Source organism: Bombus fervidus, unplaced genomic scaffold (assembly GCF_041682495.2).
Source record: "Bombus fervidus isolate BK054 unplaced genomic scaffold, iyBomFerv1 scaffold0030, whole genome shotgun sequence".
In the NCBI taxonomy this organism is placed as follows: domain Eukaryota; kingdom Metazoa; phylum Arthropoda; class Insecta; order Hymenoptera; family Apidae; genus Bombus; species Bombus fervidus.
The window spans coordinates 1-144,179 of record NW_027212593.1 but is presented as its reverse complement, the minus strand read 5'-3'; the positions used below and the strand labels follow the sequence as shown (position 1 = coordinate 144,179).

At 29.4% G+C, this 144,179-nt stretch overlaps 13 protein-coding genes and 5 pseudogenes across 13 annotated transcripts; all 18 read left to right on the top strand.

Annotated features, from left to right (window-relative positions):
* The first annotated feature begins 71,239 nt into the window (after positions 1–71,239).
* LOC139997110 (large ribosomal subunit protein eL18-like) lies at positions 71,240–73,281 on the top strand (annotated as a pseudogene).
* A 1,964-nt stretch (positions 73,282–75,245) lies between these two features.
* On the top strand, positions 75,246–77,287 carry LOC139997109 (large ribosomal subunit protein eL18-like; annotated as a pseudogene).
* Positions 77,288–79,251: 1,964 nt separating this feature from the next.
* Positions 79,252–81,293, top strand: LOC139997108 (large ribosomal subunit protein eL18-like; annotated as a pseudogene).
* A 1,964-nt stretch (positions 81,294–83,257) lies between these two features.
* Positions 83,258–85,299, top strand: LOC139997107 (large ribosomal subunit protein eL18-like; annotated as a pseudogene).
* Positions 85,300–87,263: 1,964 nt separating this feature from the next.
* LOC139997125 (large ribosomal subunit protein eL18-like) lies at positions 87,264–89,329 on the top strand (annotated as a pseudogene).
* Positions 89,330–92,810: 3,481 nt separating this feature from the next.
* Positions 92,811–93,281, top strand: LOC139997111 (large ribosomal subunit protein eL18-like). The gene is made up of 2 exons (XM_072021555.1): positions 92,811–92,951; positions 93,063–93,281. The coding sequence occupies exons 1-2, from the start codon at positions 92,811–92,813 to the stop codon at positions 93,279–93,281; spliced, it is 360 nt and encodes a 119-aa protein (XP_071877656.1).
* A 3,534-nt stretch (positions 93,282–96,815) lies between these two features.
* Positions 96,816–97,286, top strand: LOC139997116 (large ribosomal subunit protein eL18-like). Its single transcript, XM_072021560.1, has 2 exons — positions 96,816–96,956; positions 97,068–97,286. Exons 1-2 carry the CDS (start codon positions 96,816–96,818, stop codon positions 97,284–97,286), a joined length of 360 nt encoding a protein of 119 aa, XP_071877661.1.
* A 3,534-nt stretch (positions 97,287–100,820) lies between these two features.
* LOC139997113 (large ribosomal subunit protein eL18-like) lies at positions 100,821–101,291 on the top strand. Its single transcript, XM_072021556.1, has 2 exons — positions 100,821–100,961; positions 101,073–101,291. Exons 1-2 carry the CDS (start codon positions 100,821–100,823, stop codon positions 101,289–101,291), a joined length of 360 nt encoding a protein of 119 aa, XP_071877657.1.
* A 3,535-nt stretch (positions 101,292–104,826) lies between these two features.
* LOC139997115 (large ribosomal subunit protein eL18-like) lies at positions 104,827–105,297 on the top strand. Its single transcript, XM_072021558.1, has 2 exons — positions 104,827–104,967; positions 105,079–105,297. Exons 1-2 carry the CDS (start codon positions 104,827–104,829, stop codon positions 105,295–105,297), a joined length of 360 nt encoding a protein of 119 aa, XP_071877659.1.
* A 3,535-nt stretch (positions 105,298–108,832) lies between these two features.
* Positions 108,833–109,303, top strand: LOC139997114 (large ribosomal subunit protein eL18-like). The gene is made up of 2 exons (XM_072021557.1): positions 108,833–108,973; positions 109,085–109,303. Exons 1-2 carry the CDS (start codon positions 108,833–108,835, stop codon positions 109,301–109,303), a joined length of 360 nt encoding a protein of 119 aa, XP_071877658.1.
* A 3,534-nt stretch (positions 109,304–112,837) lies between these two features.
* Positions 112,838–113,308, top strand: LOC139997117 (large ribosomal subunit protein eL18-like). The gene is made up of 2 exons (XM_072021561.1): positions 112,838–112,978; positions 113,090–113,308. The coding sequence occupies exons 1-2, from the start codon at positions 112,838–112,840 to the stop codon at positions 113,306–113,308; spliced, it is 360 nt and encodes a 119-aa protein (XP_071877662.1).
* Positions 113,309–116,842: 3,534 nt separating this feature from the next.
* On the top strand, positions 116,843–117,313 carry LOC139997119 (large ribosomal subunit protein eL18-like). Its single transcript, XM_072021563.1, has 2 exons — positions 116,843–116,983; positions 117,095–117,313. The coding sequence occupies exons 1-2, from the start codon at positions 116,843–116,845 to the stop codon at positions 117,311–117,313; spliced, it is 360 nt and encodes a 119-aa protein (XP_071877664.1).
* A 3,535-nt stretch (positions 117,314–120,848) lies between these two features.
* On the top strand, positions 120,849–121,319 carry LOC139997120 (large ribosomal subunit protein eL18-like). Its single transcript, XM_072021564.1, has 2 exons — positions 120,849–120,989; positions 121,101–121,319. The coding sequence occupies exons 1-2, from the start codon at positions 120,849–120,851 to the stop codon at positions 121,317–121,319; spliced, it is 360 nt and encodes a 119-aa protein (XP_071877665.1).
* A 3,535-nt stretch (positions 121,320–124,854) lies between these two features.
* Positions 124,855–125,325, top strand: LOC139997121 (large ribosomal subunit protein eL18-like). Its single transcript, XM_072021565.1, has 2 exons — positions 124,855–124,995; positions 125,107–125,325. Exons 1-2 carry the CDS (start codon positions 124,855–124,857, stop codon positions 125,323–125,325), a joined length of 360 nt encoding a protein of 119 aa, XP_071877666.1.
* A 3,535-nt stretch (positions 125,326–128,860) lies between these two features.
* Positions 128,861–129,331, top strand: LOC139997122 (large ribosomal subunit protein eL18-like). The gene is made up of 2 exons (XM_072021567.1): positions 128,861–129,001; positions 129,113–129,331. The coding sequence occupies exons 1-2, from the start codon at positions 128,861–128,863 to the stop codon at positions 129,329–129,331; spliced, it is 360 nt and encodes a 119-aa protein (XP_071877668.1).
* Positions 129,332–132,865: 3,534 nt separating this feature from the next.
* Positions 132,866–133,336, top strand: LOC139997123 (large ribosomal subunit protein eL18-like). The gene is made up of 2 exons (XM_072021568.1): positions 132,866–133,006; positions 133,118–133,336. The coding sequence occupies exons 1-2, from the start codon at positions 132,866–132,868 to the stop codon at positions 133,334–133,336; spliced, it is 360 nt and encodes a 119-aa protein (XP_071877669.1).
* A 3,535-nt stretch (positions 133,337–136,871) lies between these two features.
* LOC139997124 (large ribosomal subunit protein eL18-like) lies at positions 136,872–137,342 on the top strand. The gene is made up of 2 exons (XM_072021569.1): positions 136,872–137,012; positions 137,124–137,342. Exons 1-2 carry the CDS (start codon positions 136,872–136,874, stop codon positions 137,340–137,342), a joined length of 360 nt encoding a protein of 119 aa, XP_071877670.1.
* Positions 137,343–140,877: 3,535 nt separating this feature from the next.
* LOC139997118 (large ribosomal subunit protein eL18-like) lies at positions 140,878–141,348 on the top strand. Its single transcript, XM_072021562.1, has 2 exons — positions 140,878–141,018; positions 141,130–141,348. Exons 1-2 carry the CDS (start codon positions 140,878–140,880, stop codon positions 141,346–141,348), a joined length of 360 nt encoding a protein of 119 aa, XP_071877663.1.
* The last annotated feature ends 2,831 nt before the right edge of the window (positions 141,349–144,179 follow it).

Genomic DNA, 144,179 nt, shown 5'->3' with positions numbered 1-144,179 from the left:
CGATATAAACCACAAACACGATAGGAAAGTTCGGCGCACAGAACCTAAGTCGCAAGATGTCTACTTACGACTTCTCGTCAAAGTAAGTGTTTTACATGCATTTCTAAATATATATATTTCTTATTACCTCTTTAATTTTGTACCAGTTGTATTTTGTATTTTATTTACAAACTAACGCTACTCTTGTAACTTGTGTTGAAAATTAATTGCGTATTACAATTGATGTAATACTATATTGTTGTCATAAACACGTGAGTTTTGAAACAGATAAATTTCTTTTGCGAACCGCACTCCGTGTCAGTGGTTTGTATTATGGTCTGATCCAATTTGAACGTTCGCTAGAAAAATTTAGTCAACTTTCCTATTCCGTGTTTTTTCTTTATGTAGAAGACGATTATATTAGCTGACACAATGCTACTCAGAAAGTTTATAAAAGTTTATATTTCTTATTAGGAAATGATACATTATTGCGTTTTAATGCAAAATTTGTATTTTTTTTTTTTTTTTTTTATAATTTCGCAATGAAACTGGTAAAACATTATTGTGATTTTTTATCAAAGTATTTTTTTATACAATAAAAATATAGAAGTATATGGTTTTATTTTTGTTATAGCTTTACCGTTTCCTAGCAAGACGTACAAATTCTAAGTTTAATAAGATTGTTCTTAAGAGACTTTTTATGAGTAAAATACACCGTCCTCCCATATCTCTTGCACGTATTGTCAGGTTTATGAAGAAACCTGAACGAAGACATGCAATTGCAGTAATTGTTGGTACAGTGACAGATGATGCTAGGATTTTTGAAATTCCTAGACTTATAGTAAGCAATAGAAATAATTATCAGAATTTAATTTTGAGTTTGTATAAATAAAATGTTATTTTGTATTTGGTTGGAAAAATTATTAATGTATAATTTCATAATTTTTTATAGGTATGTGCTCTACGTGTTACTGAAAGAGCTAGAGCACGTATATTAAAAGCTGGAGGTGAAGTAATCACATTCGATAAATTAGCATTACGTACACCTACCGGAAAACAAACTGTTTTTGTGCAAGGTCGTCGGAAAGCTCGTGAAGCAGCTAAACACTTCGGACCTGCACCTGGCGTACCACATTCCCATACAAAACCATTGGTACGCTCTAAGGGTTGAAAGTTTGAAAGAGCAAGAGCTACGTAGGCGTAGCTGCGGTTATAAAAAATAAATTTTGTTTAACGGGCAGATTCGTTGAAAATACGAAAACAATAATCAGCTGATTCAGATAAGGAAATGGATGGAAAGGAGGGGAGAATAAGAGAAAAGCGAACTCTAATACTCGTATCTAAAATACATCTAGATGGCGTAATCGATGTTCAAATTTCATTTCATCTGTATTGTTAACGGTAAATGTATATGCAAAGTATGTAAATGGATGATTGCGTGTTAATCATATCTTTTGTTTTAATGGAAAAACTATTTAAGCTAAAACTACATGGCTCTACATTGATTATAAATAACAGAATTTTTCATAACATCTTTCTCAATTCTAGAATGCAAGAAAAAATATAAGTTATAAAGATTAACTTAAGAATGTTGAAAAAATTAAAAGAACTATTCTAACAAATAAATAAAATATACATTAATGTAAAACGTAAATAATTTTATTTATTATTATAGTGGTAGCACTGCACAAGTTTGTATTGTACAACCTGAAATGTTATGCTGCTAAAATATCTTAATATTATAAAATGAAATTATCATCTTTACCACGTTTTATTATCATGTTTCAAAGTGCTGATTAAATATTTAATATAACGCAACAAAATGCCATGATGTTAGTGAGGAATATAATATAAAGTTATATATTTTGTGTAACATAAGCTACCATTGAAAGAAATTATGAATATATACATATGTATGTATATTATATCAATCGATGCATTATTCTCTACGTGGAGACTGATGCATTCATTAGTGTTTTATCATAAAAATTACTTTACAAGAGCGGTGTTTTTATAAAATTCCATCACTTGGTGCTAACGCCACCTAGGAGTACAATACTATTTAAATTGAATCGGTATGTCCACAATATGCATACATAATAATTGATATTTTATTTAAGGAGTTACAATAGCAAATTTAAACTTTATATTTAATCAAGCCTATAATTTTCAAAAAATGAATAAAAATATTTTTTTCTATACATTTTATTTTATTCTATATTATCACTAATATATCACTAATATCACTAATTTTAATTAAGCTGTTGAGGTAATTACTTCAAGAAAAACTCTACACTTCTTCTTTTGTATATCCGTGACCTGGAGATCGCTGTTATGAATAGAATTTAGTGAAACAAAAAATTCGAAATAAGGAGAGGTCCATGTTATTGTGCCCTTGAATATAAATTTTGTTTTGGCTTACAAGGTCTAGAAACAGAAGAGCTAGAAGTAGATTTCTGTTGTTGTTTCTTGTAACCTTCGGCTAGAGCTACAAGGCTAATGATAATGTCCTTTTTGCTATAAATATATACTATCATAGCTTCTTCTATTGTATTGTAACACTGCAAGAGTGAGGATCTGGATCAGTATACGCTATACCTGTACTTATACCTATACCTATACTTATTTCAATATATTTTCTATTACAAATTCATCCACTCGTTCCTCTATCAGACAACCTCAATATGAGCAATTTTAGCATGTCTATATTGCGTGTTACTTCATAATTGTGTCATTATCTAGCAAATAGAAGTAAAACTTATAGACACGAACATTTTACATGGTATATAATTATGACAAAACATAAATTTGAGAGGGACAAAGATATAAATGTATACATTTTTTAATGGAACATATTTCATTTTTCACTGATTATGTAGATGAATTTAGGAAGCAAAAATTTCAGATACGTATTCTCTTTTTTTCAAAAATTATTAAACGTAAAAGTTATAAGCAATTAAAAATTAAACAATCCGAACGTTTCAGTGGTCGACATATATATTCAGAATGGAGTGGACCCTGCACAGGGATGGTAAGCACCCTTAAAAAAATCAAAATGGAAATTGGAGGAGATACGTTGAGTTACGCCATGCTAATTTTATAATTGTAAATAATTATAGATGTTGAGTAAATAATTAATGTGTATTGCTATAAATATAGGCAATGTGCGATTATATCACGAACTTAGAACGTTTTCAAGGGAAAAGTGAACCAACATGGATGTTCATACACGTAAGTTTAATATATAATTAACATAAATTTTAAAGCTACAATAGAAGCAATCCTACTAGAATGGTCGAATGGTAAAACTTATATTTGATGCTGACTGCCCACAATTATTAAAAGTATTAACAATGGAATTGCAACGAGTACAAAATAACGAGGAACATGAGTATGTAAGATACATAATTTTTAGTAAAACAAATAGCCATTAAAAATTAGCATTGTTGAAATAGAAGTTATTAAAATAAACGCACACGTGTAGGTTTTCTTTAGGTGTATCGGAAAGAAGTCCAGAAGAAATAAAACGATTAAAAATTATTGAAGAAACTAGAATAGCTAAAGAAACGGCAAAGAAGGCTCGAAAAGGTTTCGCAAAATCTCTCATAAAAAGGATACAGATATATTACTATAACGATTACCCTGCACGTACACACAAACAGATCATTATTTCTTTATTTATTTTAAATTAGTTTATTTCCACTTTCATTTGGATGAAAAATTAATATAAATTTGTACATTAAGTTGTTCACTCCATAGTTTTTACATAGTATTCATCGTGCCAATTTTCCATTGTCTAACAGCGCCCCCTTGGACATCCGTTTCCACGGGTCTATCTGATCTGTCTATAAGCTCGTCTGTTTCTTTTCCGGTGTATCAACATGGTAGGGTGGCGCAGTGGCGTTGTTATATTTATAAAATCAGTAGAGTTTTGATTTATTTGTGTTAATCGATATAAATAAAATTCTTTGTTAAATTTGAAAAATATTAAAGTAAGTTAACAAAAATTATTTTCTTTACAGGGTATCGATATAAACCACAAACACGATAGGAAAGTTCGGCGCACAGAACCTAAGTCGCAAGATGTCTACTTACGACTTCTCGTCAAAGTAAGTGTTTTACATGCATTTCTAAATATATATATTTCTTATTACCTCTTTAATTTTGTACCAGTTGTATTTTGTATTTTATTTACAAACTAACGCTACTCTTGTAACTTGTGTTGAAAATTAATTGCGTATTACAATTGATGTAATACTATATTGTTGTCATAAACACGTGAGTTTTGAAACAGATAAATTTCTTTTGCGAACCGCACTCCGTGTCAGTGGTTTGTATTATGGTCTGATCCAATTTGAACGTTCGCTAGAAAAATTTAGTCAACTTTCCTATTCCGTGTTTTTTCTTTATGTAGAAGACGATTATATTAGCTGACACAATGCTACTCAGAAAGTTTATAAAAGTTTATATTTCTTATTAGGAAATGATACATTATTGCGTTTTAATGCAAAATTTGTATTTTTTTTTTTTTTTTTTTATAATTTCGCAATGAAACTGGTAAAACATTATTGTGATTTTTTATCAAAGTATTTTTTTATACAATAAAAATATAGAAGTATATGGTTTTATTTTTGTTATAGCTTTACCGTTTCCTAGCAAGACGTACAAATTCTAAGTTTAATAAGATTGTTCTTAAGAGACTTTTTATGAGTAAAATACACCGTCCTCCCATATCTCTTGCACGTATTGTCAGGTTTATGAAGAAACCTGAACGAAGACATGCAATTGCAGTAATTGTTGGTACAGTGACAGATGATGCTAGGATTTTTGAAATTCCTAGACTTATAGTAAGCAATAGAAATAATTATCAGAATTTAATTTTGAGTTTGTATAAATAAAATGTTATTTTGTATTTGGTTGGAAAAATTATTAATGTATAATTTCATAATTTTTTATAGGTATGTGCTCTACGTGTTACTGAAAGAGCTAGAGCACGTATATTAAAAGCTGGAGGTGAAGTAATCACATTCGATAAATTAGCATTACGTACACCTACCGGAAAACAAACTGTTTTTGTGCAAGGTCGTCGGAAAGCTCGTGAAGCAGCTAAACACTTCGGACCTGCACCTGGCGTACCACATTCCCATACAAAACCATTGGTACGCTCTAAGGGTTGAAAGTTTGAAAGAGCAAGAGCTACGTAGGCGTAGCTGCGGTTATAAAAAATAAATTTTGTTTAACGGGCAGATTCGTTGAAAATACGAAAACAATAATCAGCTGATTCAGATAAGGAAATGGATGGAAAGGAGGGGAGAATAAGAGAAAAGCGAACTCTAATACTCGTATCTAAAATACATCTAGATGGCGTAATCGATGTTCAAATTTCATTTCATCTGTATTGTTAACGGTAAATGTATATGCAAAGTATGTAAATGGATGATTGCGTGTTAATCATATCTTTTGTTTTAATGGAAAAACTATTTAAGCTAAAACTACATGGCTCTACATTGATTATAAATAACAGAATTTTTCATAACATCTTTCTCAATTCTAGAATGCAAGAAAAAATATAAGTTATAAAGATTAACTTAAGAATGTTGAAAAAATTAAAAGAACTATTCTAACAAATAAATAAAATATACATTAATGTAAAACGTAAATAATTTTATTTATTATTATAGTGGTAGCACTGCACAAGTTTGTATTGTACAACCTGAAATGTTATGCTGCTAAAATATCTTAATATTATAAAATGAAATTATCATCTTTACCACGTTTTATTATCATGTTTCAAAGTGCTGATTAAATATTTAATATAACGCAACAAAATGCCATGATGTTAGTGAGGAATATAATATAAAGTTATATATTTTGTGTAACATAAGCTACCATTGAAAGAAATTATGAATATATACATATGTATGTATATTATATCAATCGATGCATTATTCTCTACGTGGAGACTGATGCATTCATTAGTGTTTTATCATAAAAATTACTTTACAAGAGCGGTGTTTTTATAAAATTCCATCACTTGGTGCTAACGCCACCTAGGAGTACAATACTATTTAAATTGAATCGGTATGTCCACAATATGCATACATAATAATTGATATTTTATTTAAGGAGTTACAATAGCAAATTTAAACTTTATATTTAATCAAGCCTATAATTTTCAAAAAATGAATAAAAATATTTTTTTCTATACATTTTATTTTATTCTATATTATCACTAATATATCACTAATATCACTAATTTTAATTAAGCTGTTGAGGTAATTACTTCAAGAAAAACTCTACACTTCTTCTTTTGTATATCCGTGACCTGGAGATCGCTGTTATGAATAGAATTTAGTGAAACAAAAAATTCGAAATAAGGAGAGGTCCATGTTATTGTGCCCTTGAATATAAATTTTGTTTTGGCTTACAAGGTCTAGAAACAGAAGAGCTAGAAGTAGATTTCTGTTGTTGTTTCTTGTAACCTTCGGCTAGAGCTACAAGGCTAATGATAATGTCCTTTTTGCTATAAATATATACTATCATAGCTTCTTCTATTGTATTGTAACACTGCAAGAGTGAGGATCTGGATCAGTATACGCTATACCTGTACTTATACCTATACCTATACTTATTTCAATATATTTTCTATTACAAATTCATCCACTCGTTCCTCTATCAGACAACCTCAATATGAGCAATTTTAGCATGTCTATATTGCGTGTTACTTCATAATTGTGTCATTATCTAGCAAATAGAAGTAAAACTTATAGACACGAACATTTTACATGGTATATAATTATGACAAAACATAAATTTGAGAGGGACAAAGATATAAATGTATACATTTTTTAATGGAACATATTTCATTTTTCACTGATTATGTAGATGAATTTAGGAAGCAAAAATTTCAGATACGTATTCTCTTTTTTTCAAAAATTATTAAACGTAAAAGTTATAAGCAATTAAAAATTAAACAATCCGAACGTTTCAGTGGTCGACATATATATTCAGAATGGAGTGGACCCTGCACAGGGATGGTAAGCACCCTTAAAAAAATCAAAATGGAAATTGGAGGAGATACGTTGAGTTACGCCATGCTAATTTTATAATTGTAAATAATTATAGATGTTGAGTAAATAATTAATGTGTATTGCTATAAATATAGGCAATGTGCGATTATATCACGAACTTAGAACGTTTTCAAGGGAAAAGTGAACCAACATGGATGTTCATACACGTAAGTTTAATATATAATTAACATAAATTTTAAAGCTACAATAGAAGCAATCCTACTAGAATGGTCGAATGGTAAAACTTATATTTGATGCTGACTGCCCACAATTATTAAAAGTATTAACAATGGAATTGCAACGAGTACAAAATAACGAGGAACATGAGTATGTAAGATACATAATTTTTAGTAAAACAAATAGCCATTAAAAATTAGCATTGTTGAAATAGAAGTTATTAAAATAAACGCACACGTGTAGGTTTTCTTTAGGTGTATCGGAAAGAAGTCCAGAAGAAATAAAACGATTAAAAATTATTGAAGAAACTAGAATAGCTAAAGAAACGGCAAAGAAGGCTCGAAAAGGTTTCGCAAAATCTCTCATAAAAAGGATACAGATATATTACTATAACGATTACCCTGCACGTACACACAAACAGATCATTATTTCTTTATTTATTTTAAATTAGTTTATTTCCACTTTCATTTGGATGAAAAATTAATATAAATTTGTACATTAAGTTGTTCACTCCATAGTTTTTACATAGTATTCATCGTGCCAATTTTCCATTGTCTAACAGCGCCCCCTTGGACATCCGTTTCCACGGGTCTATCTGATCTGTCTATAAGCTCGTCTGTTTCTTTTCCGGTGTATCAACATGGTAGGGTGGCGCAGTGGCGTTGTTATATTTATAAAATCAGTAGAGTTTTGATTTATTTGTGTTAATCGATATAAATAAAATTCTTTGTTAAATTTGAAAAATATTAAAGTAAGTTAACAAAAATTATTTTCTTTACAGGGTATCGATATAAACCACAAACACGATAGGAAAGTTCGGCGCACAGAACCTAAGTCGCAAGATGTCTACTTACGACTTCTCGTCAAAGTAAGTGTTTTACATGCATTTCTAAATATATATATTTCTTATTACCTCTTTAATTTTGTACCAGTTGTATTTTGTATTTTATTTACAAACTAACGCTACTCTTGTAACTTGTGTTGAAAATTAATTGCGTATTACAATTGATGTAATACTATATTGTTGTCATAAACACGTGAGTTTTGAAACAGATAAATTTCTTTTGCGAACCGCACTCCGTATCAGTGGTTTGTATTATGGTCTGATCCAATTTGAACGTTCGCTAGAAAAATTTAGTCAACTTTCCTATTCCGTGTTTTTTCTTTATGTAGAAGACGATTATATTAGCTGACACAATGCTACTCAGAAAGTTTATAAAAGTTTATATTTCTTATTAGGAAATGATACATTATTGCGTTTTAATGCAAAATTTGTATTTTTTTTTTTTTTTTTTATAATTTCGCAATGAAACTGGTAAAACATTATTGTGATTTTTTATCAAAGTATTTTTTTATACAATAAAAATATAGAAGTATATGGTTTTATTTTTGTTATAGCTTTACCGTTTCCTAGCAAGACGTACAAATTCTAAGTTTAATAAGATTGTTCTTAAGAGACTTTTTATGAGTAAAATACACCGTCCTCCCATATCTCTTGCACGTATTGTCAGGTTTATGAAGAAACCTGAACGAAGACATGCAATTGCAGTAATTGTTGGTACAGTGACAGATGATGCTAGGATTTTTGAAATTCCTAGACTTATAGTAAGCAATAGAAATAATTATCAGAATTTAATTTTGAGTTTGTATAAATAAAATGTTATTTTGTATTTGGTTGGAAAAATTATTAATGTATAATTTCATAATTTTTTATAGGTATGTGCTCTACGTGTTACTGAAAGAGCTAGAGCACGTATATTAAAAGCTGGAGGTGAAGTAATCACATTCGATAAATTAGCATTACGTACACCTACCGGAAAACAAACTGTTTTTGTGCAAGGTCGTCGGAAAGCTCGTGAAGCAGCTAAACACTTCGGACCTGCACCTGGCGTACCACATTCCCATACAAAACCATTGGTACGCTCTAAGGGTTGAAAGTTTGAAAGAGCAAGAGCTACGTAGGCGTAGCTGCGGTTATAAAAAATAAATTTTGTTTAACGGGCAGATTCGTTGAAAATACGAAAACAATAATCAGCTGATTCAGATAAGGAAATGGATGGAAAGGAGGGGAGAATAAGAGAAAAGCGAACTCTAATACTCGTATCTAAAATACATCTAGATGGCGTAATCGATGTTCAAATTTCATTTCATCTGTATTGTTAACGGTAAATGTATATGCAAAGTATGTAAATGGATGATTGCGTGTTAATCATATCTTTTGTTTTAATGGAAAAACTATTTAAGCTAAAACTACATGGCTCTACATTGATTATAAATAACAGAATTTTTCATAACATCTTTCTCAATTCTAGAATGCAAGAAAAAATATAAGTTATAAAGATTAACTTAAGAATGTTGAAAAAATTAAAAGAACTATTCTAACAAATAAATAAAATATACATTAATGTAAAACGTAAATAATTTTATTTATTATTATAGTGGTAGCACTGCACAAGTTTGTATTGTACAACCTGAAATGTTATGCTGCTAAAATATCTTAATATTATAAAATGAAATTATCATCTTTACCACGTTTTATTATCATGTTTCAAAGTGCTGATTAAATATTTAATATAACGCAACAAAATGCCATGATGTTAGTGAGGAATATAATATAAAGTTATATATTTTGTGTAACATAAGCTACCATTGAAAGAAATTATGAATATATACATATGTATGTATATTATATCAATCGATGCATTATTCTCTACGTGGAGACTGATGCATTCATTAGTGTTTTATCATAAAAATTACTTTACAAGAGCGGTGTTTTTATAAAATTCCATCACTTGGTGCTAACGCCACCTAGGAGTACAATACTATTTAAATTGAATCGGTATGTCCACAATATGCATACATAATAATTGATATTTTATTTAAGGAGTTACAATAGCAAATTTAAACTTTATATTTAATCAAGCCTATAATTTTCAAAAAATGAATAAAAATATTTTTTTCTATACATTTTATTTTATTCTATATTATCACTAATATATCACTAATATCACTAATTTTAATTAAGCTGTTGAGGTAATTACTTCAAGAAAAACTCTACACTTCTTCTTTTGTATATCCGTGACCTGGAGATCGCTGTTATGAATAGAATTTAGTGAAACAAAAAATTCGAAATAAGGAGAGGTCCATGTTATTGTGCCCTTGAATATAAATTTTGTTTTGGCTTACAAGGTCTAGAAACAGAAGAGCTAGAAGTAGATTTCTGTTGTTGTTTCTTGTAACCTTCGGCTAGAGCTACAAGGCTAATGATAATGTCCTTTTTGCTATAAATATATACTATCATAGCTTCTTCTATTGTATTGTAACACTGCAAGAGTGAGGATCTGGATCAGTATACGCTATACCTGTACTTATACCTATACCTATACTTATTTCAATATATTTTCTATTACAAATTCATCCACTCGTTCCTCTATCAGACAACCTCAATATGAGCAATTTTAGCATGTCTATATTGCGTGTTACTTCATAATTGTGTCATTATCTAGCAAATAGAAGTAAAACTTATAGACACGAACATTTTACATGGTATATAATTATGACAAAACATAAATTTGAGAGGGACAAAGATATAAATGTATACATTTTTTAATGGAACATATTTCATTTTTCACTGATTATGTAGATGAATTTAGGAAGCAAAAATTTCAGATACGTATTCTCTTTTTTTCAAAAATTATTAAACGTAAAAGTTATAAGCAATTAAAAATTAAACAATCCGAACGTTTCAGTGGTCGACATATATATTCAGAATGGAGTGGACCCTGCACAGGGATGGTAAGCACCCTTAAAAAAATCAAAATGGAAATTGGAGGAGATACGTTGAGTTACGCCATGCTAATTTTATAATTGTAAATAATTATAGATGTTGAGTAAATAATTAATGTGTATTGCTATAAATATAGGCAATGTGCGATTATATCACGAACTTAGAACGTTTTCAAGGGAAAAGTGAACCAACATGGATGTTCATACACGTAAGTTTAATATATAATTAACATAAATTTTAAAGCTACAATAGAAGCAATCCTACTAGAATGGTCGAATGGTAAAACTTATATTTGATGCTGACTGCCCACAATTATTAAAAGTATTAACAATGGAATTGCAACGAGTACAAAATAACGAGGAACATGAGTATGTAAGATACATAATTTTTAGTAAAACAAATAGCCATTAAAAATTAGCATTGTTGAAATAGAAGTTATTAAAATAAACGCACACGTGTAGGTTTTCTTTAGGTGTATCGGAAAGAAGTCCAGAAGAAATAAAACGATTAAAAATTATTGAAGAAACTAGAATAGCTAAAGAAACGGCAAAGAAGGCTCGAAAAGGTTTCGCAAAATCTCTCATAAAAAGGATACAGATATATTACTATAACGATTACCCTGCACGTACACACAAACAGATCATTATTTCTTTATTTATTTTAAATTAGTTTATTTCCACTTTCATTTGGATGAAAAATTAATATAAATTTGTACATTAAGTTGTTCACTCCATAGTTTTTACATAGTATTCATCGTGCCAATTTTCCATTGTCTAACAGCGCCCCCTTGGACATCCGTTTCCACGGGTCTATCTGATCTGTCTATAAGCTCGTCTGTTTCTTTTCCGGTGTATCAACATGGTAGGGTGGCGCAGTGGCGTTGTTATATTTATAAAATCAATAGAGTTTTGATTTATTTGTGTTAATCGATATAAATAAAATTCTTTGTTAAATTTGAAAAATATTAAAGTAAGTTAACAAAAATTATTTTCTTTACAGGGTATCGATATAAACCACAAACACGATAGGAAAGTTCGGCGCACAGAACCTAAGTCGCAAGATGTCTACTTACGACTTCTCGTCAAAGTAAGTGTTTTACATGCATTTCTAAATATATATATTTCTTATTACCTCTTTAATTTTGTACCAGTTGTATTTTGTATTTTATTTACAAACTAACGCTACTCTTGTAACTTGTGTTGAAAATTAATTGCGTATTACAATTGATGTAATACTATATTGTTGTCATAAACACGTGAGTTTTGAAACAGATAAATTTCTTTTGCGAACCGCACTCCGTGTCAGTGGTTTGTATTATGGTCTGATCCAATTTGAACGTTCGCTAGAAAAATTTAGTCAACTTTCCTATTCCGTGTTTTTTCTTTATGTAGAAGACGATTATATTAGCTGACACAATGCTACTCAGAAAGTTTATAAAAGTTTATATTTCTTATTAGGAAATGATACATTATTGCGTTTTAATGCAAAATTTGTATTTTTTTTTTTTTTTTTTTTATAATTTCGCAATGAAACTGGTAAAACATTATTGTGATTTTTTATCAAAGTATTTTTTTATACAATAAAAATATAGAAGTATATGGTTTTATTTTTGTTATAGCTTTACCGTTTCCTAGCAAGACGTACAAATTCTAAGTTTAATAAGATTGTTCTTAAGAGACTTTTTATGAGTAAAATACACCGTCCTCCCATATCTCTTGCACGTATTGTCAGGTTTATGAAGAAACCTGAACGAAGACATGCAATTGCAGTAATTGTTGGTACAGTGACAGATGATGCTAGGATTTTTGAAATTCCTAGACTTATAGTAAGCAATAGAAATAATTATCAGAATTTAATTTTGAGTTTGTATAAATAAAATGTTATTTTGTATTTGGTTGGAAAAATTATTAATGTATAATTTCATAATTTTTTATAGGTATGTGCTCTACGTGTTACTGAAAGAGCTAGAGCACGTATATTAAAAGCTGGAGGTGAAGTAATCACATTCGATAAATTAGCATTACGTACACCTACCGGAAAACAAACTGTTTTTGTGCAAGGTCGTCGGAAAGCTCGTGAAGCAGCTAAACACTTCGGACCTGCACCTGGCGTACCACATTCCCATACAAAACCATTGGTACGCTCTAAGGGTTGAAAGTTTGAAAGAGCAAGAGCTACGTAGGCGTAGCTGCGGTTATAAAAAATAAATTTTGTTTAACGGGCAGATTCGTTGAAAATACGAAAACAATAATCAGCTGATTCAGATAAGGAAATGGATGGAAAGGAGGGGAGAATAAGAGAAAAGCGAACTCTAATACTCGTATCTAAAATACATCTAGATGGCGTAATCGATGTTCAAATTTCATTTCATCTGTATTGTTAACGGTAAATGTATATGCAAAGTATGTAAATGGATGATTGCGTGTTAATCATATCTTTTGTTTTAATGGAAAAACTATTTAAGCTAAAACTACATGGCTCTACATTGATTATAAATAACAGAATTTTTCATAACATCTTTCTCAATTCTAGAATGCAAGAAAAAATATAAGTTATAAAGATTAACTTAAGAATGTTGAAAAAATTAAAAGAACTATTCTAACAAATAAATAAAATATACATTAATGTAAAACGTAAATAATTTTATTTATTATTATAGTGGTAGCACTGCACAAGTTTGTATTGTACAACCTGAAATGTTATGCTGCTAAAATATCTTAATATTATAAAATGAAATTATCATCTTTACCACGTTTTATTATCATGTTTCAAAGTGCTGATTAAATATTTAATATAACGCAACAAAATGCCATGATGTTAGTGAGGAATATAATATAAAGTTATATATTTTGTGTAACATAAGCTACCATTGAAAGAAATTATGAATATATACATATGTATGTATATTATATCAATCGATGCATTATTCTCTACGTGGAGACTGATGCATTCATTAGTGTTTTATCATAAAAATTACTTTACAAGAGCGGTGTTTTTATAAAATTCCATCACTTGGTGCTAACGCCACCTAGGAGTACAATACTATTTAAATTGAATCGGTATGTCCACAATATGCATACATAATAATTGATATTTTATTTAAGGAGTTACAATAGCAAATTTAAACTTTATATTTAATCAAGCCTATAATTTTCAAAAAATGAATAAAAATATTTTTTTCTATACATTTTATTTTATTCTATATTATCACTAATATATCACTAATATCACTAATTTTAATTAAGCTGTTGAGGTAATTACTTCAAGAAAAACTCTACACTTCTTCTTTTGTATATCCGTGACCTGGAGATCGCTGTTATGAATAGAATTTAGTGAAACAAAAAATTCGAAATAAGGAGAGGTCCATGTTATTGTGCCCTTGAATATAAATTTTGTTTTGGCTTACAAGGTCTAGAAACAGAAGAGCTAGAAGTAGATTTCTGTTGTTGTTTCTTGTAACCTTCGGCTAGAGCTACAAGGCTAATGATAATGTCCTTTTTGCTATAAATATATACTATCATAGCTTCTTCTATTGTATTGTAACACTGCAAGAGTGAGGATCTGGATCAGTATACGCTATACCTGTACTTATACCTATACCTATACTTATTTCAATATATTTTCTATTACAAATTCATCCACTCGTTCCTCTATCAGACAACCTCAATATGAGCAATTTTAGCATGTCTATATTGCGTGTTACTTCATAATTGTGTCATTATCTAGCAAATAGAAGTAAAACTTATAGACACGAACATTTTACATGGTATATAATTATGACAAAACATAAATTTGAGAGGGACAAAGATATAAATGTATACATTTTTTAATGGAACATATTTCATTTTTCACTGATTATGTAGATGAATTTAGGAAGCAAAAATTTCAGATACGTATTCTCTTTTTTTCAAAAATTATTAAACGTAAAAGTTATAAGCAATTAAAAATTAAACAATCCGAACGTTTCAGTGGTCGACATATATATTCAGAATGGAGTGGACCCTGCACAGGGATGGTAAGCACCCTTAAAAAAATCAAAATGGAAATTGGAGGAGATACGTTGAGTTACGCCATGCTAATTTTATAATTGTAAATAATTATAGATGTTGAGTAAATAATTAATGTGTATTGCTATAAATATAGGCAATGTGCGATTATATCACGAACTTAGAACGTTTTCAAGGGAAAAGTGAACCAACATGGATGTTCATACACGTAAGTTTAATATATAATTAACATAAATTTTAAAGCTACAATAGAAGCAATCCTACTAGAATGGTCGAATGGTAAAACTTATATTTGATGCTGACTGCCCACAATTATTAAAAGTATTAACAATGGAATTGCAACGAGTACAAAATAACGAGGAACATGAGTATGTAAGATACATAATTTTTAGTAAAACAAATAGCCATTAAAAATTAGCATTGTTGAAATAGAAGTTATTAAAATAAACGCACACGTGTAGGTTTTCTTTAGGTGTATCGGAAAGAAGTCCAGAAGAAATAAAACGATTAAAAATTATTGAAGAAACTAGAATAGCTAAAGAAACGGCAAAGAAGGCTCGAAAAGGTTTCGCAAAATCTCTCATAAAAAGGATACAGATATATTACTATAACGATTACCCTGCACGTACACACAAACAGATCATTATTTCTTTATTTATTTTAAATTAGTTTATTTCCACTTTCATTTGGATGAAAAATTAATATAAATTTGTACATTAAGTTGTTCACTCCATAGTTTTTACATAGTATTCATCGTGCCAATTTTCCATTGTCTAACAGCGCCCCCTTGGACATCCGTTTCCACGGGTCTATCTGATCTGTCTATAAGCTCGTCTGTTTCTTTTCCGGTGTATCAACATGGTAGGGTGGCGCAGTGGCGTTGTTATATTTATAAAATCAATAGAGTTTTGATTTATTTGTGTTAATCGATATAAATAAAATTCTTTGTTAAATTTGAAAAATATTAAAGTAAGTTAACAAAAATTATTTTCTTTACAGGGTATCGATATAAACCACAAACACGATAGGAAAGTTCGGCGCACAGAACCTAAGTCGCAAGATGTCTACTTACGACTTCTCGTCAAAGTAAGTGTTTTACATGCATTTCTAAATATATATATTTCTTATTACCTCTTTAATTTTGTACCAGTTGTATTTTGTATTTTATTTACAAACTAACGCTACTCTTGTAACTTGTGTTGAAAATTAATTGCGTATTACAATTGATGTAATACTATATTGTTGTCATAAACACGTGAGTTTTGAAACAGATAAATTTCTTTTGCGAACCGCACTCCGTGTCAGTGGTTTGTATTATGGTCTGATCCAATTTGAACGTTCGCTAGAAAAATTTAGTCAACTTTCCTATTCCGTGTTTTTTCTTTATGTAGAAGACGATTATATTAGCTGACACAATGCTACTCAGAAAGTTTATAAAAGTTTATATTTCTTATTAGGAAATGATACATTATTGCGTTTTAATGCAAAATTTGTATTTTTTTTTTTTTTTTTTTTTTTTATAATTTCGCAATGAAACTGGTAAAACATTATTGTGATTTTTTATCAAAGTATTTTTTTATACAATAAAAATATAGAAGTATATGGTTTTATTTTTGTTATAGCTTTACCGTTTCCTAGCAAGACGTACAAATTCTAAGTTTAATAAGATTGTTCTTAAGAGACTTTTTATGAGTAAAATACACCGTCCTCCCATATCTCTTGCACGTATTGTCAGGTTTATGAAGAAACCTGAACGAAGACATGCAATTGCAGTAATTGTTGGTACAGTGACAGATGATGCTAGGATTTTTGAAATTCCTAGACTTATAGTAAGCAATAGAAATAATTATCAGAATTTAATTTTGAGTTTGTATAAATAAAATGTTATTTTGTATTTGGTTGGAAAAATTATTAATGTATAATTTCATAATTTTTTATAGGTATGTGCTCTACGTGTTACTGAAAGAGCTAGAGCACGTATATTAAAAGCTGGAGGTGAAGTAATCACATTCGATAAATTAGCATTACGTACACCTACCGGAAAACAAACTGTTTTTGTGCAAGGTCGTCGGAAAGCTCGTGAAGCAGCTAAACACTTCGGACCTGCACCTGGCGTACCACATTCCCATACAAAACCATTGGTACGCTCTAAGGGTTGAAAGTTTGAAAGAGCAAGAGCTACGTAGGCGTAGCTGCGGTTATAAAAAATAAATTTTGTTTAACGGGCAGATTCGTTGAAAATACGAAAACAATAATCAGCTGATTCAGATAAGGAAATGGATGGAAAGGAGGGGAGAATAAGAGAAAAGCGAACTCTAATACTCGTATCTAAAATACATCTAGATGGCGTAATCGATGTTCAAATTTCATTTCATCTGTATTGTTAACGGTAAATGTATATGCAAAGTATGTAAATGGATGATTGCGTGTTAATCATATCTTTTGTTTTAATGGAAAAACTATTTAAGCTAAAACTACATGGCTCTACATTGATTATAAATAACAGAATTTTTCATAACATCTTTCTCAATTCTAGAATGCAAGAAAAAATATAAGTTATAAAGATTAACTTAAGAATGTTGAAAAAATTAAAAGAACTATTCTAACAAATAAATAAAATATACATTAATGTAAAACGTAAATAATTTTATTTATTATTATAGTGGTAGCACTGCACAAGTTTGTATTGTACAACCTGAAATGTTATGCTGCTAAAATATCTTAATATTATAAAATGAAATTATCATCTTTACCACGTTTTATTATCATGTTTCAAAGTGCTGATTAAATATTTAATATAACGCAACAAAATGCCATGATGTTAGTGAGGAATATAATATAAAGTTATATATTTTGTGTAACATAAGCTACCATTGAAAGAAATTATGAATATATACATATGTATGTATATTATATCAATCGATGCATTATTCTCTACGTGGAGACTGATGCATTCATTAGTGTTTTATCATAAAAATTACTTTACAAGAGCGGTGTTTTTATAAAATTCCATCACTTGGTGCTAACGCCACCTAGGAGTACAATACTATTTAAATTGAATCGGTATGTCCACAATATGCATACATAATAATTGATATTTTATTTAAGGAGTTACAATAGCAAATTTAAACTTTATATTTAATCAAGCCTATAATTTTCAAAAAATGAATAAAAATATTTTTTTCTATACATTTTATTTTATTCTATATTATCACTAATATATCACTAATATCACTAATTTTAATTAAGCTGTTGAGGTAATTACTTCAAGAAAAACTCTACACTTCTTCTTTTGTATATCCGTGACCTGGAGATCGCTGTTATGAATAGAATTTAGTGAAACAAAAAATTCGAAATAAGGAGAGGTCCATGTTATTGTGCCCTTGAATATAAATTTTGTTTTGGCTTACAAGGTCTAGAAACAGAAGAGCTAGAAGTAGATTTCTGTTGTTGTTTCTTGTAACCTTCGGCTAGAGCTACAAGGCTAATGATAATGTCCTTTTTGCTATAAATATATACTATCATAGCTTCTTCTATTGTATTGTAACACTGCAAGAGTGAGGATCTGGATCAGTATACGCTATACCTGTACTTATACCTATACCTATACTTATTTCAATATATTTTCTATTACAAATTCATCCACTCGTTCCTCTATCAGACAACCTCAATATGAGCAATTTTAGCATGTCTATATTGCGTGTTACTTCATAATTGTGTCATTATCTAGCAAATAGAAGTAAAACTTATAGACACGAACATTTTACATGGTATATAATTATGACAAAACATAAATTTGAGAGGGACAAAGATATAAATGTATACATTTTTTAATGGAACATATTTCATTTTTCACTGATTATGTAGATGAATTTAGGAAGCAAAAATTTCAGATACGTATTCTCTTTTTTTCAAAAATTATTAAACGTAAAAGTTATAAGCAATTAAAAATTAAACAATCCGAACGTTTCAGTGGTCGACATATATATTCAGAATGGAGTGGACCCTGCACAGGGATGGTAAGCACCCTTAAAAAAATCAAAATGGAAATTGGAGGAGATACGTTGAGTTACGCCATGCTAATTTTATAATTGTAAATAATTATAGATGTTGAGTAAATAATTAATGTGTATTGCTATAAATATAGGCAATGTGCGATTATATCACGAACTTAGAACGTTTTCAAGGGAAAAGTGAACCAACATGGATGTTCATACACGTAAGTTTAATATATAATTAACATAAATTTTAAAGCTACAATAGAAGCAATCCTACTAGAATGGTCGAATGGTAAAACTTATATTTGATGCTGACTGCCCACAATTATTAAAAGTATTAACAATGGAATTGCAACGAGTACAAAATAACGAGGAACATGAGTATGTAAGATACATAATTTTTAGTAAAACAAATAGCCATTAAAAATTAGCATTGTTGAAATAGAAGTTATTAAAATAAACGCACACGTGTAGGTTTTCTTTAGGTGTATCGGAAAGAAGTCCAGAAGAAATAAAACGATTAAAAATTATTGAAGAAACTAGAATAGCTAAAGAAACGGCAAAGAAGGCTCGAAAAGGTTTCGCAAGATCTCTCATAAAAAGGATACAGATATATTACTATAACGATTACCCTGCACGTACACACAAACAGATCATTATTTCTTTATTTATTTTAAATTAGTTTATTTCCACTTTCATTTGGATGAAAAATTAATATAAATTTGTACATTAAGTTGTTCACTCCATAGTTTTTACATAGTATTCATCGTGCCAATTTTCCATTGTCTAACAGCGCCCCCTTGGACATCCGTTTCCACGGGTCTATCTGATCTGTCTATAAGCTCGTCTGTTTCTTTTCCGGTGTATCAACATGGTAGGGTGGCGCAGTGGCGTTGTTATATTTATAAAATCAGTAGAGTTTTGATTTATTTGTGTTAATCGATATAAATAAAATTCTTTGTTAAATTTGAAAAATATTAAAGTAAGTTAACAAAAATTATTTTCTTTACAGGGTATCGATATAAACCACAAACACGATAGGAAAGTTCGGCGCACAGAACCTAAGTCGCAAGATGTCTACTTACGACTTCTCGTCAAAGTAAGTGTTTTACATGCATTTCTAAATATATATATTTCTTATTACCTCTTTAATTTTGTACCAGTTGTATTTTGTATTTTATTTACAAACTAACGCTACTCTTGTAACTTGTGTTGAAAATTAATTGCCTATTACAATTGATGTAATACTATATTGTTGTCATAAACACGTGAGTTTTGAAACAGATAAATTTCTTTTGCGAACCGCACTCCGTGTCAGTGGTTTGTATTATGGTCTGATCCAATTTGAACGTTCGCTAGAAAAATTTAGTCAACTTTCCTATTCCGTGTTTTTTCTTTATGTAGAAGACGATTATATTAGCTGACACAATGCTACTCAGAAAGTTTATAAAAGTTTATATTTCTTATTAGGAAATGATACATTATTGCGTTTTAATGCAAAATTTGTATTTTTTTTTTTTTTTTTTTTATAATTTCGCAATGAAACTGGTAAAACATTATTGTGATTTTTTATCAAAGTATTTTTTTATACAATAAAAATATAGAAGTATATGGTTTTATTTTTGTTATAGCTTTACCGTTTCCTAGCAAGACGTACAAATTCTAAGTTTAATAAGATTGTTCTTAAGAGACTTTTTATGAGTAAAATACACCGTCCTCCCATATCTCTTGCACGTATTGTCAGGTTTATGAAGAAACCTGAACGAAGACATGCAATTGCAGTAATTGTTGGTACAGTGACAGATGATGCTAGGATTTTTGAAATTCCTAGACTTATAGTAAGCAATAGAAATAATTATCAGAATTTAATTTTGAGTTTGTATAAATAAAATGTTATTTTGTATTTGGTTGGAAAAATTATTAATGTATAATTTCATAATTTTTTATAGGTATGTGCTCTACGTGTTACTGAAAGAGCTAGAGCACGTATATTAAAAGCTGGAGGTGAAGTAATCACATTCGATAAATTAGCATTACGTACACCTACCGGAAAACAAACTGTTTTTGTGCAAGGTCGTCGGAAAGCTCGTGAAGCAGCTAAACACTTCGGACCTGCACCTGGCGTACCACATTCCCATACAAAACCATTGGTACGCTCTAAGGGTTGAAAGTTTGAAAGAGCAAGAGCTACGTAGGCGTAGCTGCGGTTATAAAAAATAAATTTTGTTTAACGGGCAGATTCGTTGAAAATACGAAAACAATAATCAGCTGATTCAGATAAGGAAATGGATGGAAAGGAGGGGAGAATAAGAGAAAAGCGAACTCTAATACTCGTATCTAAAATACATCTAGATGGCGTAATCGATGTTCAAATTTCATTTCATCTGTATTGTTAACGGTAAATGTATATGCAAAGTATGTAAATGGATGATTGCGTGTTAATCATATCTTTTGTTTTAATGGAAAAACTATTTAAGCTAAAACTACATGGCTCTACATTGATTATAAATAACAGAATTTTTCATAACATCTTTCTCAATTCTAGAATGCAAGAAAAAATATAAGTTATAAAGATTAACTTAAGAATGTTGAAAAAATTAAAAGAACTATTCTAACAAATAAATAAAATATACATTAATGTAAAACGTAAATAATTTTATTTATTATTATAGTGGTAGCACTGCACAAGTTTGTATTGTACAACCTGAAATGTTATGCTGCTAAAATATCTTAATATTATAAAATGAAATTATCATCTTTACCACGTTTTATTATCATGTTTCAAAGTGCTGATTAAATATTTAATATAACGCAACAAAATGCCATGATGTTAGTGAGGAATATAATATAAAGTTATATATTTTGTGTAACATAAGCTACCATTGAAAGAAATTATGAATATATACATATGTATGTATATTATATCAATCGATGCATTATTCTCTACGTGGAGACTGATGCATTCATTAGTGTTTTATCATAAAAATTACTTTACAAGAGCGGTGTTTTTATAAAATTCCATCACTTGGTGCTAACGCCACCTAGGAGTACAATACTATTTAAATTGAATCGGTATGTCCACAATATGCATACATAATAATTGATATTTTATTTAAGGAGTTACAATAGCAAATTTAAACTTTATATTTAATCAAGCCTATAATTTTCAAAAAATGAATAAAAATATTTTTTTCTATACATTTTATTTTATTCTATATTATCACTAATATATCACTAATATCACTAATTTTAATTAAGCTGTTGAGGTAATTACTTCAAGAAAAACTCTACACTTCTTCTTTTGTATATCCGTGACCTGGAGATCGCTGTTATGAATAGAATTTAGTGAAACAAAAAATTCGAAATAAGGAGAGGTCCATGTTATTGTGCCCTTGAATATAAATTTTGTTTTGGCTTACAAGGTCTAGAAACAGAAGAGCTAGAAGTAGATTTCTGTTGTTGTTTCTTGTAACCTTCGGCTAGAGCTACAAGGCTAATGATAATGTCCTTTTTGCTATAAATATATACTATCATAGCTTCTTCTATTGTATTGTAACACTGCAAGAGTGAGGATCTGGATCAGTATACGCTATACCTGTACTTATACCTATACCTATACTTATTTCAATATATTTTCTATTACAAATTCATCCACTCGTTCCTCTATCAGACAACCTCAATATGAGCAATTTTAGCATGTCTATATTGCGTGTTACTTCATAATTGTGTCATTATCTAGCAAATAGAAGTAAAACTTATAGACACGAACATTTTACATGGTATATAATTATGACAAAACATAAATTTGAGAGGGACAAAGATATAAATGTATACATTTTTTAATGGAACATATTTCATTTTTCACTGATTATGTAGATGAATTTAGGAAGCAAAAATTTCAGATACGTATTCTCTTTTTTTCAAAAATTATTAAACGTAAAAGTTATAAGCAATTAAAAATTAAACAATCCGAACGTTTCAGTGGTCGACATATATATTCAGAATGGAGTGGACCCTGCACAGGGATGGTAAGCACCCTTAAAAAAATCAAAATGGAAATTGGAGGAGATACGTTGAGTTACGCCATGCTAATTTTATAATTGTAAATAATTATAGATGTTGAGTAAATAATTAATGTGTATTGCTATAAATATAGGCAATGTGCGATTATATCACGAACTTAGAACGTTTTCAAGGGAAAAGTGAACCAACATGGATGTTCATACACGTAAGTTTAATATATAATTAACATAAATTTTAAAGCTACAATAGAAGCAATCCTACTAGAATGGTCGAATGGTAAAACTTATATTTGATGCTGACTGCCCACAATTATTAAAAGTATTAACAATGGAATTGCAACGAGTACAAAATAACGAGGAACATGAGTATGTAAGATACATAATTTTTAGTAAAACAAATAGCCATTAAAAATTAGCATTGTTGAAATAGAAGTTATTAAAATAAACGCACACGTGTAGGTTTTCTTTAGGTGTATCGGAAAGAAGTCCAGAAGAAATAAAACGATTAAAAATTATTGAAGAAACTAGAATAGCTAAAGAAACGGCAAAGAAGGCTCGAAAAGGTTTCGCAAGATCTCTCATAAAAAGGATACAGATATATTACTATAACGATTACCCTGCACGTACACACAAACAGATCATTATTTCTTTATTTATTTTAAATTAGTTTATTTCCACTTTCATTTGGATGAAAAATTAATATAAATTTGTACATTAAGTTGTTCACTCCATAGTTTTTACATAGTATTCATCGTGCCAATTTTCCATTGTCTAACAGCGCCCCCTTGGACATCCGTTTCCACGGGTCTATCTGATCTGTCTATAAGCTCGTCTGTTTCTTTTCCGGTGTATCAACATGGTAGGGTGGCGCAGTGGCGTTGTTATATTTATAAAATCAGTAGAGTTTTGATTTATTTGTGTTAATCGATATAAATAAAATTCTTTGTTAAATTTGAAAAATATTAAAGTAAGTTAACAAAAATTATTTTCTTTACAGGGTATCGATATAAACCACAAACACGATAGGAAAGTTCGGCGCACAGAACCTAAGTCGCAAGATGTCTACTTACGACTTCTCGTCAAAGTAAGTGTTTTACATGCATTTCTAAATATATATATTTCTTATTACCTCTTTAATTTTGTACCAGTTGTATTTTGTAGTTTATTTACAAACTAACGCTACTCTTGTAACTTGTGTTGAAAATTAATTGCGTATTACAATTGATGTAATACTATATTGTTGTCATAAACACGTGAGTTTTGAAACAGATAAATTTCTTTTGCGAACCGCACTCCGTGTCAGTGGTTTGTATTATGGTCTGATCCAATTTGAACGTTCGCTAGAAAAATTTAGTCAACTTTCCTATTCCGTGTTTTTTCTTTATGTAGAAGACGATTATATTAGCTGACACAATGCTACTCAGAAAGTTTATAAAAGTTTATATTTCTTATTAGGAAATGATACATTATTGCGTTTTAATGCAAAATTTGTATTTTTTTTTTTTTTTTTTTATAATTTCGCAATGAAACTGGTAAAACATTATTGTGATTTTTTATCAAAGTATTTTTTTATACAATAAAAATATAGAAGTATATGGTTTTATTTTTGTTATAGCTTTACCGTTTCCTAGCAAGACGTACAAATTCTAAGTTTAATAAGATTGTTCTTAAGAGACTTTTTATGAGTAAAATACACCGTCCTCCCATATCTCTTGCACGTATTGTCAGGTTTATGAAGAAACCTGAACGAAGACATGCAATTGCAGTAATTGTTGGTACAGTGACAGATGATGCTAGGATTTTTGAAATTCCTAGACTTATAGTAAGCAATAGAAATAATTATCAGAATTTAATTTTGAGTTTGTATAAATAAAATGTTATTTTGTATTTGGTTGGAAAAATTATTAATGTATAATTTCATAATTTTTTATAGGTATGTGCTCTACGTGTTACTGAAAGAGCTAGAGCACGTATATTAAAAGCTGGAGGTGAAGTAATCACATTCGATAAATTAGCATTACGTACACCTACCGGAAAACAAACGGTTTTTGTGCAAGGTCGTCGGAAAGCTCGTGAAGCAGCTAAACACTTCGGACCTGCACCTGGCGTACCACATTCCCATACAAAACCATTGGTACGCTCTAAGGGTTGAAAGTTTGAAAGAGCAAGAGCTACGTAGGCGTAGCTGCGGTTATAAAAAATAAATTTTGTTTAACGGGCAGATTCGTTGAAAATACGAAAACAATAATCAGCTGATTCAGATAAGGAAATGGATGGAAAGGAGGGGAGAATAAGAGAAAAGCGAACTCTAATACTCGTATCTAAAATACATCTAGATGGCGTAATCGATGTTCAAATTTCATTTCATCTGTATTGTTAACGGTAAATGTATATGCAAAGTATGTAAATGGATGATTGCGTGTTAATCATATCTTTTGTTTTAATGGAAAAACTATTTAAGCTAAAACTACATGGCTCTACATTGATTATAAATAACAGAATTTTTCATAACATCTTTCTCAATTCTAGAATGCAAGAAAAAATATAAGTTATAAAGATTAACTTAAGAATGTTGAAAAAATTAAAAGAACTATTCTAACAAATAAATAAAATATACATTAATGTAAAACGTAAATAATTTTATTTATTATTATAGTGGTAGCACTGCACAAGTTTGTATTGTACAACCTGAAATGTTATGCTGCTAAAATATCTTAATATTATAAAATGAAATTATCATCTTTACCACGTTTTATTATCATGTTTCAAAGTGCTGATTAAATATTTAATATAACGCAACAAAATGCCATGATGTTAGTGAGGAATATAATATAAAGTTATATATTTTGTGTAACATAAGCTACCATTGAAAGAAATTATGAATATATACATATGTATGTATATTATATCAATCGATGCATTATTCTCTACGTGGAGACTGATGCATTCATTAGTGTTTTATCATAAAAATTACTTTACAAGAGCGGTGTTTTTATAAAATTCCATCACTTGGTGCTAACGCCACCTAGGAGTACAATACTATTTAAATTGAATCGGTATGTCCACAATATGCATACATAATAATTGATATTTTATTTAAGGAGTTACAATAGCAAATTTAAACTTTATATTTAATCAAGCCTATAATTTTCAAAAAATGAATAAAAATATTTTTTTCTATACATTTTATTTTATTCTATATTATCACTAATATATCACTAATATCACTAATTTTAATTAAGCTGTTGAGGTAATTACTTCAAGAAAAACTCTACACTTCTTCTTTTGTATATCCGTGACCTGGAGATCGCTGTTATGAATAGAATTTAGTGAAACAAAAAATTCGAAATAAGGAGAGGTCCATGTTATTGTGCCCTTGAATATAAATTTTGTTTTGGCTTACAAGGTCTAGAAACAGAAGAGCTAGAAGTAGATTTCTGTTGTTGTTTCTTGTAACCTTCGGCTAGAGCTACAAGGCTAATGATAATGTCCTTTTTGCTATAAATATATACTATCATAGCTTCTTCTATTGTATTGTAACACTGCAAGAGTGAGGATCTGGATCAGTATACGCTATACCTGTACTTATACCTATACCTATACTTATTTCAATATATTTTCTATTACAAATTCATCCACTCGTTCCTCTATCAGACAACCTCAATATGAGCAATTTTAGCATGTCTATATTGCGTGTTACTTCATAATTGTGTCATTATCTAGCAAATAGAAGTAAAACTTATAGACACGAACATTTTACATGGTATATAATTATGACAAAACATAAATTTGAGAGGGACAAAGATATAAATGTATACATTTTTTAATGGAACATATTTCATTTTTCACTGATTATGTAGATGAATTTAGGAAGCAAAAATTTCAGATACGTATTCTCTTTTTTTCAAAAATTATTAAACGTAAAAGTTATAAGCAATTAAAAATTAAACAATCCGAACGTTTCAGTGGTCGACATATATATTCAGAATGGAGTGGACCCTGCACAGGGATGGTAAGCACCCTTAAAAAAATCAAAATGGAAATTGGAGGAGATACGTTGAGTTACGCCATGCTAATTTTATAATTGTAAATAATTATAGATGTTGAGTAAATAATTAATGTGTATTGCTATAAATATAGGCAATGTGCGATTATATCACGAACTTAGAACGTTTTCAAGGGAAAAGTGAACCAACATGGATGTTCATACACGTAAGTTTAATATATAATTAACATAAATTTTAAAGCTACAATAGAAGCAATCCTACTAGAATGGTCGAATGGTAAAACTTATATTTGATGCTGACTGCCCACAATTATTAAAAGTATTAACAATGGAATTGCAACGAGTACAAAATAACGAGGAACATGAGTATGTAAGATACATAATTTTTAGTAAAACAAATAGCCATTAAAAATTAGCATTGTTGAAATAGAAGTTATTAAAATAAACGCACACGTGTAGGTTTTCTTTAGGTGTATCGGAAAGAAGTCCAGAAGAAATAAAACGATTAAAAATTATTGAAGAAACTAGAATAGCTAAAGAAACGGCAAAGAAGGCTCGAAAAGGTTTCGCAAAATCTCTCATAAAAAGGATACAGATATATTACTATAACGATTACCCTGCACGTACACACAAACAGATCATTATTTCTTTATTTATTTTAAATTAGTTTATTTCCACTTTCATTTGGATGAAAAATTAATATAAATTTGTACATTAAGTTGTTCACTCCATAGTTTTTACATAGTATTCATCGTGCCAATTTTCCATTGTCTAACAGCGCCCCCTTGGACATCCGTTTCCACGGGTCTATCTGATCTGTCTATAAGCTCGTCTGTTTCTTTTCCGGTGTATCAACATGGTAGGGTGGCGCAGTGGCGTTGTTATATTTATAAAATCAATAGAGTTTTGATTTATTTGTGTTAATCGATATAAATAAAATTCTTTGTTAAATTTGAAAAATATTAAAGTAAGTTAACAAAAATTATTTTCTTTACAGGGTATCGATATAAACCACAAACACGATAGGAAAGTTCGGCGCACAGAACCTAAGTCGCAAGATGTCTACTTACGACTTCTCGTCAAAGTAAGTGTTTTACATGCATTTCTAAATATATATATTTCTTATTACCTCTTTAATTTTGTACCAGTTGTATTTTGTATTTTATTTACAAACTAACGCTACTCTTGTAACTTGTGTTGAAAATTAATTGCCTATTACAATTGATGTAATACTATATTGTTGTCATAAACACGTGAGTTTTGAAACAGATAAATTTCTTTTGCGAACCGCACTCCGTGTCAGTGGTTTGTATTATGGTCTGATCCAATTTGAACGTTCGCTAGAAAAATTTAGTCAACTTTCCTATTCCGTGTTTTTTCTTTATGTAGAAGACGATTATATTAGCTGACACAATGCTACTCAGAAAGTTTATAAAAGTTTATATTTCTTATTAGGAAATGATACATTATTGCGTTTTAATGCAAAATTTGTATTTTTTTTTTTTTTTTTTATAATTTCGCAATGAAACTGGTAAAACATTATTGTGATTTTTTATCAAAGTATTTTTTTATACAATAAAAATATAGAAGTATATGGTTTTATTTTTGTTATAGCTTTACCGTTTCCTAGCAAGACGTACAAATTCTAAGTTTAATAAGATTGTTCTTAAGAGACTTTTTATGAGTAAAATACACCGTCCTCCCATATCTCTTGCACGTATTGTCAGGTTTATGAAGAAACCTGAACGAAGACATGCAATTGCAGTAATTGTTGGTACAGTGACAGATGATGCTAGGATTTTTGAAATTCCTAGACTTATAGTAAGCAATAGAAATAATTATCAGAATTTAATTTTGAGTTTGTATAAATAAAATGTTATTTTGTATTTGGTTGGAAAAATTATTAATGTATAATTTCATAATTTTTTATAGGTATGTGCTCTACGTGTTACTGAAAGAGCTAGAGCACGTATATTAAAAGCTGGAGGTGAAGTAATCACATTCGATAAATTAGCATTACGTACACCTACCGGAAAACAAACTGTTTTTGTGCAAGGTCGTCGGAAAGCTCGTGAAGCAGCTAAACACTTCGGACCTGCACCTGGCGTACCACATTCCCATACAAAACCATTGGTACGCTCTAAGGGTTGAAAGTTTGAAAGAGCAAGAGCTACGTAGGCGTAGCTGCGGTTATAAAAAATAAATTTTGTTTAACGGGCAGATTCGTTGAAAATACGAAAACAATAATCAGCTGATTCAGATAAGGAAATGGATGGAAAGGAGGGGAGAATAAGAGAAAAGCGAACTCTAATACTCGTATCTAAAATACATCTAGATGGCGTAATCGATGTTCAAATTTCATTTCATCTGTATTGTTAACGGTAAATGTATATGCAAAGTATGTAAATGGATGATTGCGTGTTAATCATATCTTTTGTTTTAATGGAAAAACTATTTAAGCTAAAACTACATGGCTCTACATTGATTATAAATAACAGAATTTTTCATAACATCTTTCTCAATTCTAGAATGCAAGAAAAAATATAAGTTATAAAGATTAACTTAAGAATGTTGAAAAAATTAAAAGAACTATTCTAACAAATAAATAAAATATACATTAATGTAAAACGTAAATAATTTTATTTATTATTATAGTGGTAGCACTGCACAAGTTTGTATTGTACAACCTGAAATGTTATGCTGCTAAAATATCTTAATATTATAAAATGAAATTATCATCTTTACCACGTTTTATTATCATGTTTCAAAGTGCTGATTAAATATTTAATATAACGCAACAAAATGCCATGATGTTAGTGAGGAATATAATATAAAGTTATATATTTTGTGTAACATAAGCTACCATTGAAAGAAATTATGAATATATACATATGTATGTATATTATATCAATCGATGCATTATTCTCTACGTGGAGACTGATGCATTCATTAGTGTTTTATCATAAAAATTACTTTACAAGAGCGGTGTTTTTATAAAATTCCATCACTTGGTGCTAACGCCACCTAGGAGTACAATACTATTTAAATTGAATCGGTATGTCCACAATATGCATACATAATAATTGATATTTTATTTAAGGAGTTACAATAGCAAATTTAAACTTTATATTTAATCAAGCCTATAATTTTCAAAAAATGAATAAAAATATTTTTTTCTATACATTTTATTTTATTCTATATTATCACTAATATATCACTAATATCACTAATTTTAATTAAGCTGTTGAGGTAATTACTTCAAGAAAAACTCTACACTTCTTCTTTTGTATATCCGTGACCTGGAGATCGCTGTTATGAATAGAATTTAGTGAAACAAAAAATTCGAAATAAGGAGAGGTCCATGTTATTGTGCCCTTGAATATAAATTTTGTTTTGGCTTACAAGGTCTAGAAACAGAAGAGCTAGAAGTAGATTTCTGTTGTTGTTTCTTGTAACCTTCGGCTAGAGCTACAAGGCTAATGATAATGTCCTTTTTGCTATAAATATATACTATCATAGCTTCTTCTATTGTATTGTAACACTGCAAGAGTGAGGATCTGGATCAGTATACGCTATACCTGTACTTATACCTATACCTATACTTATTTCAATATATTTTCTATTACAAATTCATCCACTCGTTCCTCTATCAGACAACCTCAATATGAGCAATTTTAGCATGTCTATATTGCGTGTTACTTCATAATTGTGTCATTATCTAGCAAATAGAAGTAAAACTTATAGACACGAACATTTTACATGGTATATAATTATGACAAAACATAAATTTGAGAGGGACAAAGATATAAATGTATACATTTTTTAATGGAACATATTTCATTTTTCACTGATTATGTAGATGAATTTAGGAAGCAAAAATTTCAGATACGTATTCTCTTTTTTTCAAAAATTATTAAACGTAAAAGTTATAAGCAATTAAAAATTAAACAATCCGAACGTTTCAGTGGTCGACATATATATTCAGAATGGAGTGGACCCTGCACAGGGATGGTAAGCACCCTTAAAAAAATCAAAATGGAAATTGGAGGAGATACGTTGAGTTACGCCATGCTAATTTTATAATTGTAAATAATTATAGATGTTGAGTAAATAATTAATGTGTATTGCTATAAATATAGGCAATGTGCGATTATATCACGAACTTAGAACGTTTTCAAGGGAAAAGTGAACCAACATGGATGTTCATACACGTAAGTTTAATATATAATTAACATAAATTTTAAAGCTACAATAGAAGCAATCCTACTAGAATGGTCGAATGGTAAAACTTATATTTGATGCTGACTGCCCACAATTATTAAAAGTATTAACAATGGAATTGCAACGAGTACAAAATAACGAGGAACATGAGTATGTAAGATACATAATTTTTAGTAAAACAAATAGCCATTAAAAATTAGCATTGTTGAAATAGAAGTTATTAAAATAAACGCACACGTGTAGGTTTTCTTTAGGTGTATCGGAAAGAAGTCCAGAAGAAATAAAACGATTAAAAATTATTGAAGAAACTAGAATAGCTAAAGAAACGGCAAAGAAGGCTCGAAAAGGTTTCGCAAAATCTCTCATAAAAAGGATACAGATATATTACTATAACGATTACCCTGCACGTACACACAAACAGATCATTATTTCTTTATTTATTTTAAATTAGTTTATTTCCACTTTCATTTGGATGAAAAATTAATATAAATTTGTACATTAAGTTGTTCACTCCATAGTTTTTACATAGTATTCATCGTGCCAATTTTCCATTGTCTAACAGCGCCCCCTTGGACATCCGTTTCCACGGGTCTATCTGATCTGTCTATAAGCTCGTCTGTTTCTTTTCCGGTGTATCAACATGGTAGGGTGGCGCAGTGGCGTTGTTATATTTATAAAATCAATAGAGTTTTGATTTATTTGTGTTAATCGATATAAATAAAATTCTTTGTTAAATTTGAAAAATATTAAAGTAAGTTAACAAAAATTATTTTCTTTACAGGGTATCGATATAAACCACAAACACGATAGGAAAGTTCGGCGCACAGAACCTAAGTCGCAAGATGTCTACTTACGACTTCTCGTCAAAGTAAGTGTTTTACATGCATTTCTAAATATATATATTTCTTATTACCTCTTTAATTTTGTACCAGTTGTATTTTGTATTTTATTTACAAACTAACGCTACTCTTGTAACTTGTGTTGAAAATTAATTGCCTATTACAATTGATGTAATACTATATTGTTGTCATAAACACGTGAGTTTTGAAACAGATAAATTTCTTTTGCGAACCGCACTCCGTGTCAGTGGTTTGTATTATGGTCTGATCCAATTTGAACGTTCGCTAGAAAAATTTAGTCAACTTTCCTATTCCGTGTTTTTTCTTTATGTAGAAGACGATTATATTAGCTGACACAATGCTACTCAGAAAGTTTATAAAAGTTTATATTTCTTATTAGGAAATGATACATTATTGCGTTTTAATGCAAAATTTGTATTTTTTTTTTTTTTTTTTATAATTTCGCAATGAAACTGGTAAAACATTATTGTGATTTTTTATCAAAGTATTTTTTTATACAATAAAAATATAGAAGTATATGGTTTTATTTTTGTTATAGCTTTACCGTTTCCTAGCAAGACGTACAAATTCTAAGTTTAATAAGATTGTTCTTAAGAGACTTTTTATGAGTAAAATACACCGTCCTCCCATATCTCTTGCACGTATTGTCAGGTTTATGAAGAAACCTGAACGAAGACATGCAATTGCAGTAATTGTTGGTACAGTGACAGATGATGCTAGGATTTTTGAAATTCCTAGACTTATAGTAAGCAATAGAAATAATTATCAGAATTTAATTTTGAGTTTGTATAAATAAAATGTTATTTTGTATTTGGTTGGAAAAATTATTAATGTATAATTTCATAATTTTTTATAGGTATGTGCTCTACGTGTTACTGAAAGAGCTAGAGCACGTATATTAAAAGCTGGAGGTGAAGTAATCACATTCGATAAATTAGCATTACGTACACCTACCGGAAAACAAACTGTTTTTGTGCAAGGTCGTCGGAAAGCTCGTGAAGCAGCTAAACACTTCGGACCTGCACCTGGCGTACCACATTCCCATACAAAACCATTGGTACGCTCTAAGGGTTGAAAGTTTGAAAGAGCAAGAGCTACGTAGGCGTAGCTGCGGTTATAAAAAATAAATTTTGTTTAACGGGCAGATTCGTTGAAAATACGAAAACAATAATCAGCTGATTCAGATAAGGAAATGGATGGAAAGGAGGGGAGAATAAGAGAAAAGCGAACTCTAATACTCGTATCTAAAATACATCTAGATGGCGTAATCGATGTTCAAATTTCATTTCATCTGTATTGTTAACGGTAAATGTATATGCAAAGTATGTAAATGGATGATTGCGTGTTAATCATATCTTTTGTTTTAATGGAAAAACTATTTAAGCTAAAACTACATGGCTCTACATTGATTATAAATAACAGAATTTTTCATAACATCTTTCTCAATTCTAGAATGCAAGAAAAAATATAAGTTATAAAGATTAACTTAAGAATGTTGAAAAAATTAAAAGAACTATTCTAACAAATAAATAAAATATACATTAATGTAAAACGTAAATAATTTTATTTATTATTATAGTGGTAGCACTGCACAAGTTTGTATTGTACAACCTGAAATGTTATGCTGCTAAAATATCTTAATATTATAAAATGAAATTATCATCTTTACCACGTTTTATTATCATGTTTCAAAGTGCTGATTAAATATTTAATATAACGCAACAAAATGCCATGATGTTAGTGAGGAATATAATATAAAGTTATATATTTTGTGTAACATAAGCTACCATTGAAAGAAATTATGAATATATACATATGTATGTATATTATATCAATCGATGCATTATTCTCTACGTGGAGACTGATGCATTCATTAGTGTTTTATCATAAAAATTACTTTACAAGAGCGGTGTTTTTATAAAATTCCATCACTTGGTGCAAACGCCACCTAGGAGTACAATACTATTTAAATTGAATCGGTATGTCCACAATATGCATACATAATAATTGATATTTTATTTAAGGAGTTACAATAGCAAATTTAAACTTTATATTTAATCAAGCCTATAATTTTCAAAAAATGAATAAAAATATTTTTTTCTATACATTTTATTTTATTCTATATTATCACTAATATATCACTAATATCACTAATTTTAATTAAGCTGTTGAGGTAATTACTTCAAGAAAAACTCTACACTTCTTCTTTTGTATATCCGTGACCTGGAGATCGCTGTTATGAATAGAATTTAGTGAAACAAAAAATTCGAAATAAGGAGAGGTCCATGTTATTGTGCCCTTGAATATAAATTTTGTTTTGGCTTACAAGGTCTAGAAACAGAAGAGCTAGAAGTAGATTTCTGTTGTTGTTTCTTGTAACCTTCGGCTAGAGCTACAAGGCTAATGATAATGTCCTTTTTGCTATAAATATATACTATCATAGCTTCTTCTATTGTATTGTAACACTGCAAGAGTGAGGATCTGGATCAGTATACGCTATACCTGTACTTATACCTATACCTATACTTATTTCAATATATTTTCTATTACAAATTCATCCACTCGTTCCTCTATCAGACAACCTCAATATGAGCAATTTTAGCATGTCTATATTGCGTGTTACTTCATAATTGTGTCATTATCTAGCAAATAGAAGTAAAACTTATAGACACGAACATTTTACATGGTATATAATTATGACAAAACATAAATTTGAGAGGGACAAAGATATAAATGTATACATTTTTTAATGGAACATATTTCATTTTTCACTGATTATGTAGATGAATTTAGGAAGCAAAAATTTCAGATACGTATTCTCTTTTTTTCAAAAATTATTAAACGTAAAAGTTATAAGCAATTAAAAATTAAACAATCCGAACGTTTCAGTGGTCGACATATATATTCAGAATGGAGTGGACCCTGCACAGGGATGGTAAGCACCCTTAAAAAAATCAAAATGGAAATTGGAGGAGATACGTTGAGTTACGCCATGCTAATTTTATAATTGTAAATAATTATAGATGTTGAGTAAATAATTAATGTGTATTGCTATAAATATAGGCAATGTGCGATTATATCACGAACTTAGAACGTTTTCAAGGGAAAAGTGAACCAACATGGATGTTCATACACGTAAGTTTAATATATAATTAACATAAATTTTAAAGCTACAATAGAAGCAATCCTACTAGAATGGTCGAATGGTAAAACTTATATTTGATGCTGACTGCCCACAATTATTAAAAGTATTAACAATGGAATTGCAACGAGTACAAAATAACGAGGAACATGAGTATGTAAGATACATAATTTTTAGTAAAACAAATAGCCATTAAAAATTAGCATTGTTGAAATAGAAGTTATTAAAATAAACGCACACGTGTAGGTTTTCTTTAGGTGTATCGGAAAGAAGTCCAGAAGAAATAAAACGATTAAAAATTATTGAAGAAACTAGAATAGCTAAAGAAACGGCAAAGAAGGCTCGAAAAGGTTTCGCAAGATCTCTCATAAAAAGGATACAGATATATTACTATAACGATTACCCTGCACGTACACACAAACAGATCATTATTTCTTTATTTATTTTAAATTAGTTTATTTCCACTTTCATTTGGATGAAAAATTAATATAAATTTGTACATTAAGTTGTTCACTCCATAGTTTTTACATAGTATTCATCGTGCCAATTTTCCATTGTCTAACAGCGCCCCCTTGGACATCCGTTTCCACGGGTCTATCTGATCTGTCTATAAGCTCGTCTGTTTCTTTTCCGGTGTATCAACATGGTAGGGTGGCGCAGTGGCGTTGTTATATTTATAAAATCAGTAGAGTTTTGATTTATTTGTGTTAATCGATATAAATAAAATTCTTTGTTAAATTTGAAAAATATTAAAGTAAGTTAACAAAAATTATTTTCTTTACAGGGTATCGATATAAACCACAAACACGATAGGAAAGTTCGGCGCACAGAACCTAAGTCGCAAGATGTCTACTTACGACTTCTCGTCAAAGTAAGTGTTTTACATGCATTTCTAAATATATATATTTCTTATTACCTCTTTAATTTTGTACCAGTTGTATTTTGTATTTTATTTACAAACTAACGCTACTCTTGTAACTTGTGTTGAAAATTAATTGCGTATTACAATTGATGTAATACTATATTGTTGTCATAAACACGTGAGTTTTGAAACAGATAAATTTCTTTTGCGAACCGCACTCCGTATCAGTGGTTTGTATTATGGTCTGATCCAATTTGAACGTTCGCTAGAAAAATTTAGTCAACTTTCCTATTCCGTGTTTTTTCTTTATGTAGAAGACGATTATATTAGCTGACACAATGCTACTCAGAAAGTTTATAAAAGTTTATATTTCTTATTAGGAAATGATACATTATTGCGTTTTAATGCAAAATTTGTATTTTTTTTTTTTTTTTTTATAATTTCGCAATGAAACTGGTAAAACATTATTGTGATTTTTTATCAAAGTATTTTTTTATACAATAAAAATATAGAAGTATATGGTTTTATTTTTGTTATAGCTTTACCGTTTCCTAGCAAGACGTACAAATTCTAAGTTTAATAAGATTGTTCTTAAGAGACTTTTTATGAGTAAAATACACCGTCCTCCCATATCTCTTGCACGTATTGTCAGGTTTATGAAGAAACCTGAACGAAGACATGCAATTGCAGTAATTGTTGGTACAGTGACAGATGATGCTAGGATTTTTGAAATTCCTAGACTTATAGTAAGCAATAGAAATAATTATCAGAATTTAATTTTGAGTTTGTATAAATAAAATGTTATTTTGTATTTGGTTGGAAAAATTATTAATGTATAATTTCATAATTTTTTATAGGTATGTGCTCTACGTGTTACTGAAAGAGCTAGAGCACGTATATTAAAAGCTGGAGGTGAAGTAATCACATTCGATAAATTAGCATTACGTACACCTACCGGAAAACAAACTGTTTTTGTGCAAGGTCGTCGGAAAGCTCGTGAAGCAGCTAAACACTTCGGACCTGCACCTGGCGTACCACATTCCCATACAAAACCATTGGTACGCTCTAAGGGTTGAAAGTTTGAAAGAGCAAGAGCTACGTAGGCGTAGCTGCGGTTATAAAAAATAAATTTTGTTTAACGGGCAGATTCGTTGAAAATACGAAAACAATAATCAGCTGATTCAGATAAGGAAATGGATGGAAAGGAGGGGAGAATAAGAGAAAAGCGAACTCTAATACTCGTATCTAAAATACATCTAGATGGCGTAATCGATGTTCAAATTTCATTTCATCTGTATTGTTAACGGTAAATGTATATGCAAAGTATGTAAATGGATGATTGCGTGTTAATCATATCTTTTGTTTTAATGGAAAAACTATTTAAGCTAAAACTACATGGCTCTACATTGATTATAAATAACAGAATTTTTCATAACATCTTTCTCAATTCTAGAATGCAAGAAAAAATATAAGTTATAAAGATTAACTTAAGAATGTTGAAAAAATTAAAAGAACTATTCTAACAAATAAATAAAATATACATTAATGTAAAACGTAAATAATTTTATTTATTATTATAGTGGTAGCACTGCACAAGTTTGTATTGTACAACCTGAAATGTTATGCTGCTAAAATATCTTAATATTATAAAATGAAATTATCATCTTTACCACGTTTTATTATCATGTTTCAAAGTGCTGATTAAATATTTAATATAACGCAACAAAATGCCATGATGTTAGTGAGGAATATAATATAAAGTTATATATTTTGTGTAACATAAGCTACCATTGAAAGAAATTATGAATATATACATATGTATGTATATTATATCAATCGATGCATTATTCTCTACGTGGAGACTGATGCATTCATTAGTGTTTTATCATAAAAATTACTTTACAAGAGCGGTGTTTTTATAAAATTCCATCACTTGGTGCTAACGCCACCTAGGAGTACAATACTATTTAAATTGAATCGGTATGTCCACAATATGCATACATAATAATTGATATTTTATTTAAGGAGTTACAATAGCAAATTTAAACTTTATATTTAATCAAGCCTATAATTTTCAAAAAATGAATAAAAATATTTTTTTCTATACATTTTATTTTATTCTATATTATCACTAATATATCACTAATATCACTAATTTTAATTAAGCTGTTGAGGTAATTACTTCAAGAAAAACTCTACACTTCTTCTTTTGTATATCCGTGACCTGGAGATCGCTGTTATGAATAGAATTTAGTGAAACAAAAAATTCGAAATAAGGAGAGGTCCATGTTATTGTGCCCTTGAATATAAATTTTGTTTTGGCTTACAAGGTCTAGAAACAGAAGAGCTAGAAGTAGATTTCTGTTGTTGTTTCTTGTAACCTTCGGCTAGAGCTACAAGGCTAATGATAATGTCCTTTTTGCTATAAATATATACTATCATAGCTTCTTCTATTGTATTGTAACACTGCAAGAGTGAGGATCTGGATCAGTATACGCTATACCTGTACTTATACCTATACCTATACTTATTTCAATATATTTTCTATTACAAATTCATCCACTCGTTCCTCTATCAGACAACCTCAATATGAGCAATTTTAGCATGTCTATATTGCGTGTTACTTCATAATTGTGTCATTATCTAGCAAATAGAAGTAAAACTTATAGACACGAACATTTTACATGGTATATAATTATGACAAAACATAAATTTGAGAGGGACAAAGATATAAATGTATACATTTTTTAATGGAACATATTTCATTTTTCACTGATTATGTAGATGAATTTAGGAAGCAAAAATTTCAGATACGTATTCTCTTTTTTTCAAAAATTATTAAACGTAAAAGTTATAAGCAATTAAAAATTAAACAATCCGAACGTTTCAGTGGTCGACATATATATTCAGAATGGAGTGGACCCTGCACAGGGATGGTAAGCACCCTTAAAAAAATCAAAATGGAAATTGGAGGAGATACGTTGAGTTACGCCATGCTAATTTTATAATTGTAAATAATTATAGATGTTGAGTAAATAATTAATGTGTATTGCTATAAATATAGGCAATGTGCGATTATATCACGAACTTAGAACGTTTTCAAGGGAAAAGTGAACCAACATGGATGTTCATACACGTAAGTTTAATATATAATTAACATAAATTTTAAAGCTACAATAGAAGCAATCCTACTAGAATGGTCGAATGGTAAAACTTATATTTGATGCTGACTGCCCACAATTATTAAAAGTATTAACAATGGAATTGCAACGAGTACAAAATAACGAGGAACATGAGTATGTAAGATACATAATTTTTAGTAAAACAAATAGCCATTAAAAATTAGCATTGTTGAAATAGAAGTTATTAAAATAAACGCACACGTGTAGGTTTTCTTTAGGTGTATCGGAAAGAAGTCCAGAAGAAATAAAACGATTAAAAATTATTGAAGAAACTAGAATAGCTAAAGAAACGGCAAAGAAGGCTCGAAAAGGTTTCGCAAAATCTCTCATAAAAAGGATACAGATATATTACTATAACGATTACCCTGCACGTACACACAAACAGATCATTATTTCTTTATTTATTTTAAATTAGTTTATTTCCACTTTCATTTGGATGAAAAATTAATATAAATTTGTACATTAAGTTGTTCACTCCATAGTTTTTACATAGTATTCATCGTGCCAATTTTCCATTGTCTAACAGCGCCCCCTTGGACATCCGTTTCCACGGGTCTATCTGATCTGTCTATAAGCTCGTCTGTTTCTTTTCCGGTGTATCAACATGGTAGGGTGGCGCAGTGGCGTTGTTATATTTATAAAATCAATAGAGTTTTGATTTATTTGTGTTAATCGATATAAATAAAATTCTTTGTTAAATTTGAAAAATATTAAAGTAAGTTAACAAAAATTATTTTCTTTACAGGGTATCGATATAAACCACAAACACGATAGGAAAGTTCGGCGCACAGAACCTAAGTCGCAAGATGTCTACTTACGACTTCTCGTCAAAGTAAGTGTTTTACATGCATTTCTAAATATATATATTTCTTATTACCTCTTTAATTTTGTACCAGTTGTATTTTGTATTTTATTTACAAACTAACGCTACTCTTGTAACTTGTGTTGAAAATTAATTGCCTATTACAATTGATGTAATACTATATTGTTGTCATAAACACGTGAGTTTTGAAACAGATAAATTTCTTTTGCGAACCGCACTCCGTGTCAGTGGTTTGTATTATGGTCTGATCCAATTTGAACGTTCGCTAGAAAAATTTAGTCAACTTTCCTATTCCGTGTTTTTTCTTTATGTAGAAGACGATTATATTAGCTGACACAATGCTACTCAGAAAGTTTATAAAAGTTTATATTTCTTATTAGGAAATGATACATTATTGCGTTTTAATGCAAAATTTGTATTTTTTTTTTTTTTTTTTATAATTTCGCAATGAAACTGGTAAAACATTATTGTGATTTTTTATCAAAGTATTTTTTTATACAATAAAAATATAGAAGTATATGGTTTTATTTTTGTTATAGCTTTACCGTTTCCTAGCAAGACGTACAAATTCTAAGTTTAATAAGATTGTTCTTAAGAGACTTTTTATGAGTAAAATACACCGTCCTCCCATATCTCTTGCACGTATTGTCAGGTTTATGAAGAAACCTGAACGAAGACATGCAATTGCAGTAATTGTTGGTACAGTGACAGATGATGCTAGGATTTTTGAAATTCCTAGACTTATAGTAAGCAATAGAAATAATTATCAGAATTTAATTTTGAGTTTGTATAAATAAAATGTTATTTTGTATTTGGTTGGAAAAATTATTAATGTATAATTTCATAATTTTTTATAGGTATGTGCTCTACGTGTTACTGAAAGAGCTAGAGCACGTATATTAAAAGCTGGAGGTGAAGTAATCACATTCGATAAATTAGCATTACGTACACCTACCGGAAAACAAACTGTTTTTGTGCAAGGTCGTCGGAAAGCTCGTGAAGCAGCTAAACACTTCGGACCTGCACCTGGCGTACCACATTCCCATACAAAACCATTGGTACGCTCTAAGGGTTGAAAGTTTGAAAGAGCAAGAGCTACGTAGGCGTAGCTGCGGTTATAAAAAATAAATTTTGTTTAACGGGCAGATTCGTTGAAAATACGAAAACAATAATCAGCTGATTCAGATAAGGAAATGGATGGAAAGGAGGGGAGAATAAGAGAAAAGCGAACTCTAATACTCGTATCTAAAATACATCTAGATGGCGTAATCGATGTTCAAATTTCATTTCATCTGTATTGTTAACGGTAAATGTATATGCAAAGTATGTAAATGGATGATTGCGTGTTAATCATATCTTTTGTTTTAATGGAAAAACTATTTAAGCTAAAACTACATGGCTCTACATTGATTATAAATAACAGAATTTTTCATAACATCTTTCTCAATTCTAGAATGCAAGAAAAAATATAAGTTATAAAGATTAACTTAAGAATGTTGAAAAAATTAAAAGAACTATTCTAACAAATAAATAAAATATACATTAATGTAAAACGTAAATAATTTTATTTATTATTATAGTGGTAGCACTGCACAAGTTTGTATTGTACAACCTGAAATGTTATGCTGCTAAAATATCTTAATATTATAAAATGAAATTATCATCTTTACCACGTTTTATTATCATGTTTCAAAGTGCTGATTAAATATTTAATATAACGCAACAAAATGCCATGATGTTAGTGAGGAATATAATATAAAGTTATATATTTTGTGTAACATAAGCTACCATTGAAAGAAATTATGAATATATACATATGTATGTATATTATATCAATCGATGCATTATTCTCTACGTGGAGACTGATGCATTCATTAGTGTTTTATCATAAAAATTACTTTACAAGAGCGGTGTTTTTATAAAATTCCATCACTTGGTGCAAACGCCACCTAGGAGTACAATACTATTTAAATTGAATCGGTATGTCCACAATATGCATACATAATAATTGATATTTTATTTAAGGAGTTACAATAGCAAATTTAAACTTTATATTTAATCAAGCCTATAATTTTCAAAAAATGAATAAAAATATTTTTTTCTATACATTTTATTTTATTCTATATTATCACTAATATATCACTAATATCACTAATTTTAATTAAGCTGTTGAGGTAATTACTTCAAGAAAAACTCTACACTTCTTCTTTTGTATATCCGTGACCTGGAGATCGCTGTTATGAATAGAATTTAGTGAAACAAAAAATTCGAAATAAGGAGAGGTCCATGTTATTGTGCCCTTGAATATAAATTTTGTTTTGGCTTACAAGGTCTAGAAACAGAAGAGCTAGAAGTAGATTTCTGTTGTTGTTTCTTGTAACCTTCGGCTAGAGCTACAAGGCTAATGATAATGTCCTTTTTGCTATAAATATATACTATCATAGCTTCTTCTATTGTATTGTAACACTGCAAGAGTGAGGATCTGGATCAGTATACGCTATACCTGTACTTATACCTATACCTATACTTATTTCAATATATTTTCTATTACAAATTCATCCACTCGTTCCTCTATCAGACAACCTCAATATGAGCAATTTTAGCATGTCTATATTGCGTGTTACTTCATAATTGTGTCATTATCTAGCAAATAGAAGTAAAACTTATAGACACGAACATTTTACATGGTATATAATTATGACAAAACATAAATTTGAGAGGGACAAAGATATAAATGTATACATTTTTTAATGGAACATATTTCATTTTTCACTGATTATGTAGATGAATTTAGGAAGCAAAAATTTCAGATACGTATTCTCTTTTTTTCAAAAATTATTAAACGTAAAAGTTATAAGCAATTAAAAATTAAACAATCCGAACGTTTCAGTGGTCGACATATATATTCAGAATGGAGTGGACCCTGCACAGGGATGGTAAGCACCCTTAAAAAAATCAAAATGGAAATTGGAGGAGATACGTTGAGTTACGCCATGCTAATTTTATAATTGTAAATAATTATAGATGTTGAGTAAATAATTAATGTGTATTGCTATAAATATAGGCAATGTGCGATTATATCACGAACTTAGAACGTTTTCAAGGGAAAAGTGAACCAACATGGATGTTCATACACGTAAGTTTAATATATAATTAACATAAATTTTAAAGCTACAATAGAAGCAATCCTACTAGAATGGTCGAATGGTAAAACTTATATTTGATGCTGACTGCCCACAATTATTAAAAGTATTAACAATGGAATTGCAACGAGTACAAAATAACGAGGAACATGAGTATGTAAGATACATAATTTTTAGTAAAACAAATAGCCATTAAAAATTAGCATTGTTGAAATAGAAGTTATTAAAATAAACGCACACGTGTAGGTTTTCTTTAGGTGTATCGGAAAGAAGTCCAGAAGAAATAAAACGATTAAAAATTATTGAAGAAACTAGAATAGCTAAAGAAACGGCAAAGAAGGCTCGAAAAGGTTTCGCAAGATCTCTCATAAAAAGGATACAGATATATTACTATAACGATTACCCTGCACGTACACACAAACAGATCATTATTTCTTTATTTATTTTAAATTAGTTTATTTCCACTTTCATTTGGATGAAAAATTAATATAAATTTGTACATTAAGTTGTTCACTCCATAGTTTTTACATAGTATTCATCGTGCCAATTTTCCATTGTCTAACAGCGCCCCCTTGGACATCCGTTTCCACGGGTCTATCTGATCTGTCTATAAGCTCGTCTGTTTCTTTTCCGGTGTATCAACATGGTAGGGTGGCGCAGTGGCGTTGTTATATTTATAAAATCAGTAGAGTTTTGATTTATTTGTGTTAATCGATATAAATAAAATTCTTTGTTAAATTTGAAAAATATTAAAGTAAGTTAACAAAAATTATTTTCTTTACAGGGTATCGATATAAACCACAAACACGATAGGAAAGTTCGGCGCACAGAACCTAAGTCGCAAGATGTCTACTTACGACTTCTCGTCAAAGTAAGTGTTTTACATGCATTTCTAAATATATATATTTCTTATTACCTCTTTAATTTTGTACCAGTTGTATTTTGTATTTTATTTACAAACTAACGCTACTCTTGTAACTTGTGTTGAAAATTAATTGCGTATTACAATTGATGTAATACTATATTGTTGTCATAAACACGTGAGTTTTGAAACAGATAAATTTCTTTTGCGAACCGCACTCCGTATCAGTGGTTTGTATTATGGTCTGATCCAATTTGAACGTTCGCTAGAAAAATTTAGTCAACTTTCCTATTCCGTGTTTTTTCTTTATGTAGAAGACGATTATATTAGCTGACACAATGCTACTCAGAAAGTTTATAAAAGTTTATATTTCTTATTAGGAAATGATACATTATTGCGTTTTAATGCAAAATTTGTATTTTTTTTTTTTTTTTTTATAATTTCGCAATGAAACTGGTAAAACATTATTGTGATTTTTTATCAAAGTATTTTTTTATACAATAAAAATATAGAAGTATATGGTTTTATTTTTGTTATAGCTTTACCGTTTCCTAGCAAGACGTACAAATTCTAAGTTTAATAAGATTGTTCTTAAGAGACTTTTTATGAGTAAAATACACCGTCCTCCCATATCTCTTGCACGTATTGTCAGGTTTATGAAGAAACCTGAACGAAGACATGCAATTGCAGTAATTGTTGGTACAGTGACAGATGATGCTAGGATTTTTGAAATTCCTAGACTTATAGTAAGCAATAGAAATAATTATCAGAATTTAATTTTGAGTTTGTATAAATAAAATGTTATTTTGTATTTGGTTGGAAAAATTATTAATGTATAATTTCATAATTTTTTATAGGTATGTGCTCTACGTGTTACTGAAAGAGCTAGAGCACGTATATTAAAAGCTGGAGGTGAAGTAATCACATTCGATAAATTAGCATTACGTACACCTACCGGAAAACAAACTGTTTTTGTGCAAGGTCGTCGGAAAGCTCGTGAAGCAGCTAAACACTTCGGACCTGCACCTGGCGTACCACATTCCCATACAAAACCATTGGTACGCTCTAAGGGTTGAAAGTTTGAAAGAGCAAGAGCTACGTAGGCGTAGCTGCGGTTATAAAAAATAAATTTTGTTTAACGGGCAGATTCGTTGAAAATACGAAAACAATAATCAGCTGATTCAGATAAGGAAATGGATGGAAAGGAGGGGAGAATAAGAGAAAAGCGAACTCTAATACTCGTATCTAAAATACATCTAGATGGCGTAATCGATGTTCAAATTTCATTTCATCTGTATTGTTAACGGTAAATGTATATGCAAAGTATGTAAATGGATGATTGCGTGTTAATCATATCTTTTGTTTTAATGGAAAAACTATTTAAGCTAAAACTACATGGCTCTACATTGATTATAAATAACAGAATTTTTCATAACATCTTTCTCAATTCTAGAATGCAAGAAAAAATATAAGTTATAAAGATTAACTTAAGAATGTTGAAAAAATTAAAAGAACTATTCTAACAAATAAATAAAATATACATTAATGTAAAACGTAAATAATTTTATTTATTATTATAGTGGTAGCACTGCACAAGTTTGTATTGTACAACCTGAAATGTTATGCTGCTAAAATATCTTAATATTATAAAATGAAATTATCATCTTTACCACGTTTTATTATCATGTTTCAAAGTGCTGATTAAATATTTAATATAACGCAACAAAATGCCATGATGTTAGTGAGGAATATAATATAAAGTTATATATTTTGTGTAACATAAGCTACCATTGAAAGAAATTATGAATATATACATATGTATGTATATTATATCAATCGATGCATTATTCTCTACGTGGAGACTGATGCATTCATTAGTGTTTTATCATAAAAATTACTTTACAAGAGCGGTGTTTTTATAAAATTCCATCACTTGGTGCTAACGCCACCTAGGAGTACAATACTATTTAAATTGAATCGGTATGTCCACAATATGCATACATAATAATTGATATTTTATTTAAGGAGTTACAATAGCAAATTTAAACTTTATATTTAATCAAGCCTATAATTTTCAAAAAATGAATAAAAATATTTTTTTCTATACATTTTATTTTATTCTATATTATCACTAATATATCACTAATATCACTAATTTTAATTAAGCTGTTGAGGTAATTACTTCAAGAAAAACTCTACACTTTTTCTTTTGTATATCCGTGACCTGGAGATCGCTGTTATGAATAGAATTTAGTGAAACAAAAAATTCGAAATAAGGAGAGGTCCATGTTATTGTGCCCTTGAATATAAATTTTGTTTTGGCTTACAAGGTCTAGAAACAGAAGAGCTAGAAGTAGATTTCTGTTGTTGTTTCTTGTAACCTTCGGCTAGAGCTACAAGGCTAATGATAATGTCCTTTTTGCTATAAATATATACTATCATAGCTTCTTCTATTGTATTGTAACACTGCAAGAGTGAGGATCTGGATCAGTATACGCTATACCTGTACTTATACCTATACCTATACTTATTTCAATATATTTTCTATTACAAATTCATCCACTCGTTCCTCTATCAGACAACCTCAATATGAGCAATTTTAGCATGTCTATATTGCGTGTTACTTCATAATTGTGTCATTATCTAGCAAATAGAAGTAAAACTTATAGACACGAACATTTTACATGGTATATAATTATGACAAAACATAAATTTGAGAGGGACAAAGATATAAATGTATACATTTTTTAATGGAACATATTTCATTTTTCACTGATTATGTAGATGAATTTAGGAAGCAAAAATTTCAGATACTTATTCTCTTTTTTTCAAAAATTATTAAACGTAAAAGTTATAAGCAATTAAAAATTAAACAATCCGAACGTTTCAGTGGTCGACATATATATTCAGAATGGAGTGGACCCTGCACAGGGATGGTAAGCACCCTTAAAAAAATCAAAATGGAAATTGGAGGAGATACGTTGAGTTACGCCATGCTAATTTTATAATTGTAAATAATTATAGATGTTGAGTAAATAATTAATGTGTATTGCTATAAATATAGGCAATGTGCGATTATATCACGAACTTAGAACGTTTTCAAGGGAAAAGTGAACCAACATGGATGTTCATACACGTAAGTTTAATATATAATTAACATAAATTTTAAAGCTACAATAGAAGCAATCCTACTAGAATGGTCGAATGGTAAAACTTATATTTGATGCTGACTGCCCACAATTATTAAAAGTATTAACAATGGAATTGCAACGAGTACAAAATAACGAGGAACATGAGTATGTAAGATACATAATTTTTAGTAAAACAAATAGCCATTAAAAATTAGCATTGTTGAAATAGAAGTTATTAAAATAAACGCACACGTGTAGGTTTTCTTTAGGTGTATCGGAAAGAAGTCCAGAAGAAATAAAACGATTAAAAATTATTGAAGAAACTAGAATAGCTAAAGAAACGGCAAAGAAGGCTCGAAAAGGTTTCGCAAGATCTCTCATAAAAAGGATACAGATATATTACTATAACGATTACCCTGCACGTACACACAAACAGATCATTATTTCTTTATTTATTTTAAATTAGTTTATTTCCACTTTCATTTGGATGAAAAATTAATATAAATTTGTACATTAAGTTGTTCACTCCATAGTTTTTACATAGTATTCATCGTGCCAATTTTCCATTGTCTAACAGCGCCCCCTTGGACATCCGTTTCCACGGGTCTATCTGATCTGTCTATAAGCTCGTCTGTTTCTTTTCCGGTGTATCAACATGGTAGGGTGGCGCAGTGGCGTTGTTATATTTATAAAATCAATAGAGTTTTGATTTATTTGTGTTAATCGATATAAATAAAATTCTTTGTTAAATTTGAAAAATATTAAAGTAAGTTAACAAAAATTATTTTCTTTACAGGGTATCGATATAAACCACAAACACGATAGGAAAGTTCGGCGCACAGAACCTAAGTCGCAAGATGTCTACTTACGACTTCTCGTCAAAGTAAGTGTTTTACATGCATTTCTAAATATATATATTTCTTATTACCTCTTTAATTTTGTACCAGTTGTATTTTGTATTTTATTTACAAACTAACGCTACTCTTGTAACTTGTGTTGAAAATTAATTGCGTATTACAATTGATGTAATACTATATTGTTGTCATAAACACGTGAGTTTTGAAACAGATAAATTTCTTTTGCGAACCGCACTCCGTGTCAGTGGTTTGTATTATGGTCTGATCCAATTTGAACGTTCGCTAGAAAAATTTAGTCAACTTTCCTATTCCGTGTTTTTTCTTTATGTAGAAGACGATTATATTAGCTGACACAATGCTACTCAGAAAGTTTATAAAAGTTTATATTTCTTATTAGGAAATGATACATTATTGCGTTTTAATGCAAAATTTGTATTTTTTTTTTTTTTTTTTATAATTTCGCAATGAAACTGGTAAAACATTATTGTGATTTTTTATCAAAGTATTTTTTTATACAATAAAAATATAGAAGTATATGGTTTTATTTTTGTTATAGCTTTACCGTTTCCTAGCAAGACGTACAAATTCTAAGTTTAATAAGATTGTTCTTAAGAGACTTTTTATGAGTAAAATACACCGTCCTCCCATATCTCTTGCACGTATTGTCAGGTTTATGAAGAAACCTGAACGAAGACATGCAATTGCAGTAATTGTTGGTACAGTGACAGATGATGCTAGGATTTTTGAAATTCCTAGACTTATAGTAAGCAATAGAAATAATTATCAGAATTTAATTTTGAGTTTGTATAAATAAAATGTTATTTTGTATTTGGTTGGAAAAATTATTAATGTATAATTTCATAATTTTTTATAGGTATGTGCTCTACGTGTTACTGAAAGAGCTAGAGCACGTATATTAAAAGCTGGAGGTGAAGTAATCACATTCGATAAATTAGCATTACGTACACCTACCGGAAAACAAACTGTTTTTGTGCAAGGTCGTCGGAAAGCTCGTGAAGCAGCTAAACACTTCGGACCTGCACCTGGCGTACCACATTCCCATACAAAACCATTGGTACGCTCTAAGGGTTGAAAGTTTGAAAGAGCAAGAGCTACGTAGGCGTAGCTGCGGTTATAAAAAATAAATTTTGTTTAACGGGCAGATTCGTTGAAAATACGAAAACAATAATCAGCTGATTCAGATAAGGAAATGGATGGAAAGGAGGGGAGAATAAGAGAAAAGCGAACTCTAATACTCGTATCTAAAATACATCTAGATGGCGTAATCGATGTTCAAATTTCATTTCATCTGTATTGTTAACGGTAAATGTATATGCAAAGTATGTAAATGGATGATTGCGTGTTAATCATATCTTTTGTTTTAATGGAAAAACTATTTAAGCTAAAACTACATGGCTCTACATTGATTATAAATAACAGAATTTTTCATAACATCTTTCTCAATTCTAGAATGCAAGAAAAAATATAAGTTATAAAGATTAACTTAAGAATGTTGAAAAAATTAAAAGAACTATTCTAACAAATAAATAAAATATACATTAATGTAAAACGTAAATAATTTTATTTATTATTATAGTGGTAGCACTGCACAAGTTTGTATTGTACAACCTGAAATGTTATGCTGCTAAAATATCTTAATATTATAAAATGAAATTATCATCTTTACCACGTTTTATTATCATGTTTCAAAGTGCTGATTAAATATTTAATATAACGCAACAAAATGCCATGATGTTAGTGAGGAATATAATATAAAGTTATATATTTTGTGTAACATAAGCTACCATTGAAAGAAATTATGAATATATACATATGTATGTATATTATATCAATCGATGCATTATTCTCTACGTGGAGACTGATGCATTCATTAGTGTTTTATCATAAAAATTACTTTACAAGAGCGGTGTTTTTATAAAATTCCATCACTTGGTGCTAACGCCACCTAGGAGTACAATACTATTTAAATTGAATCGGTATGTCCACAATATGCATACATAATAATTGATATTTTATTTAAGGAGTTACAATAGCAAATTTAAACTTTATATTTAATCAAGCCTATAATTTTCAAAAAATGAATAAAAATATTTTTTTCTATACATTTTATTTTATTCTATATTATCACTAATATATCACTAATATCACTAATTTTAATTAAGCTGTTGAGGTAATTACTTCAAGAAAAACTCTACACTTCTTCTTTTGTATATCCGTGACCTGGAGATCGCTGTTATGAATAGAATTTAGTGAAACAAAAAATTCGAAATAAGGAGAGGTCCATGTTATTGTGCCCTTGAATATAAATTTTGTTTTGGCTTACAAGGTCTAGAAACAGAAGAGCTAGAAGTAGATTTCTGTTGTTGTTTCTTGTAACCTTCGGCTAGAGCTACAAGGCTAATGATAATGTCCTTTTTGCTATAAATATATACTATCATAGCTTCTTCTATTGTATTGTAACACTGCAAGAGTGAGGATCTGGATCAGTATACGCTATACCTGTACTTATACCTATACCTATACTTATTTCAATATATTTTCTATTACAAATTCATCCACTCGTTCCTCTATCAGACAACCTCAATATGAGCAATTTTAGCATGTCTATATTGCGTGTTACTTCATAATTGTGTCATTATCTAGCAAATAGAAGTAAAACTTATAGACACGAACATTTTACATGGTATATAATTATGACAAAACATAAATTTGAGAGGGACAAAGATATAAATGTATACATTTTTTAATGGAACATATTTCATTTTTCACTGATTATGTAGATGAATTTAGGAAGCAAAAATTTCAGATACGTATTCTCTTTTTTTCAAAAATTATTAAACGTAAAAGTTATAAGCAATTAAAAATTAAACAATCCGAACGTTTCAGTGGTCGACATATATATTCAGAATGGAGTGGACCCTGCACAGGGATGGTAAGCACCCTTAAAAAAATCAAAATGGAAATTGGAGGAGATACGTTGAGTTACGCCATGCTAATTTTATAATTGTAAATAATTATAGATGTTGAGTAAATAATTAATGTGTATTGCTATAAATATAGGCAATGTGCGATTATATCACGAACTTAGAACGTTTTCAAGGGAAAAGTGAACCAACATGGATGTTCATACACGTAAGTTTAATATATAATTAACATAAATTTTAAAGCTACAATAGAAGCAATCCTACTAGAATGGTCGAATGGTAAAACTTATATTTGATGCTGACTGCCCACAATTATTAAAAGTATTAACAATGGAATTGCAACGAGTACAAAATAACGAGGAACATGAGTATGTAAGATACATAATTTTTAGTAAAACAAATAGCCATTAAAAATTAGCATTGTTGAAATAGAAGTTATTAAAATAAACGCACACGTGTAGGTTTTCTTTAGGTGTATCGGAAAGAAGTCCAGAAGAAATAAAACGATTAAAAATTATTGAAGAAACTAGAATAGCTAAAGAAACGGCAAAGAAGGCTCGAAAAGGTTTCGCAAGATCTCTCATAAAAAGGATACAGATATATTACTATAACGATTACCCTGCACGTACACACAAACAGATCATTATTTCTTTATTTATTTTAAATTAGTTTATTTCCACTTTCATTTGGATGAAAAATTAATATAAATTTGTACATTAAGTTGTTCACTCCATAGTTTTTACATAGTATTCATCGTGCCAATTTTCCATTGTCTAACAGCGCCCCCTTGGACATCCGTTTCCACGGGTCTATCTGATCTGTCTATAAGCTCGTCTGTTTCTTTTCCGGTGTATCAACATGGTAGGGTGGCGCAGTGGCGTTGTTATATTTATAAAATCAGTAGAGTTTTGATTTATTTGTGTTAATCGATATAAATAAAATTCTTTGTTAAATTTGAAAAATATTAAAGTAAGTTAACAAAAATTATTTTCTTTACAGGGTATCGATATAAACCACAAACACGATAGGAAAGTTCGGCGCACAGAACCTAAGTCGCAAGATGTCTACTTACGACTTCTCGTCAAAGTAAGTGTTTTACATGCATTTCTAAATATATATATTTCTTATTACCTCTTTAATTTTGTACCAGTTGTATTTTGTATTTTATTTACAAACTAACGCTACTCTTGTAACTTGTGTTGAAAATTAATTGCGTATTACAATTGATGTAATACTATATTGTTGTCATAAACACGTGAGTTTTGAAACAGATAAATTTCTTTTGCGAACCGCACTCCGTGTCAGTGGTTTGTATTATGGTCTGATCCAATTTGAACGTTCGCTAGAAAAATTTAGTCAACTTTCCTATTCCGTGTTTTTTCTTTATGTAGAAGACGATTATATTAGCTGACACAATGCTACTCAGAAAGTTTATAAAAGTTTATATTTCTTATTAGGAAATGATACATTATTGCGTTTTAATGCAAAATTTGTATTTTTTTTTTTTTTTTTTTATAATTTCGCAATGAAACTGGTAAAACATTATTGTGATTTTTTATCAAAGTATTTTTTTATATAATAAAAATATAGAAGTATATGGTTTTATTTTTGTTATAGCTTTACCGTTTCCTAGCAAGACGTACAAATTCTAAGTTTAATAAGATTGTTCTTAAGAGACTTTTTATGAGTAAAATACACCGTCCTCCCATATCTCTTGCACGTATTGTCAGGTTTATGAAGAAACCTGAACGAAGACATGCAATTGCAGTAATTGTTGGTACAGTGACAGATGATGCTAGGATTTTTGAAATTCCTAGACTTATAGTAAGCAATAGAAATAATTATCAGAATTTAATTTTGAGTTTGTATAAATAAAATGTTATTTTGTATTTGGTTGGAAAAATTATTAATGTATAATTTCATAATTTTTTATAGGTATGTGCTCTACGTGTTACTGAAAGAGCTAGAGCACGTATATTAAAAGCTGGAGGTGAAGTAATCACATTCGATAAATTAGCATTACGTACACCTACCGGAAAACAAACTGTTTTTGTGCAAGGTCGTCGGAAAGCTCGTGAAGCAGCTAAACACTTCGGACCTGCACCTGGCGTACCACATTCCCATACAAAACCATTGGTACGCTCTAAGGGTTGAAAGTTTGAAAGAGCAAGAGCTACGTAGGCGTAGCTGCGGTTATAAAAAATAAATTTTGTTTAACGGGCAGATTCGTTGAAAATACGAAAACAATAATCAGCTGATTCAGATAAGGAAATGGATGGAAAGGAGGGGAGAATAAGAGAAAAGCGAACTCTAATACTCGTATCTAAAATACATCTAGATGGCGTAATCGATGTTCAAATTTCATTTCATCTGTATTGTTAACGGTAAATGTATATGCAAAGTATGTAAATGGATGATTGCGTGTTAATCATATCTTTTGTTTTAATGGAAAAACTATTTAAGCTAAAACTACATGGCTCTACATTGATTATAAATAACAGAATTTTTCATAACATCTTTCTCAATTCTAGAATGCAAGAAAAAATATAAGTTATAAAGATTAACTTAAGAATGTTGAAAAAATTAAAAGAACTATTCTAACAAATAAATAAAATATACATTAATGTAAAACGTAAATAATTTTATTTATTATTATAGTGGTAGCACTGCACAAGTTTGTATTGTACAACCTGAAATGTTATGCTGCTAAAATATCTTAATATTATAAAATGAAATTATCATCTTTACCACGTTTTATTATCATGTTTCAAAGTGCTGATTAAATATTTAATATAACGCAACAAAATGCCATGATGTTAGTGAGGAATATAATATAAAGTTATATATTTTGTGTAACATAAGCTACCATTGAAAGAAATTATGAATATATACATATGTATGTATATTATATCAATCGATGCATTATTCTCTACGTGGAGACTGATGCATTCATTAGTGTTTTATCATAAAAATTACTTTACAAGAGCGGTGTTTTTATAAAATTCCATCACTTGGTGCTAACGCCACCTAGGAGTACAATACTATTTAAATTGAATCGGTATGTCCACAATATGCATACATAATAATTGATATTTTATTTAAGGAGTTACAATAGCAAATTTAAACTTTATATTTAATCAAGCCTATAATTTTCAAAAAATGAATAAAAATATTTTTTTCTATACATTTTATTTTATTCTATATTATCACTAATATATCACTAATATCACTAATTTTAATTAAGCTGTTGAGGTAATTACTTCAAGAAAAACTCTACACTTTTTCTTTTGTATATCCGTGACCTGGAGATCGCTGTTATGAATAGAATTTAGTGAAACAAAAAATTCGAAATAAGGAGAGGTCCATGTTATTGTGCCCTTGAATATAAATTTTGTTTTGGCTTACAAGGTCTAGAAACAGAAGAGCTAGAAGTAGATTTCTGTTGTTGTTTCTTGTAACCTTCGGCTAGAGCTACAAGGCTAATGATAATGTCCTTTTTGCTATAAATATATACTATCATAGCTTCTTCTATTGTATTGTAACACTGCAAGAGTGAGGATCTGGATCAGTATACGCTATACCTGTACTTATACCTATACCTATACTTATTTCAATATATTTTCTATTACAAATTCATCCACTCGTTCCTCTATCAGACAACCTCAATATGAGCAATTTTAGCATGTCTATATTGCGTGTTACTTCATAATTGTGTCATTATCTAGCAAATAGAAGTAAAACTTATAGACACGAACATTTTACATGGTATATAATTATGACAAAACATAAATTTGAGAGGGACAAAGATATAAATGTATACATTTTTTAATGGAACATATTTCATTTTTCACTGATTATGTAGATGAATTTAGGAAGCAAAAATTTCAGATACTTATTCTCTTTTTTTCAAAAATTATTAAACGTAAAAGTTATAAGCAATTAAAAATTAAACAATCCGAACGTTTCAGTGGTCGACATATATATTCAGAATGGAGTGGACCCTGCACAGGGATGGTAAGCACCCTTAAAAAAATCAAAATGGAAATTGGAGGAGATACGTTGAGTTACGCCATGCTAATTTTATAATTGTAAATAATTATAGATGTTGAGTAAATAATTAATGTGTATTGCTATAAATATAGGCAATGTGCGATTATATCACGAACTTAGAACGTTTTCAAGGGAAAAGTGAACCAACATGGATGTTCATACACGTAAGTTTAATATATAATTAACATAAATTTTAAAGCTACAATAGAAGCAATCCTACTAGAATGGTCGAATGGTAAAACTTATATTTGATGCTGACTGCCCACAATTATTAAAAGTATTAACAATGGAATTGCAACGAGTACAAAATAACGAGGAACATGAGTATGTAAGATACATAATTTTTAGTAAAACAAATAGCCATTAAAAATTAGCATTGTTGAAATAGAAGTTATTAAAATAAACGCACACGTGTAGGTTTTCTTTAGGTGTATCGGAAAGAAGTCCAGAAGAAATAAAACGATTAAAAATTATTGAAGAAACTAGAATAGCTAAAGAAACGGCAAAGAAGGCTCGAAAAGGTTTCGCAAGATCTCTCATAAAAAGGATACAGATATATTACTATAACGATTACCCTGCACGTACACACAAACAGATCATTATTTCTTTATTTATTTTAAATTAGTTTATTTCCACTTTCATTTGGATGAAAAATTAATATAAATTTGTACATTAAGTTGTTCACTCCATAGTTTTTACATAGTATTCATCGTGCCAATTTTCCATTGTCTAACAGCGCCCCCTTGGACATCCGTTTCCACGGGTCTATCTGATCTGTCTATAAGCTCGTCTGTTTCTTTTCCGGTGTATCAACATGGTAGGGTGGCGCAGTGGCGTTGTTATATTTATAAAATCAATAGAGTTTTGATTTATTTGTGTTAATCGATATAAATAAAATTCTTTGTTAAATTTGAAAAATATTAAAGTAAGTTAACAAAAATTATTTTCTTTACAGGGTATCGATATAAACCACAAACACGATAGGAAAGTTCGGCGCACAGAACCTAAGTCGCAAGATGTCTACTTACGACTTCTCGTCAAAGTGTTTTACATGCATTTCTAAATATATATATTTCTTATTACCTCTTTAATTTTGTACCAGTTGTATTTTGTATTTTATTTACAAACTAACGCTACTCTTGTAACTTGTGTTGAAAATTAATTGCGTATTACAATTGATGTAATACTATATTGTTGTCATAAACACGTGAGTTTTGAAACAGATAAATTTCTTTTGCGAACCGCACTCCGTGTCAGTGGTTTGTATTATGGTCTGATCCAATTTGAACGTTCGCTAGAAAAATTTAGTCAACTTTCCTATTCCGTGTTTTTTCTTTATGTAGAAGACGATTATATTAGCTGACACAATGCTACTCAGAAAGTTTATAAAAGTTTATATTTCTTATTAGGAAATGATACATTATTGCGTTTTAATGCAAAATTTGTATTTTTTTTTTTTTTTTTTTATAATTTCGCAATGAAACTGGTAAAACATTATTGTGATTTTTTATCAAAGTATTTTTTTATACAATAAAAATATAGAAGTATATGGTTTTATTTTTGTTATAGCTTTACCGTTTCCTAGCAAGACGTACAAATTCTAAGTTTAATAAGATTGTTCTTAAGAGACTTTTTATGAGTAAAATACACCGTCCTCCCATATCTCTTGCACGTATTGTCAGGTTTATGAAGAAACCTGAACGAAGACATGCAATTGCAGTAATTGTTGGTACAGTGACAGATGATGCTAGGATTTTTGAAATTCCTAGACTTATAGTAAGCAATAGAAATAATTATCAGAATTTAATTTTGAGTTTGTATAAATAAAATGTTATTTTGTATTTGGTTGGAAAAATTATTAATGTATAATTTCATAATTTTTTATAGGTATGTGCTCTACGTGTTACTGAAAGAGCTAGAGCACGTATATTAAAAGCTGGAGGTGAAGTAATCACATTCGATAAATTAGCATTACGTACACCTACCGGAAAACAAACTGTTTTTGTGCAAGGTCGTCGGAAAGCTCGTGAAGCAGCTAAACACTTCGGACCTGCACCTGGCGTACCACATTCCCATACAAAACCATTGGTACGCTCTAAGGGTTGAAAGTTTGAAAGAGCAAGAGCTACGTAGGCGTAGCTGCGGTTATAAAAAATAAATTTTGTTTAACGGGCAGATTCGTTGAAAATACGAAAACAATAATCAGCTGATTCAGATAAGGAAATGGATGGAAAGGAGGGGAGAATAAGAGAAAAGCGAACTCTAATACTCGTATCTAAAATACATCTAGATGGCGTAATCGATGTTCAAATTTCATTTCATCTGTATTGTTAACGGTAAATGTATATGCAAAGTATGTAAATGGATGATTGCGTGTTAATCATATCTTTTGTTTTAATGGAAAAACTATTTAAGCTAAAACTACATGGCTCTACATTGATTATAAATAACAGAATTTTTCATAACATCTTTCTCAATTCTAGAATGCAAGAAAAAATATAAGTTATAAAGATTAACTTAAGAATGTTGAAAAAATTAAAAGAACTATTCTAACAAATAAATAAAATATACATTAATGTAAAACGTAAATAATTTTATTTATTATTATAGTGGTAGCACTGCACAAGTTTGTATTGTACAACCTGAAATGTTATGCTGCTAAAATATCTTAATATTATAAAATGAAATTATCATCTTTACCACGTTTTATTATCATGTTTCAAAGTGCTGATTAAATATTTAATATAACGCAACAAAATGCCATGATGTTAGTGAGGAATATAATATAAAGTTATATATTTTGTGTAACATAAGCTACCATTGAAAGAAATTATGAATATATACATATGTATGTATATTATATCAATCGATGCATTATTCTCTACGTGGAGACTGATGCATTCATTAGTGTTTTATCATAAAAATTACTTTACAAGAGCGGTGTTTTTATAAAATTCCATCACTTGGTGCTAACGCCACCTAGGAGTACAATACTATTTAAATTGAATCGGTATGTCCACAATATGCATACATAATAATTGATATTTTATTTAAGGAGTTACAATAGCAAATTTAAACTTTATATTTAATCAAGCCTATAATTTTCAAAAAATGAATAAAAATATTTTTTTCTATACATTTTATTTTATTCTATATTATCACTAATATATCACTAATATCACTAATTTTAATTAAGCTGTTGAGGTAATTACTTCAAGAAAAACTCTACACTTTTTCTTTTGTATATCCGTGACCTGGAGATCGCTGTTATGAATAGAATTTAGTGAAACAAAAAATTCGAAATAAGGAGAGGTCCATGTTATTGTGCCCTTGAATATAAATTTTGTTTTGGCTTACAAGGTCTAGAAACAGAAGAGCTAGAAGTAGATTTCTGTTGTTGTTTCTTGTAACCTTCGGCTAGAGCTACAAGGCTAATGATAATGTCCTTTTTGCTATAAATATATACTATCATAGCTTCTTCTATTGTATTGTAACACTGCAAGAGTGAGGATCTGGATCAGTATACGCTATACCTGTACTTATACCTATACCTATACTTATTTCAATATATTTTCTATTACAAATTCATCCACTCGTTCCTCTATCAGACAACCTCAATATGAGCAATTTTAGCATGTCTATATTGCGTGTTACTTCATAATTGTGTCATTATCTAGCAAATAGAAGTAAAACTTATAGACACGAACATTTTACATGGTATATAATTATGACAAAACATAAATTTGAGAGGGACAAAGATATAAATGTATACATTTTTTAATGGAACATATTTCATTTTTCACTGATTATGTAGATGAATTTAGGAAGCAAAAATTTCAGATACTTATTCTCTTTTTTTCAAAAATTATTAAACGTAAAAGTTATAAGCAATTAAAAATTAAACAATCCGAACGTTTCAGTGGTCGACATATATATTCAGAATGGAGTGGACCCTGCACAGGGATGGTAAGCACCCTTAAAAAAATCAAAATGGAAATTGGAGGAGATACGTTGAGTTACGCCATGCTAATTTTATAATTGTAAATAATTATAGATGTTGAGTAAATAATTAATGTGTATTGCTATAAATATAGGCAATGTGCGATTATATCACGAACTTAGAACGTTTTCAAGGGAAAAGTGAACCAACATGGATGTTCATACACGTAAGTTTAATATATAATTAACATAAATTTTAAAGCTACAATAGAAGCAATCCTACTAGAATGGTCGAATGGTAAAACTTATATTTGATGCTGACTGCCCACAATTATTAAAAGTATTAACAATGGAATTGCAACGAGTACAAAATAACGAGGAACATGAGTATGTAAGATACATAATTTTTAGTAAAACAAATAGCCATTAAAAATTAGCATTGTTGAAATAGAAGTTATTAAAATAAACGCACACGTGTAGGTTTTCTTTAGGTGTATCGGAAAGAAGTCCAGAAGAAATAAAACGATTAAAAATTATTGAAGAAACTAGAATAGCTAAAGAAACGGCAAAGAAGGCTCGAAAAGGTTTCGCAAGATCTCTCATAAAAAGGATACAGATATATTACTATAACGATTACCCTGCACGTACACACAAACAGATCATTATTTCTTTATTTATTTTAAATTAGTTTATTTCCACTTTCATTTGGATGAAAAATTAATATAAATTTGTACATTAAGTTGTTCACTCCATAGTTTTTACATAGTATTCATCGTGCCAATTTTCCATTGTCTAACAGCGCCCCCTTGGACATCCGTTTCCACGGGTCTATCTGATCTGTCTATAAGCTCGTCTGTTTCTTTTCCGGTGTATCAACATGGTAGGGTGGCGCAGTGGCGTTGTTATATTTATAAAATCAATAGAGTTTTGATTTATTTGTGTTAATCGATATAAATAAAATTCTTTGTTAAATTTGAAAAATATTAAAGTAAGTTAACAAAAATTATTTTCTTTACAGGGTATCGATATAAACCACAAACACGATAGGAAAGTTCGGCGCACAGAACCTAAGTCGCAAGATGTCTACTTACGACTTCTCGTCAAAGTAAGTGTTTTACATGCATTTCTAAATATATATATTTCTTATTACCTCTTTAATTTTGTACCAGTTGTATTTTGTATTTTATTTACAAACTAACGCTACTCTTGTAACTTGTGTTGAAAATTAATTGCGTATTACAATTGATGTAATACTATATTGTTGTCATAAACACGTGAGTTTTGAAACAGATAAATTTCTTTTGCGAACCGCACTCCGTGTCAGTGGTTTGTATTATGGTCTGATCCAATTTGAACGTTCGCTAGAAAAATTTAGTCAACTTTCCTATTCCGTGTTTTTTCTTTATGTAGAAGACGATTATATTAGCTGACACAATGCTACTCAGAAAGTTTATAAAAGTTTATATTTCTTATTAGGAAATGATACATTATTGCGTTTTAATGCAAAATTTGTATTTTTTTTTTTTTTTTTTTATAATTTCGCAATGAAACTGGTAAAACATTATTGTGATTTTTTATCAAAGTATTTTTTTATACAATAAAAATATAGAAGTATATGGTTTTATTTTTGTTATAGCTTTACCGTTTCCTAGCAAGACGTACAAATTCTAAGTTTAATAAGATTGTTCTTAAGAGACTTTTTATGAGTAAAATACACCGTCCTCCCATATCTCTTGCACGTATTGTCAGGTTTATGAAGAAACCTGAACGAAGACATGCAATTGCAGTAATTGTTGGTACAGTGACAGATGATGCTAGGATTTTTGAAATTCCTAGACTTATAGTAAGCAATAGAAATAATTATCAGAATTTAATTTTGAGTTTGTATAAATAAAATGTTATTTTGTATTTGGTTGGAAAAATTATTAATGTATAATTTCATAATTTTTTATAGGTATGTGCTCTACGTGTTACTGAAAGAGCTAGAGCACGTATATTAAAAGCTGGAGGTGAAGTAATCACATTCGATAAATTAGCATTACGTACACCTACCGGAAAACAAACTGTTTTTGTGCAAGGTCGTCGGAAAGCTCGTGAAGCAGCTAAACACTTCGGACCTGCACCTGGCGTACCACATTCCCATACAAAACCATTGGTACGCTCTAAGGGTTGAAAGTTTGAAAGAGCAAGAGCTACGTAGGCGTAGCTGCGGTTATAAAAAATAAATTTTGTTTAACGGGCAGATTCGTTGAAAATACGAAAACAATAATCAGCTGATTCAGATAAGGAAATGGATGGAAAGGAGGGGAGAATAAGAGAAAAGCGAACTCTAATACTCGTATCTAAAATACATCTAGATGGCGTAATCGATGTTCAAATTTCATTTCATCTGTATTGTTAACGGTAAATGTATATGCAAAGTATGTAAATGGATGATTGCGTGTTAATCATATCTTTTGTTTTAATGGAAAAACTATTTAAGCTAAAACTACATGGCTCTACATTGATTATAAATAACAGAATTTTTCATAACATCTTTCTCAATTCTAGAATGCAAGAAAAAATATAAGTTATAAAGATTAACTTAAGAATGTTGAAAAAATTAAAAGAACTATTCTAACAAATAAATAAAATATACATTAATGTAAAACGTAAATAATTTTATTTATTATTATAGTGGTAGCACTGCACAAGTTTGTATTGTACAACCTGAAATGTTATGCTGCTAAAATATCTTAATATTATAAAATGAAATTATCATCTTTACCACGTTTTATTATCATGTTTCAAAGTGCTGATTAAATATTTAATATAACGCAACAAAATGCCATGATGTTAGTGAGGAATATAATATAAAGTTATATATTTTGTGTAACATAAGCTACCATTGAAAGAAATTATGAATATATACATATGTATGTATATTATATCAATCGATGCATTATTCTCTACGTGGAGACTGATGCATTCATTAGTGTTTTATCATAAAAATTACTTTACAAGAGCGGTGTTTTTATAAAATTCCATCACTTGGTGCTAACGCCACCTAGGAGTACAATACTATTTAAATTGAATCGGTATGTCCACAATATGCATACATAATAATTGATATTTTATTTAAGGAGTTACAATAGCAAATTTAAACTTTATATTTAATCAAGCCTATAATTTTCAAAAAATGAATAAAAATATTTTTTTCTATACATTTTATTTTATTCTATATTATCACTAATATATCACTAATATCACTAATTTTAATTAAGCTGTTGAGGTAATTACTTCAAGAAAAACTCTACACTTTTTCTTTTGTATATCCGTGACCTGGAGATCGCTGTTATGAATAGAATTTAGTGAAACAAAAAATTCGAAATAAGGAGAGGTCCATGTTATTGTGCCCTTGAATATAAATTTTGTTTTGGCTTACAAGGTCTAGAAACAGAAGAGCTAGAAGTAGATTTCTGTTGTTGTTTCTTGTAACCTTCGGCTAGAGCTACAAGGCTAATGATAATGTCCTTTTTGCTATAAATATATACTATCATAGCTTCTTCTATTGTATTGTAACACTGCAAGAGTGAGGATCTGGATCAGTATACGCTATACCTGTACTTATACCTATACCTATACTTATTTCAATATATTTTCTATTACAAATTCATCCACTCGTTCCTCTATCAGACAACCTCAATATGAGCAATTTTAGCATGTCTATATTGCGTGTTACTTCATAATTGTGTCATTATCTAGCAAATAGAAGTAAAACTTATAGACACGAACATTTTACATGGTATATAATTATGACAAAACATAAATTTGAGAGGGACAAAGATATAAATGTATACATTTTTTAATGGAACATATTTCATTTTTCACTGATTATGTAGATGAATTTAGGAAGCAAAAATTTCAGATACTTATTCTCTTTTTTTCAAAAATTATTAAACGTAAAAGTTATAAGCAATTAAAAATTAAACAATCCGAACGTTTCAGTGGTCGACATATATATTCAGAATGGAGTGGACCCTGCACAGGGATGGTAAGCACCCTTAAAAAAATCAAAATGGAAATTGGAGGAGATACGTTGAGTTACGCCATGCTAATTTTATAATTGTAAATAATTATAGATGTTGAGTAAATAATTAATGTGTATTGCTATAAATATAGGCAATGTGCGATTATATCACGAACTTAGAACGTTTTCAAGGGAAAAGTGAACCAACATGGATGTTCATACACGTAAGTTTAATATATAATTAACATAAATTTTAAAGCTACAATAGAAGCAATCCTACTAGAATGGTCGAATGGTAAAACTTATATTTGATGCTGACTGCCCACAATTATTAAAAGTATTAACAATGGAATTGCAACGAGTACAAAATAACGAGGAACATGAGTATGTAAGATACATAATTTTTAGTAAAACAAATAGCCATTAAAAATTAGCATTGTTGAAATAGAAGTTATTAAAATAAACGCACACGTGTAGGTTTTCTTTAGGTGTATCGGAAAGAAGTCCAGAAGAAATAAAACGATTAAAAATTATTGAAGAAACTAGAATAGCTAAAGAAACGGCAAAGAAGGCTCGAAAAGGTTTCGCAAGATCTCTCATAAAAAGGATACAGATATATTACTATAACGATTACCCTGCACGTACACACAAACAGATCATTATTTCTTTATTTATTTTAAATTAGTTTATTTCCACTTTCATTTGGATGAAAAATTAATATAAATTTGTACATTAAGTTGTTCACTCCATAGTTTTTACATAGTATTCATCGTGCCAATTTTCCATTGTCTAACAGCGCCCCCTTGGACATCCGTTTCCACGGGTCTATCTGATCTGTCTATAAGCTCGTCTGTTTCTTTTCCGGTGTATCAACATGGTAGGGTGGCGCAGTGGCGTTGTTATATTTATAAAATCAATAGAGTTTTGATTTATTTGTGTTAATCGATATAAATAAAATTCTTTGTTAAATTTGAAAAATATTAAAGTAAGTTAACAAAAATTATTTTCTTTACAGGGTATCGATATAAACCACAAACACGATAGGAAAGTTCGGCGCACAGAACCTAAGTCGCAAGATGTCTACTTACGACTTCTCGTCAAAGTAAGTGTTTTACATGCATTTCTAAATATATATATTTCTTATTACCTCTTTAATTTTGTACCAGTTGTATTTTGTATTTTATTTACAAACTAACGCTACTCTTGTAACTTGTGTTGAAAATTAATTGCGTATTACAATTGATGTAATACTATATTGTTGTCATAAACACGTGAGTTTTGAAACAGATAAATTTCTTTTGCGAACCGCACTCCGTGTCAGTGGTTTGTATTATGGTCTGATCCAATTTGAACGTTCGCTAGAAAAATTTAGTCAACTTTCCTATTCCGTGTTTTTTCTTTATGTAGAAGACGATTATATTAGCTGACACAATGCTACTCAGAAAGTTTATAAAAGTTTATATTTCTTATTAGGAAATGATACATTATTGCGTTTTAATGCAAAATTTGTATTTTTTTTTTTTTTTTTTTATAATTTCGCAATGAAACTGGTAAAACATTATTGTGATTTTTTATCAAAGTATTTTTTTATACAATAAAAATATAGAAGTATATGGTTTTATTTTTGTTATAGCTTTACCGTTTCCTAGCAAGACGTACAAATTCTAAGTTTAATAAGATTGTTCTTAAGAGACTTTTTATGAGTAAAATACACCGTCCTCCCATATCTCTTGCACGTATTGTCAGGTTTATGAAGAAACCTGAACGAAGACATGCAATTGCAGTAATTGTTGGTACAGTGACAGATGATGCTAGGATTTTTGAAATTCCTAGACTTATAGTAAGCAATAGAAATAATTATCAGAATTTAATTTTGAGTTTGTATAAATAAAATGTTATTTTGTATTTGGTTGGAAAAATTATTAATGTATAATTTCATAATTTTTTATAGGTATGTGCTCTACGTGTTACTGAAAGAGCTAGAGCACGTATATTAAAAGCTGGAGGTGAAGTAATCACATTCGATAAATTAGCATTACGTACACCTACCGGAAAACAAACTGTTTTTGTGCAAGGTCGTCGGAAAGCTCGTGAAGCAGCTAAACACTTCGGACCTGCACCTGGCGTACCACATTCCCATACAAAACCATTGGTACGCTCTAAGGGTTGAAAGTTTGAAAGAGCAAGAGCTACGTAGGCGTAGCTGCGGTTATAAAAAATAAATTTTGTTTAACGGGCAGATTCGTTGAAAATACGAAAACAATAATCAGCTGATTCAGATAAGGAAATGGATGGAAAGGAGGGGAGAATAAGAGAAAAGCGAACTCTAATACTCGTATCTAAAATACATCTAGATGGCGTAATCGATGTTCAAATTTCATTTCATCTGTATTGTTAACGGTAAATGTATATGCAAAGTATGTAAATGGATGATTGCGTGTTAATCATATCTTTTGTTTTAATGGAAAAACTATTTAAGCTAAAACTACATGGCTCTACATTGATTATAAATAACAGAATTTTTCATAACATCTTTCTCAATTCTAGAATGCAAGAAAAAATATAAGTTATAAAGATTAACTTAAGAATGTTGAAAAAATTAAAAGAACTATTCTAACAAATAAATAAAATATACATTAATGTAAAACGTAAATAATTTTATTTATTATTATAGTGGTAGCACTGCACAAGTTTGTATTGTACAACCTGAAATGTTATGCTGCTAAAATATCTTAATATTATAAAATGAAATTATCATCTTTACCACGTTTTATTATCATGTTTCAAAGTGCTGATTAAATATTTAATATAACGCAACAAAATGCCATGATGTTAGTGAGGAATATAATATAAAGTTATATATTTTGTGTAACATAAGCTACCATTGAAAGAAATTATGAATATATACATATGTATGTATATTATATCAATCGATGCATTATTCTCTACGTGGAGACTGATGCATTCATTAGTGTTTTATCATAAAAATTACTTTACAAGAGCGGTGTTTTTATAAAATTCCATCACTTGGTGCTAACGCCACCTAGGAGTACAATACTATTTAAATTGAATCGGTATGTCCACAATATGCATACATAATAATTGATATTTTATTTAAGGAGTTACAATAGCAAATTTAAACTTTATATTTAATCAAGCCTATAATTTTCAAAAAATGAATAAAAATATTTTTTTCTATACATTTTATTTTATTCTATATTATCACTAATATATCACTAATATCACTAATTTTAATTAAGCTGTTGAGGTAATTACTTCAAGAAAAACTCTACACTTTTTCTTTTGTATATCCGTGACCTGGAGATCGCTGTTATGAATAGAATTTAGTGAAACAAAAAATTCGAAATAAGGAGAGGTCCATGTTATTGTGCCCTTGAATATAAATTTTGTTTTGGCTTACAAGGTCTAGAAACAGAAGAGCTAGAAGTAGATTTCTGTTGTTGTTTCTTGTAACCTTCGGCTAGAGCTACAAGGCTAATGATAATGTCCTTTTTGCTATAAATATATACTATCATAGCTTCTTCTATTGTATTGTAACACTGCAAGAGTGAGGATCTGGATCAGTATACGCTATACCTGTACTTATACCTATACCTATACTTATTTCAATATATTTTCTATTACAAATTCATCCACTCGTTCCTCTATCAGACAACCTCAATATGAGCAATTTTAGCATGTCTATATTGCGTGTTACTTCATAATTGTGTCATTATCTAGCAAATAGAAGTAAAACTTATAGACACGAACATTTTACATGGTATATAATTATGACAAAACATAAATTTGAGAGGGACAAAGATATAAATGTATACATTTTTTAATGGAACATATTTCATTTTTCACTGATTATGTAGATGAATTTAGGAAGCAAAAATTTCAGATACTTATTCTCTTTTTTTCAAAAATTATTAAACGTAAAAGTTATAAGCAATTAAAAATTAAACAATCCGAACGTTTCAGTGGTCGACATATATATTCAGAATGGAGTGGACCCTGCACAGGGATGGTAAGCACCCTTAAAAAAATCAAAATGGAAATTGGAGGAGATACGTTGAGTTACGCCATGCTAATTTTATAATTGTAAATAATTATAGATGTTGAGTAAATAATTAATGTGTATTGCTATAAATATAGGCAATGTGCGATTATATCACGAACTTAGAACGTTTTCAAGGGAAAAGTGAACCAACATGGATGTTCATACACGTAAGTTTAATATATAATTAACATAAATTTTAAAGCTACAATAGAAGCAATCCTACTAGAATGGTCGAATGGTAAATCTTATATTTGATGCTGACTGCCCACAATTATTAAAAGTATTAACAATGGAATTGCAACGAGTACAAAATAACGAGGAACATGAGTATGTAAGATACATAATTTTTAGTAAAACAAATAGCCATTAAAAATTAGCATTGTTGAAATAGAAGTTATTAAAATAAACGCACACGTGTAGGTTTTCTTTAGGTGTATCGGAAAGAAGTCCAGAAGAAATAAAACGATTAAAAATTATTGAAGAAACTAGAATAGCTAAAGAAACGGCAAAGAAGGCTCGAAAAGGTTTCGCAAGATCTCTCATAAAAAGGATACAGATATATTACTATAACGATTACCCTGCACGTACACACAAACAGATCATTATTTCTTTATTTATTTTAAATTAGTTTATTTCCACTTTCATTTGGATGAAAAATTAATATAAATTTGTACATTAAGTTGTTCACTCCATAGTTTTTACATAGTATTCATCGTGCCAATTTTCCATTGTCTAACAGCGCCCCCTTGGACATCCGTTTCCACGGGTCTATCTGATCTGTCTATAAGCTCGTCTGTTTCTTTTCCGGTGTATCAACATGGTAGGGTGGCGCAGTGGCGTTGTTATATTTATAAAATCAATAGAGTTTTGATTTATTTGTGTTAATCGATATAAATAAAATTCTTTGTTAAATTTGAAAAATATTAAAGTAAGTTAACAAAAATTATTTTCTTTACAGGGTATCGATATAAACCACAAACACGATAGGAAAGTTCGGCGCACAGAACCTAAGTCGCAAGATGTCTACTTACGACTTCTCGTCAAAGTAAGTGTTTTACATGCATTTCTAAATATATATATTTCTTATTACCTCTTTAATTTTGTACCAGTTGTATTTTGTATTTTATTTACAAACTAACGCTACTCTTGTAACTTGTGTTGAAAATTAATTGCGTATTACAATTGATGTAATACTATATTGTTGTCATAAACACGTGAGTTTTGAAACAGATAAATTTCTTTTGCGAACCGCACTCCGTGTCAGTGGTTTGTATTATGGTCTGATCCAATTTGAACGTTCGCTAGAAAAATTTAGTCAACTTTCCTATTCCGTGTTTTTTCTTTATGTAGAAGACGATTATATTAGCTGACACAATGCTACTCAGAAAGTTTATAAAAGTTTATATTTCTTATTAGGAAATGATACATTATTGCGTTTTAATGCAAAATTTGTATTTTTTTTTTTTTTTTTTTATAATTTCGCAATGAAACTGGTAAAACATTATTGTGATTTTTTATCAAAGTATTTTTTTATACAATAAAAATATAGAAGTATATGGTTTTATTTTTGTTATAGCTTTACCGTTTCCTAGCAAGACGTACAAATTCTAAGTTTAATAAGATTGTTCTTAAGAGACTTTTTATGAGTAAAATACACCGTCCTCCCATATCTCTTGCACGTATTGTCAGGTTTATGAAGAAACCTGAACGAAGACATGCAATTGCAGTAATTGTTGGTACAGTGACAGATGATGCTAGGATTTTTGAAATTCCTAGACTTATAGTAAGCAATAGAAATAATTATCAGAATTTAATTTTGAGTTTGTATAAATAAAATGTTATTTTGTATTTGGTTGGAAAAATTATTAATGTATAATTTCATAATTTTTTATAGGTATGTGCTCTACGTGTTACTGAAAGAGCTAGAGCACGTATATTAAAAGCTGGAGGTGAAGTAATCACATTCGATAAATTAGCATTACGTACACCTACCGGAAAACAAACTGTTTTTGTGCAAGGTCGTCGGAAAGCTCGTGAAGCAGCTAAACACTTCGGACCTGCACCTGGCGTACCACATTCCCATACAAAACCATTGGTACGCTCTAAGGGTTGAAAGTTTGAAAGAGCAAGAGCTACGTAGGCGTAGCTGCGGTTATAAAAAATAAATTTTGTTTAACGGGCAGATTCGTTGAAAATACGAAAACAATAATCAGCTGATTCAGATAAGGAAATGGATGGAAAGGAGGGGAGAATAAGAGAAAAGCGAACTCTAATACTCGTATCTAAAATACATCTAGATGGCGTAATCGATGTTCAAATTTCATTTCATCTGTATTGTTAACGGTAAATGTATATGCAAAGTATGTAAATGGATGATTGCGTGTTAATCATATCTTTTGTTTTAATGGAAAAACTATTTAAGCTAAAACTACATGGCTCTACATTGATTATAAATAACAGAATTTTTCATAACATCTTTCTCAATTCTAGAATGCAAGAAAAAATATAAGTTATAAAGATTAACTTAAGAATGTTGAAAAAATTAAAAGAACTATTCTAACAAATAAATAAAATATACATTAATGTAAAACGTAAATAATTTTATTTATTATTATAGTGGTAGCACTGCACAAGTTTGTATTGTACAACCTGAAATGTTATGCTGCTAAAATATCTTAATATTATAAAATGAAATTATCATCTTTACCACGTTTTATTATCATGTTTCAAAGTGCTGATTAAATATTTAATATAACGCAACAAAATGCCATGATGTTAGTGAGGAATATAATATAAAGTTATATATTTTGTGTAACATAAGCTACCATTGAAAGAAATTATGAATATATACATATGTATGTATATTATATCAATCGATGCATTATTCTCTACGTGGAGACTGATGCATTCATTAGTGTTTTATCATAAAAATTACTTTACAAGAGCGGTGTTTTTATAAAATTCCATCACTTGGTGCTAACGCCACCTAGGAGTACAATACTATTTAAATTGAATCGGTATGTCCACAATATGCATACATAATAATTGATATTTTATTTAAGGAGTTACAATAGCAAATTTAAACTTTATATTTAATCAAGCCTATAATTTTCAAAAAATGAATAAAAATATTTTTTTCTATACATTTTATTTTATTCTATATTATCACTAATATATCACTAATATCACTAATTTTAATTAAGCTGTTGAGGTAATTACTTCAAGAAAAACTCTACACTTTTTCTTTTGTATATCCGTGACCTGGAGATCGCTGTTATGAATAGAATTTAGTGAAACAAAAAATTCGAAATAAGGAGAGGTCCATGTTATTGTGCCCTTGAATATAAATTTTGTTTTGGCTTACAAGGTCTAGAAACAGAAGAGCTAGAAGTAGATTTCTGTTGTTGTTTCTTGTAACCTTCGGCTAGAGCTACAAGGCTAATGATAATGTCCTTTTTGCTATAAATATATACTATCATAGCTTCTTCTATTGTATTGTAACACTGCAAGAGTGAGGATCTGGATCAGTATACGCTATACCTGTACTTATACCTATACCTATACTTATTTCAATATATTTTCTATTACAAATTCATCCACTCGTTCCTCTATCAGACAACCTCAATATGAGCAATTTTAGCATGTCTATATTGCGTGTTACTTCATAATTGTGTCATTATCTAGCAAATAGAAGTAAAACTTATAGACACGAACATTTTACATGGTATATAATTATGACAAAACATAAATTTGAGAGGGACAAAGATATAAATGTATACATTTTTTAATGGAACATATTTCATTTTTCACTGATTATGTAGATGAATTTAGGAAGCAAAAATTTCAGATACTTATTCTCTTTTTTTCAAAAATTATTAAACGTAAAAGTTATAAGCAATTAAAAATTAAACAATCCGAACGTTTCAGTGGTCGACATATATATTCAGAATGGAGTGGACCCTGCACAGGGATGGTAAGCACCCTTAAAAAAATCAAAATGGAAATTGGAGGAGATACGTTGAGTTACGCCATGCTAATTTTATAATTGTAAATAATTATAGATGTTGAGTAAATAATTAATGTGTATTGCTATAAATATAGGCAATGTGCGATTATATCACGAACTTAGAACGTTTTCAAGGGAAAAGTGAACCAACATGGATGTTCATACACGTAAGTTTAATATATAATTAACATAAATTTTAAAGCTACAATAGAAGCAATCCTACTAGAATGGTCGAATGGTAAAACTTATATTTGATGCTGACTGCCCACAATTATTAAAAGTATTAACAATGGAATTGCAACGAGTACAAAATAACGAGGAACATGAGTATGTAAGATACATAATTTTTAGTAAAACAAATAGCCATTAAAAATTAGCATTGTTGAAATAGAAGTTATTAAAATAAACGCACACGTGTAGGTTTTCTTTAGGTGTATCGGAAAGAAGTCCAGAAGAAATAAAACGATTAAAAATTATTGAAGAAACTAGAATAGCTAAAGAAACGGCAAAGAAGGCTCGAAAAGGTTTCGCAAGATCTCTCATAAAAAGGATACAGATATATTACTATAACGATTACCCTGCACGTACACACAAACAGATCATTATTTCTTTATTTATTTTAAATTAGTTTATTTCCACTTTCATTTGGATGAAAAATTAATATAAATTTGTACATTAAGTTGTTCACTCCATAGTTTTTACATAGTATTCATCGTGCCAATTTTCCATTGTCTAACAGCGCCCCCTTGGACATCCGTTTCCACGGGTCTATCTGATCTGTCTATAAGCTCGTCTGTTTCTTTTCCGGTGTATCAACATGGTAGGGTGGCGCAGTGGCGTTGTTATATTTATAAAATCAATAGAGTTTTGATTTATTTGTGTTAATCGATATAAATAAAATTCTTTGTTAAATTTGAAAAATATTAAAGTAAGTTAACAAAAATTATTTTCTTTACAGGGTATCGATATAAACCACAAACACGATAGGAAAGTTCGGCGCACAGAACCTAAGTCGCAAGATGTCTACTTACGACTTCTCGTCAAAGTAAGTGTTTTACATGCATTTCTAAATATATATATTTCTTATTACCTCTTTAATTTTGTACCAGTTGTATTTTGTATTTTATTTACAAACTAACGCTACTCTTGTAACTTGTGTTGAAAATTAATTGCGTATTACAATTGATGTAATACTATATTGTTGTCATAAACACGTGAGTTTTGAAACAGATAAATTTCTTTTGCGAACCGCACTCCGTGTCAGTGGTTTGTATTATGGTCTGATCCAATTTGAACGTTCGCTAGAAAAATTTAGTCAACTTTCCTATTCCGTGTTTTTTCTTTATGTAGAAGACGATTATATTAGCTGACACAATGCTACTCAGAAAGTTTATAAAAGTTTATATTTCTTATTAGGAAATGATACATTATTGCGTTTTAATGCAAAATTTGTATTTTTTTTTTTTTTTTTTTATAATTTCGCAATGAAACTGGTAAAACATTATTGTGATTTTTTATCAAAGTATTTTTTTATACAATAAAAATATAGAAGTATATGGTTTTATTTTTGTTATAGCTTTACCGTTTCCTAGCAAGACGTACAAATTCTAAGTTTAATAAGATTGTTCTTAAGAGACTTTTTATGAGTAAAATACACCGTCCTCCCATATCTCTTGCACGTATTGTCAGGTTTATGAAGAAACCTGAACGAAGACATGCAATTGCAGTAATTGTTGGTACAGTGACAGATGATGCTAGGATTTTTGAAATTCCTAGACTTATAGTAAGCAATAGAAATAATTATCAGAATTTAATTTTGAGTTTGTATAAATAAAATGTTATTTTGTATTTGGTTGGAAAAATTATTAATGTATAATTTCATAATTTTTTATAGGTATGTGCTCTACGTGTTACTGAAAGAGCTAGAGCACGTATATTAAAAGCTGGAGGTGAAGTAATCACATTCGATAAATTAGCATTACGTACACCTACCGGAAAACAAACTGTTTTTGTGCAAGGTCGTCGGAAAGCTCGTGAAGCAGCTAAACACTTCGGACCTGCACCTGGCGTACCACATTCCCATACAAAACCATTGGTACGCTCTAAGGGTTGAAAGTTTGAAAGAGCAAGAGCTACGTAGGCGTAGCTGCGGTTATAAAAAATAAATTTTGTTTAACGGGCAGATTCGTTGAAAATACGAAAACAATAATCAGCTGATTCAGATAAGGAAATGGATGGAAAGGAGGGGAGAATAAGAGAAAAGCGAACTCTAATACTCGTATCTAAAATACATCTAGATGGCGTAATCGATGTTCAAATTTCATTTCATCTGTATTGTTAACGGTAAATGTATATGCAAAGTATGTAAATGGATGATTGCGTGTTAATCATATCTTTTGTTTTAATGGAAAAACTATTTAAGCTAAAACTACATGGCTCTACATTGATTATAAATAACAGAATTTTTCATAACATCTTTCTCAATTCTAGAATGCAAGAAAAAATATAAGTTATAAAGATTAACTTAAGAATGTTGAAAAAATTAAAAGAACTATTCTAACAAATAAATAAAATATACATTAATGTAAAACGTAAATAATTTTATTTATTATTATAGTGGTAGCACTGCACAAGTTTGTATTGTACAACCTGAAATGTTATGCTGCTAAAATATCTTAATATTATAAAATGAAATTATCATCTTTACCACGTTTTATTATCATGTTTCAAAGTGCTGATTAAATATTTAATATAACGCAACAAAATGCCATGATGTTAGTGAGGAATATAATATAAAGTTATATATTTTGTGTAACATAAGCTACCATTGAAAGAAATTATGAATATATACATATGTATGTATATTATATCAATCGATGCATTATTCTCTACGTGGAGACTGATGCATTCATTAGTGTTTTATCATAAAAATTACTTTACAAGAGCGGTGTTTTTATAAAATTCCATCACTTGGTGCTAACGCCACCTAGGAGTACAATACTATTTAAATTGAATCGGTATGTCCACAATATGCATACATAATAATTGATATTTTATTTAAGGAGTTACAATAGCAAATTTAAACTTTATATTTAATCAAGCCTATAATTTTCAAAAAATGAATAAAAATATTTTTTTCTATACATTTTATTTTATTCTATATTATCACTAATATATCACTAATATCACTAATTTTAATTAAGCTGTTGAGGTAATTACTTCAAGAAAAACTCTACACTTTTTCTTTTGTATATCCGTGACCTGGAGATCGCTGTTATGAATAGAATTTAGTGAAACAAAAAATTCGAAATAAGGAGAGGTCCATGTTATTGTGCCCTTGAATATAAATTTTGTTTTGGCTTACAAGGTCTAGAAACAGAAGAGCTAGAAGTAGATTTCTGTTGTTGTTTCTTGTAACCTTCGGCTAGAGCTACAAGGCTAATGATAATGTCCTTTTTGCTATAAATATATACTATCATAGCTTCTTCTATTGTATTGTAACACTGCAAGAGTGAGGATCTGGATCAGTATACGCTATACCTGTACTTATACCTATACCTATACTTATTTCAATATATTTTCTATTACAAATTCATCCACTCGTTCCTCTATCAGACAACCTCAATATGAGCAATTTTAGCATGTCTATATTGCGTGTTACTTCATAATTGTGTCATTATCTAGCAAATAGAAGTAAAACTTATAGACACGAACATTTTACATGGTATATAATTATGACAAAACATAAATTTGAGAGGGACAAAGATATAAATGTATACATTTTTTAATGGAACATATTTCATTTTTCACTGATTATGTAGATGAATTTAGGAAGCAAAAATTTCAGATACTTATTCTCTTTTTTTCAAAAATTATTAAACGTAAAAGTTATAAGCAATTAAAAATTAAACAATCCGAACGTTTCAGTGGTCGACATATATATTCAGAATGGAGTGGACCCTGCACAGGGATGGTAAGCACCCTTAAAAAAATCAAAATGGAAATTGGAGGAGATACGTTGAGTTACGCCATGCTAATTTTATAATTGTAAATAATTATAGATGTTGAGTAAATAATTAATGTGTATTGCTATAAATATAGGCAATGTGCGATTATATCACGAACTTAGAACGTTTTCAAGGGAAAAGTGAACCAACATGGATGTTCATACACGTAAGTTTAATATATAATTAACATAAATTTTAAAGCTACAATAGAAGCAATCCTACTAGAATGGTCGAATGGTAAAACTTATATTTGATGCTGACTGCCCACAATTATTAAAAGTATTAACAATGGAATTGCAACGAGTACAAAATAACGAGGAACATGAGTATGTAAGATACATAATTTTTAGTAAAACAAATAGCCATTAAAAATTAGCATTGTTGAAATAGAAGTTATTAAAATAAACGCACACGTGTAGGTTTTCTTTAGGTGTATCGGAAAGAAGTCCAGAAGAAATAAAACGATTAAAAATTATTGAAGAAACTAGAATAGCTAAAGAAACGGCAAAGAAGGCTCGAAAAGGTTTCGCAAGATCTCTCATAAAAAGGATACAGATATATTACTATAACGATTACCCTGCACGTACACACAAACAGATCATTATTTCTTTATTTATTTTAAATTAGTTTATTTCCACTTTCATTTGGATGAAAAATTAATATAAATTTGTACATTAAGTTGTTCACTCCATAGTTTTTACATAGTATTCATCGTGCCAATTTTCCATTGTCTAACAGCGCCCCCTTGGACATCCGTTTCCACGGGTCTATCTGATCTGTCTATAAGCTCGTCTGTTTCTTTTCCGGTGTATCAACATGGTAGGGTGGCGCAGTGGCGTTGTTATATTTATAAAATCAATAGAGTTTTGATTTATTTGTGTTAATCGATATAAATAAAATTCTTTGTTAAATTTGAAAAATATTAAAGTAAGTTAACAAAAATTATTTTCTTTACAGGGTATCGATATAAACCACAAACACGATAGGAAAGTTCGGCGCACAGAACCTAAGTCGCAAGATGTCTACTTACGACTTCTCGTCAAAGTAAGTGTTTTACATGCATTTCTAAATATATATATTTCTTATTACCTCTTTAATTTTGTACCAGTTGTATTTTGTATTTTATTTACAAACTAACGCTACTCTTGTAACTTGTGTTGAAAATTAATTGCGTATTACAATTGATGTAATACTATATTGTTGTCATAAACACGTGAGTTTTGAAACAGATAAATTTCTTTTGCGAACCGCACTCCGTGTCAGTGGTTTGTATTATGGTCTGATCCAATTTGAACGTTCGCTAGAAAAATTTAGTCAACTTTCCTATTCCGTGTTTTTTCTTTATGTAGAAGACGATTATATTAGCTGACACAATGCTACTCAGAAAGTTTATAAAAGTTTATATTTCTTATTAGGAAATGATACATTATTGCGTTTTAATGCAAAATTTGTATTTTTTTTTTTTTTTTTTTATAATTTCGCAATGAAACTGGTAAAACATTATTGTGATTTTTTATCAAAGTATTTTTTTATACAATAAAAATATAGAAGTATATGGTTTTATTTTTGTTATAGCTTTACCGTTTCCTAGCAAGACGTACAAATTCTAAGTTTAATAAGATTGTTCTTAAGAGACTTTTTATGAGTAAAATACACCGTCCTCCCATATCTCTTGCACGTATTGTCAGGTTTATGAAGAAACCTGAACGAAGACATGCAATTGCAGTAATTGTTGGTACAGTGACAGATGATGCTAGGATTTTTGAAATTCCTAGACTTATAGTAAGCAATAGAAATAATTATCAGAATTTAATTTTGAGTTTGTATAAATAAAATGTTATTTTGTATTTGGTTGGAAAAATTATTAATGTATAATTTCATAATTTTTTATAGGTATGTGCTCTACGTGTTACTGAAAGAGCTAGAGCACGTATATTAAAAGCTGGAGGTGAAGTAATCACATTCGATAAATTAGCATTACGTACACCTACCGGAAAACAAACTGTTTTTGTGCAAGGTCGTCGGAAAGCTCGTGAAGCAGCTAAACACTTCGGACCTGCACCTGGCGTACCACATTCCCATACAAAACCATTGGTACGCTCTAAGGGTTGAAAGTTTGAAAGAGCAAGAGCTACGTAGGCGTAGCTGCGGTTATAAAAAATAAATTTTGTTTAACGGGCAGATTCGTTGAAAATACGAAAACAATAATCAGCTGATTCAGATAAGGAAATGGATGGAAAGGAGGGGAGAATAAGAGAAAAGCGAACTCTAATACTCGTATCTAAAATACATCTAGATGGCGTAATCGATGTTCAAATTTCATTTCATCTGTATTGTTAACGGTAAATGTATATGCAAAGTATGTAAATGGATGATTGCGTGTTAATCATATCTTTTGTTTTAATGGAAAAACTATTTAAGCTAAAACTACATGGCTCTACATTGATTATAAATAACAGAATTTTTCATAACATCTTTCTCAATTCTAGAATGCAAGAAAAAATATAAGTTATAAAGATTAACTTAAGAATGTTGAAAAAATTAAAAGAACTATTCTAACAAATAAATAAAATATACATTAATGTAAAACGTAAATAATTTTATTTATTATTATAGTGGTAGCACTGCACAAGTTTGTATTGTACAACCTGAAATGTTATGCTGCTAAAATATCTTAATATTATAAAATGAAATTATCATCTTTACCACGTTTTATTATCATGTTTCAAAGTGCTGATTAAATATTTAATATAACGCAACAAAATGCCATGATGTTAGTGAGGAATATAATATAAAGTTATATATTTTGTGTAACATAAGCTACCATTGAAAGAAATTATGAATATATACATATGTATGTATATTATATCAATCGATGCATTATTCTCTACGTGGAGACTGATGCATTCATTAGTGTTTTATCATAAAAATTACTTTACAAGAGCGGTGTTTTTATAAAATTCCATCACTTGGTGCTAACGCCACCTAGGAGTACAATACTATTTAAATTGAATCGGTATGTCCACAATATGCATACATAATAATTGATATTTTATTTAAGGAGTTACAATAGCAAATTTAAACTTTATATTTAATCAAGCCTATAATTTTCAAAAAATGAATAAAAATATTTTTTTCTATACATTTTATTTTATTCTATATTATCACTAATATATCACTAATATCACTAATTTTAATTAAGCTGTTGAGGTAATTACTTCAAGAAAAACTCTACACTTTTTCTTTTGTATATCCGTGACCTGGAGATCGCTGTTATGAATAGAATTTAGTGAAACAAAAAATTCGAAATAAGGAGAGGTCCATGTTATTGTGCCCTTGAATATAAATTTTGTTTTGGCTTACAAGGTCTAGAAACAGAAGAGCTAGAAGTAGATTTCTGTTGTTGTTTCTTGTAACCTTCGGCTAGAGCTACAAGGCTAATGATAATGTCCTTTTTGCTATAAATATATACTATCATAGCTTCTTCTATTGTATTGTAACACTGCAAGAGTGAGGATCTGGATCAGTATACGCTATACCTGTACTTATACCTATACCTATACTTATTTCAATATATTTTCTATTACAAATTCATCCACTCGTTCCTCTATCAGACAACCTCAATATGAGCAATTTTAGCATGTCTATATTGCGTGTTACTTCATAATTGTGTCATTATCTAGCAAATAGAAGTAAAACTTATAGACACGAACATTTTACATGGTATATAATTATGACAAAACATAAATTTGAGAGGGACAAAGATATAAATGTATACATTTTTTAATGGAACATATTTCATTTTTCACTGATTATGTAGATGAATTTAGGAAGCAAAAATTTCAGATACTTATTCTCTTTTTTTCAAAAATTATTAAACGTAAAAGTTATAAGCAATTAAAAATTAAACAATCCGAACGTTTCAGTGGTCGACATATATATTCAGAATGGAGTGGACCCTGCACAGGGATGGTAAGCACCCTTAAAAAAATCAAAATGGAAATTGGAGGAGATACGTTGAGTTACGCCATGCTAATTTTATAATTGTAAATAATTATAGATGTTGAGTAAATAATTAATGTGTATTGCTATAAATATAGGCAATGTGCGATTATATCACGAACTTAGAACGTTTTCAAGGGAAAAGTGAACCAACATGGATGTTCATACACGTAAGTTTAATATATAATTAACATAAATTTTAAAGCTACAATAGAAGCAATCCTACTAGAATGGTCGAATGGTAAATCTTATATTTGATGCTGACTGCCCACAATTATTAAAAGTATTAACAATGGAATTGCAACGAGTACAAAATAACGAGGAACATGAGTATGTAAGATACATAATTTTTAGTAAAACAAATAGCCATTAAAAATTAGCATTGTTGAAATAGAAGTTATTAAAATAAACGCACACGTGTAGGTTTTCTTTAGGTGTATCGGAAAGAAGTCCAGAAGAAATAAAACGATTAAAAATTATTGAAGAAACTAGAATAGCTAAAGAAACGGCAAAGAAGGCTCGAAAAGGTTTCGCAAAATCTCTCATAAAAAGGATACAGATATATTACTATAACGATTACCCTGCACGTACACACAAACAGATCATTATTTCTTTATTTATTTTAAATTAGTTTATTTCCACTTTCATTTGGATGAAAAATTAATATAAATTTGTACATTAAGTTGTTCACTCCATAGTTTTTACATAGTATTCATCGTGCCAATTTTCCATTGTCTAACAGCGCCCCCTTGGACATCCGTTTCCACGGGTCTATCTGATCTGTCTATAAGCTCGTCTGTTTCTTTTCCGGTGTATCAACATGGTAGGGTGGCGCAGTGGCGTTGTTATATTTATAAAATCAATAGAGTTTTGATTTATTTGTGTTAATCGATATAAATAAAATTCTTTGTTAAATTTGAAAAATATTAAAGTAAGTTAACAAAAATTATTTTCTTTACAGGGTATCGATATAAACCACAAACACGATAGGAAAGTTCGGCGCACAGAACCTAAGTCGCAAGATGTCTACTTACGACTTCTCGTCAAAGTAAGTGTTTTACATGCATTTCTAAATATATATATTTCTTATTACCTCTTTAATTTTGTACCAGTTGTATTTTGTATTTTATTTACAAACTAACGCTACTCTTGTAACTTGTGTTGAAAATTAATTGCGTATTACAATTGATGTAATACTATATTGTTGTCATAAACACGTGAGTTTTGAAACAGATAAATTTCTTTTGCGAACCGCACTCCGTGTCAGTGGTTTGTATTATGGTCTGATCCAATTTGAACGTTCGCTAGAAAAATTTAGTCAACTTTCCTATTCCGTGTTTTTTCTTTATGTAGAAGACGATTATATTAGCTGACACAATGCTACTCAGAAAGTTTATAAAAGTTTATATTTCTTATTAGGAAATGATACATTATTGCGTTTTAATGCAAAATTTGTATTTTTTTTTTTTTTTTTTTATAATTTCGCAATGAAACTGGTAAAACATTATTGTGATTTTTTATCAAAGTATTTTTTTATACAATAAAAATATAGAAGTATATGGTTTTATTTTTGTTATAGCTTTACCGTTTCCTAGCAAGACGTACAAATTCTAAGTTTAATAAGATTGTTCTTAAGAGACTTTTTATGAGTAAAATACACCGTCCTCCCATATCTCTTGCACGTATTGTCAGGTTTATGAAGAAACCTGAACGAAGACATGCAATTGCAGTAATTGTTGGTACAGTGACAGATGATGCTAGGATTTTTGAAATTCCTAGACTTATAGTAAGCAATAGAAATAATTATCAGAATTTAATTTTGAGTTTGTATAAATAAAATGTTATTTTGTATTTGGTTGGAAAAATTATTAATGTATAATTTCATAATTTTTTATAGGTATGTGCTCTACGTGTTACTGAAAGAGCTAGAGCACGTATATTAAAAGCTGGAGGTGAAGTAATCACATTCGATAAATTAGCATTACGTACACCTACCGGAAAACAAACTGTTTTTGTGCAAGGTCGTCGGAAAGCTCGTGAAGCAGCTAAACACTTCGGACCTGCACCTGGCGTACCACATTCCCATACAAAACCATTGGTACGCTCTAAGGGTTGAAAGTTTGAAAGAGCAAGAGCTACGTAGGCGTAGCTGCGGTTATAAAAAATAAATTTTGTTTAACGGGCAGATTCGTTGAAAATACGAAAACAATAATCAGCTGATTCAGATAAGGAAATGGATGGAAAGGAGGGGAGAATAAGAGAAAAGCGAACTCTAATACTCGTATCTAAAATACATCTAGATGGCGTAATCGATGTTCAAATTTCATTTCATCTGTATTGTTAACGGTAAATGTATATGCAAAGTATGTAAATGGATGATTGCGTGTTAATCATATCTTTTGTTTTAATGGAAAAACTATTTAAGCTAAAACTACATGGCTCTACATTGATTATAAATAACAGAATTTTTCATAACATCTTTCTCAATTCTAGAATGCAAGAAAAAATATAAGTTATAAAGATTAACTTAAGAATGTTGAAAAAATTAAAAGAACTATTCTAACAAATAAATAAAATATACATTAATGTAAAACGTAAATAATTTTATTTATTATTATAGTGGTAGCACTGCACAAGTTTGTATTGTACAACCTGAAATGTTATGCTGCTAAAATATCTTAATATTATAAAATGAAATTATCATCTTTACCACGTTTTATTATCATGTTTCAAAGTGCTGATTAAATATTTAATATAACGCAACAAAATGCCATGATGTTAGTGAGGAATATAATATAAAGTTATATATTTTGTGTAACATAAGCTACCATTGAAAGAAATTATGAATATATACATATGTATGTATATTATATCAATCGATGCATTATTCTCTACGTGGAGACTGATGCATTCATTAGTGTTTTATCATAAAAATTACTTTACAAGAGCGGTGTTTTTATAAAATTCCATCACTTGGTGCTAACGCCACCTAGGAGTACAATACTATTTAAATTGAATCGGTATGTCCACAATATGCATACATAATAATTGATATTTTATTTAAGGAGTTACAATAGCAAATTTAAACTTTATATTTAATCAAGCCTATAATTTTCAAAAAATGAATAAAAATATTTTTTTCTATACATTTTATTTTATTCTATATTATCACTAATATATCACTAATATCACTAATTTTAATTAAGCTGTTGAGGTAATTACTTCAAGAAAAACTCTACACTTCTTCTTTTGTATATCCGTGACCTGGAGATCGCTGTTATGAATAGAATTTAGTGAAACAAAAAATTCGAAATAAGGAGAGGTCCATGTTATTGTGCCCTTGAATATAAATTTTGTTTTGGCTTACAAGGTCTAGAAACAGAAGAGCTAGAAGTAGATTTCTGTTGTTGTTTCTTGTAACCTTCGGCTAGAGCTACAAGGCTAATGATAATGTCCTTTTTGCTATAAATATATACTATCATAGCTTCTTCTATTGTATTGTAACACTGCAAGAGTGAGGATCTGGATCAGTATACGCTATACCTGTACTTATACCTATACCTATACTTATTTCAATATATTTTCTATTACAAATTCATCCACTCGTTCCTCTATCAGACAACCTCAATATGAGCAATTTTAGCATGTCTATATTGCGTGTTACTTCATAATTGTGTCATTATCTAGCAAATAGAAGTAAAACTTATAGACACGAACATTTTACATGGTATATAATTATGACAAAACATAAATTTGAGAGGGACAAAGATATAAATGTATACATTTTTTAATGGAACATATTTCATTTTTCACTGATTATGTAGATGAATTTAGGAAGCAAAAATTTCAGATACGTATTCTCTTTTTTTCAAAAATTATTAAACGTAAAAGTTATAAGCAATTAAAAATTAAACAATCCGAACGTTTCAGTGGTCGACATATATATTCAGAATGGAGTGGACCCTGCACAGGGATGGTAAGCACCCTTAAAAAAATCAAAATGGAAATTGGAGGAGATACGTTGAGTTACGCCATGCTAATTTTATAATTGTAAATAATTATAGATGTTGAGTAAATAATTAATGTGTATTGCTATAAATATAGGCAATGTGCGATTATATCACGAACTTAGAACGTTTTCAAGGGAAAAGTGAACCAACATGGATGTTCATACACGTAAGTTTAATATATAATTAACATAAATTTTAAAGCTACAATAGAAGCAATCCTACTAGAATGGTCGAATGGTAAATCTTATATTTGATGCTGACTGCCCACAATTATTAAAAGTATTAACAATGGAATTGCAACGAGTACAAAATAACGAGGAACATGAGTATGTAAGATACATAATTTTTAGTAAAACAAATAGCCATTAAAAATTAGCATTGTTGAAATAGAAGTTATTAAAATAAACGCACACGTGTAGGTTTTCTTTAGGTGTATCGGAAAGAAGTCCAGAAGAAATAAAACGATTAAAAATTATTGAAGAAACTAGAATAGCTAAAGAAACGGCAAAGAAGGCTCGAAAAGGTTTCGCAAAATCTCTCATAAAAAGGATACAGATATATTACTATAACGATTACCCTGCACGTACACACAAACAGATCATTATTTCTTTATTTATTTTAAATTAGTTTATTTCCACTTTCATTTGGATGAAAAATTAATATAAATTTGTACATTAAGTTGTTCACTCCATAGTTTTTACATAGTATTCATCGTGCCAATTTTCCATTGTCTAACAGCGCCCCCTTGGACATCCGTTTCCACGGGTCTATCTGATCTGTCTATAAGCTCGTCTGTTTCTTTTCCGGTGTATCAACATGGTAGGGTGGCGCAGTGGCGTTGTTATATTTATAAAATCAATAGAGTTTTGATTTATTTGTGTTAATCGATATAAATAAAATTCTTTGTTAAATTTGAAAAATATTAAAGTAAGTTAACAAAAATTATTTTCTTTACAGGGTATCGATATAAACCACAAACACGATAGGAAAGTTCGGCGCACAGAACCTAAGTCGCAAGATGTCTACTTACGACTTCTCGTCAAAGTAAGTGTTTTACATGCATTTCTAAATATATATATTTCTTATTACCTCTTTAATTTTGTACCAGTTGTATTTTGTATTTTATTTACAAACTAACGCTACTCTTGTAACTTGTGTTGAAAATTAATTGCGTATTACAATTGATGTAATACTATATTGTTGTCATAAACACGTGAGTTTTGAAACAGATAAATTTCTTTTGCGAACCGCACTCCGTGTCAGTGGTTTGTATTATGGTCTGATCCAATTTGAACGTTCGCTAGAAAAATTTAGTCAACTTTCCTATTCCGTGTTTTTTCTTTATGTAGAAGACGATTATATTAGCTGACACAATGCTACTCAGAAAGTTTATAAAAGTTTATATTTCTTATTAGGAAATGATACATTATTGCGTTTTAATGCAAAATTTGTATTTTTTTTTTTTTTTTTTTATAATTTCGCAATGAAACTGGTAAAACATTATTGTGATTTTTTATCAAAGTATTTTTTTATACAATAAAAATATAGAAGTATATGGTTTTATTTTTGTTATAGCTTTACCGTTTCCTAGCAAGACGTACAAATTCTAAGTTTAATAAGATTGTTCTTAAGAGACTTTTTATGAGTAAAATACACCGTCCTCCCATATCTCTTGCACGTATTGTCAGGTTTATGAAGAAACCTGAACGAAGACATGCAATTGCAGTAATTGTTGGTACAGTGACAGATGATGCTAGGATTTTTGAAATTCCTAGACTTATAGTAAGCAATAGAAATAATTATCAGAATTTAATTTTGAGTTTGTATAAATAAAATGTTATTTTGTATTTGGTTGGAAAAATTATTAATGTATAATTTCATAATTTTTTATAGGTATGTGCTCTACGTGTTACTGAAAGAGCTAGAGCACGTATATTAAAAGCTGGAGGTGAAGTAATCACATTCGATAAATTAGCATTACGTACACCTACCGGAAAACAAACTGTTTTTGTGCAAGGTCGTCGGAAAGCTCGTGAAGCAGCTAAACACTTCGGACCTGCACCTGGCGTACCACATTCCCATACAAAACCATTGGTACGCTCTAAGGGTTGAAAGTTTGAAAGAGCAAGAGCTACGTAGGCGTAGCTGCGGTTATAAAAAATAAATTTTGTTTAACGGGCAGATTCGTTGAAAATACGAAAACAATAATCAGCTGATTCAGATAAGGAAATGGATGGAAAGGAGGGGAGAATAAGAGAAAAGCGAACTCTAATACTCGTATCTAAAATACATCTAGATGGCGTAATCGATGTTCAAATTTCATTTCATCTGTATTGTTAACGGTAAATGTATATGCAAAGTATGTAAATGGATGATTGCGTGTTAATCATATCTTTTGTTTTAATGGAAAAACTATTTAAGCTAAAACTACATGGCTCTACATTGATTATAAATAACAGAATTTTTCATAACATCTTTCTCAATTCTAGAATGCAAGAAAAAATATAAGTTATAAAGATTAACTTAAGAATGTTGAAAAAATTAAAAGAACTATTCTAACAAATAAATAAAATATACATTAATGTAAAACGTAAATAATTTTATTTATTATTATAGTGGTAGCACTGCACAAGTTTGTATTGTACAACCTGAAATGTTATGCTGCTAAAATATCTTAATATTATAAAATGAAATTATCATCTTTACCACGTTTTATTATCATGTTTCAAAGTGCTGATTAAATATTTAATATAACGCAACAAAATGCCATGATGTTAGTGAGGAATATAATATAAAGTTATATATTTTGTGTAACATAAGCTACCATTGAAAGAAATTATGAATATATACATATGTATGTATATTATATCAATCGATGCATTATTCTCTACGTGGAGACTGATGCATTCATTAGTGTTTTATCATAAAAATTACTTTACAAGAGCGGTGTTTTTATAAAATTCCATCACTTGGTGCTAACGCCACCTAGGAGTACAATACTATTTAAATTGAATCGGTATGTCCACAATATGCATACATAATAATTGATATTTTATTTAAGGAGTTACAATAGCAAATTTAAACTTTATATTTAATCAAGCCTATAATTTTCAAAAAATGAATAAAAATATTTTTTTCTATACATTTTATTTTATTCTATATTATCACTAATATATCACTAATATCACTAATTTTAATTAAGCTGTTGAGGTAATTACTTCAAGAAAAACTCTACACTTCTTCTTTTGTATATCCGTGACCTGGAGATCGCTGTTATGAATAGAATTTAGTGAAACAAAAAATTCGAAATAAGGAGAGGTCCATGTTATTGTGCCCTTGAATATAAATTTTGTTTTGGCTTACAAGGTCTAGAAACAGAAGAGCTAGAAGTAGATTTCTGTTGTTGTTTCTTGTAACCTTCGGCTAGAGCTACAAGGCTAATGATAATGTCCTTTTTGCTATAAATATATACTATCATAGCTTCTTCTATTGTATTGTAACACTGCAAGAGTGAGGATCTGGATCAGTATACGCTATACCTGTACTTATACCTATACCTATACTTATTTCAATATATTTTCTATTACAAATTCATCCACTCGTTCCTCTATCAGACAACCTCAATATGAGCAATTTTAGCATGTCTATATTGCGTGTTACTTCATAATTGTGTCATTATCTAGCAAATAGAAGTAAAACTTATAGACACGAACATTTTACATGGTATATAATTATGACAAAACATAAATTTGAGAGGGACAAAGATATAAATGTATACATTTTTTAATGGAACATATTTCATTTTTCACTGATTATGTAGATGAATTTAGGAAGCAAAAATTTCAGATACGTATTCTCTTTTTTTCAAAAATTATTAAACGTAAAAGTTATAAGCAATTAAAAATTAAACAATCCGAACGTTTCAGTGGTCGACATATATATTCAGAATGGAGTGGACCCTGCACAGGGATGGTAAGCACCCTTAAAAAAATCAAAATGGAAATTGGAGGAGATACGTTGAGTTACGCCATGCTAATTTTATAATTGTAAATAATTATAGATGTTGAGTAAATAATTAATGTGTATTGCTATAAATATAGGCAATGTGCGATTATATCACGAACTTAGAACGTTTTCAAGGGAAAAGTGAACCAACATGGATGTTCATACACGTAAGTTTAATATATAATTAACATAAATTTTAAAGCTACAATAGAAGCAATCCTACTAGAATGGTCGAATGGTAAAACTTATATTTGATGCTGACTGCCCACAATTATTAAAAGTATTAACAATGGAATTGCAACGAGTACAAAATAACGAGGAACATGAGTATGTAAGATACATAATTTTTAGTAAAACAAATAGCCATTAAAAATTAGCATTGTTGAAATAGAAGTTATTAAAATAAACGCACACGTGTAGGTTTTCTTTAGGTGTATCGGAAAGAAGTCCAGAAGAAATAAAACGATTAAAAATTATTGAAGAAACTAGAATAGCTAAAGAAACGGCAAAGAAGGCTCGAAAAGGTTTCGCAAAATCTCTCATAAAAAGGATACAGATATATTACTATAACGATTACCCTGCACGTACACACAAACAGATCATTATTTCTTTATTTATTTTAAATTAGTTTATTTCCACTTTCATTTGGATGAAAAATTAATATAAATTTGTACATTAAGTTGTTCACTCCATAGTTTTTACATAGTATTCATCGTGCCAATTTTCCATTGTCTAACAGCGCCCCCTTGGACATCCGTTTCCACGGGTCTATCTGATCTGTCTATAAGCTCGTCTGTTTCTTTTCCGGTGTATCAACATGGTAGGGTGGCGCAGTGGCGTTGTTATATTTATAAAATCAATAGAGTTTTGATTTATTTGTGTTAATCGATATAAATAAAATTCTTTGTTAAATTTGAAAAATATTAAAGTAAGTTAACAAAAATTATTTTCTTTACAGGGTATCGATATAAACCACAAACACGATAGGAAAGTTCGGCGCACAGAACCTAAGTCGCAAGATGTCTACTTACGACTTCTCGTCAAAGTAAGTGTTTTACATGCATTTCTAAATATATATATTTCTTATTACCTCTTTAATTTTGTACCAGTTGTATTTTGTATTTTATTTACAAACTAACGCTACTCTTGTAACTTGTGTTGAAAATTAATTGCGTATTACAATTGATGTAATACTATATTGTTGTCATAAACACGTGAGTTTTGAAACAGATAAATTTCTTTTGCGAACCGCACTCCGTGTCAGTGGTTTGTATTATGGTCTGATCCAATTTGAACGTTCGCTAGAAAAATTTAGTCAACTTTCCTATTCCGTGTTTTTTCTTTATGTAGAAGACGATTATATTAGCTGACACAATGCTACTCAGAAAGTTTATAAAAGTTTATATTTCTTATTAGGAAATGATACATTATTGCGTTTTAATGCAAAATTTGTATTTTTTTTTTTTTTTTTTATAATTTCGCAATGAAACTGGTAAAACATTATTGTGATTTTTTATCAAAGTATTTTTTTATACAATAAAAATATAGAAGTATATGGTTTTATTTTTGTTATAGCTTTACCGTTTCCTAGCAAGACGTACAAATTCTAAGTTTAATAAGATTGTTCTTAAGAGACTTTTTATGAGTAAAATACACCGTCCTCCCATATCTCTTGCACGTATTGTCAGGTTTATGAAGAAACCTGAACGAAGACATGCAATTGCAGTAATTGTTGGTACAGTGACAGATGATGCTAGGATTTTTGAAATTCCTAGACTTATAGTAAGCAATAGAAATAATTATCAGAATTTAATTTTGAGTTTGTATAAATAAAATGTTATTTTGTATTTGGTTGGAAAAATTATTAATGTATAATTTCATAATTTTTTATAGGTATGTGCTCTACGTGTTACTGAAAGAGCTAGAGCACGTATATTAAAAGCTGGAGGTGAAGTAATCACATTCGATAAATTAGCATTACGTACACCTACCGGAAAACAAACTGTTTTTGTGCAAGGTCGTCGGAAAGCTCGTGAAGCAGCTAAACACTTCGGACCTGCACCTGGCGTACCACATTCCCATACAAAACCATTGGTACGCTCTAAGGGTTGAAAGTTTGAAAGAGCAAGAGCTACGTAGGCGTAGCTGCGGTTATAAAAAATAAATTTTGTTTAACGGGCAGATTCGTTGAAAATACGAAAACAATAATCAGCTGATTCAGATAAGGAAATGGATGGAAAGGAGGGGAGAATAAGAGAAAAGCGAACTCTAATACTCGTATCTAAAATACATCTAGATGGCGTAATCGATGTTCAAATTTCATTTCATCTGTATTGTTAACGGTAAATGTATATGCAAAGTATGTAAATGGATGATTGCGTGTTAATCATATCTTTTGTTTTAATGGAAAAACTATTTAAGCTAAAACTACATGGCTCTACATTGATTATAAATAACAGAATTTTTCATAACATCTTTCTCAATTCTAGAATGCAAGAAAAAATATAAGTTATAAAGATTAACTTAAGAATGTTGAAAAAATTAAAAGAACTATTCTAACAAATAAATAAAATATACATTAATGTAAAACGTAAATAATTTTATTTATTATTATAGTGGTAGCACTGCACAAGTTTGTATTGTACAACCTGAAATGTTATGCTGCTAAAATATCTTAATATTATAAAATGAAATTATCATCTTTACCACGTTTTATTATCATGTTTCAAAGTGCTGATTAAATATTTAATATAACGCAACAAAATGCCATGATGTTAGTGAGGAATATAATATAAAGTTATATATTTTGTGTAACATAAGCTACCATTGAAAGAAATTATGAATATATACATATGTATGTATATTATATCAATCGATGCATTATTCTCTACGTGGAGACTGATGCATTCATTAGTGTTTTATCATAAAAATTACTTTACAAGAGCGGTGTTTTTATAAAATTCCATCACTTGGTGCTAACGCCACCTAGGAGTACAATACTATTTAAATTGAATCGGTATGTCCACAATATGCATACATAATAATTGATATTTTATTTAAGGAGTTACAATAGCAAATTTAAACTTTATATTTAATCAAGCCTATAATTTTCAAAAAATGAATAAAAATATTTTTTTCTATACATTTTATTTTATTCTATATTATCACTAATATATCACTAATATCACTAATTTTAATTAAGCTGTTGAGGTAATTACTTCAAGAAAAACTCTACACTTCTTCTTTTGTATATCCGTGACCTGGAGATCGCTGTTATGAATAGAATTTAGTGAAACAAAAAATTCGAAATAAGGAGAGGTCCATGTTATTGTGCCCTTGAATATAAATTTTGTTTTGGCTTACAAGGTCTAGAAACAGAAGAGCTAGAAGTAGATTTCTGTTGTTGTTTCTTGTAACCTTCGGCTAGAGCTACAAGGCTAATGATAATGTCCTTTTTGCTATAAATATATACTATCATAGCTTCTTCTATTGTATTGTAACACTGCAAGAGTGAGGATCTGGATCAGTATACGCTATACCTGTACTTATACCTATACCTATACTTATTTCAATATATTTTCTATTACAAATTCATCCACTCGTTCCTCTATCAGACAACCTCAATATGAGCAATTTTAGCATGTCTATATTGCGTGTTACTTCATAATTGTGTCATTATCTAGCAAATAGAAGTAAAACTTATAGACACGAACATTTTACATGGTATATAATTATGACAAAACATAAATTTGAGAGGGACAAAGATATAAATGTATACATTTTTTAATGGAACATATTTCATTTTTCACTGATTATGTAGATGAATTTAGGAAGCAAAAATTTCAGATACGTATTCTCTTTTTTTCAAAAATTATTAAACGTAAAAGTTATAAGCAATTAAAAATTAAACAATCCGAACGTTTCAGTGGTCGACATATATATTCAGAATGGAGTGGACCCTGCACAGGGATGGTAAGCACCCTTAAAAAAATCAAAATGGAAATTGGAGGAGATACGTTGAGTTACGCCATGCTAATTTTATAATTGTAAATAATTATAGATGTTGAGTAAATAATTAATGTGTATTGCTATAAATATAGGCAATGTGCGATTATATCACGAACTTAGAACGTTTTCAAGGGAAAAGTGAACCAACATGGATGTTCATACACGTAAGTTTAATATATAATTAACATAAATTTTAAAGCTACAATAGAAGCAATCCTACTAGAATGGTCGAATGGTAAAACTTATATTTGATGCTGACTGCCCACAATTATTAAAAGTATTAACAATGGAATTGCAACGAGTACAAAATAACGAGGAACATGAGTATGTAAGATACATAATTTTTAGTAAAACAAATAGCCATTAAAAATTAGCATTGTTGAAATAGAAGTTATTAAAATAAACGCACACGTGTAGGTTTTCTTTAGGTGTATCGGAAAGAAGTCCAGAAGAAATAAAACGATTAAAAATTATTGAAGAAACTAGAATAGCTAAAGAAACGGCAAAGAAGGCTCGAAAAGGTTTCGCAAAATCTCTCATAAAAAGGATACAGATATATTACTATAACGATTACCCTGCACGTACACACAAACAGATCATTATTTCTTTATTTATTTTAAATTAGTTTATTTCCACTTTCATTTGGATGAAAAATTAATATAAATTTGTACATTAAGTTGTTCACTCCATAGTTTTTACATAGTATTCATCGTGCCAATTTTCCATTGTCTAACAGCGCCCCCTTGGACATCCGTTTCCACGGGTCTATCTGATCTGTCTATAAGCTCGTCTGTTTCTTTTCCGGTGTATCAACATGGTAGGGTGGCGCAGTGGCGTTGTTATATTTATAAAATCAATAGAGTTTTGATTTATTTGTGTTAATCGATATAAATAAAATTCTTTGTTAAATTTGAAAAATATTAAAGTAAGTTAACAAAAATTATTTTCTTTACAGGGTATCGATATAAACCACAAACACGATAGGAAAGTTCGGCGCACAGAACCTAAGTCGCAAGATGTCTACTTACGACTTCTCGTCAAAGTAAGTGTTTTACATGCATTTCTAAATATATATATTTCTTATTACCTCTTTAATTTTGTACCAGTTGTATTTTGTATTTTATTTACAAACTAACGCTACTCTTGTAACTTGTGTTGAAAATTAATTGCGTATTACAATTGATGTAATACTATATTGTTGTCATAAACACGTGAGTTTTGAAACAGATAAATTTCTTTTGCGAACCGCACTCCGTGTCAGTGGTTTGTATTATGGTCTGATCCAATTTGAACGTTCGCTAGAAAAATTTAGTCAACTTTCCTATTCCGTGTTTTTTCTTTATGTAGAAGACGATTATATTAGCTGACACAATGCTACTCAGAAAGTTTATAAAAGTTTATATTTCTTATTAGGAAATGATACATTATTGCGTTTTAATGCAAAATTTGTATTTTTTTTTTTTTTTTTATAATTTCGCAATGAAACTGGTAAAACATTATTGTGATTTTTTATCAAAGTATTTTTTTATACAATAAAAATATAGAAGTATATGGTTTTATTTTTGTTATAGCTTTACCGTTTCCTAGCAAGACGTACAAATTCTAAGTTTAATAAGATTGTTCTTAAGAGACTTTTTATGAGTAAAATACACCGTCCTCCCATATCTCTTGCACGTATTGTCAGGTTTATGAAGAAACCTGAACGAAGACATGCAATTGCAGTAATTGTTGGTACAGTGACAGATGATGCTAGGATTTTTGAAATTCCTAGACTTATAGTAAGCAATAGAAATAATTATCAGAATTTAATTTTGAGTTTGTATAAATAAAATGTTATTTTGTATTTGGTTGGAAAAATTATTAATGTATAATTTCATAATTTTTTATAGGTATGTGCTCTACGTGTTACTGAAAGAGCTAGAGCACGTATATTAAAAGCTGGAGGTGAAGTAATCACATTCGATAAATTAGCATTACGTACACCTACCGGAAAACAAACTGTTTTTGTGCAAGGTCGTCGGAAAGCTCGTGAAGCAGCTAAACACTTCGGACCTGCACCTGGCGTACCACATTCCCATACAAAACCATTGGTACGCTCTAAGGGTTGAAAGTTTGAAAGAGCAAGAGCTACGTAGGCGTAGCTGCGGTTATAAAAAATAAATTTTGTTTAACGGGCAGATTCGTTGAAAATACGAAAACAATAATCAGCTGATTCAGATAAGGAAATGGATGGAAAGGAGGGGAGAATAAGAGAAAAGCGAACTCTAATACTCGTATCTAAAATACATCTAGATGGCGTAATCGATGTTCAAATTTCATTTCATCTGTATTGTTAACGGTAAATGTATATGCAAAGTATGTAAATGGATGATTGCGTGTTAATCATATCTTTTGTTTTAATGGAAAAACTATTTAAGCTAAAACTACATGGCTCTACATTGATTATAAATAACAGAATTTTTCATAACATCTTTCTCAATTCTAGAATGCAAGAAAAAATATAAGTTATAAAGATTAACTTAAGAATGTTGAAAAAATTAAAAGAACTATTCTAACAAATAAATAAAATATACATTAATGTAAAACGTAAATAATTTTATTTATTATTATAGTGGTAGCACTGCACAAGTTTGTATTGTACAACCTGAAATGTTATGCTGCTAAAATATCTTAATATTATAAAATGAAATTATCATCTTTACCACGTTTTATTATCATGTTTCAAAGTGCTGATTAAATATTTAATATAACGCAACAAAATGCCATGATGTTAGTGAGGAATATAATATAAAGTTATATATTTTGTGTAACATAAGCTACCATTGAAAGAAATTATGAATATATACATATGTATGTATATTATATCAATCGATGCATTATTCTCTACGTGGAGACTGATGCATTCATTAGTGTTTTATCATAAAAATTACTTTACAAGAGCGGTGTTTTTATAAAATTCCATCACTTGGTGCTAACGCCACCTAGGAGTACAATACTATTTAAATTGAATCGGTATGTCCACAATATGCATACATAATAATTGATATTTTATTTAAGGAGTTACAATAGCAAATTTAAACTTTATATTTAATCAAGCCTATAATTTTCAAAAAATGAATAAAAATATTTTTTTCTATACATTTTATTTTATTCTATATTATCACTAATATATCACTAATATCACTAATTTTAATTAAGCTGTTGAGGTAATTACTTCAAGAAAAACTCTACACTTCTTCTTTTGTATATCCGTGACCTGGAGATCGCTGTTATGAATAGAATTTAGTGAAACAAAAAATTCGAAATAAGGAGAGGTCCATGTTATTGTGCCCTTGAATATAAATTTTGTTTTGGCTTACAAGGTCTAGAAACAGAAGAGCTAGAAGTAGATTTCTGTTGTTGTTTCTTGTAACCTTCGGCTAGAGCTACAAGGCTAATGATAATGTCCTTTTTGCTATAAATATATACTATCATAGCTTCTTCTATTGTATTGTAACACTGCAAGAGTGAGGATCTGGATCAGTATACGCTATACCTGTACTTATACCTATACCTATACTTATTTCAATATATTTTCTATTACAAATTCATCCACTCGTTCCTCTATCAGACAACCTCAATATGAGCAATTTTAGCATGTCTATATTGCGTGTTACTTCATAATTGTGTCATTATCTAGCAAATAGAAGTAAAACTTATAGACACGAACATTTTACATGGTATATAATTATGACAAAACATAAATTTGAGAGGGACAAAGATATAAATGTATACATTTTTTAATGGAACATATTTCATTTTTCACTGATTATGTAGATGAATTTAGGAAGCAAAAATTTCAGATACGTATTCTCTTTTTTTCAAAAATTATTAAACGTAAAAGTTATAAGCAATTAAAAATTAAACAATCCGAACGTTTCAGTGGTCGACATATATATTCAGAATGGAGTGGACCCTGCACAGGGATGGTAAGCACCCTTAAAAAAATCAAAATGGAAATTGGAGGAGATACGTTGAGTTACGCCATGCTAATTTTATAATTGTAAATAATTATAGATGTTGAGTAAATAATTAATGTGTATTGCTATAAATATAGGCAATGTGCGATTATATCACGAACTTAGAACGTTTTCAAGGGAAAAGTGAACCAACATGGATGTTCATACACGTAAGTTTAATATATAATTAACATAAATTTTAAAGCTACAATAGAAGCAATCCTACTAGAATGGTCGAATGGTAAAACTTATATTTGATGCTGACTGCCCACAATTATTAAAAGTATTAACAATGGAATTGCAACGAGTACAAAATAACGAGGAACATGAGTATGTAAGATACATAATTTTTAGTAAAACAAATAGCCATTAAAAATTAGCATTGTTGAAATAGAAGTTATTAAAATAAACGCACACGTGTAGGTTTTCTTTAGGTGTATCGGAAAGAAGTCCAGAAGAAATAAAACGATTAAAAATTATTGAAGAAACTAGAATAGCTAAAGAAACGGCAAAGAAGGCTCGAAAAGGTTTCGCAAAATCTCTCATAAAAAGGATACAGATATATTACTATAACGATTACCCTGCACGTACACACAAACAGATCATTATTTCTTTATTTATTTTAAATTAGTTTATTTCCACTTTCATTTGGATGAAAAATTAATATAAATTTGTACATTAAGTTGTTCACTCCATAGTTTTTACATAGTATTCATCGTGCCAATTTTCCATTGTCTAACAGCGCCCCCTTGGACATCCGTTTCCACGGGTCTATCTGATCTGTCTATAAGCTCGTCTGTTTCTTTTCCGGTGTATCAACATGGTAGGGTGGCGCAGTGGCGTTGTTATATTTATAAAATCAATAGAGTTTTGATTTATTTGTGTTAATCGATATAAATAAAATTCTTTGTTAAATTTGAAAAATATTAAAGTAAGTTAACAAAAATTATTTTCTTTACAGGGTATCGATATAAACCACAAACACGATAGGAAAGTTCGGCGCACAGAACCTAAGTCGCAAGATGTCTACTTACGACTTCTCGTCAAAGTAAGTGTTTTACATGCATTTCTAAATATATATATTTCTTATTACCTCTTTAATTTTGTACCAGTTGTATTTTGTATTTTATTTACAAACTAACGCTACTCTTGTAACTTGTGTTGAAAATTAATTGCGTATTACAATTGATGTAATACTATATTGTTGTCATAAACACGTGAGTTTTGAAACAGATAAATTTCTTTTGCGAACCGCACTCCGTGTCAGTGGTTTGTATTATGGTCTGATCCAATTTGAACGTTCGCTAGAAAAATTTAGTCAACTTTCCTATTCCGTGTTTTTTCTTTATGTAGAAGACGATTATATTAGCTGACACAATGCTACTCAGAAAGTTTATAAAAGTTTATATTTCTTATTAGGAAATGATACATTATTGCGTTTTAATGCAAAATTTGTATTTTTTTTTTTTTTTTTTATAATTTCGCAATGAAACTGGTAAAACATTATTGTGATTTTTTATCAAAGTATTTTTTTATACAATAAAAATATAGAAGTATATGGTTTTATTTTTGTTATAGCTTTACCGTTTCCTAGCAAGACGTACAAATTCTAAGTTTAATAAGATTGTTCTTAAGAGACTTTTTATGAGTAAAATACACCGTCCTCCCATATCTCTTGCACGTATTGTCAGGTTTATGAAGAAACCTGAACGAAGACATGCAATTGCAGTAATTGTTGGTACAGTGACAGATGATGCTAGGATTTTTGAAATTCCTAGACTTATAGTAAGCAATAGAAATAATTATCAGAATTTAATTTTGAGTTTGTATAAATAAAATGTTATTTTGTATTTGGTTGGAAAAATTATTAATGTATAATTTCATAATTTTTTATAGGTATGTGCTCTACGTGTTACTGAAAGAGCTAGAGCACGTATATTAAAAGCTGGAGGTGAAGTAATCACATTCGATAAATTAGCATTACGTACACCTACCGGAAAACAAACTGTTTTTGTGCAAGGTCGTCGGAAAGCTCGTGAAGCAGCTAAACACTTCGGACCTGCACCTGGCGTACCACATTCCCATACAAAACCATTGGTACGCTCTAAGGGTTGAAAGTTTGAAAGAGCAAGAGCTACGTAGGCGTAGCTGCGGTTATAAAAAATAAATTTTGTTTAACGGGCAGATTCGTTGAAAATACGAAAACAATAATCAGCTGATTCAGATAAGGAAATGGATGGAAAGGAGGGGAGAATAAGAGAAAAGCGAACTCTAATACTCGTATCTAAAATACATCTAGATGGCGTAATCGATGTTCAAATTTCATTTCATCTGTATTGTTAACGGTAAATGTATATGCAAAGTATGTAAATGGATGATTGCGTGTTAATCATATCTTTTGTTTTAATGGAAAAACTATTTAAGCTAAAACTACATGGCTCTACATTGATTATAAATAACAGAATTTTTCATAACATCTTTCTCAATTCTAGAATGCAAGAAAAAATATAAGTTATAAAGATTAACTTAAGAATGTTGAAAAAATTAAAAGAACTATTCTAACAAATAAATAAAATATACATTAATGTAAAACGTAAATAATTTTATTTATTATTATAGTGGTAGCACTGCACAAGTTTGTATTGTACAACCTGAAATGTTATGCTGCTAAAATATCTTAATATTATAAAATGAAATTATCATCTTTACCACGTTTTATTATCATGTTTCAAAGTGCTGATTAAATATTTAATATAACGCAACAAAATGCCATGATGTTAGTGAGGAATATAATATAAAGTTATATATTTTGTGTAACATAAGCTACCATTGAAAGAAATTATGAATATATACATATGTATGTATATTATATCAATCGATGCATTATTCTCTACGTGGAGACTGATGCATTCATTAGTGTTTTATCATAAAAATTACTTTACAAGAGCGGTGTTTTTATAAAATTCCATCACTTGGTGCTAACGCCACCTAGGAGTACAATACTATTTAAATTGAATCGGTATGTCCACAATATGCATACATAATAATTGATATTTTATTTAAGGAGTTACAATAGCAAATTTAAACTTTATATTTAATCAAGCCTATAATTTTCAAAAAATGAATAAAAATATTTTTTTCTATACATTTTATTTTATTCTATATTATCACTAATATATCACTAATATCACTAATTTTAATTAAGCTGTTGAGGTAATTACTTCAAGAAAAACTCTACACTTCTTCTTTTGTATATCCGTGACCTGGAGATCGCTGTTATGAATAGAATTTAGTGAAACAAAAAATTCGAAATAAGGAGAGGTCCATGTTATTGTGCCCTTGAATATAAATTTTGTTTTGGCTTACAAGGTCTAGAAACAGAAGAGCTAGAAGTAGATTTCTGTTGTTGTTTCTTGTAACCTTCGGCTAGAGCTACAAGGCTAATGATAATGTCCTTTTTGCTATAAATATATACTATCATAGCTTCTTCTATTGTATTGTAACACTGCAAGAGTGAGGATCTGGATCAGTATACGCTATACCTGTACTTATACCTATACCTATACTTATTTCAATATATTTTCTATTACAAATTCATCCACTCGTTCCTCTATCAGACAACCTCAATATGAGCAATTTTAGCATGTCTATATTGCGTGTTACTTCATAATTGTGTCATTATCTAGCAAATAGAAGTAAAACTTATAGACACGAACATTTTACATGGTATATAATTATGACAAAACATAAATTTGAGAGGGACAAAGATATAAATGTATACATTTTTTAATGGAACATATTTCATTTTTCACTGATTATGTAGATGAATTTAGGAAGCAAAAATTTCAGATACGTATTCTCTTTTTTTCAAAAATTATTAAACGTAAAAGTTATAAGCAATTAAAAATTAAACAATCCGAACGTTTCAGTGGTCGACATATATATTCAGAATGGAGTGGACCCTGCACAGGGATGGTAAGCACCCTTAAAAAAATCAAAATGGAAATTGGAGGAGATACGTTGAGTTACGCCATGCTAATTTTATAATTGTAAATAATTATAGATGTTGAGTAAATAATTAATGTGTATTGCTATAAATATAGGCAATGTGCGATTATATCACGAACTTAGAACGTTTTCAAGGGAAAAGTGAACCAACATGGATGTTCATACACGTAAGTTTAATATATAATTAACATAAATTTTAAAGCTACAATAGAAGCAATCCTACTAGAATGGTCGAATGGTAAAACTTATATTTGATGCTGACTGCCCACAATTATTAAAAGTATTAACAATGGAATTGCAACGAGTACAAAATAACGAGGAACATGAGTATGTAAGATACATAATTTTTAGTAAAACAAATAGCCATTAAAAATTAGCATTGTTGAAATAGAAGTTATTAAAATAAACGCACACGTGTAGGTTTTCTTTAGGTGTATCGGAAAGAAGTCCAGAAGAAATAAAACGATTAAAAATTATTGAAGAAACTAGAATAGCTAAAGAAACGGCAAAGAAGGCTCGAAAAGGTTTCGCAAAATCTCTCATAAAAAGGATACAGATATATTACTATAACGATTACCCTGCACGTACACACAAACAGATCATTATTTCTTTATTTATTTTAAATTAGTTTATTTCCACTTTCATTTGGATGAAAAATTAATATAAATTTGTACATTAAGTTGTTCACTCCATAGTTTTTACATAGTATTCATCGTGCCAATTTTCCATTGTCTAACAGCGCCCCCTTGGACATCCGTTTCCACGGGTCTATCTGATCTGTCTATAAGCTCGTCTGTTTCTTTTCCGGTGTATCAACATGGTAGGGTGGCGCAGTGGCGTTGTTATATTTATAAAATCAATAGAGTTTTGATTTATTTGTGTTAATCGATATAAATAAAATTCTTTGTTAAATTTGAAAAATATTAAAGTAAGTTAACAAAAATTATTTTCTTTACAGGGTATCGATATAAACCACAAACACGATAGGAAAGTTCGGCGCACAGAACCTAAGTCGCAAGATGTCTACTTACGACTTCTCGTCAAAGTAAGTGTTTTACATGCATTTCTAAATATATATATTTCTTATTACCTCTTTAATTTTGTACCAGTTGTATTTTGTATTTTATTTACAAACTAACGCTACTCTTGTAACTTGTGTTGAAAATTAATTGCGTATTACAATTGATGTAATACTATATTGTTGTCATAAACACGTGAGTTTTGAAACAGATAAATTTCTTTTGCGAACCGCACTCCGTGTCAGTGGTTTGTATTATGGTCTGATCCAATTTGAACGTTCGCTAGAAAAATTTAGTCAACTTTCCTATTCCGTGTTTTTTCTTTATGTAGAAGACGATTATATTAGCTGACACAATGCTACTCAGAAAGTTTATAAAAGTTTATATTTCTTATTAGGAAATGATACATTATTGCGTTTTAATGCAAAATTTGTATTTTTTTTTTTTTTTTTTATAATTTCGCAATGAAACTGGTAAAACATTATTGTGATTTTTTATCAAAGTATTTTTTTATACAATAAAAATATAGAAGTATATGGTTTTATTTTTGTTATAGCTTTACCGTTTCCTAGCAAGACGTACAAATTCTAAGTTTAATAAGATTGTTCTTAAGAGACTTTTTATGAGTAAAATACACCGTCCTCCCATATCTCTTGCACGTATTGTCAGGTTTATGAAGAAACCTGAACGAAGACATGCAATTGCAGTAATTGTTGGTACAGTGACAGATGATGCTAGGATTTTTGAAATTCCTAGACTTATAGTAAGCAATAGAAATAATTATCAGAATTTAATTTTGAGTTTGTATAAATAAAATGTTATTTTGTATTTGGTTGGAAAAATTATTAATGTATAATTTCATAATTTTTTATAGGTATGTGCTCTACGTGTTACTGAAAGAGCTAGAGCACGTATATTAAAAGCTGGAGGTGAAGTAATCACATTCGATAAATTAGCATTACGTACACCTACCGGAAAACAAACTGTTTTTGTGCAAGGTCGTCGGAAAGCTCGTGAAGCAGCTAAACACTTCGGACCTGCACCTGGCGTACCACATTCCCATACAAAACCATTGGTACGCTCTAAGGGTTGAAAGTTTGAAAGAGCAAGAGCTACGTAGGCGTAGCTGCGGTTATAAAAAATAAATTTTGTTTAACGGGCAGATTCGTTGAAAATACGAAAACAATAATCAGCTGATTCAGATAAGGAAATGGATGGAAAGGAGGGGAGAATAAGAGAAAAGCGAACTCTAATACTCGTATCTAAAATACATCTAGATGGCGTAATCGATGTTCAAATTTCATTTCATCTGTATTGTTAACGGTAAATGTATATGCAAAGTATGTAAATGGATGATTGCGTGTTAATCATATCTTTTGTTTTAATGGAAAAACTATTTAAGCTAAAACTACATGGCTCTACATTGATTATAAATAACAGAATTTTTCATAACATCTTTCTCAATTCTAGAATGCAAGAAAAAATATAAGTTATAAAGATTAACTTAAGAATGTTGAAAAAATTAAAAGAACTATTCTAACAAATAAATAAAATATACATTAATGTAAAACGTAAATAATTTTATTTATTATTATAGTGGTAGCACTGCACAAGTTTGTATTGTACAACCTGAAATGTTATGCTGCTAAAATATCTTAATATTATAAAATGAAATTATCATCTTTACCACGTTTTATTATCATGTTTCAAAGTGCTGATTAAATATTTAATATAACGCAACAAAATGCCATGATGTTAGTGAGGAATATAATATAAAGTTATATATTTTGTGTAACATAAGCTACCATTGAAAGAAATTATGAATATATACATATGTATGTATATTATATCAATCGATGCATTATTCTCTACGTGGAGACTGATGCATTCATTAGTGTTTTATCATAAAAATTACTTTACAAGAGCGGTGTTTTTATAAAATTCCATCACTTGGTGCTAACGCCACCTAGGAGTACAATACTATTTAAATTGAATCGGTATGTCCACAATATGCATACATAATAATTGATATTTTATTTAAGGAGTTACAATAGCAAATTTAAACTTTATATTTAATCAAGCCTATAATTTTCAAAAAATGAATAAAAATATTTTTTTCTATACATTTTATTTTATTCTATATTATCACTAATATATCACTAATATCACTAATTTTAATTAAGCTGTTGAGGTAATTACTTCAAGAAAAACTCTACACTTTTTCTTTTGTATATCCGTGACCTGGAGATCGCTGTTATGAATAGAATTTAGTGAAACAAAAAATTCGAAATAAGGAGAGGTCCATGTTATTGTGCCCTTGAATATAAATTTTGTTTTGGCTTACAAGGTCTAGAAACAGAAGAGCTAGAAGTAGATTTCTGTTGTTGTTTCTTGTAACCTTCGGCTAGAGCTACAAGGCTAATGATAATGTCCTTTTTGCTATAAATATATACTATCATAGCTTCTTCTATTGTATTGTAACACTGCAAGAGTGAGGATCTGGATCAGTATACGCTATACCTGTACTTATACCTATACCTATACTTATTTCAATATATTTTTTATTACAAATTCATCCACTCGTTCCTCTATCAGACAACCTCAATATGAGCAATTTTAGCATGTCTATATTGCGTGTTACTTCATAATTGTGTCATTATCTAGCAAATAGAAGTAAAACTTATAGACACGAACATTTTACATGGTATATAATTATGACAAAACATAAATTTGAGAGGGACAAAGATATAAATGTATACATTTTTTAATGGAACATATTTCATTTTTCACTGATTATGTAGATGAATTTAGGAAGCAAAAATTTCAGATACTTATTCTCTTTTTTTCAAAAATTATTAAACGTAAAAGTTATAAGCAATTAAAAATTAAACAATCCGAACGTTTCAGTGGTCGACATATATATTCAGAATGGAGTGGACCCTGCACAGGGATGGTAAGCACCCTTAAAAAAATCAAAATGGAAATTGGAGGAGATACGTTGAGTTACGCCATGCTAATTTTATAATTGTAAATAATTATAGATGTTGAGTAAATAATTAATGTGTATTGCTATAAATATAGGCAATGTGCGATTATATCACGAACTTAGAACGTTTTCAAGGGAAAAGTGAACCAACATGGATGTTCATACACGTAAGTTTAATATATAATTAACATAAATTTTAAAGCTACAATAGAAGCAATCCTACTAGAATGGTCGAATGGTAAAACTTATATTTGATGCTGACTGCCCACAATTATTAAAAGTATTAACAATGGAATTGCAACGAGTACAAAATAACGAGGAACATGAGTATGTAAGATACATAATTTTTAGTAAAACAAATAGCCATTAAAAATTAGCATTGTTGAAATAGAAGTTATTAAAATAAACGCACACGTGTAGGTTTTCTTTAGGTGTATCGGAAAGAAGTCCAGAAGAAATAAAACGATTAAAAATTATTGAAGAAACTAGAATAGCTAAAGAAACGGCAAAGAAGGCTCGAAAAGGTTTCGCAAGATCTCTCATAAAAAGGATACAGATATATTACTATAACGATTACCCTGCACGTACACACAAACAGATCATTATTTCTTTATTTATTTTAAATTAGTTTATTTCCACTTTCATTTGGATGAAAAATTAATATAAATTTGTACATTAAGTTGTTCACTCCATAGTTTTTACATAGTATTCATCGTGCCAATTTTCCATTGTCTAACAGCGCCCCCTTGGACATCCGTTTCCACGGGTCTATCTGATCTGTCTATAAGCTCGTCTGTTTCTTTTCCGGTGTATCAACATGGTAGGGTGGCGCAGTGGCGTTGTTATATTTATAAAATCAATAGAGTTTTGATTTATTTGTGTTAATCGATATAAATAAAATTCTTTGTTAAATTTGAAAAATATTAAAGTAAGTTAACAAAAATTATTTTCTTTACAGGGTATCGATATAAACCACAAACACGATAGGAAAGTTCGGCGCACAGAACCTAAGTCGCAAGATGTCTACTTACGACTTCTCGTCAAAGTAAGTGTTTTACATGCATTTCTAAATATATATATTTCTTATTACCTCTTTAATTTTGTACCAGTTGTATTTTGTATTTTATTTACAAACTAACGCTACTCTTGTAACTTGTGTTGAAAATTAATTGCGTATTACAATTGATGTAATACTATATTGTTGTCATAAACACGTGAGTTTTGAAACAGATAAATTTCTTTTGCGAACCGCACTCCGTGTCAGTGGTTTGTATTATGGTCTGATCCAATTTGAACGTTCGCTAGAAAAATTTAGTCAACTTTCCTATTCCGTGTTTTTTCTTTATGTAGAAGACGATTATATTAGCTGACACAATGCTACTCAGAAAGTTTATAAAAGTTTATATTTCTTATTAGGAAATGATACATTATTGCGTTTTAATGCAAAATTTGTATTTTTTTTTTTTTTTTTTTATAATTTCGCAATGAAACTGGTAAAACATTATTGTGATTTTTTATCAAAGTATTTTTTTATACAATAAAAATATAGAAGTATATGGTTTTATTTTTGTTATAGCTTTACCGTTTCCTAGCAAGACGTACAAATTCTAAGTTTAATAAGATTGTTCTTAAGAGACTTTTTATGAGTAAAATACACCGTCCTCCCATATCTCTTGCACGTATTGTCAGGTTTATGAAGAAACCTGAACGAAGACATGCAATTGCAGTAATTGTTGGTACAGTGACAGATGATGCTAGGATTTTTGAAATTCCTAGACTTATAGTAAGCAATAGAAATAATTATCAGAATTTAATTTTGAGTTTGTATAAATAAAATGTTATTTTGTATTTGGTTGGAAAAATTATTAATGTATAATTTCATAATTTTTTATAGGTATGTGCTCTACGTGTTACTGAAAGAGCTAGAGCACGTATATTAAAAGCTGGAGGTGAAGTAATCACATTCGATAAATTAGCATTACGTACACCTACCGGAAAACAAACTGTTTTTGTGCAAGGTCGTCGGAAAGCTCGTGAAGCAGCTAAACACTTCGGACCTGCACCTGGCGTACCACATTCCCATACAAAACCATTGGTACGCTCTAAGGGTTGAAAGTTTGAAAGAGCAAGAGCTACGTAGGCGTAGCTGCGGTTATAAAAAATAAATTTTGTTTAACGGGCAGATTCGTTGAAAATACGAAAACAATAATCAGCTGATTCAGATAAGGAAATGGATGGAAAGGAGGGGAGAATAAGAGAAAAGCGAACTCTAATACTCGTATCTAAAATACATCTAGATGGCGTAATCGATGTTCAAATTTCATTTCATCTGTATTGTTAACGGTAAATGTATATGCAAAGTATGTAAATGGATGATTGCGTGTTAATCATATCTTTTGTTTTAATGGAAAAACTATTTAAGCTAAAACTACATGGCTCTACATTGATTATAAATAACAGAATTTTTCATAACATCTTTCTCAATTCTAGAATGCAAGAAAAAATATAAGTTATAAAGATTAACTTAAGAATGTTGAAAAAATTAAAAGAACTATTCTAACAAATAAATAAAATATACATTAATGTAAAACGTAAATAATTTTATTTATTATTATAGTGGTAGCACTGCACAAGTTTGTATTGTACAACCTGAAATGTTATGCTGCTAAAATATCTTAATATTATAAAATGAAATTATCATCTTTACCACGTTTTATTATCATGTTTCAAAGTGCTGATTAAATATTTAATATAACGCAACAAAATGCCATGATGTTAGTGAGGAATATAATATAAAGTTATATATTTTGTGTAACATAAGCTACCATTGAAAGAAATTATGAATATATACATATGTATGTATATTATATCAATCGATGCATTATTCTCTACGTGGAGACTGATGCATTCATTAGTGTTTTATCATAAAAATTACTTTACAAGAGCGGTGTTTTTATAAAATTCCATCACTTGGTGCTAACGCCACCTAGGAGTACAATACTATTTAAATTGAATCGGTATGTCCACAATATGCATACATAATAATTGATATTTTATTTAAGGAGTTACAATAGCAAATTTAAACTTTATATTTAATCAAGCCTATAATTTTCAAAAAATGAATAAAAATATTTTTTTCTATACATTTTATTTTATTCTATATTATCACTAATATATCACTAATATCACTAATTTTAATTAAGCTGTTGAGGTAATTACTTCAAGAAAAACTCTACACTTCTTCTTTTGTATATCCGTGACCTGGAGATCGCTGTTATGAATAGAATTTAGTGAAACAAAAAATTCGAAATAAGGAGAGGTCCATGTTATTGTGCCCTTGAATATAAATTTTGTTTTGGCTTACAAGGTCTAGAAACAGAAGAGCTAGAAGTAGATTTCTGTTGTTGTTTCTTGTAACCTTCGGCTAGAGCTACAAGGCTAATGATAATGTCCTTTTTGCTATAAATATATACTATCATAGCTTCTTCTATTGTATTGTAACACTGCAAGAGTGAGGATCTGGATCAGTATACGCTATACCTGTACTTATACCTATACCTATACTTATTTCAATATATTTTCTATTACAAATTCATCCACTCGTTCCTCTATCAGACAACCTCAATATGAGCAATTTTAGCATGTCTATATTGCGTGTTACTTCATAATTGTGTCATTATCTAGCAAATAGAAGTAAAACTTATAGACACGAACATTTTACATGGTATATAATTATGACAAAACATAAATTTGAGAGGGACAAAGATATAAATGTATACATTTTTTAATGGAACATATTTCATTTTTCACTGATTATGTAGATGAATTTAGGAAGCAAAAATTTCAGATACTTATTCTCTTTTTTTCAAAAATTATTAAACGTAAAAGTTATAAGCAATTAAAAATTAAACAATCCGAACGTTTCAGTGGTCGACATATATATTCAGAATGGAGTGGACCCTGCACAGGGATGGTAAGCACCCTTAAAAAAATCAAAATGGAAATTGGAGGAGATACGTTGAGTTACGCCATGCTAATTTTATAATTGTAAATAATTATAGATGTTGAGTAAATAATTAATGTGTATTGCTATAAATATAGGCAATGTGCGATTATATCACGAACTTAGAACGTTTTCAAGGGAAAAGTGAACCAACATGGATGTTCATACACGTAAGTTTAATATATAATTAACATAAATTTTAAAGCTACAATAGAAGCAATCCTACTAGAATGGTCGAATGGTAAAACTTATATTTGATGCTGACTGCCCACAATTATTAAAAGTATTAACAATGGAATTGCAACGAGTACAAAATAACGAGGAACATGAGTATGTAAGATACATAATTTTTAGTAAAACAAATAGCCATTAAAAATTAGCATTGTTGAAATAGAAGTTATTAAAATAAACGCACACGTGTAGGTTTTCTTTAGGTGTATCGGAAAGAAGTCCAGAAGAAATAAAACGATTAAAAATTATTGAAGAAACTAGAATAGCTAAAGAAACGGCAAAGAAGGCTCGAAAAGGTTTCGCAAGATCTCTCATAAAAAGGATACAGATATATTACTATAACGATTACCCTGCACGTACACACAAACAGATCATTATTTCTTTATTTATTTTAAATTAGTTTATTTCCACTTTCATTTGGATGAAAAATTAATATAAATTTGTACATTAAGTTGTTCACTCCATAGTTTTTACATAGTATTCATCGTGCCAATTTTCCATTGTCTAACAGCGCCCCCTTGGACATCCGTTTCCACGGGTCTATCTGATCTGTCTATAAGCTCGTCTGTTTCTTTTCCGGTGTATCAACATGGTAGGGTGGCGCAGTGGCGTTGTTATATTTATAAAATCAATAGAGTTTTGATTTATTTGTGTTAATCGATATAAATAAAATTCTTTGTTAAATTTGAAAAATATTAAAGTAAGTTAACAAAAATTATTTTCTTTACAGGGTATCGATATAAACCACAAACACGATAGGAAAGTTCGGCGCACAGAACCTAAGTCGCAAGATGTCTACTTACGACTTCTCGTCAAAGTAAGTGTTTTACATGCATTTCTAAATATATATATTTCTTATTACCTCTTTAATTTTGTACCAGTTGTATTTTGTATTTTATTTACAAACTAACGCTACTCTTGTAACTTGTGTTGAAAATTAATTGCGTATTACAATTGATGTAATACTATATTGTTGTCATAAACACGTGAGTTTTGAAACAGATAAATTTCTTTTGCGAACCGCACTCCGTGTCAGTGGTTTGTATTATGGTCTGATCCAATTTGAACGTTCGCTAGAAAAATTTAGTCAACTTTCCTATTCCGTGTTTTTTCTTTATGTAGAAGACGATTATATTAGCTGACACAATGCTACTCAGAAAGTTTATAAAAGTTTATATTTCTTATTAGGAAATGATACATTATTGCGTTTTAATGCAAAATTTGTATTTTTTTTTTTTTTTTTTTATAATTTCGCAATGAAACTGGTAAAACATTATTGTGATTTTTTATCAAAGTATTTTTTTATACAATAAAAATATAGAAGTATATGGTTTTATTTTTGTTATAGCTTTACCGTTTCCTAGCAAGACGTACAAATTCTAAGTTTAATAAGATTGTTCTTAAGAGACTTTTTATGAGTAAAATACACCGTCCTCCCATATCTCTTGCACGTATTGTCAGGTTTATGAAGAAACCTGAACGAAGACATGCAATTGCAGTAATTGTTGGTACAGTGACAGATGATGCTAGGATTTTTGAAATTCCTAGACTTATAGTAAGCAATAGAAATAATTATCAGAATTTAATTTTGAGTTTGTATAAATAAAATGTTATTTTGTATTTGGTTGGAAAAATTATTAATGTATAATTTCATAATTTTTTATAGGTATGTGCTCTACGTGTTACTGAAAGAGCTAGAGCACGTATATTAAAAGCTGGAGGTGAAGTAATCACATTCGATAAATTAGCATTACGTACACCTACCGGAAAACAAACTGTTTTTGTGCAAGGTCGTCGGAAAGCTCGTGAAGCAGCTAAACACTTCGGACCTGCACCTGGCGTACCACATTCCCATACAAAACCATTGGTACGCTCTAAGGGTTGAAAGTTTGAAAGAGCAAGAGCTACGTAGGCGTAGCTGCGGTTATAAAAAATAAATTTTGTTTAACGGGCAGATTCGTTGAAAATACGAAAACAATAATCAGCTGATTCAGATAAGGAAATGGATGGAAAGGAGGGGAGAATAAGAGAAAAGCGAACTCTAATACTCGTATCTAAAATACATCTAGATGGCGTAATCGATGTTCAAATTTCATTTCATCTGTATTGTTAACGGTAAATGTATATGCAAAGTATGTAAATGGATGATTGCGTGTTAATCATATCTTTTGTTTTAATGGAAAAACTATTTAAGCTAAAACTACATGGCTCTACATTGATTATAAATAACAGAATTTTTCATAACATCTTTCTCAATTCTAGAATGCAAGAAAAAATATAAGTTATAAAGATTAACTTAAGAATGTTGAAAAAATTAAAAGAACTATTCTAACAAATAAATAAAATATACATTAATGTAAAACGTAAATAATTTTATTTATTATTATAGTGGTAGCACTGCACAAGTTTGTATTGTACAACCTGAAATGTTATGCTGCTAAAATATCTTAATATTATAAAATGAAATTATCATCTTTACCACGTTTTATTATCATGTTTCAAAGTGCTGATTAAATATTTAATATAACGCAACAAAATGCCATGATGTTAGTGAGGAATATAATATAAAGTTATATATTTTGTGTAACATAAGCTACCATTGAAAGAAATTATGAATATATACATATGTATGTATATTATATCAATCGATGCATTATTCTCTACGTGGAGACTGATGCATTCATTAGTGTTTTATCATAAAAATTACTTTACAAGAGCGGTGTTTTTATAAAATTCCATCACTTGGTGCTAACGCCACCTAGGAGTACAATACTATTTAAATTGAATCGGTATGTCCACAATATGCATACATAATAATTGATATTTTATTTAAGGAGTTACAATAGCAAATTTAAACTTTATATTTAATCAAGCCTATAATTTTCAAAAAATGAATAAAAATATTTTTTTCTATACATTTTATTTTATTCTATATTATCACTAATATATCACTAATATCACTAATTTTAATTAAGCTGTTGAGGTAATTACTTCAAGAAAAACTCTACACTTCTTCTTTTGTATATCCGTGACCTGGAGATCGCTGTTATGAATAGAATTTAGTGAAACAAAAAATTCGAAATAAGGAGAGGTCCATGTTATTGTGCCCTTGAATATAAATTTTGTTTTGGCTTACAAGGTCTAGAAACAGAAGAGCTAGAAGTAGATTTCTGTTGTTGTTTCTTGTAACCTTCGGCTAGAGCTACAAGGCTAATGATAATGTCCTTTTTGCTATAAATATATACTATCATAGCTTCTTCTATTGTATTGTAACACTGCAAGAGTGAGGATCTGGATCAGTATACGCTATACCTGTACTTATACCTATACCTATACTTATTTCAATATATTTTCTATTACAAATTCATCCACTCGTTCCTCTATCAGACAACCTCAATATGAGCAATTTTAGCATGTCTATATTGCGTGTTACTTCATAATTGTGTCATTATCTAGCAAATAGAAGTAAAACTTATAGACACGAACATTTTACATGGTATATAATTATGACAAAACATAAATTTGAGAGGGACAAAGATATAAATGTATACATTTTTTAATGGAACATATTTCATTTTTCACTGATTATGTAGATGAATTTAGGAAGCAAAAATTTCAGATACTTATTCTCTTTTTTTCAAAAATTATTAAACGTAAAAGTTATAAGCAATTAAAAATTAAACAATCCGAACGTTTCAGTGGTCGACATATATATTCAGAATGGAGTGGACCCTGCACAGGGATGGTAAGCACCCTTAAAAAAATCAAAATGGAAATTGGAGGAGATACGTTGAGTTACGCCATGCTAATTTTATAATTGTAAATAATTATAGATGTTGAGTAAATAATTAATGTGTATTGCTATAAATATAGGCAATGTGCGATTATATCACGAACTTAGAACGTTTTCAAGGGAAAAGTGAACCAACATGGATGTTCATACACGTAAGTTTAATATATAATTAACATAAATTTTAAAGCTACAATAGAAGCAATCCTACTAGAATGGTCGAATGGTAAAACTTATATTTGATGCTGACTGCCCACAATTATTAAAAGTATTAACAATGGAATTGCAACGAGTACAAAATAACGAGGAACATGAGTATGTAAGATACATAATTTTTAGTAAAACAAATAGCCATTAAAAATTAGCATTGTTGAAATAGAAGTTATTAAAATAAACGCACACGTGTAGGTTTTCTTTAGGTGTATCGGAAAGAAGTCCAGAAGAAATAAAACGATTAAAAATTATTGAAGAAACTAGAATAGCTAAAGAAACGGCAAAGAAGGCTCGAAAAGGTTTCGCAAGATCTCTCATAAAAAGGATACAGATATATTACTATAACGATTACCCTGCACGTACACACAAACAGATCATTATTTCTTTATTTATTTTAAATTAGTTTATTTCCACTTTCATTTGGATGAAAAATTAATATAAATTTGTACATTAAGTTGTTCACTCCATAGTTTTTACATAGTATTCATCGTGCCAATTTTCCATTGTCTAACAGCGCCCCCTTGGACATCCGTTTCCACGGGTCTATCTGATCTGTCTATAAGCTCGTCTGTTTCTTTTCCGGTGTATCAACATGGTAGGGTGGCGCAGTGGCGTTGTTATATTTATAAAATCAATAGAGTTTTGATTTATTTGTGTTAATCGATATAAATAAAATTCTTTGTTAAATTTGAAAAATATTAAAGTAAGTTAACAAAAATTATTTTCTTTACAGGGTATCGATATAAACCACAAACACGATAGGAAAGTTCGGCGCACAGAACCTAAGTCGCAAGATGTCTACTTACGACTTCTCGTCAAAGTAAGTGTTTTACATGCATTTCTAAATATATATATTTCTTATTACCTCTTTAATTTTGTACCAGTTGTATTTTGTATTTTATTTACAAACTAACGCTACTCTTGTAACTTGTGTTGAAAATTAATTGCGTATTACAATTGATGTAATACTATATTGTTGTCATAAACACGTGAGTTTTGAAACAGATAAATTTCTTTTGCGAACCGCACTCCGTGTCAGTGGTTTGTATTATGGTCTGATCCAATTTGAACGTTCGCTAGAAAAATTTAGTCAACTTTCCTATTCCGTGTTTTTTCTTTATGTAGAAGACGATTATATTAGCTGACACAATGCTACTCAGAAAGTTTATAAAAGTTTATATTTCTTATTAGGAAATGATACATTATTGCGTTTTAATGCAAAATTTGTATTTTTTTTTTTTTTTTTTATAATTTCGCAATGAAACTGGTAAAACATTATTGTGATTTTTTATCAAAGTATTTTTTTATACAATAAAAATATAGAAGTATATGGTTTTATTTTTGTTATAGCTTTACCGTTTCCTAGCAAGACGTACAAATTCTAAGTTTAATAAGATTGTTCTTAAGAGACTTTTTATGAGTAAAATACACCGTCCTCCCATATCTCTTGCACGTATTGTCAGGTTTATGAAGAAACCTGAACGAAGACATGCAATTGCAGTAATTGTTGGTACAGTGACAGATGATGCTAGGATTTTTGAAATTCCTAGACTTATAGTAAGCAATAGAAATAATTATCAGAATTTAATTTTGAGTTTGTATAAATAAAATGTTATTTTGTATTTGGTTGGAAAAATTATTAATGTATAATTTCATAATTTTTTATAGGTATGTGCTCTACGTGTTACTGAAAGAGCTAGAGCACGTATATTAAAAGCTGGAGGTGAAGTAATCACATTCGATAAATTAGCATTACGTACACCTACCGGAAAACAAACTGTTTTTGTGCAAGGTCGTCGGAAAGCTCGTGAAGCAGCTAAACACTTCGGACCTGCACCTGGCGTACCACATTCCCATACAAAACCATTGGTACGCTCTAAGGGTTGAAAGTTTGAAAGAGCAAGAGCTACGTAGGCGTAGCTGCGGTTATAAAAAATAAATTTTGTTTAACGGGCAGATTCGTTGAAAATACGAAAACAATAATCAGCTGATTCAGATAAGGAAATGGATGGAAAGGAGGGGAGAATAAGAGAAAAGCGAACTCTAATACTCGTATCTAAAATACATCTAGATGGCGTAATCGATGTTCAAATTTCATTTCATCTGTATTGTTAACGGTAAATGTATATGCAAAGTATGTAAATGGATGATTGCGTGTTAATCATATCTTTTGTTTTAATGGAAAAACTATTTAAGCTAAAACTACATGGCTCTACATTGATTATAAATAACAGAATTTTTCATAACATCTTTCTCAATTCTAGAATGCAAGAAAAAATATAAGTTATAAAGATTAACTTAAGAATGTTGAAAAAATTAAAAGAACTATTCTAACAAATAAATAAAATATACATTAATGTAAAACGTAAATAATTTTATTTATTATTATAGTGGTAGCACTGCACAAGTTTGTATTGTACAACCTGAAATGTTATGCTGCTAAAATATCTTAATATTATAAAATGAAATTATCATCTTTACCACGTTTTATTATCATGTTTCAAAGTGCTGATTAAATATTTAATATAACGCAACAAAATGCCATGATGTTAGTGAGGAATATAATATAAAGTTATATATTTTGTGTAACATAAGCTACCATTGAAAGAAATTATGAATATATACATATGTATGTATATTATATCAATCGATGCATTATTCTCTACGTGGAGACTGATGCATTCATTAGTGTTTTATCATAAAAATTACTTTACAAGAGCGGTGTTTTTATAAAATTCCATCACTTGGTGCTAACGCCACCTAGGAGTACAATACTATTTAAATTGAATCGGTATGTCCACAATATGCATACATAATAATTGATATTTTATTTAAGGAGTTACAATAGCAAATTTAAACTTTATATTTAATCAAGCCTATAATTTTCAAAAAATGAATAAAAATATTTTTTTCTATACATTTTATTTTATTCTATATTATCACTAATATATCACTAATATCACTAATTTTAATTAAGCTGTTGAGGTAATTACTTCAAGAAAAACTCTACACTTCTTCTTTTGTATATCCGTGACCTGGAGATCGCTGTTATGAATAGAATTTAGTGAAACAAAAAATTCGAAATAAGGAGAGGTCCATGTTATTGTGCCCTTGAATATAAATTTTGTTTTGGCTTACAAGGTCTAGAAACAGAAGAGCTAGAAGTAGATTTCTGTTGTTGTTTCTTGTAACCTTCGGCTAGAGCTACAAGGCTAATGATAATGTCCTTTTTGCTATAAATATATACTATCATAGCTTCTTCTATTGTATTGTAACACTGCAAGAGTGAGGATCTGGATCAGTATACGCTATACCTGTACTTATACCTATACCTATACTTATTTCAATATATTTTCTATTACAAATTCATCCACTCGTTCCTCTATCAGACAACCTCAATATGAGCAATTTTAGCATGTCTATATTGCGTGTTACTTCATAATTGTGTCATTATCTAGCAAATAGAAGTAAAACTTATAGACACGAACATTTTACATGGTATATAATTATGACAAAACATAAATTTGAGAGGGACAAAGATATAAATGTATACATTTTTTAATGGAACATATTTCATTTTTCACTGATTATGTAGATGAATTTAGGAAGCAAAAATTTCAGATACGTATTCTCTTTTTTTCAAAAATTATTAAACGTAAAAGTTATAAGCAATTAAAAATTAAACAATCCGAACGTTTCAGTGGTCGACATATATATTCAGAATGGAGTGGACCCTGCACAGGGATGGTAAGCACCCTTAAAAAAATCAAAATGGAAATTGGAGGAGATACGTTGAGTTACGCCATGCTAATTTTATAATTGTAAATAATTATAGATGTTGAGTAAATAATTAATGTGTATTGCTATAAATATAGGCAATGTGCGATTATATCACGAACTTAGAACGTTTTCAAGGGAAAAGTGAACCAACATGGATGTTCATACACGTAAGTTTAATATATAATTAACATAAATTTTAAAGCTACAATAGAAGCAATCCTACTAGAATGGTCGAATGGTAAAACTTATATTTGATGCTGACTGCCCACAATTATTAAAAGTATTAACAATGGAATTGCAACGAGTACAAAATAACGAGGAACATGAGTATGTAAGATACATAATTTTTAGTAAAACAAATAGCCATTAAAAATTAGCATTGTTGAAATAGAAGTTATTAAAATAAACGCACACGTGTAGGTTTTCTTTAGGTGTATCGGAAAGAAGTCCAGAAGAAATAAAACGATTAAAAATTATTGAAGAAACTAGAATAGCTAAAGAAACGGCAAAGAAGGCTCGAAAAGGTTTCGCAAGATCTCTCATAAAAAGGATACAGATATATTACTATAACGATTACCCTGCACGTACACACAAACAGATCATTATTTCTTTATTTATTTTAAATTAGTTTATTTCCACTTTCATTTGGATGAAAAATTAATATAAATTTGTACATTAAGTTGTTCACTCCATAGTTTTTACATAGTATTCATCGTGCCAATTTTCCATTGTCTAACAGCGCCCCCTTGGACATCCGTTTCCACGGGTCTATCTGATCTGTCTATAAGCTCGTCTGTTTCTTTTCCGGTGTATCAACATGGTAGGGTGGCGCAGTGGCGTTGTTATATTTATAAAATCAATAGAGTTTTGATTTATTTGTGTTAATCGATATAAATAAAATTCTTTGTTAAATTTGAAAAATATTAAAGTAAGTTAACAAAAATTATTTTCTTTACAGGGTATCGATATAAACCACAAACACGATAGGAAAGTTCGGCGCACAGAACCTAAGTCGCAAGATGTCTACTTACGACTTCTCGTCAAAGTAAGTGTTTTACATGCATTTCTAAATATATATATTTCTTATTACCTCTTTAATTTTGTACCAGTTGTATTTTGTATTTTATTTACAAACTAACGCTACTCTTGTAACTTGTGTTGAAAATTAATTGCGTATTACAATTGATGTAATACTATATTGTTGTCATAAACACGTGAGTTTTGAAACAGATAAATTTCTTTTGCGAACCGCACTCCGTGTCAGTGGTTTGTATTATGGTCTGATCCAATTTGAACGTTCGCTAGAAAAATTTAGTCAACTTTCCTATTCCGTGTTTTTTCTTTATGTAGAAGACGATTATATTAGCTGACACAATGCTACTCAGAAAGTTTATAAAAGTTTATATTTCTTATTAGGAAATGATACATTATTGCGTTTTAATGCAAAATTTGTATTTTTTTTTTTTTTTTTTATAATTTCGCAATGAAACTGGTAAAACATTATTGTGATTTTTTATCAAAGTATTTTTTTATACAATAAAAATATAGAAGTATATGGTTTTATTTTTGTTATAGCTTTACCGTTTCCTAGCAAGACGTACAAATTCTAAGTTTAATAAGATTGTTCTTAAGAGACTTTTTATGAGTAAAATACACCGTCCTCCCATATCTCTTGCACGTATTGTCAGGTTTATGAAGAAACCTGAACGAAGACATGCAATTGCAGTAATTGTTGGTACAGTGACAGATGATGCTAGGATTTTTGAAATTCCTAGACTTATAGTAAGCAATAGAAATAATTATCAGAATTTAATTTTGAGTTTGTATAAATAAAATGTTATTTTGTATTTGGTTGGAAAAATTATTAATGTATAATTTCATAATTTTTTATAGGTATGTGCTCTACGTGTTACTGAAAGAGCTAGAGCACGTATATTAAAAGCTGGAGGTGAAGTAATCACATTCGATAAATTAGCATTACGTACACCTACCGGAAAACAAACTGTTTTTGTGCAAGGTCGTCGGAAAGCTCGTGAAGCAGCTAAACACTTCGGACCTGCACCTGGCGTACCACATTCCCATACAAAACCATTGGTACGCTCTAAGGGTTGAAAGTTTGAAAGAGCAAGAGCTACGTAGGCGTAGCTGCGGTTATAAAAAATAAATTTTGTTTAACGGGCAGATTCGTTGAAAATACGAAAACAATAATCAGCTGATTCAGATAAGGAAATGGATGGAAAGGAGGGGAGAATAAGAGAAAAGCGAACTCTAATACTCGTATCTAAAATACATCTAGATGGCGTAATCGATGTTCAAATTTCATTTCATCTGTATTGTTAACGGTAAATGTATATGCAAAGTATGTAAATGGATGATTGCGTGTTAATCATATCTTTTGTTTTAATGGAAAAACTATTTAAGCTAAAACTACATGGCTCTACATTGATTATAAATAACAGAATTTTTCATAACATCTTTCTCAATTCTAGAATGCAAGAAAAAATATAAGTTATAAAGATTAACTTAAGAATGTTGAAAAAATTAAAAGAACTATTCTAACAAATAAATAAAATATACATTAATGTAAAACGTAAATAATTTTATTTATTATTATAGTGGTAGCACTGCACAAGTTTGTATTGTACAACCTGAAATGTTATGCTGCTAAAATATCTTAATATTATAAAATGAAATTATCATCTTTACCACGTTTTATTATCATGTTTCAAAGTGCTGATTAAATATTTAATATAACGCAACAAAATGCCATGATGTTAGTGAGGAATATAATATAAAGTTATATATTTTGTGTAACATAAGCTACCATTGAAAGAAATTATGAATATATACATATGTATGTATATTATATCAATCGATGCATTATTCTCTACGTGGAGACTGATGCATTCATTAGTGTTTTATCATAAAAATTACTTTACAAGAGCGGTGTTTTTATAAAATTCCATCACTTGGTGCTAACGCCACCTAGGAGTACAATACTATTTAAATTGAATCGGTATGTCCACAATATGCATACATAATAATTGATATTTTATTTAAGGAGTTACAATAGCAAATTTAAACTTTATATTTAATCAAGCCTATAATTTTCAAAAAATGAATAAAAATATTTTTTTCTATACATTTTATTTTATTCTATATTATCACTAATATATCACTAATATCACTAATTTTAATTAAGCTGTTGAGGTAATTACTTCAAGAAAAACTCTACACTTCTTCTTTTGTATATCCGTGACCTGGAGATCGCTGTTATGAATAGAATTTAGTGAAACAAAAAATTCGAAATAAGGAGAGGTCCATGTTATTGTGCCCTTGAATATAAATTTTGTTTTGGCTTACAAGGTCTAGAAACAGAAGAGCTAGAAGTAGATTTCTGTTGTTGTTTCTTGTAACCTTCGGCTAGAGCTACAAGGCTAATGATAATGTCCTTTTTGCTATAAATATATACTATCATAGCTTCTTCTATTGTATTGTAACACTGCAAGAGTGAGGATCTGGATCAGTATACGCTATACCTGTACTTATACCTATACCTATACTTATTTCAATATATTTTCTATTACAAATTCATCCACTCGTTCCTCTATCAGACAACCTCAATATGAGCAATTTTAGCATGTCTATATTGCGTGTTACTTCATAATTGTGTCATTATCTAGCAAATAGAAGTAAAACTTATAGACACGAACATTTTACATGGTATATAATTATGACAAAACATAAATTTGAGAGGGACAAAGATATAAATGTATACATTTTTTAATGGAACATATTTCATTTTTCACTGATTATGTAGATGAATTTAGGAAGCAAAAATTTCAGATACGTATTCTCTTTTTTTCAAAAATTATTAAACGTAAAAGTTATAAGCAATTAAAAATTAAACAATCCGAACGTTTCAGTGGTCGACATATATATTCAGAATGGAGTGGACCCTGCACAGGGATGGTAAGCACCCATAAAAAAATCAAAATGGAAATTGGAGGAGATACGTTGAGTTACGCCATGCTAATTTTATAATTGTAAATAATTATAGATGTTGAGTAAATAATTAATGTGTATTGCTATAAATATAGGCAATGTGCGATTATATCACGAACTTAGAACGTTTTCAAGGGAAAAGTGAACCAACATGGATGTTCATACACGTAAGTTTAATATATAATTAACATAAATTTTAAAGCTACAATAGAAGCAATCCTACTAGAATGGTCGAATGGTAAATCTTATATTTGATGCTGACTGCCCACAATTATTAAAAGTATTAACAATGGAATTGCAACGAGTACAAAATAACGAGGAACATGAGTATGTAAGATACATAATTTTTAGTAAAACAAATAGCCATTAAAAATTAGCATTGTTGAAATAGAAGTTATTAAAATAAACGCACACGTGTAGGTTTTCTTTAGGTGTATCGGAAAGAAGTCCAGAAGAAATAAAACGATTAAAAATTATTGAAGAAACTAGAATAGCTAAAGAAACGGCAAAGAAGGCTCGAAAAGGTTTCGCAAAATCTCTCATAAAAAGGATACAGATATATTACTATAACGATTACCCTGCACGTACACACAAACAGATCATTATTTCTTTATTTATTTTAAATTAGTTTATTTCCACTTTCATTTGGATGAAAAATTAATATAAATTTGTACATTAAGTTGTTCACTCCATAGTTTTTACATAGTATTCATCGTGCCAATTTTCCATTGTCTAACAGCGCCCCCTTGGACATCCGTTTCCACGGGTCTATCTGATCTGTCTATAAGCTCGTCTGTTTCTTTTCCGGTGTATCAACATGGTAGGGTGGCGCAGTGGCGTTGTTATATTTATAAAATCAATAGAGTTTTGATTTATTTGTGTTAATCGATATAAATAAAATTCTTTGTTAAATTTGAAAAATATTAAAGTAAGTTAACAAAAATTATTTTCTTTACAGGGTATCGATATAAACCACAAACACGATAGGAAAGTTCGGCGCACAGAACCTAAGTCGCAAGATGTCTACTTACGACTTCTCGTCAAAGTAAGTGTTTTACATGCATTTCTAAATATATATATTTCTTATTACCTCTTTAATTTTGTACCAGTTGTATTTTGTATTTTATTTACAAACTAACGCTACTCTTGTAACTTGTGTTGAAAATTAATTGCGTATTACAATTGATGTAATACTATATTGTTGTCATAAACACGTGAGTTTTGAAACAGATAAATTTCTTTTGCGAACCGCACTCCGTGTCAGTGGTTTGTATTATGGTCTGATCCAATTTGAACGTTCGCTAGAAAAATTTAGTCAACTTTCCTATTCCGTGTTTTTTCTTTATGTAGAAGACGATTATATTAGCTGACACAATGCTACTCAGAAAGTTTATAAAAGTTTATATTTCTTATTAGGAAATGATACATTATTGCGTTTTAATGCAAAATTTGTATTTTTTTTTTTTTTTTTTTATAATTTCGCAATGAAACTGGTAAAACATTATTGTGATTTTTTATCAAAGTATTTTTTTATACAATAAAAATATAGAAGTATATGGTTTTATTTTTGTTATAGCTTTACCGTTTCCTAGCAAGACGTACAAATTCTAAGTTTAATAAGATTGTTCTTAAGAGACTTTTTATGAGTAAAATACACCGTCCTCCCATATCTCTTGCACGTATTGTCAGGTTTATGAAGAAACCTGAACGAAGACATGCAATTGCAGTAATTGTTGGTACAGTGACAGATGATGCTAGGATTTTTGAAATTCCTAGACTTATAGTAAGCAATAGAAATAATTATCAGAATTTAATTTTGAGTTTGTATAAATAAAATGTTATTTTGTATTTGGTTGGAAAAATTATTAATGTATAATTTCATAATTTTTTATAGGTATGTGCTCTACGTGTTACTGAAAGAGCTAGAGCACGTATATTAAAAGCTGGAGGTGAAGTAATCACATTCGATAAATTAGCATTACGTACACCTACCGGAAAACAAACTGTTTTTGTGCAAGGTCGTCGGAAAGCTCGTGAAGCAGCTAAACACTTCGGACCTGCACCTGGCGTACCACATTCCCATACAAAACCATTGGTACGCTCTAAGGGTTGAAAGTTTGAAAGAGCAAGAGCTACGTAGGCGTAGCTGCGGTTATAAAAAATAAATTTTGTTTAACGGGCAGATTCGTTGAAAATACGAAAACAATAATCAGCTGATTCAGATAAGGAAATGGATGGAAAGGAGGGGAGAATAAGAGAAAAGCGAACTCTAATACTCGTATCTAAAATACATCTAGATGGCGTAATCGATGTTCAAATTTCATTTCATCTGTATTGTTAACGGTAAATGTATATGCAAAGTATGTAAATGGATGATTGCGTGTTAATCATATCTTTTGTTTTAATGGAAAAACTATTTAAGCTAAAACTACATGGCTCTACATTGATTATAAATAACAGAATTTTTCATAACATCTTTCTCAATTCTAGAATGCAAGAAAAAATATAAGTTATAAAGATTAACTTAAGAATGTTGAAAAAATTAAAAGAACTATTCTAACAAATAAATAAAATATACATTAATGTAAAACGTAAATAATTTTATTTATTATTATAGTGGTAGCACTGCACAAGTTTGTATTGTACAACCTGAAATGTTATGCTGCTAAAATATCTTAATATTATAAAATGAAATTATCATCTTTACCACGTTTTATTATCATGTTTCAAAGTGCTGATTAAATATTTAATATAACGCAACAAAATGCCATGATGTTAGTGAGGAATATAATATAAAGTTATATATTTTGTGTAACATAAGCTACCATTGAAAGAAATTATGAATATATACATATGTATGTATATTATATCAATCGATGCATTATTCTCTACGTGGAGACTGATGCATTCATTAGTGTTTTATCATAAAAATTACTTTACAAGAGCGGTGTTTTTATAAAATTCCATCACTTGGTGCTAACGCCACCTAGGAGTACAATACTATTTAAATTGAATCGGTATGTCCACAATATGCATACATAATAATTGATATTTTATTTAAGGAGTTACAATAGCAAATTTAAACTTTATATTTAATCAAGCCTATAATTTTCAAAAAATGAATAAAAATATTTTTTTCTATACATTTTATTTTATTCTATATTATCACTAATATATCACTAATATCACTAATTTTAATTAAGCTGTTGAGGTAATTACTTCAAGAAAAACTCTACACTTTTTCTTTTGTATATCCGTGACCTGGAGATCGCTGTTATGAATAGAATTTAGTGAAACAAAAAATTCGAAATAAGGAGAGGTCCATGTTATTGTGCCCTTGAATATAAATTTTGTTTTGGCTTACAAGGTCTAGAAACAGAAGAGCTAGAAGTAGATTTCTGTTGTTGTTTCTTGTAACCTTCGGCTAGAGCTACAAGGCTAATGATAATGTCCTTTTTGCTATAAATATATACTATCATAGCTTCTTCTATTGTATTGTAACACTGCAAGAGTGAGGATCTGGATCAGTATACGCTATACCTGTACTTATACCTATACCTATACTTATTTCAATATATTTTTTATTACAAATTCATCCACTCGTTCCTCTATCAGACAACCTCAATATGAGCAATTTTAGCATGTCTATATTGCGTGTTACTTCATAATTGTGTCATTATCTAGCAAATAGAAGTAAAACTTATAGACACGAACATTTTACATGGTATATAATTATGACAAAACATAAATTTGAGAGGGACAAAGATATAAATGTATACATTTTTTAATGGAACATATTTCATTTTTCACTGATTATGTAGATGAATTTAGGAAGCAAAAATTTCAGATACTTATTCTCTTTTTTTCAAAAATTATTAAACGTAAAAGTTATAAGCAATTAAAAATTAAACAATCCGAACGTTTCAGTGGTCGACATATATATTCAGAATGGAGTGGACCCTGCACAGGGATGGTAAGCACCCTTAAAAAAATCAAAATGGAAATTGGAGGAGATACGTTGAGTTACGCCATGCTAATTTTATAATTGTAAATAATTATAGATGTTGAGTAAATAATTAATGTGTATTGCTATAAATATAGGCAATGTGCGATTATATCACGAACTTAGAACGTTTTCAAGGGAAAAGTGAACCAACATGGATGTTCATACACGTAAGTTTAATATATAATTAACATAAATTTTAAAGCTACAATAGAAGCAATCCTACTAGAATGGTCGAATGGTAAAACTTATATTTGATGCTGACTGCCCACAATTATTAAAAGTATTAACAATGGAATTGCAACGAGTACAAAATAACGAGGAACATGAGTATGTAAGATACATAATTTTTAGTAAAACAAATAGCCATTAAAAATTAGCATTGTTGAAATAGAAGTTATTAAAATAAACGCACACGTGTAGGTTTTCTTTAGGTGTATCGGAAAGAAGTCCAGAAGAAATAAAACGATTAAAAATTATTGAAGAAACTAGAATAGCTAAAGAAACGGCAAAGAAGGCTCGAAAAGGTTTCGCAAGATCTCTCATAAAAAGGATACAGATATATTACTATAACGATTACCCTGCACGTACACACAAACAGATCATTATTTCTTTATTTATTTTAAATTAGTTTATTTCCACTTTCATTTGGATGAAAAATTAATATAAATTTGTACATTAAGTTGTTCACTCCATAGTTTTTACATAGTATTCATCGTGCCAATTTTCCATTGTCTAACAGCGCCCCCTTGGACATCCGTTTCCACGGGTCTATCTGATCTGTCTATAAGCTCGTCTGTTTCTTTTCCGGTGTATCAACATGGTAGGGTGGCGCAGTGGCGTTGTTATATTTATAAAATCAATAGAGTTTTGATTTATTTGTGTTAATCGATATAAATAAAATTCTTTGTTAAATTTGAAAAATATTAAAGTAAGTTAACAAAAATTATTTTCTTTACAGGGTATCGATATAAACCACAAACACGATAGGAAAGTTCGGCGCACAGAACCTAAGTCGCAAGATGTCTACTTACGACTTCTCGTCAAAGTAAGTGTTTTACATGCATTTCTAAATATATATATTTCTTATTACCTCTTTAATTTTGTACCAGTTGTATTTTGTATTTTATTTACAAACTAACGCTACTCTTGTAACTTGTGTTGAAAATTAATTGCGTATTACAATTGATGTAATACTATATTGTTGTCATAAACACGTGAGTTTTGAAACAGATAAATTTCTTTTGCGAACCGCACTCCGTGTCAGTGGTTTGTATTATGGTCTGATCCAATTTGAACGTTCGCTAGAAAAATTTAGTCAACTTTCCTATTCCGTGTTTTTTCTTTATGTAGAAGACGATTATATTAGCTGACACAATGCTACTCAGAAAGTTTATAAAAGTTTATATTTCTTATTAGGAAATGATACATTATTGCGTTTTAATGCAAAATTTGTATTTTTTTTTTTTTTTTTTTATAATTTCGCAATGAAACTGGTAAAACATTATTGTGATTTTTTATCAAAGTATTTTTTTATACAATAAAAATATAGAAGTATATGGTTTTATTTTTGTTATAGCTTTACCGTTTCCTAGCAAGACGTACAAATTCTAAGTTTAATAAGATTGTTCTTAAGAGACTTTTTATGAGTAAAATACACCGTCCTCCCATATCTCTTGCACGTATTGTCAGGTTTATGAAGAAACCTGAACGAAGACATGCAATTGCAGTAATTGTTGGTACAGTGACAGATGATGCTAGGATTTTTGAAATTCCTAGACTTATAGTAAGCAATAGAAATAATTATCAGAATTTAATTTTGAGTTTGTATAAATAAAATGTTATTTTGTATTTGGTTGGAAAAATTATTAATGTATAATTTCATAATTTTTTATAGGTATGTGCTCTACGTGTTACTGAAAGAGCTAGAGCACGTATATTAAAAGCTGGAGGTGAAGTAATCACATTCGATAAATTAGCATTACGTACACCTACCGGAAAACAAACTGTTTTTGTGCAAGGTCGTCGGAAAGCTCGTGAAGCAGCTAAACACTTCGGACCTGCACCTGGCGTACCACATTCCCATACAAAACCATTGGTACGCTCTAAGGGTTGAAAGTTTGAAAGAGCAAGAGCTACGTAGGCGTAGCTGCGGTTATAAAAAATAAATTTTGTTTAACGGGCAGATTCGTTGAAAATACGAAAACAATAATCAGCTGATTCAGATAAGGAAATGGATGGAAAGGAGGGGAGAATAAGAGAAAAGCGAACTCTAATACTCGTATCTAAAATACATCTAGATGGCGTAATCGATGTTCAAATTTCATTTCATCTGTATTGTTAACGGTAAATGTATATGCAAAGTATGTAAATGGATGATTGCGTGTTAATCATATCTTTTGTTTTAATGGAAAAACTATTTAAGCTAAAACTACATGGCTCTACATTGATTATAAATAACAGAATTTTTCATAACATCTTTCTCAATTCTAGAATGCAAGAAAAAATATAAGTTATAAAGATTAACTTAAGAATGTTGAAAAAATTAAAAGAACTATTCTAACAAATAAATAAAATATACATTAATGTAAAACGTAAATAATTTTATTTATTATTATAGTGGTAGCACTGCACAAGTTTGTATTGTACAACCTGAAATGTTATGCTGCTAAAATATCTTAATATTATAAAATGAAATTATCATCTTTACCACGTTTTATTATCATGTTTCAAAGTGCTGATTAAATATTTAATATAACGCAACAAAATGCCATGATGTTAGTGAGGAATATAATATAAAGTTATATATTTTGTGTAACATAAGCTACCATTGAAAGAAATTATGAATATATACATATGTATGTATATTATATCAATCGATGCATTATTCTCTACGTGGAGACTGATGCATTCATTAGTGTTTTATCATAAAAATTACTTTACAAGAGCGGTGTTTTTATAAAATTCCATCACTTGGTGCTAACGCCACCTAGGAGTACAATACTATTTAAATTGAATCGGTATGTCCACAATATGCATACATAATAATTGATATTTTATTTAAGGAGTTACAATAGCAAATTTAAACTTTATATTTAATCAAGCCTATAATTTTCAAAAAATGAATAAAAATATTTTTTTCTATACATTTTATTTTATTCTATATTATCACTAATATATCACTAATATCACTAATTTTAATTAAGCTGTTGAGGTAATTACTTCAAGAAAAACTCTACACTTCTTCTTTTGTATATCCGTGACCTGGAGATCGCTGTTATGAATAGAATTTAGTGAAACAAAAAATTCGAAATAAGGAGAGGTCCATGTTATTGTGCCCTTGAATATAAATTTTGTTTTGGCTTACAAGGTCTAGAAACAGAAGAGCTAGAAGTAGATTTCTGTTGTTGTTTCTTGTAACCTTCGGCTAGAGCTACAAGGCTAATGATAATGTCCTTTTTGCTATAAATATATACTATCATAGCTTCTTCTATTGTATTGTAACACTGCAAGAGTGAGGATCTGGATCAGTATACGCTATACCTGTACTTATACCTATACCTATACTTATTTCAATATATTTTCTATTACAAATTCATCCACTCGTTCCTCTATCAGACAACCTCAATATGAGCAATTTTAGCATGTCTATATTGCGTGTTACTTCATAATTGTGTCATTATCTAGCAAATAGAAGTAAAACTTATAGACACGAACATTTTACATGGTATATAATTATGACAAAACATAAATTTGAGAGGGACAAAGATATAAATGTATACATTTTTTAATGGAACATATTTCATTTTTCACTGATTATGTAGATGAATTTAGGAAGCAAAAATTTCAGATACGTATTCTCTTTTTTTCAAAAATTATTAAACGTAAAAGTTATAAGCAATTAAAAATTAAACAATCCGAACGTTTCAGTGGTCGACATATATATTCAGAATGGAGTGGACCCTGCACAGGGATGGTAAGCACCCTTAAAAAAATCAAAATGGAAATTGGAGGAGATACGTTGAGTTACGCCATGCTAATTTTATAATTGTAAATAATTATAGATGTTGAGTAAATAATTAATGTGTATTGCTATAAATATAGGCAATGTGCGATTATATCACGAACTTAGAACGTTTTCAAGGGAAAAGTGAACCAACATGGATGTTCATACACGTAAGTTTAATATATAATTAACATAAATTTTAAAGCTACAATAGAAGCAATCCTACTAGAATGGTCGAATGGTAAAACTTATATTTGATGCTGACTGCCCACAATTATTAAAAGTATTAACAATGGAATTGCAACGAGTACAAAATAACGAGGAACATGAGTATGTAAGATACATAATTTTTAGTAAAACAAATAGCCATTAAAAATTAGCATTGTTGAAATAGAAGTTATTAAAATAAACGCACACGTGTAGGTTTTCTTTAGGTGTATCGGAAAGAAGTCCAGAAGAAATAAAACGATTAAAAATTATTGAAGAAACTAGAATAGCTAAAGAAACGGCAAAGAAGGCTCGAAAAGGTTTCGCAAAATCTCTCATAAAAAGGATACAGATATATTACTATAACGATTACCCTGCACGTACACACAAACAGATCATTATTTCTTTATTTATTTTAAATTAGTTTATTTCCACTTTCATTTGGATGAAAAATTAATATAAATTTGTACATTAAGTTGTTCACTCCATAGTTTTTACATAGTATTCATCGTGCCAATTTTCCATTGTCTAACAGCGCCCCCTTGGACATCCGTTTCCACGGGTCTATCTGATCTGTCTATAAGCTCGTCTGTTTCTTTTCCGGTGTATCAACATGGTAGGGTGGCGCAGTGGCGTTGTTATATTTATAAAATCAATAGAGTTTTGATTTATTTGTGTTAATCGATATAAATAAAATTCTTTGTTAAATTTGAAAAATATTAAAGTAAGTTAACAAAAATTATTTTCTTTACAGGGTATCGATATAAACCACAAACACGATAGGAAAGTTCGGCGCACAGAACCTAAGTCGCAAGATGTCTACTTACGACTTCTCGTCAAAGTAAGTGTTTTACATGCATTTCTAAATATATATATTTCTTATTACCTCTTTAATTTTGTACCAGTTGTATTTTGTATTTTATTTACAAACTAACGCTACTCTTGTAACTTGTGTTGAAAATTAATTGCGTATTACAATTGATGTAATACTATATTGTTGTCATAAACACGTGAGTTTTGAAACAGATAAATTTCTTTTGCGAACCGCACTCCGTGTCAGTGGTTTGTATTATGGTCTGATCCAATTTGAACGTTCGCTAGAAAAATTTAGTCAACTTTCCTATTCCGTGTTTTTTCTTTATGTAGAAGACGATTATATTAGCTGACACAATGCTACTCAGAAAGTTTATAAAAGTTTATATTTCTTATTAGGAAATGATACATTATTGCGTTTTAATGCAAAATTTGTATTTTTTTTTTTTTTTTTTTATAATTTCGCAATGAAACTGGTAAAACATTATTGTGATTTTTTATCAAAGTATTTTTTTATACAATAAAAATATAGAAGTATATGGTTTTATTTTTGTTATAGCTTTACCGTTTCCTAGCAAGACGTACAAATTCTAAGTTTAATAAGATTGTTCTTAAGAGACTTTTTATGAGTAAAATACACCGTCCTCCCATATCTCTTGCACGTATTGTCAGGTTTATGAAGAAACCTGAACGAAGACATGCAATTGCAGTAATTGTTGGTACAGTGACAGATGATGCTAGGATTTTTGAAATTCCTAGACTTATAGTAAGCAATAGAAATAATTATCAGAATTTAATTTTGAGTTTGTATAAATAAAATGTTATTTTGTATTTGGTTGGAAAAATTATTAATGTATAATTTCATAATTTTTTATAGGTATGTGCTCTACGTGTTACTGAAAGAGCTAGAGCACGTATATTAAAAGCTGGAGGTGAAGTAATCACATTCGATAAATTAGCATTACGTACACCTACCGGAAAACAAACTGTTTTTGTGCAAGGTCGTCGGAAAGCTCGTGAAGCAGCTAAACACTTCGGACCTGCACCTGGCGTACCACATTCCCATACAAAACCATTGGTACGCTCTAAGGGTTGAAAGTTTGAAAGAGCAAGAGCTACGTAGGCGTAGCTGCGGTTATAAAAAATAAATTTTGTTTAACGGGCAGATTCGTTGAAAATACGAAAACAATAATCAGCTGATTCAGATAAGGAAATGGATGGAAAGGAGGGGAGAATAAGAGAAAAGCGAACTCTAATACTCGTATCTAAAATACATCTAGATGGCGTAATCGATGTTCAAATTTCATTTCATCTGTATTGTTAACGGTAAATGTATATGCAAAGTATGTAAATGGATGATTGCGTGTTAATCATATCTTTTGTTTTAATGGAAAAACTATTTAAGCTAAAACTACATGGCTCTACATTGATTATAAATAACAGAATTTTTCATAACATCTTTCTCAATTCTAGAATGCAAGAAAAAATATAAGTTATAAAGATTAACTTAAGAATGTTGAAAAAATTAAAAGAACTATTCTAACAAATAAATAAAATATACATTAATGTAAAACGTAAATAATTTTATTTATTATTATAGTGGTAGCACTGCACAAGTTTGTATTGTACAACCTGAAATGTTATGCTGCTAAAATATCTTAATATTATAAAATGAAATTATCATCTTTACCACGTTTTATTATCATGTTTCAAAGTGCTGATTAAATATTTAATATAACGCAACAAAATGCCATGATGTTAGTGAGGAATATAATATAAAGTTATATATTTTGTGTAACATAAGCTACCATTGAAAGAAATTATGAATATATACATATGTATGTATATTATATCAATCGATGCATTATTCTCTACGTGGAGACTGATGCATTCATTAGTGTTTTATCATAAAAATTACTTTACAAGAGCGGTGTTTTTATAAAATTCCATCACTTGGTGCTAACGCCACCTAGGAGTACAATACTATTTAAATTGAATCGGTATGTCCACAATATGCATACATAATAATTGATATTTTATTTAAGGAGTTACAATAGCAAATTTAAACTTTATATTTAATCAAGCCTATAATTTTCAAAAAATGAATAAAAATATTTTTTTCTATACATTTTATTTTATTCTATATTATCACTAATATATCACTAATATCACTAATTTTAATTAAGCTGTTGAGGTAATTACTTCAAGAAAAACTCTACACTTTTTCTTTTGTATATCCGTGACCTGGAGATCGCTGTTATGAATAGAATTTAGTGAAACAAAAAATTCGAAATAAGGAGAGGTCCATGTTATTGTGCCCTTGAATATAAATTTTGTTTTGGCTTACAAGGTCTAGAAACAGAAGAGCTAGAAGTAGATTTCTGTTGTTGTTTCTTGTAACCTTCGGCTAGAGCTACAAGGCTAATGATAATGTCCTTTTTGCTATAAATATATACTATCATAGCTTCTTCTATTGTATTGTAACACTGCAAGAGTGAGGATCTGGATCAGTATACGCTATACCTGTACTTATACCTATACCTATACTTATTTCAATATATTTTTTATTACAAATTCATCCACTCGTTCCTCTATCAGACAACCTCAATATGAGCAATTTTAGCATGTCTATATTGCGTGTTACTTCATAATTGTGTCATTATCTAGCAAATAGAAGTAAAACTTATAGACACGAACATTTTACATGGTATATAATTATGACAAAACATAAATTTGAGAGGGACAAAGATATAAATGTATACATTTTTTAATGGAACATATTTCATTTTTCACTGATTATGTAGATGAATTTAGGAAGCAAAAATTTCAGATACGTATTCTCTTTTTTTCAAAAATTATTAAACGTAAAAGTTATAAGCAATTAAAAATTAAACAATCCGAACGTTTCAGTGGTCGACATATATATTCAGAATGGAGTGGACCCTGCACAGGGATGGTAAGCACCCATAAAAAAATCAAAATGGAAATTGGAGGAGATACGTTGAGTTACGCCATGCTAATTTTATAATTGTAAATAATTATAGATGTTGAGTAAATAATTAATGTGTATTGCTATAAATATAGGCAATGTGCGATTATATCACGAACTTAGAACGTTTTCAAGGGAAAAGTGAACCAACATGGATGTTCATACACGTAAGTTTAATATATAATTAACATAAATTTTAAAGCTACAATAGAAGCAATCCTACTAGAATGGTCGAATGGTAAATCTTATATTTGATGCTGACTGCCCACAATTATTAAAAGTATTAACAATGGAATTGCAACGAGTACAAAATAACGAGGAACATGAGTATGTAAGATACATAATTTTTAGTAAAACAAATAGCCATTAAAAATTAGCATTGTTGAAATAGAAGTTATTAAAATAAACGCACACGTGTAGGTTTTCTTTAGGTGTATCGGAAAGAAGTCCAGAAGAAATAAAACGATTAAAAATTATTGAAGAAACTAGAATAGCTAAAGAAACGGCAAAGAAGGCTCGAAAAGGTTTCGCAAAATCTCTCATAAAAAGGATACAGATATATTACTATAACGATTACCCTGCACGTACACACAAACAGATCATTATTTCTTTATTTATTTTAAATTAGTTTATTTCCACTTTCATTTGGATGAAAAATTAATATAAATTTGTACATTAAGTTGTTCACTCCATAGTTTTTACATAGTATTCATCGTGCCAATTTTCCATTGTCTAACAGCGCCCCCTTGGACATCCGTTTCCACGGGTCTATCTGATCTGTCTATAAGCTCGTCTGTTTCTTTTCCGGTGTATCAACATGGTAGGGTGGCGCAGTGGCGTTGTTATATTTATAAAATCAATAGAGTTTTGATTTATTTGTGTTAATCGATATAAATAAAATTCTTTGTTAAATTTGAAAAATATTAAAGTAAGTTAACAAAAATTATTTTCTTTACAGGGTATCGATATAAACCACAAACACGATAGGAAAGTTCGGCGCACAGAACCTAAGTCGCAAGATGTCTACTTACGACTTCTCGTCAAAGTAAGTGTTTTACATGCATTTCTAAATATATATATTTCTTATTACCTCTTTAATTTTGTACCAGTTGTATTTTGTATTTTATTTACAAACTAACGCTACTCTTGTAACTTGTGTTGAAAATTAATTGCGTATTACAATTGATGTAATACTATATTGTTGTCATAAACACGTGAGTTTTGAAACAGATAAATTTCTTTTGCGAACCGCACTCCGTGTCAGTGGTTTGTATTATGGTCTGATCCAATTTGAACGTTCGCTAGAAAAATTTAGTCAACTTTCCTATTCCGTGTTTTTTCTTTATGTAGAAGACGATTATATTAGCTGACACAATGCTACTCAGAAAGTTTATAAAAGTTTATATTTCTTATTAGGAAATGATACATTATTGCGTTTTAATGCAAAATTTGTATTTTTTTTTTTTTTTTTTATAATTTCGCAATGAAACTGGTAAAACATTATTGTGATTTTTTATCAAAGTATTTTTTTATACAATAAAAATATAGAAGTATATGGTTTTATTTTTGTTATAGCTTTACCGTTTCCTAGCAAGACGTACAAATTCTAAGTTTAATAAGATTGTTCTTAAGAGACTTTTTATGAGTAAAATACACCGTCCTCCCATATCTCTTGCACGTATTGTCAGGTTTATGAAGAAACCTGAACGAAGACATGCAATTGCAGTAATTGTTGGTACAGTGACAGATGATGCTAGGATTTTTGAAATTCCTAGACTTATAGTAAGCAATAGAAATAATTATCAGAATTTAATTTTGAGTTTGTATAAATAAAATGTTATTTTGTATTTGGTTGGAAAAATTATTAATGTATAATTTCATAATTTTTTATAGGTATGTGCTCTACGTGTTACTGAAAGAGCTAGAGCACGTATATTAAAAGCTGGAGGTGAAGTAATCACATTCGATAAATTAGCATTACGTACACCTACCGGAAAACAAACTGTTTTTGTGCAAGGTCGTCGGAAAGCTCGTGAAGCAGCTAAACACTTCGGACCTGCACCTGGCGTACCACATTCCCATACAAAACCATTGGTACGCTCTAAGGGTTGAAAGTTTGAAAGAGCAAGAGCTACGTAGGCGTAGCTGCGGTTATAAAAAATAAATTTTGTTTAACGGGCAGATTCGTTGAAAATACGAAAACAATAATCAGCTGATTCAGATAAGGAAATGGATGGAAAGGAGGGGAGAATAAGAGAAAAGCGAACTCTAATACTCGTATCTAAAATACATCTAGATGGCGTAATCGATGTTCAAATTTCATTTCATCTGTATTGTTAACGGTAAATGTATATGCAAAGTATGTAAATGGATGATTGCGTGTTAATCATATCTTTTGTTTTAATGGAAAAACTATTTAAGCTAAAACTACATGGCTCTACATTGATTATAAATAACAGAATTTTTCATAACATCTTTCTCAATTCTAGAATGCAAGAAAAAATATAAGTTATAAAGATTAACTTAAGAATGTTGAAAAAATTAAAAGAACTATTCTAACAAATAAATAAAATATACATTAATGTAAAACGTAAATAATTTTATTTATTATTATAGTGGTAGCACTGCACAAGTTTGTATTGTACAACCTGAAATGTTATGCTGCTAAAATATCTTAATATTATAAAATGAAATTATCATCTTTACCACGTTTTATTATCATGTTTCAAAGTGCTGATTAAATATTTAATATAACGCAACAAAATGCCATGATGTTAGTGAGGAATATAATATAAAGTTATATATTTTGTGTAACATAAGCTACCATTGAAAGAAATTATGAATATATACATATGTATGTATATTATATCAATCGATGCATTATTCTCTACGTGGAGACTGATGCATTCATTAGTGTTTTATCATAAAAATTACTTTACAAGAGCGGTGTTTTTATAAAATTCCATCACTTGGTGCTAACGCCACCTAGGAGTACAATACTATTTAAATTGAATCGGTATGTCCACAATATGCATACATAATAATTGATATTTTATTTAAGGAGTTACAATAGCAAATTTAAACTTTATATTTAATCAAGCCTATAATTTTCAAAAAATGAATAAAAATATTTTTTTCTATACATTTTATTTTATTCTATATTATCACTAATATATCACTAATATCACTAATTTTAATTAAGCTGTTGAGGTAATTACTTCAAGAAAAACTCTACACTTCTTCTTTTGTATATCCGTGACCTGGAGATCGCTGTTATGAATAGAATTTAGTGAAACAAAAAATTCGAAATAAGGAGAGGTCCATGTTATTGTGCCCTTGAATATAAATTTTGTTTTGGCTTACAAGGTCTAGAAACAGAAGAGCTAGAAGTAGATTTCTGTTGTTGTTTCTTGTAACCTTCGGCTAGAGCTACAAGGCTAATGATAATGTCCTTTTTGCTATAAATATATACTATCATAGCTTCTTCTATTGTATTGTAACACTGCAAGAGTGAGGATCTGGATCAGTATACGCTATACCTGTACTTATACCTATACCTATACTTATTTCAATATATTTTCTATTACAAATTCATCCACTCGTTCCTCTATCAGACAACCTCAATATGAGCAATTTTAGCATGTCTATATTGCGTGTTACTTCATAATTGTGTCATTATCTAGCAAATAGAAGTAAAACTTATAGACACGAACATTTTACATGGTATATAATTATGACAAAACATAAATTTGAGAGGGACAAAGATATAAATGTATACATTTTTTAATGGAACATATTTCATTTTTCACTGATTATGTAGATGAATTTAGGAAGCAAAAATTTCAGATACGTATTCTCTTTTTTTCAAAAATTATTAAACGTAAAAGTTATAAGCAATTAAAAATTAAACAATCCGAACGTTTCAGTGGTCGACATATATATTCAGAATGGAGTGGACCCTGCACAGGGATGGTAAGCACCCATAAAAAAATCAAAATGGAAATTGGAGGAGATACGTTGAGTTACGCCATGCTAATTTTATAATTGTAAATAATTATAGATGTTGAGTAAATAATTAATGTGTATTGCTATAAATATAGGCAATGTGCGATTATATCACGAACTTAGAACGTTTTCAAGGGAAAAGTGAACCAACATGGATGTTCATACACGTAAGTTTAATATATAATTAACATAAATTTTAAAGCTACAATAGAAGCAATCCTACTAGAATGGTCGAATGGTAAATCTTATATTTGATGCTGACTGCCCACAATTATTAAAAGTATTAACAATGGAATTGCAACGAGTACAAAATAACGAGGAACATGAGTATGTAAGATACATAATTTTTAGTAAAACAAATAGCCATTAAAAATTAGCATTGTTGAAATAGAAGTTATTAAAATAAACGCACACGTGTAGGTTTTCTTTAGGTGTATCGGAAAGAAGTCCAGAAGAAATAAAACGATTAAAAATTATTGAAGAAACTAGAATAGCTAAAGAAACGGCAAAGAAGGCTCGAAAAGGTTTCGCAAAATCTCTCATAAAAAGGATACAGATATATTACTATAACGATTACCCTGCACGTACACACAAACAGATCATTATTTCTTTATTTATTTTAAATTAGTTTATTTCCACTTTCATTTGGATGAAAAATTAATATAAATTTGTACATTAAGTTGTTCACTCCATAGTTTTTACATAGTATTCATCGTGCCAATTTTCCATTGTCTAACAGCGCCCCCTTGGACATCCGTTTCCACGGGTCTATCTGATCTGTCTATAAGCTCGTCTGTTTCTTTTCCGGTGTATCAACATGGTAGGGTGGCGCAGTGGCGTTGTTATATTTATAAAATCAATAGAGTTTTGATTTATTTGTGTTAATCGATATAAATAAAATTCTTTGTTAAATTTGAAAAATATTAAAGTAAGTTAACAAAAATTATTTTCTTTACAGGGTATCGATATAAACCACAAACACGATAGGAAAGTTCGGCGCACAGAACCTAAGTCGCAAGATGTCTACTTACGACTTCTCGTCAAAGTAAGTGTTTTACATGCATTTCTAAATATATATATTTCTTATTACCTCTTTAATTTTGTACCAGTTGTATTTTGTATTTTATTTACAAACTAACGCTACTCTTGTAACTTGTGTTGAAAATTAATTGCGTATTACAATTGATGTAATACTATATTGTTGTCATAAACACGTGAGTTTTGAAACAGATAAATTTCTTTTGCGAACCGCACTCCGTGTCAGTGGTTTGTATTATGGTCTGATCCAATTTGAACGTTCGCTAGAAAAATTTAGTCAACTTTCCTATTCCGTGTTTTTTCTTTATGTAGAAGACGATTATATTAGCTGACACAATGCTACTCAGAAAGTTTATAAAAGTTTATATTTCTTATTAGGAAATGATACATTATTGCGTTTTAATGCAAAATTTGTATTTTTTTTTTTTTTTTTTTATAATTTCGCAATGAAACTGGTAAAACATTATTGTGATTTTTTATCAAAGTATTTTTTTATACAATAAAAATATAGAAGTATATGGTTTTATTTTTGTTATAGCTTTACCGTTTCCTAGCAAGACGTACAAATTCTAAGTTTAATAAGATTGTTCTTAAGAGACTTTTTATGAGTAAAATACACCGTCCTCCCATATCTCTTGCACGTATTGTCAGGTTTATGAAGAAACCTGAACGAAGACATGCAATTGCAGTAATTGTTGGTACAGTGACAGATGATGCTAGGATTTTTGAAATTCCTAGACTTATAGTAAGCAATAGAAATAATTATCAGAATTTAATTTTGAGTTTGTATAAATAAAATGTTATTTTGTATTTGGTTGGAAAAATTATTAATGTATAATTTCATAATTTTTTATAGGTATGTGCTCTACGTGTTACTGAAAGAGCTAGAGCACGTATATTAAAAGCTGGAGGTGAAGTAATCACATTCGATAAATTAGCATTACGTACACCTACCGGAAAACAAACTGTTTTTGTGCAAGGTCGTCGGAAAGCTCGTGAAGCAGCTAAACACTTCGGACCTGCACCTGGCGTACCACATTCCCATACAAAACCATTGGTACGCTCTAAGGGTTGAAAGTTTGAAAGAGCAAGAGCTACGTAGGCGTAGCTGCGGTTATAAAAAATAAATTTTGTTTAACGGGCAGATTCGTTGAAAATACGAAAACAATAATCAGCTGATTCAGATAAGGAAATGGATGGAAAGGAGGGGAGAATAAGAGAAAAGCGAACTCTAATACTCGTATCTAAAATACATCTAGATGGCGTAATCGATGTTCAAATTTCATTTCATCTGTATTGTTAACGGTAAATGTATATGCAAAGTATGTAAATGGATGATTGCGTGTTAATCATATCTTTTGTTTTAATGGAAAAACTATTTAAGCTAAAACTACATGGCTCTACATTGATTATAAATAACAGAATTTTTCATAACATCTTTCTCAATTCTAGAATGCAAGAAAAAATATAAGTTATAAAGATTAACTTAAGAATGTTGAAAAAATTAAAAGAACTATTCTAACAAATAAATAAAATATACATTAATGTAAAACGTAAATAATTTTATTTATTATTATAGTGGTAGCACTGCACAAGTTTGTATTGTACAACCTGAAATGTTATGCTGCTAAAATATCTTAATATTATAAAATGAAATTATCATCTTTACCACGTTTTATTATCATGTTTCAAAGTGCTGATTAAATATTTAATATAACGCAACAAAATGCCATGATGTTAGTGAGGAATATAATATAAAGTTATATATTTTGTGTAACATAAGCTACCATTGAAAGAAATTATGAATATATACATATGTATGTATATTATATCAATCGATGCATTATTCTCTACGTGGAGACTGATGCATTCATTAGTGTTTTATCATAAAAATTACTTTACAAGAGCGGTGTTTTTATAAAATTCCATCACTTGGTGCTAACGCCACCTAGGAGTACAATACTATTTAAATTGAATCGGTATGTCCACAATATGCATACATAATAATTGATATTTTATTTAAGGAGTTACAATAGCAAATTTAAACTTTATATTTAATCAAGCCTATAATTTTCAAAAAATGAATAAAAATATTTTTTTCTATACATTTTATTTTATTCTATATTATCACTAATATATCACTAATATCACTAATTTTAATTAAGCTGTTGAGGTAATTACTTCAAGAAAAACTCTACACTTCTTCTTTTGTATATCCGTGACCTGGAGATCGCTGTTATGAATAGAATTTAGTGAAACAAAAAATTCGAAATAAGGAGAGGTCCATGTTATTGTGCCCTTGAATATAAATTTTGTTTTGGCTTACAAGGTCTAGAAACAGAAGAGCTAGAAGTAGATTTCTGTTGTTGTTTCTTGTAACCTTCGGCTAGAGCTACAAGGCTAATGATAATGTCCTTTTTGCTATAAATATATACTATCATAGCTTCTTCTATTGTATTGTAACACTGCAAGAGTGAGGATCTGGATCAGTATACGCTATACCTGTACTTATACCTATACCTATACTTATTTCAATATATTTTCTATTACAAATTCATCCACTCGTTCCTCTATCAGACAACCTCAATATGAGCAATTTTAGCATGTCTATATTGCGTGTTACTTCATAATTGTGTCATTATCTAGCAAATAGAAGTAAAACTTATAGACACGAACATTTTACATGGTATATAATTATGACAAAACATAAATTTGAGAGGGACAAAGATATAAATGTATACATTTTTTAATGGAACATATTTCATTTTTCACTGATTATGTAGATGAATTTAGGAAGCAAAAATTTCAGATACGTATTCTCTTTTTTTCAAAAATTATTAAACGTAAAAGTTATAAGCAATTAAAAATTAAACAATCCGAACGTTTCAGTGGTCGACATATATATTCAGAATGGAGTGGACCCTGCACAGGGATGGTAAGCACCCTTAAAAAAATCAAAATGGAAATTGGAGGAGATACGTTGAGTTACGCCATGCTAATTTTATAATTGTAAATAATTATAGATGTTGAGTAAATAATTAATGTGTATTGCTATAAATATAGGCAATGTGCGATTATATCACGAACTTAGAACGTTTTCAAGGGAAAAGTGAACCAACATGGATGTTCATACACGTAAGTTTAATATATAATTAACATAAATTTTAAAGCTACAATAGAAGCAATCCTACTAGAATGGTCGAATGGTAAATCTTATATTTGATGCTGACTGCCCACAATTATTAAAAGTATTAACAATGGAATTGCAACGAGTACAAAATAACGAGGAACATGAGTATGTAAGATACATAATTTTTAGTAAAACAAATAGCCATTAAAAATTAGCATTGTTGAAATAGAAGTTATTAAAATAAACGCACACGTGTAGGTTTTCTTTAGGTGTATCGGAAAGAAGTCCAGAAGAAATAAAACGATTAAAAATTATTGAAGAAACTAGAATAGCTAAAGAAACGGCAAAGAAGGCTCGAAAAGGTTTCGCAAAATCTCTCATAAAAAGGATACAGATATATTACTATAACGATTACCCTGCACGTACACACAAACAGATCATTATTTCTTTATTTATTTTAAATTAGTTTATTTCCACTTTCATTTGGATGAAAAATTAATATAAATTTGTACATTAAGTTGTTCACTCCATAGTTTTTACATAGTATTCATCGTGCCAATTTTCCATTGTCTAACAGCGCCCCCTTGGACATCCGTTTCCACGGGTCTATCTGATCTGTCTATAAGCTCGTCTGTTTCTTTTCCGGTGTATCAACATGGTAGGGTGGCGCAGTGGCGTTGTTATATTTATAAAATCAATAGAGTTTTGATTTATTTGTGTTAATCGATATAAATAAAATTCTTTGTTAAATTTGAAAAATATTAAAGTAAGTTAACAAAAATTATTTTCTTTACAGGGTATCGATATAAACCACAAACACGATAGGAAAGTTCGGCGCACAGAACCTAAGTCGCAAGATGTCTACTTACGACTTCTCGTCAAAGTAAGTGTTTTACATGCATTTCTAAATATATATATTTCTTATTACCTCTTTAATTTTGTACCAGTTGTATTTTGTATTTTATTTACAAACTAACGCTACTCTTGTAACTTGTGTTGAAAATTAATTGCGTATTACAATTGATGTAATACTATATTGTTGTCATAAACACGTGAGTTTTGAAACAGATAAATTTCTTTTGCGAACCGCACTCCGTGTCAGTGGTTTGTATTATGGTCTGATCCAATTTGAACGTTCGCTAGAAAAATTTAGTCAACTTTCCTATTCCGTGTTTTTTCTTTATGTAGAAGACGATTATATTAGCTGACACAATGCTACTCAGAAAGTTTATAAAAGTTTATATTTCTTATTAGGAAATGATACATTATTGCGTTTTAATGCAAAATTTGTATTTTTTTTTTTTTTTTTTTATAATTTCGCAATGAAACTGGTAAAACATTATTGTGATTTTTTATCAAAGTATTTTTTTATACAATAAAAATATAGAAGTATATGGTTTTATTTTTGTTATAGCTTTACCGTTTCCTAGCAAGACGTACAAATTCTAAGTTTAATAAGATTGTTCTTAAGAGACTTTTTATGAGTAAAATACACCGTCCTCCCATATCTCTTGCACGTATTGTCAGGTTTATGAAGAAACCTGAACGAAGACATGCAATTGCAGTAATTGTTGGTACAGTGACAGATGATGCTAGGATTTTTGAAATTCCTAGACTTATAGTAAGCAATAGAAATAATTATCAGAATTTAATTTTGAGTTTGTATAAATAAAATGTTATTTTGTATTTGGTTGGAAAAATTATTAATGTATAATTTCATAATTTTTTATAGGTATGTGCTCTACGTGTTACTGAAAGAGCTAGAGCACGTATATTAAAAGCTGGAGGTGAAGTAATCACATTCGATAAATTAGCATTACGTACACCTACCGGAAAACAAACTGTTTTTGTGCAAGGTCGTCGGAAAGCTCGTGAAGCAGCTAAACACTTCGGACCTGCACCTGGCGTACCACATTCCCATACAAAACCATTGGTACGCTCTAAGGGTTGAAAGTTTGAAAGAGCAAGAGCTACGTAGGCGTAGCTGCGGTTATAAAAAATAAATTTTGTTTAACGGGCAGATTCGTTGAAAATACGAAAACAATAATCAGCTGATTCAGATAAGGAAATGGATGGAAAGGAGGGGAGAATAAGAGAAAAGCGAACTCTAATACTCGTATCTAAAATACATCTAGATGGCGTAATCGATGTTCAAATTTCATTTCATCTGTATTGTTAACGGTAAATGTATATGCAAAGTATGTAAATGGATGATTGCGTGTTAATCATATCTTTTGTTTTAATGGAAAAACTATTTAAGCTAAAACTACATGGCTCTACATTGATTATAAATAACAGAATTTTTCATAACATCTTTCTCAATTCTAGAATGCAAGAAAAAATATAAGTTATAAAGATTAACTTAAGAATGTTGAAAAAATTAAAAGAACTATTCTAACAAATAAATAAAATATACATTAATGTAAAACGTAAATAATTTTATTTATTATTATAGTGGTAGCACTGCACAAGTTTGTATTGTACAACCTGAAATGTTATGCTGCTAAAATATCTTAATATTATAAAATGAAATTATCATCTTTACCACGTTTTATTATCATGTTTCAAAGTGCTGATTAAATATTTAATATAACGCAACAAAATGCCATGATGTTAGTGAGGAATATAATATAAAGTTATATATTTTGTGTAACATAAGCTACCATTGAAAGAAATTATGAATATATACATATGTATGTATATTATATCAATCGATGCATTATTCTCTACGTGGAGACTGATGCATTCATTAGTGTTTTATCATAAAAATTACTTTACAAGAGCGGTGTTTTTATAAAATTCCATCACTTGGTGCTAACGCCACCTAGGAGTACAATACTATTTAAATTGAATCGGTATGTCCACAATATGCATACATAATAATTGATATTTTATTTAAGGAGTTACAATAGCAAATTTAAACTTTATATTTAATCAAGCCTATAATTTTCAAAAAATGAATAAAAATATTTTTTTCTATACATTTTATTTTATTCTATATTATCACTAATATATCACTAATATCACTAATTTTAATTAAGCTGTTGAGGTAATTACTTCAAGAAAAACTCTACACTTCTTCTTTTGTATATCCGTGACCTGGAGATCGCTGTTATGAATAGAATTTAGTGAAACAAAAAATTCGAAATAAGGAGAGGTCCATGTTATTGTGCCCTTGAATATAAATTTTGTTTTGGCTTACAAGGTCTAGAAACAGAAGAGCTAGAAGTAGATTTCTGTTGTTGTTTCTTGTAACCTTCGGCTAGAGCTACAAGGCTAATGATAATGTCCTTTTTGCTATAAATATATACTATCATAGCTTCTTCTATTGTATTGTAACACTGCAAGAGTGAGGATCTGGATCAGTATACGCTATACCTGTACTTATACCTATACCTATACTTATTTCAATATATTTTCTATTACAAATTCATCCACTCGTTCCTCTATCAGACAACCTCAATATGAGCAATTTTAGCATGTCTATATTGCGTGTTACTTCATAATTGTGTCATTATCTAGCAAATAGAAGTAAAACTTATAGACACGAACATTTTACATGGTATATAATTATGACAAAACATAAATTTGAGAGGGACAAAGATATAAATGTATACATTTTTTAATGGAACATATTTCATTTTTCACTGATTATGTAGATGAATTTAGGAAGCAAAAATTTCAGATACGTATTCTCTTTTTTTCAAAAATTATTAAACGTAAAAGTTATAAGCAATTAAAAATTAAACAATCCGAACGTTTCAGTGGTCGACATATATATTCAGAATGGAGTGGACCCTGCACAGGGATGGTAAGCACCCTTAAAAAAATCAAAATGGAAATTGGAGGAGATACGTTGAGTTACGCCATGCTAATTTTATAATTGTAAATAATTATAGATGTTGAGTAAATAATTAATGTGTATTGCTATAAATATAGGCAATGTGCGATTATATCACGAACTTAGAACGTTTTCAAGGGAAAAGTGAACCAACATGGATGTTCATACACGTAAGTTTAATATATAATTAACATAAATTTTAAAGCTACAATAGAAGCAATCCTACTAGAATGGTCGAATGGTAAATCTTATATTTGATGCTGACTGCCCACAATTATTAAAAGTATTAACAATGGAATTGCAACGAGTACAAAATAACGAGGAACATGAGTATGTAAGATACATAATTTTTAGTAAAACAAATAGCCATTAAAAATTAGCATTGTTGAAATAGAAGTTATTAAAATAAACGCACACGTGTAGGTTTTCTTTAGGTGTATCGGAAAGAAGTCCAGAAGAAATAAAACGATTAAAAATTATTGAAGAAACTAGAATAGCTAAAGAAACGGCAAAGAAGGCTCGAAAAGGTTTCGCAAAATCTCTCATAAAAAGGATACAGATATATTACTATAACGATTACCCTGCACGTACACACAAACAGATCATTATTTCTTTATTTATTTTAAATTAGTTTATTTCCACTTTCATTTGGATGAAAAATTAATATAAATTTGTACATTAAGTTGTTCACTCCATAGTTTTTACATAGTATTCATCGTGCCAATTTTCCATTGTCTAACAGCGCCCCCTTGGACATCCGTTTCCACGGGTCTATCTGATCTGTCTATAAGCTCGTCTGTTTCTTTTCCGGTGTATCAACATGGTAGGGTGGCGCAGTGGCGTTGTTATATTTATAAAATCAATAGAGTTTTGATTTATTTGTGTTAATCGATATAAATAAAATTCTTTGTTAAATTTGAAAAATATTAAAGTAAGTTAAC

Excerpts from the sequence above, each read along its gene's own strand:
- LOC139997111 (XM_072021555.1), top strand. The coding sequence starts at position 92,811 with ATGAGTAAAATACACCGTCCTCCCATATCTCTTGCACGTATTGTCAGG. Across the intron at positions 92,952-93,062 it reads TTGAAATTCCTAGACTTATA|GTATGTGCTCTACGTGTTAC; the intron begins GTAAGCAATAGA and ends AATTTTTTATAG.
- LOC139997116 (XM_072021560.1), top strand. The coding sequence starts at position 96,816 with ATGAGTAAAATACACCGTCCTCCCATATCTCTTGCACGTATTGTCAGG. Across the intron at positions 96,957-97,067 it reads TTGAAATTCCTAGACTTATA|GTATGTGCTCTACGTGTTAC; the intron begins GTAAGCAATAGA and ends AATTTTTTATAG.
- LOC139997113 (XM_072021556.1), top strand. The coding sequence starts at position 100,821 with ATGAGTAAAATACACCGTCCTCCCATATCTCTTGCACGTATTGTCAGG. Across the intron at positions 100,962-101,072 it reads TTGAAATTCCTAGACTTATA|GTATGTGCTCTACGTGTTAC; the intron begins GTAAGCAATAGA and ends AATTTTTTATAG.
- LOC139997115 (XM_072021558.1), top strand. The coding sequence starts at position 104,827 with ATGAGTAAAATACACCGTCCTCCCATATCTCTTGCACGTATTGTCAGG. Across the intron at positions 104,968-105,078 it reads TTGAAATTCCTAGACTTATA|GTATGTGCTCTACGTGTTAC; the intron begins GTAAGCAATAGA and ends AATTTTTTATAG.
- LOC139997114 (XM_072021557.1), top strand. The coding sequence starts at position 108,833 with ATGAGTAAAATACACCGTCCTCCCATATCTCTTGCACGTATTGTCAGG. Across the intron at positions 108,974-109,084 it reads TTGAAATTCCTAGACTTATA|GTATGTGCTCTACGTGTTAC; the intron begins GTAAGCAATAGA and ends AATTTTTTATAG.
- LOC139997117 (XM_072021561.1), top strand. The coding sequence starts at position 112,838 with ATGAGTAAAATACACCGTCCTCCCATATCTCTTGCACGTATTGTCAGG. Across the intron at positions 112,979-113,089 it reads TTGAAATTCCTAGACTTATA|GTATGTGCTCTACGTGTTAC; the intron begins GTAAGCAATAGA and ends AATTTTTTATAG.
- LOC139997119 (XM_072021563.1), top strand. The coding sequence starts at position 116,843 with ATGAGTAAAATACACCGTCCTCCCATATCTCTTGCACGTATTGTCAGG. Across the intron at positions 116,984-117,094 it reads TTGAAATTCCTAGACTTATA|GTATGTGCTCTACGTGTTAC; the intron begins GTAAGCAATAGA and ends AATTTTTTATAG.
- LOC139997120 (XM_072021564.1), top strand. The coding sequence starts at position 120,849 with ATGAGTAAAATACACCGTCCTCCCATATCTCTTGCACGTATTGTCAGG. Across the intron at positions 120,990-121,100 it reads TTGAAATTCCTAGACTTATA|GTATGTGCTCTACGTGTTAC; the intron begins GTAAGCAATAGA and ends AATTTTTTATAG.
- LOC139997121 (XM_072021565.1), top strand. The coding sequence starts at position 124,855 with ATGAGTAAAATACACCGTCCTCCCATATCTCTTGCACGTATTGTCAGG. Across the intron at positions 124,996-125,106 it reads TTGAAATTCCTAGACTTATA|GTATGTGCTCTACGTGTTAC; the intron begins GTAAGCAATAGA and ends AATTTTTTATAG.
- LOC139997122 (XM_072021567.1), top strand. The coding sequence starts at position 128,861 with ATGAGTAAAATACACCGTCCTCCCATATCTCTTGCACGTATTGTCAGG. Across the intron at positions 129,002-129,112 it reads TTGAAATTCCTAGACTTATA|GTATGTGCTCTACGTGTTAC; the intron begins GTAAGCAATAGA and ends AATTTTTTATAG.
- LOC139997123 (XM_072021568.1), top strand. The coding sequence starts at position 132,866 with ATGAGTAAAATACACCGTCCTCCCATATCTCTTGCACGTATTGTCAGG. Across the intron at positions 133,007-133,117 it reads TTGAAATTCCTAGACTTATA|GTATGTGCTCTACGTGTTAC; the intron begins GTAAGCAATAGA and ends AATTTTTTATAG.
- LOC139997124 (XM_072021569.1), top strand. The coding sequence starts at position 136,872 with ATGAGTAAAATACACCGTCCTCCCATATCTCTTGCACGTATTGTCAGG. Across the intron at positions 137,013-137,123 it reads TTGAAATTCCTAGACTTATA|GTATGTGCTCTACGTGTTAC; the intron begins GTAAGCAATAGA and ends AATTTTTTATAG.
- LOC139997118 (XM_072021562.1), top strand. The coding sequence starts at position 140,878 with ATGAGTAAAATACACCGTCCTCCCATATCTCTTGCACGTATTGTCAGG. Across the intron at positions 141,019-141,129 it reads TTGAAATTCCTAGACTTATA|GTATGTGCTCTACGTGTTAC; the intron begins GTAAGCAATAGA and ends AATTTTTTATAG.